This window comes from Acinonyx jubatus, chromosome B1 (assembly GCF_027475565.1).
Source record: "Acinonyx jubatus isolate Ajub_Pintada_27869175 chromosome B1, VMU_Ajub_asm_v1.0, whole genome shotgun sequence".
In the NCBI taxonomy this organism is placed as follows: Eukaryota; Metazoa; Chordata; class Mammalia; order Carnivora; family Felidae; genus Acinonyx; species Acinonyx jubatus.
Genome location: NC_069382.1, coordinates 62,136,554 through 62,280,732, shown reverse-complemented (window position 1 = coordinate 62,280,732; position 144,179 = coordinate 62,136,554). Strand labels below are relative to the sequence as shown.

The 144,179-nt window shown below is 36.7% G+C and overlaps 1 long non-coding RNA gene across 1 annotated transcript; it reads right to left on the bottom strand.

The window, feature by feature from the left end:
* Positions 1 to 33,380: 33,380 nt before the first annotated feature.
* On the bottom strand, positions 33,381 to 83,391 carry LOC128314431 (uncharacterized). The gene is made up of 4 exons (XR_008296052.1): positions 83,284 to 83,391; positions 49,124 to 49,244; positions 46,830 to 46,890; positions 33,381 to 33,905 (listed from the first exon to the last, which is right to left on the bottom strand). It is a non-coding gene; the product is annotated as an uncharacterized LOC128314431 (long non-coding RNA).
* Positions 83,392 to 144,179: the final 60,788 nt, after the last annotated feature.

Here is a 144,179-nt window from a genome sequence, read left to right as displayed (position 1 = left end):
CTGATTTCTCCTGGGTTTTGGAAAGCCTTATTTCAAATCTTAGCTCTAAGATTTGCTAAGCCTCAGTTTCCTCATATGTGAAATAAACACAATAAAAATAGAACCTATCTCATAAGCTTTCATGAGATTAAAGAAGATAGTGCTTCTAGAACTCTGTAAAATGAGTGTTCAGTAAACATGAGCTGTTAGCTATTATTCATAGTTGGCATTAAGGTAAGGATACATTTATATTCATTGAAGCTAAAGTAGAATAGAAAGTTAAGTCATGAGTAGGCAAATTTCTGTTAGATTTCTGGTCTTGTATCATTCTGCTTGGACAAAGAGACAAATCTTGCTAGATAGATGTAAGTTTTTTTTAAATTTAAATATACTTTAATTCCAGTGTAGGTGTGTATCTGGCCTTAAATATTTGCATTTGTTATTACCTCTACAGAAATGAATTACTTCTGGCATTTGGTCAAACTAAGAATGACTATAAATGTTTGGGGCATTCTGGTAAGTTTCCATTTTCTCTTTAATTTCATTTATTTGGTGTATTAAATAGCCAGCCTCTACCTGTAGAAAGATTGAATTTTTTCCTATTGAGAAGGGAAAGATAGCAATGACAGCATTTGCCAGTTTAGTGGGAGCTCGTATCTTGGCACAGCCAAAGAGTAGATGGTTTAGAATGTGGGTCTTCTTGCTGTTGCCCTGAATAATTTCACCACCAACCTAATAGTGACTATAAAATAAAACAAACAACTCTACACATCCTACTTATCTCATGTATGAGCCCATAGTCATTATAACTCATTGTAGAGTCAGATCTAAGAAAAAGCTAATTGATACTTTAAAAAAGATGTATACAACATAAAATCAAATTCCATTATGACATTTTAACATGAACCATCCATTATTAAACTCCTTAGATTTTTAACAAATTCAATAAAGTTATCTCTAGCACAAAAGCACTCTCAACTCTCATCAGGTCAACTTCCACTTTAAGACAATTTTTAATTGAGGGAGCATTTAAATCCAGATGATACAAAAGGAAAAGATTAGCATAGAGATGGAGGCTTAAAGTTTTGATGGTTGCAGTCCTAAGAGCTACATGAATTACATGAACTATAATAGAAATAAAAACTGAATAAAAGTGGGAGGAGACAAGATGGCAGAACAGCATGGAAGATTTTTGTGTGTCTTGCATCCAGGAAATACAGCCAGACCAACAGTAAACTATCCTGCACACCTAGAAAACTGACTGGAGGATTAACACAACAACCAGCACAACCTGAACCACAGATTTCAGCAGATACGTGGCATGGAGAGGTGAACTTGGGGAGTGAGAAGCTGCAGTGGGCAGGGAGCCGCCTTTGCAGGCAGAGAGAGAAGGGACACTGTGGGGGGCGGCACAATATGGGAAAAGCACCCCTCCCCAAAAGCAGCTGGAGAGAAAGTGGAAAATTGGAAAGAGCCACAGGGACTAAACTAAAAAGGGAGAAAGGAGGAAGAAGAGGGTTTAAATTCCATTAAGACTGCAAACAAGGGAAGGGCAAAGTCTGCAATTCCACAGCTCAATACCTGGCAGTGCTCTGGTGGGAAGGGCAAATCCCTGGGAAGAGTGGGGTCCCAGAGGTTCTCAGGCCACACAGAGAAAAGCGGTTCCACTGCTGGAAGGACATTTGGTAGAGACTGTTGAGACCACCTGGTCCCAGCAGATCCCAGAAAACGGCCACATTCGCTGGTGCTGGAACAAGGTCGTTAAGGGTGAAGCCTGGTGCCAGATGTGTGTTGTGATTTTCCACAAACCCTGAGACACTGCTGCTACACTATCTCTCGAACTTTTTCTGGGGCTGGCTGGAACCTGGCCACAGTCACAGGGTACCGGCACCAGCAGGGTCCAGCAGGCATTCCTGGGTGCAGCCAGCATTCGGCCATTGCTCCGTGAGACCCTCCCACAGAGGGGCTGAACGGGTCAAAGCCGCAGTCCTTTAGAAGTAAGGGGCCAGGGAAAATAGCCACATCTGAGACAAAGCTCGAGACAGAGGTACTGCCTGGGGCTTGGGCATGGACAGTGAAGAAGCAGGAAGTGGATGAAAGCTAAAGACAGAGGATGGGTGTGTGATTGCTGATCAGGGAGAACAGTTCCCATACTAGAGACTGGGTAGCTGGGTGACGCCATTTTCACCACTCCGGCGCATGCGCATACGCACCTACAAGCACTGCCACAATCCACCCCAGTAGGCTAGCAGTGCCATCTAGTGGAGAAGGGAGCCATTACACTGAGTCCTGCCCAAATGGGCCAACTTACCTCTTCAAGAACACAAGTCTCACCACCTACTTAATTTATGGACTATAAAGCGCTACATAGTCTGATTCTAGGGGAAAACGAATTAATATCAGTCCTATTTCAATCTGTTAGCAGGTCCATCTATTCAATTTTCTTTTTTTTCTCCTTTACACTATTCTTTTTCTTGAATACAGAAAGCGAAAAAATTCATTTTTATTTTCAATTTTTATTAAAATTATTTTTAATTTTTTACTATATTTTTCTTTTGTGTCAATTTTTTCAAATTCTATCTTACTTCCATCATTTTACTTTTGTCTACTTCAGTGTATTCACCTTTTCAAATTTTCAAATGATTTCCTTGCTCTCTTTTTTCTTTTACTTTTTTTCTCTTCCATTTCTTTTCTTTTTCTTGAATGCAGAAAGTGAAAAACTTCATTTTTACTTTCAATTTCTATTCAAATATATTTCTCTAATTTTTTTACTATATATATATATTTGCTTTTATGTAAATATTTGCAAATTCTATTTTACTTCCATCATTTTATTTTAGTCTACTACAGTGTATTCACTTTTTCAAATTTTCAAACGGTTTTGTTTTTTTCTTTTTTCTTTTTCATTTCTTTTCTTTTTCTTGCAAACAGAAAAAGAAAAAAAGTCATTTTTATTTTTAATTTTTATTAAAAATATTTTTCTTTAACTTTTTTCCTTATATATATAAATTTTTTCTAATTCTATTTTACTCCCATCATCTTATTTTAGTCTACTTCAGTGATTTCATTTTTTACAAATTCTCAAATGATTTCCTCCCCTTTTTTTTCTCTAATCTGTCAAACAACCTTCAACACCCAGACAAAACACACATAGGATCTAGCATCATTTATTATATTTGTGTGTGTGTGTGTGTATATTTTCAAATTTTTAATTTTAATACTTTCTAATTTTATTTTTTTTTAATTTTAATATTTCTACCTCATTAATTCCTTTTCTCCCTTCAAAATGACAAAATGAAGGAATTCACCCCAAAAGAAAGAGTATGAAGAAATGACAGCCAGGGGTTTAACCAACACAGATACAAGCAAAATTTCTGAGCCAGAATTTAGAATCACAATAATAATAATACTAGCTGGAGTCAAAAATATATTAGAATCCCTTTCTGCAGAAATAAAAGAAGTAAAAAAACCAGTCAGAATGAAATTAAAAATGGTATAACTGAGCTGCAATTACAGATAGATGCCGTGGTGGCAAGGATGGATGAGGCAGAACAGAGCCATCAGTGATATAGAGGACAAACTTATAGAGAATAATAAAGCAGAAAAAAGAGGGAGATGAAGGCAAAAGAGCACGATTTAAGAATTAGAGAAATCAGTGACTCATTAAAAAGGAACAACATGAGAATCATAGGGGGCCCAGAAGAGGAAGAGAGAGAAATAGGGGTAAGAGGGTTATGTGAGCAAATCATAGCAGAAAACTTTCCTAACCTGGGGAAAGACACAGACATCAAAATCCAGGAGGCACAGAGGACCACCATTAGATTCAACAAAACCTGACCATCAACAAGGCATATCACAAGTCAAATTCACAAAATACTCAGGAAAGGAGAGAATCATAAAAGCAGTGAGGGAAAAAAAAGTCCCTAACCTACAAGGGAAGACAGATCAGGTTTGCAGCAGCCCTATCCATAGAAACTTGGCAGGCCAGAAAGGAGTGGCAGGATATATTCAGTGTGCTGAATTGGAAACATATGCAATAAAGAATTGTTTATCCAGCAAGACTGTCATTCAAAATAGAAGGAGAGATACAAAGTTTCCCAAACAAAAATTAAAGGAGTTTGTGACCACTAAACCAGCCCTGCAAGAAATTTTAAGGGGGACTCTCTGAGGGGAGAAAACGTGAAAAGATAAATACATACATACATACATACATACCAAAAGCAGCAAAGATTAGACAGGACTAGAAAACACTACAAGAAACTCTAACTCTAAAAGCATCATAATGGCAATAAATTCATATCTTTCAGTACTCACTCTAAACATCAATGGACTCAATGCTCCAATCAAAAGACATAGGGTAACAGAATGGATAAGAAACCAAGATCCATCTATATGCTGTTTACAAGAGACCCACTTTAGACCTAAAGAAACTTTCAGATTGAAAATAAGGGGATAGAGAACCATCTATCATGCTAATGGTCAACAAAAGAAAGCCAGAGTAGCCACACTTATATCAGACAATCTAAATTTAAAATAAAGACTGTACAAGAGATGATGAAGGGCATTATATCATAATCAAGGGGTCTATCCACCAAGAAGACCTAACAATTGTAAACATTTATGCACCAAATGTGAGAGCACCCATATATATAAATCAGTTAATCACAAACATAAAGAAACTCATCCATAGTAATACCATAATAGTAGGAGACTTCAACACCCCACTCACAACAATGGACAGATCATCTAATCAAAAAATCAACAAGGAAACAATGGCTTTGAATTTCACACTGGACCAGATGGACTTAACAGATATATTCAGAACATTTCATCCTAAAGCAGCAAAATATACATTCTTCTCCAGTGCATATGGAACGTTCTCCAAAATAGACCATATACTGGGACGCAAATCAGCCCTAAGTAAGTACAAACATATCAAGATCATACCGTGCATATTTTCAGACCACAACGCTATGAAACTCGAAATCAACCACAAGAAAAAAATTGGAAAGGTAACAAATACTCGGAGACTGAAGAACATCCTGCTGAAGAATAAATGGGCTAACCAAGAAGTTAAAGAGGAAATTAAAAAGTATATTGAAGTCAATGTACACCACAACCCAAAAACTCTGGGATGCAGCAAAACAGTCATAAGAGGAAATTATATAGCAATCCAGGCCTTCCTAAAGAAGGAAGACAGATCTCAGATACACAACCTAACCTTATGCCTTAAAGAGCTGGAAAAAGAACAGCAAATAAAACCCAAAACCAGCAGAAGATAGGAAAAAATAAAGATTAGAGCAGAAATTAATGCTATTGAAACCAAAAAAACAAAAACAAAAACAAAAACAAAAACAAAACAGTAGAATGTATCAGTGAAACCAGAAGCTGGTTCTTTGAAAGAATTAACAAAATTGATAAACCACTAGCCAGTTTGATCAAAAAGAAAAAGGAAAGGACCCAAATAATTAAAATCAAGAATAAAAGAGGAGAGATCACAACCAAAACAGCAGAAATAAAAACAATAATAAGAGAATATTATGAGCAATTATGTACCAATAAAATGGGAAATCTGGAAGAAATGGACAAATTCCTAGAAACATATACAATACCAAAACTGAAACAGGAAGAAATAGTAAATGTGAACAGACCCATAATCAGTAAGGAAATCAAATTAGTAATCAAAAATCTGCCAAAAAACAACAGTCGAGGGCCAGATGGCCTTCAAGGGGAATTCTACTAACATTTAAGGAAGAGTGAACACCTATTCTCTTGAAGCTGTTCCAAAAAATAGAAATGGAAAGAAAACTTCCAAACTCATTCTATGGAGCCAACATTACCTTGATTCCAAAACCAGACAGAGACCCCACTAAAAAGGAGAACTATAGACCAATTTCCCTGATGAACATGGATGCAAAAATCCTCAACAAGATATTAGCCAATCGGCTTCAACAATACATTAAAAAACTTATGCACCACGATCAAGTGGGATTTATACCTGGGATACAGGGCTGGTTCAATATCTGCAAAACAATCGATGTGATTCATCACAACAACAAAAGAAAGGACCAGACCCACATGATCCTCTCAATAGATGCAGAGAAAGCATTTGACAAAATACAGCATTCTTTCTTGATAAAAACCCTCAAGAAAGTAGGGATAGAAGGAGCATACCTCGAGATCATAAAAGCTATATATGAACTACCCAATGCTAATATCATCCTCAATGGCGAAAAACTGACAGCTTTCTCCCTAAGGTCAAGAACAAGACAGGGATGTTCACTCTCACCACTGTTATTCAACATAGTATTGGAAGTCTTAGCCTCTGCAATCAGACAACACAAAAAATAAAAGGCATCCAAATTGGCCAGGAGGAGGTCAAACTTTCACTCTTCGCAGATGACATGATACTCTATATGGAAAACCCAAAAGATTACACCAAAAAACTGCTAGAACTGATTACTGAATTCAGCGAAGTTGTAGGGTATAAAATCAATGCACAGTGATCGGTTGCATTCCTATACACCAACAATGAAGAGAAAGAAAGAGAAATCAAGGAATCGATCCCATTTACAGTTGCACCAAAAACCATAAAATACCTAGGAATAAATCTAACCAAGGAGGTGAAAAATCTATACACTGAAAACGATAGAAAGTTTATGAAAGCAATTGAAGACGCAAAAAAATGGAAAAAGATTCCATGCTCCTGGATAGAAAGAACAAATATTGTTAAAATGTCGATACTACCCAAAGCAATCTACATATTCAATGCAATCCCTATCAAAGTAACACCAGCATTATTCACAGAGCTAGAACAATAATCCTAAAATTTGTATGGAACCAGAAAAGACCCTGAATAGCCAAAGCAATCTTTAAAAAGAAAACCAAAGCAGGAGGCATCACGATCCCAGACTTCAAGCTATACTGCAAAGCTGTAATCATCAAGACAGTATGGTACTGGCACAAGAACACTCAGATCAATGGAACTAATTAGAGAACCCAGAAATGGACCCACAAACATATGGCCAACTAATCTTTGACAAAGCAGGAAAGAACATCCAATGCAATAAAGACAGTCTCTTCAGCAAGTGATACTGGGAAAACTGGACAGGAACATGCAGAAGAATGAAACTGGACCAATTTCTTACACCACACACAAAAATAAACTCAAAATGGATGAAAAACCTAAATGTAAGACAGGAAGCCATCAAAATCCTCGAGGAGAAAGCAGGCAAAAAACTCTTTGATCTTGGCCACAGCAACCTCTTACTCAACACGTCTCCAGAGGCAAGGGAAACAAAAGCAAAAATGAACTACTGGGACTTCATCAAAATAAAAAGCTTCTGCAGAGTGAAGGAAACAATCAGCAAAACTAAAAGGCAACCAACGGAATGGGAGAAGATATATGCAAATGACCCATCAGATAAAGGGTTAGTATCCAAAATCTATAAAGAACTTCTCAAACTCAACACCCAAAAAACCAAAAATCCAGTGAAGAAATGGGCAAAAGACATGAATAGACACTTCTCCAAAGAAGATATCCAGATGGCCAACCGACACATGAAAAAATGCTCAACATCACTCATCATCAGTGAAATACAAATCAAAACCACAATGAGGTACCACCTCACACCTGTCAGAATGGCTCACATTAACAACTCAGGCAATAACAGATGTTGGTGAGGATGCAGAGAAAGAGGATCTCTTTTGCATTGTTGGTGGGAGTGCAAGCTGGTGCAGCCACTCTGGAAAACAGTATGGAGGTTTCTCAAAAAACTAAAAATAGAACTACCCTACGACCCAGCAATTGCTCTATTAGGTGTTTATCCCAGGGATACAGGTGTGCTGTTTTGAAGGGACACATACAGCCCAATGTTTATAGCAGCACCATCAACAATAGCCAAAGTATGGAAAGAGCCCAAATGTCCATCGATGGGTGAATGGATAAAGAAGAGGTGGTATATATATATATACAATGGAGTATTCCTCGGCAATCAAAAAGAATTAAATCTTGCCATTTCCAACTATGTGGATGGAACTGGAGGGTATTATGCTAAGTGAAATTAGTCAGTCAAAGAAAGACAAATATCATATGACTTCACTCATATGAGAACTTTAAGAGACAAAACAGATGAACATAAGGGAAGGGAAACAAAAATAATATAAAAACAGGGAGGGGGACAAAACATAAGAGACTCATAAATATGGAGAACAAACAGAAGGTTACTGGAGGGGTTGTGAGAGGGGGGATGGGCTAAATGGGTAAGGGGCATTAAGGAATGTACTCCTGAAATCATTGTTGCACTATATGCTAACTAATTTGGATGTAAATTAAAAAATAATAATAATAAAACAAGTTAAAATAAATAAATAATAAATAAATAAATAAATAAATAAATAAATAAATAAATAAATAAATAAATAACGTAACTGAGAAACAACAAAAAAAACTAACTTAGGAACTAAGAAATGCAGAGGTAATTCACTTAAATAAATAGAATGAAAGATTTTTGTTGGATTTACTTTCCTTCTTACCATACCTATAATTTGTATCTCTCATGTTTCCAATTCTCTCCAGGAGCAAGTTCAAAATCTTAGATATGCAGCTTTATGAAGAAATTTAGTCAGTCAGATGAGAATGTTCTGCTTGGTGTTTTTTCCCCAGCCCAATTCATTCTTAGTCCTTATTTCCCCAGGAGAATGAAAATAGGAATTTCTTCCTTTTATCCTTAGCTAGAATCTCACGGCTGGTGCTGCCAATATTTTTGCAATGAAGATTCGTAACAAAGATGAATTAACTCCAACCCTGCTCTCCTTGATTTTTTTTTCTCTCATTATCTCCTTCTTTGCTAAGCCTAGAATCTTTCTGACCATTGATCTGAAAGAGAGTGCATGATTCACAAAGTGCTGTGTATTTGCCTTTAGTGTATGTAATGAGACTTAGTTTCTGGAGCAGCTAGTGACAGGAGGAAAACTCTCTGGTTCACCTGCTCTGCTTAATACATAGTCACTGAAGCAATGACTTAAGTTTGTATACTCCCTATGCATCCGACATGGCAGGCACGTTCTGTTATTAAACAAAGCGGGGAAGGGGAGAGATGAGGTAAGGTGTACTGTAAAATGTAAATGGGGGAAAAAGCAAAATGTGGGCACCTTCAGTTCCAATATTTTGTGGGCAGACTACCACAGAAAAATTCCTCCCTGTAGTTAAAAAAATTTTTTTTAATGTTTATTTATTTTAGAGAGAAAGAGAGAGAGAGAGAAGCAAGAGAGGAACAGAGAGAGAGGGAGACACAGAATCTGCAACAGGCTCCAGGCTCTGAGCTGTCAATGCAGAGCCCGTGGGGCTTGACCTCATGAACCACAAGATCATGACCTGAACCAAAGTCAGATGCTTAACCGACTGAGCCACCCAGGCTCCCCTCCCCCTGTAGTTTTTAAATTAGATTTTCAATTCATTACTGCAACTGTTGTAATAATGAATGCAGTTAAGTATTGTAAGGTTTATTGGTATTGAACATATACAAATAGCATCTTTATATAAAATAAAAGGAAATGACATTTGCTCATGAGGTAAAAATGACATATAACCTTATATCAGTTTTAGATGTACAACAGAATGATTCAATATTTGTGTATATTGCAAAGTGATCACAATAATTCTAATTAACATATGTCACCATACATAGGTACAAAATGTTTTCTCTTGTGCTGAGAACTTTTAAGATCCATTCTCTTAGCAACTTTCAAATATACAATACAGTATTTATTATTAACTATAGTCCTCATACTGTAGGTTACAAACTTATTTATTTTATAACTGGAAGTTTGCACCTTTGACCTCAACCCATTTCATCTTCCCTCTTCCCGTCTCTGGCAACCACCAGTCTATTTTCTGCATCTGCAATCTTGGATTTTTGTTTTCATTTGGTTCCACAAACCAAAGATCTCACCATAAGTGAGATCAAATGGTATCTATTTATCTCTGTCTGACTTATACCATTTAGCATAATGCCCTCAAGTTCCAGCCATGTTTTTTTCAAATGGCATGCTTTCATTCCTTGTTATGGCTGACTAACATCCCATTGTATATTATACCACATTTTCTTTAGCCATTCACCCATGGATGGACACTTACATTGTTTCCATATCATGGCCATTGTGAATGAACATGGGGTGTATGAAATGGGGTGTGTATGCCTGTGGTGAACATGGGGTGTGTATATCTTTTTGGTGAGTGTTTTCATTTTCTTCAAATAAATGCCCAGAAATTAAATTGCTGGATCATATGGTAATACTATTTTTAATTTTGGAGGGAACTTCCATATAGTTTTCCATAAAGGTTGTACCAATATACACTCCTACCAACAATGCACAAGGGTTTCCTTTACTTTACATCTGCACCTCACAATTTATATTTGTTCCATACTTTTTCCTTTTTGGAATATTTTACATATATTACTGCCAGGAGCACACCTGACCTTAATTCTACTCTCTTTGACATATAATAAGGTCCATGACTATGAGGGTTCCAGGTAAAAAATAAACCACCAAGAAATCTTGGGCCTGACTTAACACAGATTTTGAATTTGAATTGGTATATGGGCCAGAAAGCTAGGATTTAACATTAAAATTAGCCCGAGAATAATGATATACATAAGATACCCAACAGAAGGTTAGGTACCTCTAAACCTCTTTGGAGGAATTGCTTGTTGTCATGAGGGATTATCACAGGAAAAAAAAAATCCTAACTAAAGGTGAACATATAATCAATGCTTACAAAACAAACACAATTGTGAGAGTCATCAAATAAACACTAATATAAAAAAAAAACTTTGTGAAATGGAATATAATCTGAAAGAGAATATAAGCATGTTTAGACATAAGAAAGTAAACACAATCATAGGGATAGAGTTAGACTTCAATGGAACTTCAAGACAAAAATTTAATATTGATGGAATGATTTACCAGCAAATTAAATATTCAGAAGAGGGAATTAAGAAAGTGGCAAACAAATCTGAAAAAATTACCCAGAATGTTGTGTGTATAAATACAAAAACATGGAAGGAAAGGGCCAACTCCTACAATAAACAGATGTTTTAAAAAATAGAAGGAATTTCAACCAGTAGGGTATTGGCACAAAGACAGACCAATGGAATGGAATAAAGCCTTGAACAACACCCATATATGGACACACAAATTATGAAGGAAGTGAATTATAAAGCAGTGGTGAAGGGCACCTGGGTAGCTCAGTGGGTTAAACATCCAACTCTTGATTTCAGCTCAGGTCATGATCTCACAGTTCGTGGGTTCAAGGCCCGCATCAGGCTCCATGCTGTCAGTGCGGATCCTGCTTGAAATTCTCTGTCTCCCTCTCTCTCTGCCCCTCCCCAATCTGTGTTCATGTTCTCTCTAAATAAATAAATAAATAAATAAATAAATAAATAAATAAATAAACATTTAAATGAATGAAAAATAAAGCAGTGGTGAAAGGCCAGTCTTTTCAAGAAATCACATGGAAAAAATTGGAAGTCTTTGTGAGAAAAAAAAAAATTAATGTCAGTTCTCTACCTTATATCATGCACATAAAAGCTATTTCAGGTGACTTATAGATGTGTAACAATAAATCAACTAAACAATAGCATGAGAGAATGTTTTCAAGGTCTTGAGGGTAAGCACATATTTTTAAACAGAGCACACACAAAAAAACACTAACCATAAAGAAAAACTTGCTACTTTGGAATACATTAAAATTAGGAACATCTTATTATCAAAACACACTATTAAAAAACAAAAAGCCAAAAACACACTTGTAATGTGTTTAACTGACATAACTCATCCAGAAAGCCTAAAGAACTCTTACCAATCAATAAGAAAAAAGGTAGACAAATCAGGAGAAAAATGTGTAAAAGACTTGAACAGTCACTTCAAAAAGGGAAAATGCAAAAAGGTCAATAAGTAATATGAAAAAGTGTTCAAAATAATTAGCAACCAGGAAAATGAAAAGCAAAATCACAGTAAGACCCCACTATTTATATTCCACAATAAGTAACATTAAAAACTGTGGTAACACCATGTTTTGGTCTGAGTGTTAGCAAGTTACATACTGCTGTCGGGAGTTTACACTGGCACAACCACTTTGGAAAGCTGAACGCATCAACTATACATATGCATATTTCGTAATCTTATTTCACTTTCAGGAATACACTTAAACATATGGTATAAACATGCATCCAAAGACAAGAACAAGAATGTCCATAGGAGTATTGTTTGTAATTGTCCCAAACTGGAAACAACCTACTTATTCATCAGTCTTCGAGGAGATAAACACATGGTGACATATTCATACAAAGGAAGACTATACGTCTATAAAAAGGAACAAACCTTGTGAAACAACATTGATAAATTTTTCAAACAAAATCTTGAAGGAATAGAAGCCACACTAGAAGAATGTATTTATATATAAAGTTCAAAAACAGGCAAAATCCAATATACAGTGACAGAAATCAGGATTGTGATTGTCTCTGGACAGGAGGTGATAGTGATTGAAAATAGATTCTAGGGGTACCTTTTGGGTTGCAGGCAATATTCCATTTCCTTGAGTATTGGTTCTATGAATGTTTTTACTTTGTGACTTCACCAAACTATACATGTATTATTTGATGCCTTCATACATTTATATAATACTTCATTAAAGACATTTAAAATAAAATATGAATACAACAAAATAAATTCTAACTAGGACTTTTTTTTTGAGAATGAGCTTTGTGAAGACCCTCCTTCTAAAGGAAGCATTTCCAGCAGCTCATTGAAGTAACATCAACAGAATACAAAATTGGGAGTCAGGGCACCTAAGTTCTAGTTCCTCTGTGACATAAGTACTTCTTTTACTGGAACAGTCATGTAACATGCCTGGTCTTCATTTCTCCTTTGGTAAAAGAGAGTATTTAAGCTAATTTTTAACATTCCTCTGAATTCCAAAAGTCTCATGGTTCCAATGATTCCCCTAATTAGATGTAAGCCATATGAGGCATACCCTTTCCATCTAACCTAGTTACAGTAAAATCCAGATTATAGAGGGGGAAATGTTGTTAAGAAGAGCTTATTACATGACATGTTGGCAAAGGACTCATTTATAAAAAAGCACATGATATGTCTGAGACACATGAAATACAAAGATGATCTTTTTCTTCCTTCTCATATGACCTTTTAAAATCAGAAATATTATTTATAGGATGCCCCCCATGCTATTTATGTGCAACACATTCCTGACCTTTGCAAATGCAAGGCATGGAATTCTGAATATGACTTTTAAAAATCAATTAATATAGACTACAAAGATATTTACCCATGTCGTTAAAAAGAAAAGTTTCTGGAAAAACTTTTTAAAGCAGCCAGATAAACAACCTAATAAATGAAAAAGGTCATGTTGACTGTAGAACAGACTCCCTTTCTAATTCTTCTAAATAATCATTGCAGTCTGGCTGTTGTCTGATAAGAGAGTTAATTATCCCATATTTCATTTTTAAAAGCAACCTAAGATCTCAATTAAATGCTCAAGATGGGGAAAAAGTGCCATTTTTGTTGTTTGCATCCATTTTCTTTGTGACATGAACATGACAATTTGGTGAGAGAAAAATACTTCCCCTCCTTGTTCCCCTCTGAAGTCCATGCCCCCTGCTGGGGTGCTCATCTGAGCGCTAACTCTTGCTGTAGCTTCACACAGTTGGCAGAGAGAGCTAATTAATTTCACTACTGTCATAAGTTTTCACAATGGGATTATTGTCTGCCACTGCAGTGTTCTGAAGACCTGGCCATTACTCCTCACACATACAGTGACTTGCCCTTTCAAATCTTTGAGCCAGTTTCTTGAGACCCAGTAATGGGTGTGAAATGAATTTTACACTTTCGCAACTTACCTCACACATTTCTTTTTCAGCCTAGTTCCTCCAGAAATAATAACAATAAAGAGGTATTCAAAGAAGAGTAGACTTTCAGCAACTGGCTTACCTCTCTCTCAGATTGCAGGACGCAGAACATATTCATACAGTCCTAAATCAAGAGACCGCAGCTCTTTTCTTCCTTACTCTTCACACAAATTCCCCCACTAATTATCTGTTCCTCCCTTTTCTTCCTAATCCCATTTTTCTTTGCCTCATCAGCATGTCCTGTCATAAACGTTTTCAGTCTAAGTATTGCAAAAATAAGCCTGGCCAGAAAAGACTTCTGCCACAGTTGCTCCAGCTCAGGGAGATCGTTACCTGAGCCGAAACCATGAGTCGGACGTTTAACTGAGCCACCCAGATGCCCCTGGAGAGCTATCCTAGATCAGCAAAGTGCTGCCTGGCCCGGTGGCACACTTTGACAGTCTTCACAAACTCTCAGTAATTATAATCTAAATGTCCCCTTACCATAGTTGCATGTTCCTATGTTTTTATTGATAAGCCCCCAATGGGGGCCCTTAGCAGCAGGTCTACTTAGCTCTTATCAGTGAGAACAGATAAGATGATGATATCCTGACACAACTTACTTCACTATTATATCAAAATGACTTTATTTCTGAACATGACCTCATTTTTTTGTCTTTGTCATAAACATGTGGATTAAAACAACTTCACTTAAGTCACAAACAAGTGGATTTGAAATCATATCAAGCCAATACACAACGATGTCACTCTTAATTCTCATGCTAATGAGAAATTAAAGCAGACTTACTTGAAATACATAGACATCCATAGTTCCACAACCAATTGTATGGTTAGGAAATGTTAACAAAATATAAGAAACACAAGATAACTACATATGATGTAATTGGTTGTAATACTGGATTTTAATGTTTTGAAAAACAAGCCAGTTTTTTGTCAAAGTTATATTTTTGACAAGGACTATGACATGTATAGAAAAACACACTCTCAGGAAAAAATGGAAAACTATTGGTGGCCAAAACTTACACAGAACAGATCACTCAAGAATGTAAACCAATCCTTTCTCACCGAAGCATGAAAAGTGAGTGAAGTCCAACCTTTTTATGCCCTTGAAGTCACCAGCTATATTGGTTCCCAGGATATCAGTGTATGTGACAGGTCCCTACTAAATCTGAAGTTGTTTTGAGATGCCAAGTCCTAGCAAGCAGATGTGGAATGAGAATAGGTAAGTGAGTCAGCATACAGACTAGGGTGAGGCTAAAAGCTATGTGTAGACACATGCCCACCAGTCAAAGATCATGACAATTACTCAAACATGCTTGATGGCCTGGGTGGCTGATGGATAGCACTGTAGTAATGAGTACCAATCAACTATTTCAAGAATAAAATGAATTTAAGTAGCTGGCCAGCACTTTGTGGATTACAGTCTGAAATCAAATAGTGAGTATAATTCTGTCATTAAGATCCCTACAGTCAACCCCGTGGGTTTTCTTTCATCCCTAAAGGTCTGTTTTATGTTACATAGGTACTGCCTGCGTTTGACTTTCAACTTATTTTATTTCCATTTCTCATCCTCTGAGAGAGGCACTAATGAGCTATAAAAATAGCCAAGAGGCAGACAAAAAAAATGGTGGAGAAATGAAGAACAAGGATAATCTACAAACTAAAAAAATTGCTCCCACAAAAATCAAGAGTTGGTTAATGATTCAGTGAAATTATGAGATGATCTCCAAAAATATGGTTTGGTTTTGTTTTGTTTTAACATACTGAAGAACAGAAAGAATTCTTTAAGGTCTTTGCCCCCCCCCCCAAAATCTCATGTTTATAGAACTTTTATTTTGGTTTCTCTTACAAAGGAAATCTCTTCATAAAAGAATTGCTGAGTCTAGCTTGGCTAAGGGATCTTGCATTGGTGGGCTATATTTTCCCATGGACCTAAATTGCCTAAGGATTAAGATGTGAAGGATGTTGCGTACTAGAGGGGAGAGAACAACATTGCAAAGAGCTTAACTAAATGTCAACTGGGCTATGGAAAAACCTGGGCAGGAAGAGTAAAAATTAGACTGGAAAAGGAATATTATTTTCAAGATCACATTGTATACTTAGCCAATATTGGGCGCTGTCACATATGTTATCTCATTCAATCTTCCAAGGAATCTAGTGGGTTCACTGCTGTTATTATCCTTATGCATATGATAAATTGAAACTGACTAAGCAACCAATTTGCTCAGCATCACAATTAAGAGGTATTAGAAAGAGAAATCTGACAGCAGAGCCATTCCCCTCTTTACTTCAGTTTATTCTCTCAGAATTAAGAGCAAATAAAGAAAGGGGAGGAAGGAGTTGGGGAGGAGGCAGAAGGCAAAGGCAAAGTGAGTTTTCCTTTATATTTTAGTTATTTTGTCTAACAAAATAAATTGGAATACCCTTTGCACAGTAAATTAGGTTTCATTAAAATTAATTAAAAAAACTAATAACCAGATTTAAAAATGGGCCGAGGGCTTGAATAAGTATTTCTTCAAAGAAGACATGAAGTGGCCAACACATACATGAAAAACACATAACATCACTAATTAGCAGGGAAATGCAAATCAAAACCTCAATGCAATATCACACCCGTTAGGATGGCTATTATCAAGAAAAACAAGAGATAACAATTATTGGTAAGGATATGGAGAGATTTGAGGTTTGCCCACTGTTGGCAAGAAGCAAAATGATATAGCTGCTATAGAAAACACTATGAAAGTTTCTCAAAAAATTTTGTAGAATTACCATATGACCCAGTAATCCCACTTCTGGGTATTTACCCAAAAAAATTGAAATAAAGATCTCAAAGATATATTAGCAGTCCTATCTCATTTCAGCATTATTTACAATAGGCAAGATTTGTGAACAATCTAACTGTCCATTGATAAATAAATAAGGAAAACATGACATATTCATGTAATAGAACACATACCATTGTATATATTTAGCCTTAAAAGAATAGTTATCCTCAAAAAAGAAGAAAATTCTGCAATATGGACAGCATGGATGAAACTTTAGACATTATGCTAAGTAAAATTAGCCACAGAAAGATAAATACTGCATGACTCCACTTATATGAGGTATCTAAATTAGTCAAATTCATAGATTCAATGAGTGGAATGGTGATTACCAGGAGAAGGGGGAAATGGGGAGTTACTAATCAACAAACATAAAGTTTCAGTTAAACATGTTGAATAAACTCTAGCATTCTGATAAACAACATTGTAACCACAGTCAACAATAATATATTGTTATACTTAAAAATTTAAGAGAGTAAATTTCATATTATGTTCTTACCATAATAAAATAAAATGTTTACATTCAGAAAACTTTCTGAAAGTGGAAATTATATTAAATTTTTGTTACACATAGAAAGATTTGGTCATTTGTGTATATTAATAGTAATAATTGTTATTATTAGACTGCTTGGTAAAGTATCTGCACAAAGCATTTGGTAATTAGTGAGAAGACAGAAGCTAGATAATTTCCGTAAGAAAAGATCTTTCTTAAGATCTCCCAAAGAATAAGCCAGATTACTCATTGTGTCATGGTATTCTGTCATGGGTAGAACTTCTACAGAATTCTGCTGGCTTGCATTTTGGATAGGGCACTACAGTACTACTTCTCTTGTGCTTCAAAAGCTCAGATGATTCAGATAAGAAAGGAGCTCAACATGTGAGCATATCAAGCAGGATAACATTCTGTTTAGAGTGATTTTATATAAAACTATATTTTATATCAATGAACCAGCACACATAAAGCTACCTGTCTTAATATAAATGAATTTCATGTTCTCACCTGTTGCAATCCCACTCCAAATTTAAGTTATATAAATGACGTACCTAAGTTAATTTAGGGGGCCGCTGGGTGGCTCATTCGGTTAAACAGCTGACTTCAGCTCAGGTCATGATCTCATGGTTCGTGAATTCGAGCCCCGTGTCCGGCTTTGTGCTGACAGCTCATATTCTGTGCTGAGTCTGCTTCAGACTCTGTGTCCCCCTCTTTCTGCCCCTCCCCCAATCATACTCTGTCTCTCTTTCTCTCCCCAAAATAAATAAACATTAAAAAAATTTTTTAAAGTTAATTTAGCTGCCAATTAAATGTAATATAAAAGGCCATTTAATTTGGTATCATATAAGCCAAAGTCTAATGATTCAATCATTTTCATTTGAAATTAATTTCATTTGAATTCACTTGAATTCATTTTCATTCATTCATTCATTCATTCATTTCATTTGATTCATGTTCATTTAAACAATCATATTCATTTGAATAGATATATTATTGTCAACAATGAGCTCTGAATTCTTTTTTGATCATGTACTCTTATCAATAAGAATATTTTGAATATATATAAATACATGTATATTTATAACATGCACATACAAATATTCATTTTCCAATGGCCTCCAAAATTGTTTACCTCCCTGACTTAAAAAAATCAAAGCACAAAAATCTTGAAGTTTTTCTCTAAGTAAACTAAAATTAAATGAATATTCTGCCTTCTGGGATTGTGATCTGGGCAACATGGCCCCAATATTGTCAATTAGTGTTTACCAGTCAAACATATTGAAGTGACACCTAACCATCAAAAGACAAGCTCAACACACCAGTCTTAAATCAACTTTTATTTTATTTCAGTCATACACAGGACAACTAAAAAGTACCAAATGTTTAAGAAGCACCTTGAATGTAAAAGAGGAATTTCAAACTTAAAAATAAAAAATCTCGGGGCGCCTGGGTGGCTTGGTCGGTTAATCGTCCGACTTCGGCTCAGGTCATGATCTCACGGTCCGTGAGTTCAAGCCCCGTGTCGGGCTCTGTGCTGACAGCTCAGAGACTGAAGCCTGTTTCAGATTCTGTGTCTCCCTCTCTCTCTGCTCCTCCCCTGTTCATGCTCTGTCTCTCTCTGTCTCAAAAATAAATAAACGTTAAAAAAAATTAAAAAAAAATTAAAAAAATAAAAAATCTCAAAAAGGGACAATTCCAGGAACAGAGGAGAACTTAAAAAGATTAATACTTCAGAGTCACTTAATAAGATAATGCATACATAGAATAAGAACAGAATGTTTGTTCAGTAAATAAGAAAAAGATTATGAAATTAAGATGATTGCAGAAATTAATATAAATCCAATAGTAGAACTGAAGATAAAGAAGAAATGCAGTGTGCAAAATACTTATGGCTGTATATTTCTTGACTGATTAAATTTAAAAGATAGGAGGAAAGATAAAATACACACATAAATGAAATAGTCCACCTTCTGATTTCAGAAATTCTAGAGAGAAAGAATAAGGAAAATATGGACAACGAAACCATAAAAAAGATAAGAGCATTTCCTAGAACTGAAAGACCCAAGCCTTCATATTTAAACATCTACAACTACCCAGTATATTAGCCAAACAAACATGCAAACAAATACCAAATAGAATACTGAGCACTGAGTGTTACATGTAAGTGATAAATCACTAAATTCTGCTCCTGAAATCATTATTACTGTGTATGTTAAGTAACTTGGATTTAAATAAAATTAAAAACAACTACAACACAAAGAAAGGCATATAATTATAAAATTTCAGAATACCAATAATGAAAAGTAGATTTGAAATGCTTCCAAAAAGGAAATAAAAGAGTTTATTTACAAAGGGACAAAAACTAGACTGATGTAAGACTTCTCATCAGCAATGAATGTTATAAGACAATGAAGACGATTTTTTCTTTATCTATTCCTTTGTTGATGGACATTTAGATTATTTCTATATTTTTGGCTATTATGAATAATGCCGCAATAAACATGGGAGTGCATATGTCTCTTTAAGATCCTAATTTCAATTGTTTTGGATATATCCTTCTGTGGGATTGCCAGACTTTGTGTTAATTCAATTTTTAAAGTTTTGAGGAGCCACCAAAGTCTTTTCCATAATGACTGCACCATTTTACATTTCCACCAACAGTACATGAATGTCCAATCTCTCCACATCATTGACAACACTCATTATCCTTTTTCATAATAGCCATCATAACAGGCATGATGTAATGTTGTGATTTTTTAAAAATTTTTTTTTAACATTTATTTATTTTTGAGACAGAGAGAGAGCATGAACAGGGGAGGGTCAGAGAAAGAGGGAGACACAGAATCCGAAACAGCCTCCAGACTCTGAGCTGTCAGCACAGAGCCTGACACGGGGCTCGAACGCATGGACCGTGAGATCATGATCTGAGCTGAAGTTGGCCGCTTAACCTACTGAGCCACCCAGGCGCCCCTGTGATTTTTGATTAACCCTTCCTCTGTTGACTCCCCATTGAATATTTTATCATATTCCTGTTGACCCTTAGAGAAATGTCTATTCAAGTCCTTTGCTCATTTTTAAATTTGGTTATTTACTTTCTTGTTATTGAGTTGTAGGGATTCTTATATATTTTGGATATGAATCCCTTATCAGATTGATTTTCTCCTATTCTGTAGATTACCTCTTAACTCTTTTGATTGTTTCCTTTGCTATGCAGAAGATTTTTAATTTGATGTAGTCCCACTGTTTTTTTTTTTTTTGTATTTTTGTTTTTGTTGTTTGTGCTTTTGATGTCCTATCCAAGAAATCATTTCCAAGACCAATGTCATGAAGTTTTTCCCTATGTTTTTTTCCAAGAGTGTCACAGTTCCAGGTCTCATATTCAAATCTTTAATCTATTCTGAGTTAATCTTTGTGTACGATGTAAGATAAGTTTCCAGTTTCATACTTTTGCATGTGGGTATCCATTTTCCCCAGAACTATTTGTTAAAGAGACTGTCCTTCCCCTATTGTGTATTCTTGACAGCTTTGTCCAAGATAAGTTGACTATACGTGTGTGGGCTTATCTTTGGGTTCTCTATTTTGTTCCATTGGGCTATATGTCTGCTCTTATGTCAGTACCATATGATTTTGTAGCTATGTAAGTGTAGCTATGTAATATATTTTGAAATCAGGAAGCATGATGCTTCTAGGTTTGTTCTTTCTACTGAAGATTGCTTTGACTAGTGGGGTCTTTGTGGTTCCATGTGAATTTTAGGATCGTCTTTCTGGGTCTGTAAAGAATTCCATTGAGATTTTAATAAGGATTGCATTGAATCTGTAGATCTCTTTGTGTAGTATGGAAATTTTAACAGATTTTGATTTGAATTTTTTAATTACTGCTATTAAAAGCAGCCATGTGTTAATACACTTAATCTTTACACAAGCCAATTTATTGTCTGTTTTTCCACCTTTTATGTGTTGACCTAGTTTTAAGTTGTGACTAGAATTTCATATTCTGCATTCAGAGAAAGGAAACTCATGGGGACTAATGTGTTTAGTGCCTACGATATGCTATGCCCTTTCCTGAGTCTTTTAGATGCATCCCTTTTTTACTTCTCACAACTACTCTGAAAAGCTTATAATATCATCTACATTCTATTAGTTTTATATTGCTGCATAAAAAGTGACTACAAATTAGCCACTTACAACAACATACATTTATTATTTTATAATTTCTGTGGGTCAGAATTCCGGGCATAGCTTAGCTGCTTTAGGCTCTTGCCATACTGCTTATTTAGGTTCTGGCTATGGGTGTGATCTCAATAAAGGTGTGAGTGGGGAAAGATCTTCTAATCTTCCTTGGATTGTTGGCACAATTCATCCTCTTGTGTCTGCATGATAGCAATGCTTCAGTTTATTGCTGGTAAACCCTTAACTCCTGGAGGCTGCCCATAGGTCCTCACTACATGGGTTTTTTCAAGATGGGCACTTACACATGGCAGCTTGCTTCTTCAGAGCCATTGAAGGGCAACCTCTCTAAGATGTCTGCAAGCCAGACAGTCTTGTAGCATATATTGTAATGTAACCACAGTAATGACGTCCCATCATGTTTGCCGTATTCCATTTTTAGAACATCCAAACTCAAAGGAGGGGATTATACAAATAATATAATATATACTTTACCAGAATGTAAACAGTTTGTGGGATGAACACATATTTATATTTTCTGTTTTAGAAATAGCATCTGTTATGAGCTAGCTGACTTGTGTCTGCCAAAAAATTCTGTTTAAATTCTAACCTGTTACCTGTGAATGTGACCTTTTTTGGAAATAGGATATTTGCAGATTAAGATGAGGTCATTAGAGTAGGCCCTGATCTAATATGACTGGTGTCCTTATAAGATGAGATAAAGACCATGTGAAGATCCAGATACAGACAAACAACATGTGACAAACAACATAGGCAGAAATTGGAGTAATGCAGCTACAGGCCAAGGAATATCAAGGATTGGTAGCCTCTACAAAGAGTTAGGAAGAGGCAGGGAAGGACTTTCCCCTCCAGGCTCCAGTGGGAACACGGCCCTGCCATCACTTTGAATTTGTGGCTTCTAGCCTCCAGAACTGTAGAACAATATAGTTCTATTGTTTTAAGCTATCAACTTTGTAGTACTTTTGTGACAGCCCTAGGAAACTAATTTAGCACTGAATTCATTTATTGTCTTACATGTGGGAAGCAGTGAAGTAATACATTTCAAAGAAATTAAAATCCATTGCGCTTACTGGCTAAACACAAAATATTTTATCTTTTATTTCAATGAATCTAAAATGATGCTTACTGTATTTATAGATCATTATTTTATGTAGCATTTATTAAAATAACTAACTAAATACTACAAATTACGCTATGATATGATGCTTTCTTTTCACTTAGGAATGTTTTTCACATTATACTTTCTGAAATGCCTCTTTCATTACACCAGTCTTTCTTTACTTTGAAATTAAAAAAAATCTCATCTGAAGATTTTAACAATTTATCTTGCCTTGACTTGCATTACTGTGAAAGATGTAATCATTGAGAAAATAGTTTGGTAACAAAACATAAAACAACTTTATCTTCTTGTGAGGCTCTGCTCTTGTGAGTTTCCACAAAGCATGCATATTTACCTTCAAAGAAAATAATGCAATTGTGGTTACTGCTGCAATGACAAATATTTGTTTCATCAATATAAAAAAATTAAGCCTCATTGTTCTGTTTCCTTTGCTTTTCTTTATGGCTTTTGGGGGGAAAAAGCCAAATCATAGGTTAATATATTTTAGGCATTTGAAATCACAATTCAACTCAAATGTGTAGTATCAGCAATGCACGTAACTCCAGTGACAATATGTACAGTTATGACTAGATTCATGTACATACAATGACAGCCACTCTATGACGAATGGAGCATCTCTATGACAGCAGCTAGTAAACTCTATGGATTGTAAAATGCATCCCAGTTTCAGAGACATGGAAGTGTGAAAAAAATATGTCGTAAAATAAAATAAAGTAATCGGTGTCAAAATGTGATAGCTGCTATAGTCCTCTTCAGCATGGAAATAAAATGAACTCTTATGGAAAACAGAGAATAAATCAAATCTTAATTTAAACATCATCTAGGCATGACTATGTTTACCTGCTTATTTAAGTTTGCTGTACCTTTTTTCTGAAAGCTATACATTCCCATTTTATAATCCCCCAAAAAACATTGTGGGAAAGGAAAAACCATTTTCCCTCTATCCTTCTAGGTTCTTGGCTGAGGCTGATCTGTAATAAAAAGACAGACTAACAGGAGAAAAAACAAACAAAAGTTTAATAGCATGTATACCTCCTGTGTACATGGGAGATACCCAGGAAAACTGAGTAACTCCTGGAAAGGGGCCTCTGAGTGACCACTTTAAGTACCATCTCCAGCCAAAAGCAGGAGAAACTGAGGGAGATGGGGTAGGTTGGTCGGAGGAGACCAGTTATGGGAGGCTACCAGGAAAAGTACAATAAACCAGGATAAGGTTGTTATACATTAAGTCATTGCCCTCTCTCTTGATTAAGAGTTTCTTGAAACTTAGAAGCATCCTCCTGTTTCTGGAATAGAGAGAAAGACACCCTTATAAGTGGAGATTTCCCCTGTAAATGTGATTTACAAAAGGGTAACTTCTACTTCTCCTGTGTCTCCTGTGTTTTAAAAATAATCAGCCTAAAATAAGCCTTTTCCAAAGAGGCAGATTTGTAGTGATATATTCTGCTCCCCTTCAACATTGAGCCAATTTTATATGGCTCAATTAAATATAAAATAGATTAGAAAATTGTTATAAAGGGGCACCTGGGTGGCTCAGTCAGTTAAGCGTCTGACTTTGGCTCAGGTCATGACCTCATGGTTCGTGCGTGGGTTTGAGCCCTCATCAGTGTCTGTGGTGTCAGCTCAGAGCCTGGAGCCTGCTTCGGATTCTGTGTCTCCCTCTCTCTCTGCCCCTCCCCTGCTCGAGCTCAGTCTCTCTCTCTCTCTTAAAAATAAATAAACATTAAAAAAAAGAAAATTGTTATAAAAAGGATGCAGCAATTAAGGGGACACTTTGGAAGAGAGAAAGAAAGAAGAAAGGAAGGAAGGAAGGAAAGAAGGAAGGGAGAAAGGGAGGAAGCAGGGAGGAAGGGAGGAAGAACAGAGAGTCAGACAGAGAGAAAGAGGGAGGGAGGGAACTAGGAAATTTAGAAATAGTAAATAACACTAGGGAATAGGCACACTGTCATTTCCATTTTCCAATTAGGGAAATGAAGCAATGAGAGTTACACAGCTTATCCAGAGACTAATGACTTGGGAGGCACAGAGCCAAGATTTGCACTCAAACAGCCTGGCTTCAGAGTTCATCCTCTTGGACCTCTATGTCAATTTGCCTTTCACTGGGGGAGGTCAGGGGAGGGTAGCACTTGTGTATTAATATCTAAGAAATGGTTCTTAGAAAAATTCCATCTACATTTATCCAAATGATAACAGGTTATTCCTATACTATTTTTTACCAATAAGTATTATTCTAACATGAATAGCAAACAGAAATATCAACCATTACCCAAATAATTCAAATTAGGCCTCACTGCACTGTTTCTTTGCTTTTCTCCATAACTTTTAATTTTAATATCAACTCATAATTAGGCATTTTGATTATGCAGTTATGATTAATGCCAAATCACAGTAACAATGCTTATAATTATTGAAACTGTGGTTTTAACTTTTTAAATACGAGGCAACTAGACAGATGTTAAGGCTCTTATTTCCTTATCTAAAAATGAATTAAGGGTGATTTTGCCATTTTTATTCTGTTGAATCTTAAAATTGTGTTCGTTTACTCATTCATTCGACCAACATTCATTGAAACTCTACCATGTGCCAGACATTGGGCCATGTGATAAGCAAATAACAGGAAACAACGCAGCCAGAAGGTCTGCCTTTGTATAGCCCACAATCTCATTTAGCAGTGAAGACAGACTTAAAACCCCACAAGGAAGTACTTAGGTACTCACGAAGACAGTGATTTTAAACATTCACCTTTGAAGAATTTAGACTCATAAAAATAATCCTGAAAAAACTAAAAGAATAAAGTTCTCAATGAAGCATTAAACAGATGCCCATAACAAGTGCCATATCTTAGTCTTGATCTGGCAACTGTGAAGATATTGAATAACATCTGCAAGTGAAGATATTAAATAACATCTGCAAGTGATTTCAAAGCAATAAAAACTGATCTTGTTTAAAGATCTTCCATAAATAGCTAAATTGCCTCCTCAAATTGACGATGCCAAAAACTCTCTGTAAGGATTACATTATTTTGTTATTGAATTCTATAAAAGGATATGATCTCCAAAAAAAGAGAAATGTATTAATTAGAGCCAGATCACTTTTTTAATACCTGTCACTAATACTCTTAGACTAATTGCATCTTAAGAATCTGATCATTTTAATGAGAAAAACTCCTTAGAGGAGTTTTGGAGGTTGTGCTCATGGAAGAGAGGGAGAAGACCAGCAAGGAGAGGCGACAAAGACATATATGTGAATGTAGAGAAAATGGTTTAAGAGGAGAATCTGCCACACTGAAATAGTTCTCTTTGGCAAAAGGATTATTTTAGGGTGGTTATTTTTAAGAAACAGCAGCTAGGAAAAGTTTTGGCAACTAGGTAAAGTTACCCTTTTGTAAGAGACATTTACATTTATAAGAGAGACCTCCATTTGGAAGGGTGTCTCCCTCTCTGTACCAGGAAGAGGAGGATGCCTCTAAGTCTCAAGAAACTCTTATCAAGGGAGAAGGCGATGGCTTAATGCATAGCAACCTTATCCTGATTTATCATGCTTTTTCTGGTAGCCTCCCATAACTGGTCTCCCCCCACGAACCCATCTCACCCCCAACATCTCTTGTTTTTAGCTGGAGATGGTACTTAAGGTGGTGGCTTGGGGGGACATTTCTGGGTATTTCAGTTTTCCTGGGTATCTCCCATGTACACAGGAGCTATACACATTATTAAACTTGTTTGCTTTTCTCCTGTTAATCTGTCTTTCTAAAAATTTTTTTAAATGTTTATTTTTGACAAAGATAGATAGAGCATGAGCGGTAGAGGTTCAGATAGAGGGGGAGACACAGATTCCAAAGCAGGCTCCAGGCTCTGAGCTGTCAGCACAGAGCCCAACGCAGGGTTCGAACTCACAAACCGCAAGATCATGACCTGAGCTGAAGTCAGACACATAACCTACTGAGCCACCCAGGCACCCCACTCTATCTTTTTATTACAGATCGGTCTCAGCCAAGAACCCAGAAAGATAGAGGGAAAATGATTTTTTTTCCTTTCTTGCAAGAATAAAGATGTCAGATATTCAATTTAAGCTTTTATATGATGCAAAGACTTAATTTCCCAAAACTTTTATTAATATTGCTACATCTTCAGATACTTGACATGAGTGTGTGTATCTGTGTAGGGATGAGTGTATGTAATTGTTGACAAGGAAAAATGTTATTCTATCCTTCAAAGATTCTTCTGGCTGATCTAAAAATTAAATTGACATGAGATAGGTTAACAGGAGAAAATCTAATTTTGTGTATACAGGAAGCGCACTTACATGAGAGGTTCAAATGCAGAAATGTAAAATGAGGTATATGCACCATCTTGAGCTAAGCAATGGGGTAGGAGCCTGGGGCTTCAAACGAAGGAGGGCAACTCACAGGCAATAAGAAGAGCAGATGTTTAATAACTAGATGTTTGTCCTGCCATACAAATGGGTCACCCAGATAAAATTTAACTCTGGTAATAACTCTTAAGTCTGGGAAATAACTCCAACTTATATTCTTCTAGATTTGTTAAGGGAGGAAAAAAGTTTTCCTTGAGCCCAGAGGATCACATTTGCCTTCAGTTCAAAATAGCCCACAAAATGTCCCCAAAGTGGCACATTTTGGGGAAACTTGTTCTGAACCCCTTTAAAATCAAAAAGGGTCGAATTTCATGTTTAGATTGACTCCAGGAGAAATAAAGGAAGTAACATAACCTACATAATAGAAAGCAAGACTTCAATGGAGATAAAATCTCAGAGCCTCAGATGCCCGAGAAATGTAACTGCACCACACAAATACCTCTCCCTCCCTCCCTCCCTGCCTGCCTCTCTCAACCTCCACTCCCAGAAATTTATAGAAATTAAACAATGACCTTTTTCAAAAAAATGGATTCAAATCAAACTTACCTGGATCCATTCTAGCTCTTAAGGATTTAAGTTACACAAGGAATGGTTGAAGAGAATAAAAATACAGTAAAACCTTGGTTTGCAAGCATAATTCATCCCTGAAACACGCTTATAATCCAAAGCACTTGTATATCAAAGCAAATTTCAAGAACCATTGGCTCTGTATTACTCTTGTATTAAGCTAAAATTTGTTAGATATTTTTGCTTGTCTTGTGGAACACTTGCAGAACAAGTTACTCGCAATCTAAGTTTTTACTATAGTAAAAAATAGTTAAAAGTATGGGTTGCTATTTAATCATCAGAGATGTATAAGGTTACTTGCTTCTTCTCTATTTTATAGGCAAGGAAATTAAGACTTAGTTCAGTAATGTCACACAACTAGGAAGAGGCAAAGAGGAATTTTATCTCAGCTTGGCTCCAAAGCCTGTGTGTATAACTCAGCTTAACCTAAGCAAGAAAAGACTGAGAATAACAAAAAAGTTTTCCTAAAGCTATTATGATTTTTTTAATTTTATAAAATGGCATCAGTAAATTAAAGGAACAAATCTTCTCTCCTATTCAGAGGCAGATCCAGTAACAATTAGTGAGCATTTCAGGGAGGAGTCTCATCTCCATATTAGGGACTTCAGCAACTAGAAGTGTCCAACAGTAGAACTGCTGGGACATCGGAGGAGAGGTTGAATGATCATATGACAAAAACACCATGGGAGATACGAGAGATGGTCTTTTAATGGGGGTTGTGTCGGGTTGCTGAATGATATCCAAGCTGCCTGAGATTCTATGAACTAAAAATCTCCATACAGAGTAAGACTTTCTTATCTTTTCCCCCCAGTTTTGTAAAAATAAGACTGGAGTTATTAAACTATTAAAAATTTGGTGGTAACCCAAATTTCAACTTCTGATTTTCTCCAATGGTTCTATTGAATCCTATTTTATTATTTTAACCTGAGCAGGAAACAACTTGTGATGCATAATATACTCAAATATTTTTTACATAAACTATTGCAAAGCAAGATGGCCCCATCGCTGAATGTGTTAAATTTTGCATTTGTCCTTAGAATTTCAGAAAACATTCTCTATGATTTTTGGAAAAGAATCAAACGCCTAAATATCCAATAGAAATTTTATCTGTCCTTATGGTATAAGAATTCTTCTTAAGTAACTATGAAGTGTGCAGTTGAAGGTGGCCCTAAAATTAATGAAGCATGGGATCGCTCCTGGAAGAAATCCCAGTCTCTCTTGGATTGTCATAGAGGAACATAAAATGTTGCTCAACCATAAAATGATTTTACACAGATCCAGCCTACTCAGACTTTCTTCTCAACCAAAATGAAAACATTAAGGGAAAATTTCAGGATCATTAGAAGTAAAGAGAAGGAGGATAGAGCCATGATTTACTTTAAAATATATTTTTTCATTATTTCCAGTAATTTTTTAATCAAGAAGAGTCACACACTGAAGGCTCTTATGTATATCTTTCTGGCAAAATGACAAAGTCTATCCATGTATGTACATGTGTGCATATGCACATGCATATGTATATTCCTTTATATTGTGGATTCTATTAGCATTTAATGCATTTTCTGCTTTTTGCCTTTTATAAGCAGATCATAAATCTCATTGATGGATTAGGAATTGAGGTCACTCTTGCTGCTCTGTAGCAAAATCACCATACCCTAAGGGTCAGCTAATGCTGTTCTTCATGGCTTGTTCAGGAGAACTTGAAAGAAAAGACATCTATCTCTCTGGAATGCCAGCATTTTAGGCATAAAAGCTTACTATTTCATCATTGGCAAGGAAGAAGCCCTGGGAATGTTTTTTGCTAAGTACAGTAAACTCTTCATGGTCTACTGCATTTTTATCTGGCATATTCTCATAATAATATTTTCTGTAGGTCATCAATTCACTGTCTTCTGTAAATATTCAGAAAATAGCTGTCAGCAATCAACTGAGTCAACTGAAGTTTCTGATTAATGGGGAAAGTTAAGTCATCTATGACTGGCCTATTCATCTTTTACTGTTGTGCTAACAGAAAAGAAAGATAGCTTTAATACTGGATTTTTTTTTTTGCTAAAATTATTGCTGTATCTTTTGGTCGTTTTGTGGACCTTAAATCATCTGATGTTGATTTAACTATATAACTAACATTTAAAATTTGTTGATCATTTAATAAGCATTTGTGAATAATATTTTTGATTAATAAATATATACATATAATATTTATTGAGCTCATACTGTATGCTAGTAAATAGTCTAACAGCTTTAAATGGTTTATGGGGTTTAGCCTTTATTATGTTCCAAGAAAAAGATAGCTGTATTATTTTAACTCACTTTACAAATGAGAAAAATGAGGTATAGTTAAACTTTGAACTTAGAGCCACATAGCTAGAAAGTAACACAACACTTGTAGTCATATATGAGTATTTTTATAGTACTTTTCCTAGGAAACTGTGAATTTCAAAGCCAACTTCTTACTTATGAGTAAGAAAAAAAATCAGGTATCAACAGCAATGAATAATGATATACACACTTGTAATTTTTGACAAGGCTAATTATTTTTTTTAAACGTTTATTTATTATTGAGAGACAGAGAGAGACAGAGCATGAGCAGGGGAGGGGCAGCGAGAGGGGGATTCTGTGTCTTCTGAGTCCAAAGCAGGCTCCAGGCTCTGAGCCGTCAGCACAGAGCCTGATGCAGGGCTCAAACCCACGAGCTGTGAGATCATGACCTGACCCGAAGTTGGACACTTAACCGACTGAGCCACCCAGGTGCCCCGACAAGGCTAATTATTAAGACCACATAGTCATAAGGAAAATATTCACACCAATGTCAATTTTTTAAGCATGGGATTTAAAAATGGTATGTGCAATGCAAACATAACTGTGCAAAGTAGGTATTCATGTAGTAAAGAACTGGAAGAGAATATTAATAAGCAAAACTAGATAAGCAACATTATTTTGATGACTTCAGTTTTTTGAAATTTCTCTTAATATTTTTACTGCATTATTCATACAATAAAATTATTCATGTTAAAATTAGTCAAATGCACCCCTCAAAATGAAATAGTTACAAATATAACAAAATATGTATAGGATCTCTATGAAGAAAATTACAGAGCTCTGATGAAAGAGATCACAGAAAAACTAAATAAGTGGAGAAATATTCCATGTTCATTGACAGAAAAATTCAATATTGTCAAGATGTCAGTTTTTCCCAACTTGAAATATAGATTCAATGCGATCCCAATCAAATCCCAGCAGATGATTTTGTGGATAGCAACAAAATGATTCTAAAGTTTATATGGAGAGGGAAAATACTCAGAATAGTCAAACACAATGTTAGAAGAGAAGAGCAAAATTGGGGGATTGACACTACTTGACTTCAAGATGAATGATAAAACAGTAATCCAGAGAATGTGGTATTGGTGAAATAATACAATGGGACAGAATAGAGAACTCAAAAAAAAACCCCATATAAATATAGCCAACTAATCTTTGACAAAGTCAAAGGCAATACAATAGATAAAAGGTAGTCTTTTCAACAAATAGAGCTGGAACTGGACATGAACATTCAAAGAAAAAAAAAATCTAGACACAGACTTCATACCCCTCACAAAAATTAACTGAAAGTGGGTCACAGATCTAAATGCAAAGTACAAAACTGTACAATTCTTAGAAGATAACATAAGAGAAAAATCTAAATGACCTTGGGTGTGGCAAAGATATTTTAGGTACAACACCAAAGGCATGATTCATGAAAGGAAAAATGGATAATCTGGACTTCATTTAAAAAAAATCCTTTCTGTTCTCTGAGAGACACTGTTAAGAGAATGACACAAGAAACACACTGGGAGAAAATATTTGCAAAATACATATCTGATGAAGAACAGTTACCCAAAAAATAAAAAGAACTCCTAAATTCAACAATAAGAATACAAACAACCTAATTTAAAAATGGGGGAAATTCCTGAACAAAAACTGCAACAAAGAAGATATACAGATGGCAAATAAACATATTAAAAGACGTTCCACATCAAATACCATCAGGGAAATTCAGATTCAAACAAAAGTGAAGGCACCTGGTAGGCTCAGTTGGTTAAGCCTCTGACTCTTGATTTCTGCTCAGGTCATGATCTCATGGTTCATGAGTTCAAGCCCCACACTGGGCTCTGCACTGACAGCGCAGAGTCTGCTTGGGATTCTCTCTCTCTCTCTCTCTCTCTCTGCCCCTCAAGATAAATAAATAAACACTAAAAAAAAATATTTTTAAGTGAGATAGCACTACGCACCTATTAGAATAGCCAAATTCCAGAACACTGACAACAACAAATGTTGGTAAGGATGTGGAGCTACAGGAACTCTCATTCATTGCAGGTGGGAATATAAAATAGTACAGCCACTTTGGAAGACAGTGTGGCAGTCTAAACACATTCTTACCATAAAATCCAGCAATTCATCCCTTAATATTTGCTTAAAGGAATTAAACACTTATGTTGACACAAAAACCTGCACATGGGTGTTTATAGCAGCTTTATTCATAATTGCCAAAATTTGGAAGCAGCCAAGATGTTCTTCAGTAGGTGAATGAATTAACTGTGGTACATCCAGACAATGGAATATTACTCAAAGCTAAAAAGATATGAGCTATCTAAACATGAAAAGACATGGAAGAAACCTAAATGCTTATTACTAAATGATAGAAGCCAAACTGAAAGACTACATACTGCCTGATTCCAACTACATGACATTCTGGAAAAGCAAAACTCTGGGGGACAGGTAAAAGATCAATGATTGCCAGGTATTAGGGGAGAGGGAAGGATGAATAAATAGAACACAAAGAATTTTCAGAGCAGTTGAACTACTCTGTATGATACTATAATGGTAGTTACATGTAATTCTAAGTTTGTCCAAACCCATAGAATGCATAAGACTAAGAATGAACCCCATTTCAATTATGAACTCTGGGAAATAATTATGTGTCAATACGTCTATTAATTGTAGTAAATGTACCACTCTGGTAGGGGATGTTGATAATGGGGGAGGTTATACATGTGAGGGGGCAGGGGGCATATGGGAAATCTCTATACCTCCCACTCAATTTTTCTGTTAACCTACAAGTGCTTTAAAAAATAAAATTTTTAGAGGTGCCTGGGTGGCTCAGTCTGCTAAACATGAGTTCGAGCCCTGCATGGGCTCTGGGCTGACAGTTCGGAGCCTGGAGCCTCCTTCAGATTCTCTGTCTCTCTCTGCCCCTCCCCCTGCTTGTGCACTGTCTCTCTCTCCCTCTCTCTCAAATATAAAAAATAAAATTTTTAAAAATTACTGCAGTGAAAAATCACAATGCTTTATAATTGTTAGCCCATGATTGAAATTATTATATACTTCAAATGTTTTTTCAAATTCAAATATTTTTATGTATACACATATTTATAATATATTTCATATATTTACATATATCTTCAAGTGTTTTATATATATATTTTATACCTTTACATATATATGTGTGTGTATCTACCTATCACACTGTGGACTGAATTGTGTCCTCCCCCAAATTTGTATGTTGAAGTCCTAACCCAATGGGATGACATTCAGAGATGAGAACTTTGAAAGGCAGTCAGTGTAGAATGAGATCTTGAGAGTAATCTCTCATGATGGGATTAGTGACTTTATAGGAAGAGGAAGAGAGAGATTTCTCTCTCCACCATTTTAGGACACAGTGAGAAGGCAACCATCCACAAGCCAGGAAGAGAATTTTCACCAGAAACCAAAAAGTCTGGGACGTTGATCTTATACTTCCCAGCCTCCAGACCTGGGTAAATAAATGTCTCAAATGTCTGTTATTTAATGCACTCAGTCTAAGGATTTTGTTAGAGCAGTCTGAACAAACACTAAACACACACACACACACACACACACACACACACACACACATTTTGAAAAGATACACAAAAAAACTGTTAAGGGTGGCTATTTCTGAGGAGTGTTAATAGAAATTTTGGAGGGAGGAAGGAGATCTTTACTTTCCATTTTATGTCAATCTTGTGTAATATTGAAATTTAAATAAAGTGAGTATATTAATTTTTATTTTAAAACCCAAAGAATATCAAATGTGTTAACTAAGGGACAATGCCTATCTTCTTGAGTAGCTAAAGAATACAATGTGATATTAACACCTTAAAACTTTTGACATATATTCAAAAAGTATTTCTGGACTGAATAAAAATATATGGTTTTGAACAGAAATATGTTTTGATGTAGTGACTTATACCTATATAGCATTTCTGATGATTTTTTAATACATACCTTATGCATTGTATGCTGTATTCCTATTGGCAAAACACGTCTCAGGAAACATCCTGTCACTCTCTCACTTAATGAAATCAGACTACCTTTGCAGAATGCCACAGTAAGACCAATGAGCTCCAGGATACAGAAAGATAGTTAAAAGAAAGGCAGCCCTGTTGGAAGAAAATAATGTCGGTTCAAGTTATGCCATGAAAGAATTTTCTTATTGTATAATTTCACATATATGGCCACATATTACTCAATGCAAATAGTATTCTTTAACTAAAATAAGAAGAAAAAAGAAGAGAAAAAAAGAATGATTAGAATTTGCATATACATGAATATGTGAGCAAGAGTACATTATATAAAAACCAACAAGTCCTCAACAAATACATGTAACTGTAGATATTTCAAATTCAGAGGTACGTGGTCACTTAGCAAGTGAATCTGGCAAAAAGACTTCTGTCTGATTGCACACTATATGATGGACAAAGCTCAAAGGCACAAAGATCGTCAACTTGAGTCATAGTCAAGATGCCCTTCCAAGCTGTACAGGCTCTTTGTGGTTAAGTAATGATGACTTCTTGATAGGAATATGTTTGCCTCATTTTCCTCACAAAATACCTAATAACTTTTCTCAAAATAAGCCAATTCTGTTTTCTAGTTTTGAAAATACAGGGAAAAAATTTGATACCAGTATAAACCTTGTTAAGCTTACAGAGTGTTTTCGTGCACACCTTCCCATTTGGTGACTACAACAACCTGAAGAAGTTTGTCATAGACCACAAAATCAGATCTAAAGGGAGTTAAATAATGCCATTTTTGCATGACAGGTGAGTAACAGAGCTGTGATATAAATGTCGGTATGTTGACTTCAGACCCAGCCTTTTAAAACTGTCATATTGGAAATTCCATAAGGGTTTTAGAAAACTAGATAATAAATATACTCCAGGAAGAGGAGTATTTCCTGGGATTTTCACTGTTACATTCTTTAATTTCTGAACAGCTAGCCAACTGAAGCTGTAAAGAGCTTTATCTTATTCTATAAAAGCAGATTTTCATCTTTTTTCCCCTACATGCTGTATGCACTTGGTAACTAGAAACTTCATATTTGAGCCAATTAACTCAATAAAAACCATTTCAGCATTAGTTTAAAATTTAGAAACCACAGGATAGGGTACTAACATCATTTTGCATGTTTAAAGGTTCATAGAATTGACTTTAAATGGCCCAAATGAATCTCCTACCACATAGAGATCTAGGAAAGCTCATTAGAGCAGGCACGTATAACAACAGTTACTGAAGCAACATTTTTTAATAGCTGAAGCTTGTATGATTACAAGTCACTTTCTTTTATTAAAATGACCAATTAGAAGGCATTAGTCTATTTTATCAAGCTGGGAACATAGGATGCATTTTTCCTTCTTAATGAAAAAAACAAGATGGTGCTTAAGTTTGAGCTTAATGGTCTGCAAATCCCCACCTTCATTTTGTGGCACTAAATTTTGGTCAAGAAAGGATACATGGATTTGTAAAAACTGGTTTCACTCCCTTCATGCAACCAGAAGTCCTGGGGAGCATGAGCAATAATAGAGGTTCTCCAAAAAAGATTGAATTATACTACATTTTCTCCTTAATTCGTACACTTCTGGTGAGAAATTGGAGATCAGAATGAAAACTAAAAGCTTAAGGTGAACTTTACAAGTCTACAATGGCAGTTGGGTTCTGACTTGATATGTCTCCAGAGGCAAGGGAAACAAAAGCAAAAATGAACTACTGGGACCTCATCAAAATAAAAGGCTTCTGCACAGTGAAGGAAACAATCAGCAAAACTAAAAGGCAACCGACAGGATGACATATCACATAAAGGGTTAGTATCCAAAATCTATAAATAACTTCTCAAACTAACACCCAAAAAATAAATAATCCAGTGAAGAAATGGGCAAAAGACATGAATAGACACTTCTCCAAAGAAGACATCCAGGTGGCCAACCGACACATGAACAAATGCTCAACATCACTCATCATCAGGGAAATACAAATCAAAACCACAATGACGTACCACCTCAAACCTGTCAGAACGCTAACATTAACACCTCAGGCAACAACAGATGTTGGTGAGGATGCAGAGAAAGGGGATCTCTTTTGCATTGTTGGTGGGAATGCAAGCTGGTGCAGCCACTCTGGAGAACAGTATGGAGAACTACCCTACAACCCAGCAATTGCACTACTAGGCATTTATCCAAGGGATACAGGTGTGCTGTTTCAAAGGGGCACATGCACCCCAATGTTTATAGCAGCACCATCAACAATAGCCAAAGCATGGAAAGAGCCCAAATGTCCATCGATGGGTGAATGGATAAAGAAGAGGTGGTATATATATATATATATATATATATATATATATATATAATGGAGTATTACTCGGCAATCAAAAAGAAGGAAATCTTGCCATTTCCAACTACGTGGATGGAACTGGAGGGTATTATGCTAAGTGAAATTAGTCAGTCAAAGGAAGACAAATATCATATGACTTCACTCATATGAGGACTTTAAGAGACAAAACAGATGAACATAAGGAAAGGGAAACAAAAATAATATAAAAATAGGGAGGGGGACAAAACATAAGAGACTCATAAATATGGAGAACAAACAGAAGGTTACTGGAGGGGTTGTGAGAGGGGGGATGGTCTAAATGGTTAAGGGGCATTAAGGAATCTACTCCTGAAATCATTGTTGCACTATATGCTAACTAATCTGGATGTAAAATTAAAAACAATTAAATTAATAAAAAAAATCTACTTCTTGGTTTCTCGCTCTTTTTTCCCCTTTCCTCATTTGTTTTATTTCTTAAATTCCACAGATGAGTGACTATTTATAATTTTTAAAGGACAAGCAGGTAATAAAGGTACAAAAAATTTATGCACAAGTGTTCAAAGTGGGGGTCAAAATTATAATCAAGTTAAATCTTTATAGAATTTACTTCCTCTTTAGAGTGGCAGAGCATCATAGCAAGACTAACACAGCTCTGATTATAGCTCCTCACTTTCTACCTTGGTAACTCAGGCAAGTTGGGAGATGGAAATATGAAAGCTTCTAATGCATAAAGTTATTGTGAGAAATAGGCTAATACATTTAAAGCACTTAGAACAATGGATCATTATTCAGGAAAATAAACTGAACAACCTAGATATAGGAAAAGGCCCAATTATTGATACATACTGGTTTTTCAAAAATAGGATTAATTATCCATAACTAATAGAAACTAGAAATTTTATAATGTATTTGTTTAAAGCTTTTCTGGTATCAATTTTCTAAAAGTACCTGGGCAATATGACTTGGTGGGAATAGCACCCATCTTCTTTTAGTACATATTTGTATACTTTAATACACATGGAGATTATTTTGTAATGCAGAAGGAGGTAGTAGCTTGGTTAGGTCAAGTTTCCCTAGGGAGGAAAGTGAAAAGGAAATTAAGTAAATTTATTATATCTCTTACCCTTTAGGCTCCCTTAGGCCAGTTCGAATCACATTGATTAAAGAAGTAAAGGCTAGAAGCTGATGAAACTATTTTTCATAAAATACTTGATGAGATTCTGTGTGAAGAATGAATGCCAGAAATTGACCTATTTTAAGAGAGATTTGGGGAAACACTCCAAACACTTCCCTATAGAAACTAATCCTGTGCTATTACTCTAAGAATCATGAGATGATGCTCTTGGCAAGGACTGTGATATTTTCACCATGAGTGCCATCAGCTGTATCAGCAGAGTGGCTTCAGAGAGTGACTTTATACACAGTGGATGTCAAAAATGGTGGATGCTATATGATGAACTGCAGGTGATTCATTGACATTAAGATTGGTTTATAGGCATTATGAGACATGCCTTGGGGGTTCCCAGAAATAGCTGAGATATGCTTTGAGACACTGCTTGAACATGAAGCTATTGTCAAGAATCATCAGAATTGGGGTATAAAAAAATAAATGTGATTTCACTTGTGCCCCAAAGCTAGTATTTCCTGGAGAACTTTAGAATTACATATGGTTACACACAATTGATCCAGGCATCTTGTTTAGAGAACATAACCATATGTTGTCAGCCAAATCATAAATCAATAGTTTTAGTGTTTTAGAATTTAAGGAATATAATTAGTACCTAAAGAAAATTTACCAATAAAAATAATACAATTAATTAAAAATTTTAACTAATGGAATTTTTTTAATGTTTATTTATTCTTGAGAGAGAGAGATACAGAGCATGAGTGGAGGAGGGCAGAGAGAGAGGGAGACACAGAATCCAAAGCAGGCTCCAAGGCTCCGAGCTGTCAGCACAGAGCCCAGCGGAGGGGGGGGGGGGGGGGGGGCTCGAACCCACGAACTGCAAGATCGTGACCTGAGCCAAAGTTGGACACCCAAACGACTGAGCCACCCAAGAGCCCCAACTAATGAAATTTTTTAATGTTTATTTATTTTTGAGAGAGAGAGAGAGAGAGACAGAGTGTGAGTGGGGGAGGGGCAGAGAGAGAGAGAGAGAGGGAGACACAGAATCTGAAACAGGCTCCAGGCTTTGAGCTGTCAGCACAGAGCCTGACGCGGGGCTCAAACTTGGGAACGGTGAGATCATGACCTAGGCCGAAGTTGGATGCTTAACCAACTGAGCCACCCAGATGCCCCTAACTAATAGAATTTTTAAAATATATGATTACAAATATGAAACAGGAAAAAATAACATTTTCTTCAATTCATCAGTTAATAACAAATACTATGATGCTAAAACAGAAAATTACAGTTATTTAATGAGGCAAATAATTGCCAATTATAATCTTCCTAATCATCCACTTAAGGTATGAGAGTCAAGAATCAATATACTTGAAAAACATATTAAAATGGATTTTACTTTTAAGGGACATTGCCTTATAGTACAGCCTTACCTCATGTCCTAGATATAAAATTACATCACAAGAAAATCTCCTCCCACATCCCATCAAAACCTCAGGCCCAAAATTTCTGCTTTCATTCATTAAGGAATGGCAGGGACTAGACATTCCCTCTCACCTAAAAGACTTAGACAAAATATATGAAAGAACAAGCAGCATTGAGAGAGAAGAAAGACACAAAGTGGAAGCTGAAAATGCCCCAGCTTACTGCCAGGAGTGAGTTTTCAAGTTGCGGTATAGAGAGGGGGAACCCAAACAGAACTCAGTGGTTTTCTTGAGTTGAGAAGACAAAGTTCAGGGTTCAGAAAGGCAGTAGCTAAAACTGTTAAGGCAGAGAACTGAAGAGGAGAGCGTTGCACGGAGGGGCAGGAGGAGGAAGAGGGTTTTGGGGATATGCATGGGGTCCTCTTTGTGTCTTTGCTTGATCACTGATCAGTGCATGTCATTAGAGAAACTCTGTCTCTGGGGAAAGAACCACTCAAAAGGAGTAGAAATCCATAGAGCTTAAAAAGGACCAAGAATAGTTCATGTTCTAACCAGCCAGAATGGAGAGACTTTCTAACACATGAGGCATCACGAAGAGTCTTTATAAGGATATTGTGCCATAGTGCTGATATGGAATTAGCCCAGATTAAAAGCTGTCCTGGACCATCTAACAAAACTTCTAAATAAGACTTAGAAGGATCAAATTATTTCCGAGTAACTTAATTCCACCCCAGAATAAAGGCAAAAAAAAAATATTTAAAGAAATCAAAATATCTCTGACACGTAATAGGTAAAATTTGCAATGTCTAGTTTAGAATTCGATCAGAAAATAACAGGTATGCAAAGAAGCAGGAACACACAATGTGCAATGAGTAAATAACTATAGGGGATGCAAAAATGATACAGATGATAAACTGAATTAATAAACAAGAATGCTGAAACAGCTATTATAAATATGCTCCATATATTCAAGAAGGTAGAGAAAAGTATGAGCATAATAAGAAACATGGAAGACAAGTAAAGAATCCATATCAAGCTTCTGGAAATGAAAAAGAAATACATGGAAAAAATACACTGAATGAAATTAACAGTAGATTAAACACTGCATAAGAAAATATTAATGATTATAAAGACATTGTAGTAGAAGCTATCTAAAATGAAAGAAATAAAACTAAGAAAAAAAAACTGTGACATGAGCTGTGGAATGAGAAAAAATGAGCCTGACACATGGAAGTCGGGAGGGGAGCAGAATGAAAATTCAAAATTTTACTTATTTGGATCGTTTCCTTTTTCTCTTTGATAGATCTGCCTACGAGTTTATCAATTTTGTTAATTCTTTCAAAAAACAAGCTCCTGTTTTTTTTTAATCTTTTCTACTGTTTTTCTGATTTCAATACCATTGATTTCTGCTCTTTATTTCCCTTCTGCTGGTTTTGGGCCTTATTTGCTGGGGTTTTTCCAGCTCCTTTAGTTGTAAGGTTAGATGGTGTGTTTGAGACATTTCTTCCTTCTTTAGGAAGGCCTGGATTGCTATATACTTACTTCCCTCTTATGACTGTCTTTGCCTCATTCCAAAAGTTTAAGACTGTCGTGTTTTTATTTTCATTGGCTTCCATGTACTTTTTAATTTTGTTTTTAATTTATTGGCTAACCCATTTATTCTTTAGAAGGATGTTCTTTAATTTCCAAGTATTTGTGGTCTTTCCAAAATTTTTCCTGTGTTTGACTTCACATTTTGTAGTGTTATGGTCTGAACATATGCAGGGTATGATCTAGATCTTTTTGTACTTGTACTGATCTGTGACCTAGTATGTGATCTATTCTAGAGAATGTTCCATGTGCACTTGAGAAGAATGTGTATTTTTCTGCTTTAAGATGAAATGTTCTGAATATATCTGTTAAGTCCCTCTGGTCCAGTGTGTCATTCAAAGCCATTGTTTCCTTGTTGATTTTCTGCTTAGATGAACTGTCCATTGCCTAGCCAGATTTATCAAAAAGAAAAAGGAAAGGACCCAAATAAATAAAATCATGAATTAAAGAGGAGAGATCACAACCAACATAGCAGAAACACAAAATAATACTAAGAGAATATTATGAGCAGTTAGATGTCAACAAATTGGGCAATCTGGAAGAAATGAACAAATTCCTACAAACATATAAACTACCAAAACTGAAACAGGAAGAAATAGAAGATTTGAACAGTCCCATAACCAGTAAAGAAATTGAATCAGTAATAAAAAATCTCCTAACAAACAAAAGTCCAGGGTCAGGTGGCTTCCCAAGGGAATTCTACCAAACATTTAAAGAAAAGTCAATACTAAAAGGAGGAGGAGGAGGAGGAGGAGGAGGAGGAGGAGGAGGAGAATCAATACCTATTCTTTTGAAGCTGTTCCAAAAAATAGAAATGGAAAGAAAACTTCTAAACTCATTGTATGAGGCCAGCATTACCTTGATTCTAAAACCAAAGACCCCACTAAGAAGGAGAACTATAGACCAATTTCCCTGATGAACCTGGATGCAAAAATTATCAAAAAGATACTAGCAAAATGGATCCAGCAATGCCTTAAAAAAAAAGTATTCAAATGATCAAGTTGGATTTATTCCTGGGCTGCTGGGCTGGTTCAATATTCACAAATCAATCAACATGATACATCACATTAATAAAAGAAAGGACAAGAACCACATGATCCTCTCAATAGTTAATAAAATACAGCACCCTTTCTTGATAAAAACTTTCAAGAAAGTAGGGGTAGAAAGAACATACCTCAAGATCAGAAAGGCCATATATGAAAGAGCCACAGCTAATATCATCATCCCTGGGGGAAAAACTGAGAACTTTACCCCTGAGGTCAGGAACACGACAAGGACGTCCACTCTCACCACTGCTGTTCAGCCTAGTGTTGGAAGTCCTAGCTTCAGCAATCAGACAACACAAAGAAATAAAAAGCATCCAGATAGGCAAGGAAGAAGTCAAATTTTCACTCTTCATAGATGATATGATTCTCTACATGGAAAACCTGAAAGACTCCACCAAAAAACCTGCTAGAATTGATCCATGAATTCAGCAAAGTCGTAGGATATAAAACCAATGTACAGAAGTTGGTTGCATTTCTATACACCAATAATGAAGCAGCAGAAAGAGAAAATAAGGAATCAATCCCATCTACAATTGCACCAAAAACCATAAAATACCTAGGAATTAACCTAACCAAAGAGGTGAAAAATCTATACACTGAAAACTATAGAAAGCTTATGAAAGAAGTTGAAGAAGACACAAGTTGAAAAACATTCCATGCTCATGGACTGGAAAAACAAATATTGTTAAAATGTTGACACTACTGAAAACAATCTACACCTTCAATGCAATCCCTACCGAAATAAAATCAGCATTATTCACAGGGCTATACCAAATAATTCTAAAATTTGCATGGAACTAGAAAAGACCCCAAATAGAGTAATGTTGAACGTTGTAATGTTGAAAAAGAAATAATGTTGAAATGTTGAAAAAGAAGACCAAAGCTGAAGCATCACTATTCTGGACTTCAAGACATTATGGTACTGGCACAAAAACCAACACATAAATCAATGGAACAGAATAGAAAACCCAGAAATGGACCCACAAGTGTATGGCCAACTAATCTTTGACAAAATAGGAAAGAATATCCAGTGGAAAAAAAGACTGTCTCTTCAGCAAATGGTGTTGGAAAACTGGACAACGACACGCAGAAGAATGAACCTGGACCACTTTCTTACACCATACACCAAAATAAACTCAAAATTGATGAAGAACTACTTGTGAGACAGGATACCATCAAAATTTTAGAGGAGAGAACAGGCAACAACCTCTTTGACCTTGGCTGCAGCAAGCTCTTACTAAACACGTCTCCAGAGGCAAGGGAAACAAAAGCAAAATAAACTATTGGGACCTCATCAAGATAAAAGGCTTCTGTGCAGTGAAGGAAACAATCAATAAAACTAAAAGGATACCAATGGAATGGGAAAAGATACTGTAAATGACATATCAGATAAAGAGCATCCACAATCTATAAAGAACTTACCAAACTCAAAATCCAAAAAAAAAAAAAAAAAAAAAACAAATAATCCAGTGAAGAAATGGGCAAAAGACATGAGTAGACACTTTTCCAAAGAAGACATCTAGATGGCTAACAGATATGTGAAAACATGCTCAATGTCACTCATCATCAGTGAAATACAAATCAGAACCATGATGAGATACCACCTCACACCTATCAGAATGGCTAAAATTAACAACTCAGGAAATAATAGATGCTGGCAAGGATGCAAAGAAAGGGAAACACTTTCACACTGCTAATGGGAATACAAACTGGTGCAGCCTCTCTGAAGAAAACAGTATGGAGATTCCTCAAAAAATTAAAAATATAATTACCCTACAACTCAGCAATTGTACTACTAGGTATTTATCCAAAGGATACAAAAATTCTGATTTGAAGGGGCACATGCACACCAATGTCTATAGTAGCACTATCAACAATAGCCAAACTATGGGAAGAGCTTAAATGCCCATCGACTAATGAATGGATGAAGAAGATGTGGTGTGTACACACACACACACACACACACACACACACACACACACACACACACACTAGAATATTACTCGGTGATCAAAAAGAATGAAATCCTGCTATTTGCAACAACATGGATGGAACTAGAACGTATTATGCTAAGCAAAAGAAGTCAGTCAGAGAAAGACAAATATCATATGATTTCATTCATATGTGGAATTTAAGAAACAAAACAGGTGAACATAGGGAAGGGAAGGAAAAGTAAGATAAAAAGAGAGAAGAAGGCAAACTTTAAGAGACCGTTAAATATAGAGAACAAACAGGGTTGTTGGAGGGGTGTTGGGTGGGGGGATGAGATAAATTGGTGATGGGCATTAAGCAAGGCACTTGTTTGGATGAGCATTGGGTGTTATATATATGTTAACTAACTTGGATTTAACTATTTTTTTAAAAAAAAGTTGGAAGAAATAATGGCTGATATCTTCCCAAATTTGGTGAAAATTTTAAGCCCTCAGACCCAGAATCTCAACAAACCTCAAGAACAAGGTATATGAAAAATGTTTCATCAAGACACATCATAAACAAATTTTTAAAAATCAGTGATGAAGAAAAGTAATCTTAAAAGTACCCTCTCTGCCCCCACAAAACTATAGACAAATATCATCTCACACTTAAATGGCTATGATCCTAAAGAGAAAAGATAACAAGTGCTGGCAAGAATGTCAAGAAAAGGGAACTTCTGTACATTGTTGGTGGGAATGTAAATTGGTGCAGCCACTCTGGAAAATAGTATAAAGTTCTTCAAAAGATTAAAAATAGAACTACCATTTGATTCAGCAATCCCACTTCTGGGTATATATTTAAAAGAAATGAAAACAGTATCTTAAAATATCTGCACTTTCATGTTCACTGTGGCATTATTTACAGTAGCCAAGATATGAAAAAAAAACCCAAATGTCTGTCAACAGAGGAATAAATAACGAAAATGTCCATATATATATATGTATATGTATGTATATAAATTTGTATATACACGCACACCCACCCCCACTCACACACTTGGGATGTTATTCAGCCATGAGAAAAGAAGGAAATCCTGCCATTTGTGACAACATAAACCTGAAGGAAATAAGCCAGACAAAGGAATACTTTATGATCTTTCTTATATGAGGAATCTATATAAAAAAAGAGTCAAACTCATAGAAGCAGAGAGTTAAACAGTGGTTATCAGAAGCTGTTTATGGGGGTGGGGTGGGTACAAAGTTGCAGTTATGTAGGGTTAATAAGTCTAGAGATCTAATGTATAGCATGGTGACTCTAGATAATGTTGTATGGAATACTGTAGATTTCAGATGCCCTTATCACACACACAAAACGGTACCTATGTGAGGGGATGATACATTCATTAGCTTGACTAGAGTAATCATTTCATCGTGTATATGTATATCAAATCATCATGTTACACACTTTAAACATAGACCTTAAAATAAACGAGCAATCCAAAAGAGAGCAAAGCAGATGTCAAAACACCTTTTATGATCTAGCCTAAAAAGTCACATATCAGTATTTCTTACACATTCTATAGGTCAGTATTTATTCATTGTGGTACGGTACCAAACAAAGGGACTGAATACCAGAAGGCAGGAACATTGAGCACCATCCTAGAGGTTGGCTATCACACCTTGCCTTTTCTAGAACTGGAATATGATTAAATCAAGTTTTACATACCTGCTTATCATGTTCCTTTTTTAACAAAACTTTTCTATTAATTTTCCACTCATAATTGAACCTATAATAAACTTATTTAAACTATCAGGCATATCGGTTCTATTATTTTCATCATACCCTTCAACTTCATTCTTGATCCTAACCCTCCTCAGCCCTTGTCAGTCTACTTGTCATGTAAGTTATAACAACACAAATATAGTGTATCTAGAAACAATACTCTCCTAGCTTCCATTCTCTAAATGGAGACTAAAACTCAAATGAAATATTCATAAAAATAGCATGTCAGAATAGAGGCAGAATACGTCAAATTTTCCTATATCTGATTTTTTTTAAATCTGCCAGGGTCCCTGGCTTTCCATAAGCAACGTTCTTGGCCAATTCTTATTTATTTACCTAGTGGTATTACAAATTCTTAGCAAATTCAGATGACAAAACATATGCCTCTAAAATAGGAATTATCAATTAGTGTTTTTTTCCCAAGATCTAAGAGGTCAATTTTAATAGCAAGTCATCCTTCTATTGACCAAAATAGAAATGAAAGCATCAATAACTAGAGAAGTTCTCGCAACACAAGCCAATTCTTAAATTAATGGGCTGGATAATTCATTCTGTTTAGTAGACTTCCTGACTGTAGTGATCTAAATTCATTACTTCTATCTTTTGACATTGACAAATCAGTTACATGTATTTTGTAATCTCTGCAAAAAAAAAAAAAACACAACTCTTATACTCCCTTAAAATTTGTTCAATGAAGAAAATAATGGCCAATTTTTTTTCTTTTACTTCCCACCAACTAACCTTAATATATGTTCACATATCCGATGAATTGAAATAAAGTTAAAATAGCTATTTTTGCAAAACTCATTCTACGGAATGCTTTTACCAGGGATTGAAGCAAAGAGACTTTTAAAGTTTAGGGATTTTTTAAGAAGAGTTTTCTCACTCTAGATATGTTACTATAACTACTGCTCGTCAGCCAAATCCAGCCCACCTCTTGATTTTGTGGATAAAGTTGTACTGGAACACAGTCCCGCTCATTCATTTACCTACTGCACGTGGCTACTTTTGCACTATAACAGCAGAGTCTAGTGGTTGTGACAGAGACCACATAGCCTGGAAAACCTAAAATATTTCCTATCTTGCCCTTTATAGTGAAAGTTTGTAACTCTGACACATCACAAAGTAAACAGGGAGAAGGTACCCAATTTTAAGACCTGGGTGTATTCTCATTGCATTGTACCAAGTGACAGTAGCGAGAGGAAAATGTCCCACCAAAACTTACTCATTAATTTCTTTTTCTAGATTTAAAAACCACAGCAGTGTTGCCAACAAAAATATTTGTAGGTTTGCAAACCACTGGTTCCTTGATAATACACTACTTCAGTCATCATGCATCTAACTGCAATTAGAATCGTATCTAGTAAGTATGGACTCATGGTTACTATGCATGCAAGCCACTCAAAATGGCAATTTGCAGTCAGACAGCAGCTAAGATTTTCAGCTTGGCCTGAGGATGCCACGGCCAAATTGTGGTTCCCAACAAGTAGTTCCTATAAGAACTTCTCTTTACTGGGAAAGCAAAGGGTAAGTTCAATATCATTTCTCGCTAACCAACTTTTATGTGCCTCAGTCTATCTGACAAGGCAAGTGTGAATTCAAGTTCTATCATATCATGTGTTCGTGCTTTCAGGGAAAATACAGGCTAGAACCCTTGACATTAGCGCTTACCCACTGAGCTCCAAATGACCATGGGCTGTTACAGAATTTTGGTGTGCACCTGTAAACTCTTTTAAGAATATTTAAAATCCACTGGCAACAGCATTGCTATTGAAACAATTCACTGAAAAGACACTGAAATTCAGCCAAATGCATTTTTTGTTTCATTTTAAATATGCTAACCTTAGTAAAAGATGTTTAACTTGCTGCTCACTCTTCTTGGGGTTTCTGTATAATGTAGTACCTATGGCAATATAAAAGGTGATCAAACTATGGAAATTAGTAACCAACCACATCCAACTGGAGAAAGCAGAGCCACAACTTGGGCTCTACTTAAGCTCCTCATTTCCCTAATAAAACTTTTTAAACCCCTTTCTGTTGTATTTTTTTAATGGAGATACTGACAGCTTGTGTACTGTTGTTTGGCACTTCTAGTGGAAGCAGGAAAATTTTATAAAGAATGAAAATGTTTTCCTTTATTTAAAAGTAGCAGGTGTTAACTTAAGTTTCCAAAATAATTTGGAAACTATGTCCTATGGAAGTCCATAAATAGTTCTGAAAATCACAGTGTAGTACTTTTATATTTACTTCCCACAATTAAAACAAATTCTGATGCCTCAACACTGTGCTGTGAGATCGCTGAACTAAGAACCAGGAAATCTTCGCTTTCATCTCAGCTCCAATGCTGTCTTCACAACTTGAGGCAAATAGCTTTATCTGAGTCTCAGATCTATCATTTGTTCATTGCTAAAGTACATTTCAGAGCAATGTTTTGTCTGCATTTGTATTTGTACAAAGTGAGTGCGGGATTTGAAAAATACAAATCTGGTGCCATCTCTGTTCATCTTCCAGAGAGCAAAACAAGGTAGAAACAATGGGTCTGTAATCATCTCACTCCACAGGTTAGTGATAAGCCATATGAAATGATCTGGTCAATGCAAAAGATTAGGAGATTCTCTAATCATGTATTTGAAACTTCACCATTTTAATTGTCAAATTCTATTGAAAATATTTTGGGAAACAACTTCACAGGCAGAGAGTACATGGAGAAGGTTATAAAGCATATAATTACTAACTTTTAGAATAGGCTGGTTAAGAATGTTGGTTGATGAAATCTTATTTCTAAGTTCTATAACCACTAAATATGCAGGTCATGTTTATGACTTGATATGTGATCTGAGGTAATTAAATTATTTCCAAATAAGCCCATGATTATTTCAATTTCCAACAGTTTTTAAAAAGAAGAAAAATATTTGTGTGTGGTCTAGAATTAAGTTTAGTTTGATATCAAAAGATGTTTTTCTCAAACTCAGTAAATTTTTTTCTTGAATTGTTTTCTAGAATTATATTTCATCTTTAATTCTCTTTTCCAGTTTATGAAATTATTTCTCCCTGAAAGTTATGAATTGATCTAAAATAGCAAGTAGATGGACTATCAGTAAATAAATTTGATGACTCAATTCACCACTGTAAGCCATTACACTCTGTTATATTCGGACAGAGCAGGCTAACCACAGGTAAGTGTTTCCGGTTATTCTTACTCTTTCTGCACATTTCATTTACCTTCTTGATGCTTTTTACCTTACAGAAACATAGACACCTATGAGGCAGAGATTATGGGTAGATATTTTTAAACCAGCCTGTCGGGTTTACTTTTGAAGAAGAGCTTAAAAACATCTAAGCTTTACTGATATGCAACCGTGTTAAACTGAGTGGTTTTAATTTTTTTCCTTATGCTACTGAATATGAACAAAGCATGTAGTGCTATTAGGAACATACTGTGCTGCCCATAACTTATAATTAGAAGAATATTAGCATTTTCACTCTTAGTTTCTAATAGTTATTAGTATAGTAATACTGAAAACTGGGGAATAAAATGGCATATTTATTTTTTCAAACCCTTATCCTTCTCATATTCCCTAGACTAAATTTTCCATATAACTTGCAGTAATTCACACATCTGGCCTCATGTAACGTTACTTTTGCAGATGCAGAAATTAAAATGGCTGCCTTTTTCTTTAGAAAGTTATAAATTTAAACCCTATTGAGATTAAATGACAATTAGAAACGTAGTTCACATAGTTCTTTAAGTATCATAAAAATGACTGTGACAAAATAGTGATACAAACCAGTTTTAAATATTACATTTTAACTTTTAAGTTGAATTAAAGAATACATTTTTTATTTTGTATTTATTTGAATTGTATTTATGATTCTCAGTGTAACATTGGTTACACTTTGGCTGTAATAATTTGAGAATTTTTTTTTAGAGAACTTAACAGCCTGACTTAACAAGCTTTAATGTCACCACAATAGTGAATAAAATATCACCTCATGAACACAGACATAGGCTCACAAAGCACAGATACATGAAAGACACATTCCAAACAAAAAGAAGAAATAAAACAGCCATTCCCTTTATTAGGTAACTATCTGTAATTCACATTGTAGCAAACTGCCTGCAAAGCTCTGCTTACCCAGTACATGGGCTTTCGATAACTCGGGTTCCTGAATCCACACTCCTCTCCCTAGCCTCTTGATGAGCATGGGCCTTTTGAAGAAATAGGAGAGAATCTTCAATAGCACACAGTTCTTCACCTAGGAGTAGAGAAGAGAGCCATAAAACCCACTTTGGGATATTTTTCCTACGGAGACTAACAACAGAGGAATTAGTGACATACAGACTACACACAAGGCCAATCCAGAATAAAATTCTCCTCAGTTTCCACATGCCTTTTCATTTTTAGATTTTAAGTGAAGCTAATCAGGGCCATGTCCTCAGGCATACACCATTGTTATGTAACAATATTTCCATAGGTCAGAATATTCTAGTTACTATCTCTTTGCCCCATCCTGTCCCATCTCCACATTTTCACAAATAAAGTATCCCCCAGAATATCCCTGAAGAGACGTCAACCAGAAGCTTCATTGGGCCTCAAGAGATGGTGGCAGGCAGTCTGGCCTAGCAGTTTGGAGGCTTGTCTCAGTGAGCCTGCTCACCAGGGCACTAGAAGAGGAAGCCTCTTACCGTGCCACAAAGAAGAGTTGGATCTAAAGGGTCTGAAAAGGCAGCATTTGGGGTCAAACTTCATCAAACTTAATTTTTTTATTGTATTTTATTGTATTTAAATAATTTTTAGACCTCAGCAGTAGCAATTTCTTACTTGACACATCCCCAAAGGCAAGGGAATTAAAAGCAAAAATGAACTACTGGGACCTTATGAAGATAAAAAGCTTCTGCACAGCAAAGGAAACAACCAACAAAACTAAAAGGCAACCAACGGAATGGGAAAAGATATTTGCAAATGACATATCGGACAAAGGGCTAGTATCCAAAATCTATAAAGAGCTCACCAAACTCCACACCCGAAAAACAAATAACCCAGTGAAGAAATGGGCAGAAAACATGAATAGACACTTCTCTAAAGAAGACATCCGGATGGCCAACAGGCACATGAAAAGATGTTCAACGTCGCTCCTTATCAGGGAAATACAAATCAAAACCACACTCAGATACCACCTCACACCACTCAGAGTGGCCAAAATGAACAAATCAGGAGACTATAGATGCTGACGAGGATGTGGAGAAACGGGAACCCTCTTGCACTGTTGGTGGAAATGCAAACTGGTACAGCCACTCTGGAAAACAGTGTGGAGGTTCCTCAAAGAATTAAAAATAGACTTACCCTATGACCCAGCAATAGCACTGCTAGGAATTTACGCAAGGGATACAGGAGTACTGATGCATAGGGGCACTTGTACCCCAATGTTTATAGCAGCACTCTCAACAATAGCCAAATTATGGAAAGAACCTAAATGTCCATCATCTGATGAATGGATAAAGAAATTGTGGTTTATATACACAATGGAGTACTACGTGGCAATGAGAAAGAACGAAATATGGCCCTTTGTAGCAACGTGGATGGAACTGGAGAGTGTGATGCTAAGGGAAATAAGCCATACAGAGAAAGACAGATACCATATGGTTTCACTCTTATGTGGATCCTGAGAAACTTAACAGAAACCCATGGGGGAGGGGAAGAAAAAAAAAAAAAGAGGTTAGAGTGGAAGAGAGCCAAAGCATAAGAGACTGTTAAAAACTGAGAACAAACTGAGGGTTGATGGGGGGTGGGAGGGAGGGGAGGGTGGGTGATGGGTATTGAGGAGGGCACCTTTTGGGATGAGCACTGGGTGTTGTGTGGAAACCAATTTGACAATAAACTTCATATATTGAAAAAAAAATAAAAAAATTTTAATGCTTATTTTTGAGAGACAGAAAGACAGAGTGCAAGCGAAGGAGGGGCAGAGAGCAAGGGAGACACAGAGTCCGTGGCAGGCTCCAGGCTCTGAGGTGTCTGCACAGAATCCTACGGGAGGCTCAAACCCATGAACTAGACCATGACCTGAGCGAAGTCGGATGCTTAACTGACGGAGCCACCCAGGCACCCCTGCATCAAACTATTTTAGCTAAAATTCCAGACACCTGAAAATAGAACTGCCTTTTAAAAGTGTGACTTGAACCACAGTATGTATGCAAGAATGTGATCATTTAAGCAATATGAAAAGTCTAATGACATACTAAGCAAGAGTACTAAAAAAATTCTCTGAGACTCTTTCTTGACTTAGTGCCCAGGCACAATCTGAACAGAAGGGGAAGAGTCTATAGCCTCTTAGCCATGCCCTTCTGGAATGAATTTTTCTAGCTTGCCCAATATCCCTTCAGCTTCTCATGTTTTGCTGAGACCCAAAGATTCTGCCAAATTTAAAGGAAATTTCTAGACAAAAATAGCAAGGGAAAAGAGGGGGTGAATCTTGAATTGAACCCCTGAGAATAAAACCTTTTCAGCAAGATACAAGATAACGGATTTTTTTTTCATTTGAGAGGATTGATATTTTTTCTTTGTTTATTCTCACCAACAAAGCACAATCCCTGTTCCTACGGTGAAGAGTCTTGAATATGTCTCTTTTCTAAATAAGCACAGCAAAAGGTTGTGGTTTCCCTAGCAACAGATGACTTCTTTCTATTTTTCTTTTTTGGGAGAAAAATGTACTTTGGATTTATAAAGAAGCCTTTCATCATGGGTATCAAAGCATTCTATGGCCAAATTGTCACCCTGCCCCAGCAAAGTAGATAAATAATATCCTCCCCACTTACATGGGGGAGAAAAATGGCAGCTGGAACCAGCAGCTTCAGTGGGAACTTTATCTCTTGTACTCTGGGCTGTGTTTGTTGAACCTTCAGCAGCAGCCCTGTGAGAATATTGGAAAGGGAGGGTGGCAGAAAACCTTAATGTGACCCCCAATTAGATCCTCCCTATGGGATCCCCTCCACTTGAGTGTGGGTATGACTTGTGATTTCTTTCTAATCAATGGAATATGGCAAAGGTGTGAGAGATGACTCCTTTAATTAGGTTAAGTTGATAAGACTCTGTCATAACACACTGCAGAGAGATTCTCCTGCTGCTCTTCAAAAAGTGACCACCATATTTTGCCAATGGAATTGGGAGAAGACCTTTAGGACATGACGGTGACCCCTAGTCAACAGCCAGTAAAGCCAGAACTATCAGCTATGCAGCTGCAAGGAAATGAATTTTGTTAATACCTTGGAAGAGGACACCAAGCTTCAGAAAGGTACGAAGCCCAGCTGACACCTCGATTGCACTTTTTGAGACCTTGAGCAAAGAATCCAGCTAAGTCATAGCAACCTCTGACCAATGGAAACTGAGATAATAAATGTATGTTGTTTTAGGTCACTAAGCTTGCTACCAGCAATAGATAACTAACACAGGGGATTCTGCAAATGGATAGTTGCTAGACTGAGGTGAGTAGTTGGATGACAATAAAAAGAGAGAGAATGAAATACGGCCTTGGAAAACAGACACATCCAAATCTGTCCCTTTATGTCTGATGTCTGACTTTAACCCCTCTAAACCACAACTTCATTTGAAGAATGGAGATAATACTTATGCCCGCATGCAGCAATATGGATTAAAAATAAAGAAAAAAAAGTGTCTGGCATGGTGCCTGTCATGTAGTTGTTGTGCAATAAGAGATAGTCAGCAATAGATACAGTCATTATACAAAAAGAGTTTTGACCCTGTTCCCAGAGCTCTAGTAATTGCAACATGGACAGGAGGCATTCTGTAAGCTGGCATCCCCCTAGTGAGAAAACTGATTGATGGGATCAGGTCAGTGGAGAGGTTTAAGAAGTCAGCTCACCTTCCATCCCACTGGGATCGCACAAAACTTGGAGCAAAGGTGGTGGAATTTCAGAGCTTAATCTATTTGGAGCTTGGCAGTGGTTGTTTGGTGGCTTATTTGTCTTATTCTGTTGTAAAAGATACATTGAAGACATTGTCAAAAACATTATGAGGCAGGGGTATGACTGAAGAATGAGTCAGTGCAGGTGCACTTATTCCGGAAGATGCCCAAGTGGAGTATCCATCTGCAGGAGCTTGTATGAAGAGATAGATAAGAGAGGAAAGTAAAGGAGGAGCAGAGAGTCAAACCAAGTGAAACCAAACACCATGGTACAATGAGAAGGTCCAGAGGCAGATCAGGGATGGGGTGAAAAATCCTTCAATCAGGGCAGAACCATAGAAGATGAAGAATGAGAACAAGGAAGGTGTTAATTTCATGGGTAGAAAGTGTGCTTTACATGGATGACTCTAGCTGCTTTAAATTTGAGACGCGAGCATAGATAGACATGACCCTGGGTTGTAGAAAACTGAAGAGATATGGCCCATCTAATAAGAGCATAACCTACATTTAAATGGTTCTGTGTTCAATAAGGAGCCTACTGCCACTGAAGGATAAAATCTTTGGGTTTTCTCTGTGTTTGAGATAGATTTCTACACAAGATGCCCAGCAAAAGAAGCTCACGGTTTTGACTAGAAGTGGTCTGACTTCCTCTAATACACAGAAAATACCAGAGACTCCCACACCTCCCTGCACCATAATTTGCTCCTAGATGGCCATGTGCAAAATCCTGCAGTAGACATCACCACCTAGCAACTCACCAATGCTCTCCTTTTGGAAGATTCATTTATAGTTAGGAGATTTGCACATAGTTAAATTTGTGAATTCTACTATTTATGTATGTTTTTTCTTTCATGAAGCCATAGAGGCATGTAGTTTTGGATGACTGAAAAACAAGAGTTTGTGATAGATTCCTTTTCTTACTGCCAATGTTTGATTAAGACATATAGAGTAACTGAGCACTCAGGAGATTGTGTGGCCTCCCCCATGTAATCCAAAATAAAAGCAATATGAAACTCTTCTAAAAAGTCAAAATTCTGATTTTCTCCCTGATGAGTGCTTCAATGCTATTTTTTAAAATTTGAAATACCAATTTTTTTCTGCAAAAAAATGCCCCTCCTTTCTCTCCAGTCTCATGCTTTACTGGTTCCCAAAGCTTATTCTCAGGGTCTTCAGTCAAGTCTCCTAGAAGCAAGAGTCTAAAAGTACATTCTAGTGCAACTCATTTTTCTTAATGTTTTATTTATTTTTTGCGAGTGTGGGTGGGGGAGGAGCAGAGAGAGTGGGGACAGAGGACCCGACAGGGGCTCAGTGCTGGCAGGCTGACAGCAGTGAACCAGATGCAACGCTTGATCCCACAAACCCACGAAATCATGACCTGAGCTGAAGTTGGACGTTAAACCAACTTATCAATCAAGGTGCTCCTGTGCAAATGATTTTGAGACAGTTTTCTCAGGATAACTCTAGAGGGAAGTGAAGGAAACAGAGTATGCATACGTAGTATCCTAAACAAAGATGTGAGTTAACGGAAACCAGTTTCAGGCTGAGTTTATGGGTTCAGGAGCCTGAATGGTAACCCTCAGTAGTTCTAGCTTTGGGTGGGATTTTGTACTGTGTATCAGTCAGCCATTGGCCATAGCTGTAGACTGTCCCAGAGATGGGCATAACTTCCCAGAAAATTTCAAGCTAGGTGGCTTCAATTGGTGAATGGGAATTCTTCTGGGAGGGTATAGCTGTGAACTATTAGCAGCTAACACTGTAAGTGACCAGGGATGACTATACCAGCACAGCAAGGGGGGTCAGAATGGGAAACCAGAAGTTTCCACTACATTTGCTATGTTTGTCAGGAATCCAGAACAATCTACTTTATAATGAGACTTTCTTTAAAGACTCCCAAACAAAGAGAGTATGTAATTACCTATATAATGTGGTTGAAATGAGCCTGGATATTCAACTCTTATTTCTTTGGGTTGAATTCTTCTCTCTTCACATGGTACTCAAATATAATGGAAATAAGAGGTAACATGTGTAGCCACACCCCCAGCAGACTCTAAGCCAAGAAAAGACCCAGAAACAGGGAAGGAGACATAGGTTTATTGGGAGAACTTATATACAGCGAGTCCAAGAGCGGCCAATTGGACAAACCATGTGCTACAGGATCTATGTACAGCAAGTTTTTATATCATAGTAACTTCACCTAGCAACTATCAATGGCCCTTCCCCTTCCTGCACAGCCACTGTTTCCAAGGATATCAAGGCCTGCCCTCCAGACGCTTTTCATTATAAGGGAGATGCTCCTGGATGGCCATCCCCAGATCCCCTGACCTTGAATGCCGAGCAAATATTCTTCTGCATATTCTGTTTGATGGGAATATGGAGGGGGGACAGGATCTCTACATTCTTTATATAGTGATTAACAGAGGCATTCAGGGTGTGCTTGCACAAGCTACCTAACCAGTATGTACCATGCAACATGAGATCCTTAGCTCCTAAATGAAAATTAGCTTCTTGGAGAAGCTAATTAGCTTCCTTAAAGCTGAGGAAGAGAATTGGCTGGGGGAATGGAAAGGGAGCACAGCTTCAAGAATTGGAGGGGTGGGGGTGCCTGGGTGGTTCAGCTGGTTAAGTTTCCAACTTCAGTTCAGGTCATGATCTCATGGTTCGTGAGTTTGAGCCCTGCTGTCAGCTCAGAACCTGCTTCAGGTCCTCTGTCTTACTCTCTCTGCCCCTCCCCTGCTCTCTCTGTCTCAAAAATAAGAATAAACATTAAAAACAAAAGAATTGGAGGGGTGGGCACCCAAGAGGAGAGGCAAAGGGCAGCATAGCATTGTTGCCTCATTTTCTCATTTTGCCCAGTTGAGCAGCTAGTCCAGCCCTCTGGCAGGCTGATACACCAGTACCCGCCTAGCACACCTGCAACTGCGAAGTGAGCAGAGGCCTTTATAAGATTAACTATTAATAAGGCTGAGAAACAAAGAACACAGGACAAGAAAAGAGCAGCAGAACAATGCTTTCTCATACCCAAAGCGGCAAAACGTTCTGCACACAGAACGAACTCCCAGATGACAGGAGAGGGGAAAGAAAGCAATTCAAAGTCTGTAGGGGGGAGAAAAGGAGCCAAGGGTGTTTATAATAAAAGTTAGTAATTTCAACCCATGTTGGAATAAATGGAAAGTCAGAACAGTTGCTTGAGAAAAGAGATGATTTATTAAGGAGTCTGAGTAAAGAGTTCCTGACAGATTATAATAACAAAAAAAATTCGATAGAATTCACAATTAATGAAGAAAGGGAGATCATCATCACTGTCAGAGCAAGAAACTGCTGATCTCTGAACTTTGGGCTTCAGTTGTTAGATGAGCACGTGGGCAGCCGAAGCCAGGCGGTAAAGGATCCTGCAATGAAACAGGTGCAAGGAGGGAAGGCCAGGCAGCAGCCTCGTGCGTTGGTGAATGATTTATCTGGCAGAAGGCCCACTCCTCCTGGGAACTGCATATCTTTCATAACTTTTCTGGTTGGAATGAACTTCTCCATTTGAACTAAGTGTGAATAATGTAACTATGCTGCTGCCTAAGATTTTATGAGATGGGCCTTTATTTTATACTGATTTCCCAGCAGTAGCAAAAGGGAGAGAGAAAGATGAAGAATGAATTTTAACTTTAAATAAAAGCAAGCTGCTTTTCCTGACCAGATTTGAAGAATTGAACTCTCTCTTGCCACTGGAAAGGAAAGAGTTGTATCTCTAAAAGTGCCAAGGAGAACGATGTAAAAGAATTTTTTCTCAGTGTGTTTACTTTGGGATAGATACATAAATGCATTTCTCTTCACAAAAGTTCGATTTGAATGAGAACATCTGATAATTTACTAGGAAGTGCCTATCTACATCATGTTCAGTATTTTTCATGCTCACTTAAAATGTCTCTCATCATTCCTATACAAGGTATAAAACAAGTCTTTTTTTTTTTCACTACAACTCTAGGTCACTGCTTGAATATTAATAACAACAAAATAATAGGATTTAATATTCAGTGAGTGTTAGGTGCCAATGTCCTAATACAGTGTTTTACATGTATTACATAATTTAATGCTCAGAACATTCTTTTGAAATAATATGATGGTTAATTTTATGTCAACCCGACTGGGCCATGACATTCAGATATTTGGTCAAACATTATTCTGGATGTTTCTGTGAAAGTTGTTTGTTTTTGCTTTTGTTTTTAATGAGACTAACAATTAAATCAGTGAGTAAAGCAGATTGCCCTCTGTAATGTGGAGGGGTCTCATCCAATCAATTGAAGACCTTAACAGAAAAAGAATGGCCTCCCCCAGCAAGAAGGAATTCTGACAACTGACTGCCTTTGGGCTCAGATGACAATTCTTTCTGCAACGCATCCTATTGTTTCTGTTTCTCTGCAGCACCCTGGCTAACACAGATAGGTACTGTTATTTTTTGTCCTTAGATGAGGAAACTGAGGATTGTTAGCTACATTTGTCTTGAATCAACTTGCAACCCCTGACTGGGTTTTCACAATTTCTTAAGCTCATTTTTAATTCTACTGTTTAAAGCACTGAACCACAAGGCACTTAAATAATCAGACATTCCACATAGCTGAGAGCACCCATAAAACGTGAGTTTGTTTATTCCATGGACAGGAAATTTACTAAGAGCAACTCACACTTAAAGCAGCTGTCAGTTTGACCCAGTGTCATCACGAAAGCCTAGATTCTGCAAATCTTTTCACTTCTTTGACCAAAGTTGTCCCTAAAATGGTCCTCTCCCAAACGTGCCAAGATTAAAACGTCCTGTTAAGTATTTGAATTATACAATTCAAAATTGTACAGTTTTGTGGAAAAAAGAATTTGTTTTACTTTAGAGTTCCATTGACAAAGTTTCATATAGTCAAGTAAAAGATTTCTACAAGAAATCTAAGAGTGATTTTCTTATTTATAGATTAGTGTCCAGGTAAAAGGCAGAAAAAGTTTAATCTTCATCTTATTTTTATTATAAAATAGAGACATTAAACAGTATATTAAATTTAATATACATGAAAAATTTTAAATGATTCCAAGTAGTAAGCAAGCTTTGATTTTATTGAAATTTACTAAAATTCTATCAAATTTTCCCTATCTGCATAATTTTTACAGATTATTTCCCACCATTCTATAAGTAAATATGAGAGAGAGAGAGAGAGAAGTCTAGACAAATTACTTAGGATCAGCGAGCCTATTCAGAAATAAAAACAAGTTGTATTAATAAATTTTTAAAGTACATTCCCCCCCCACCTTAGGGATTCAGACTAACTCAGAGATACTACTATTAGTAATAACATTGCCAAAAAGTAAGTAAAATGTATTCTCGCAGCAGTTTTGTCAAGAGTAAATATAACATTGCTAAAGTAAAATGTCTAACCGAGGACACATGGTGCCACATTAGAATTACTGTTGTGCTGGGGCACCTAGGTGCTCAGTCGGTTGAGCGTCCGACTTCAGCTCAGGTCATGATCTCATGGTTCCGTGAGTTTGAGCCCCACATCGGGCTCTGTGCTGACAGCTCAGAGCCTGGAGCCTGCTTCAGATTCTGTGTCTCCCTCTCTCTCTGCCCTTCCCCCTCTTGTACTCTGTCTCTCAAAAATAAGTAAACATTAAAAAAAAAAAAAAAAAGAATTGTGTTGAAGAATGCCCCCTTCGGGCCATACAGAGCCTTTGGGTGTGAAGAAAGCGGTCCTCTTCCTCCAGGGAAGCAGATGGGACCCACCCAAGGGAATGCAGCTTGGAGGCTGGCCCTGGAATTAGAGTTAACAGAGACAGATGTTTCGATCTTGATTTTTCTCCTTCCCAGCTTGTGTGGTCTTGGGCTAATTACTGAGCTTTTTTGAGCTTTGATTTGTTCACTTGTGGCATGGGGCTATCAATACCCACCTTATCTTTTCTGTTATCTCTTCTTGCATTTCCATGGTTCCCGCTGCTTGACAGCAAATCCCGCCATTTCTCAGTGGTCTCCTAACTTGCCTTTCCACTCCAGTTTTTAGCATTTTAATTCTCCCTAGGTTCGGCTCCAGGGAGATTTTTTTTTTTAATTGGAAAAAAAACAACAACAACAACACCAAAAGCAATACTTACAGGAGACCAGTCCACCAACATGAAACCCATTAATAGCTTTCCCGCTGGTTCCAATTATAAGCACTCCACGCTACAGTACTTGCTTTGACTCTTGATTCCTGCATCTTAACTCAGGTCTGCTCAGCTGGACTCACCTCTCTCCAGCTGTTCCCTCTCGCCACCCACCCCCTACTGCTCCCTCCCTTACACACAGTATACAGACAGCTAAATTGCCTGCTGTCTATTTTGCACACACATCATGGTTTTTGTTGTCGTTGTTGTTCTTCCATACTTTTGCACGTGTTGTCATGGGGGGGGGTGTTCTCTTTCAGGTCCTCCCACCTTCTTGTACACACACACACACACACACACACACACAAACACACAAACACACACACACACACACACACACACACGATGTGACTCATCAAAATTAGTGTCTCCTTTTTCAGAAATCTACCCTGTCCTCTCTGGTCCCTTTTTTAAGTATTATTGCTGACTCTTTTTATAAAAACATACTTCTGTTAGAGCGCATATCCCAATTTATTGCAGCTCTTTTCAGACACATTTATTCCTCTATTATTTTGTGGTTGCTGGCGGACAATGGTGGTACTTTATATATCTTTATCTTTAAATTCCCATTCCACATCAGGTATTCAGGAAATGTTTGTTATTTGGAAGAACCCATAGAAAATACCTGACACAGCGTTCACAAAATCAATATGCACGGGTTTGTGTCCCTATCCTTTGGGTAGGAAGGGAGAATGGAAGAATAAAAAGATTACTATCAGGAAAGATTCAGAACACCTGAGCCCTCAGTCCTGCTCTAATTATTAGTGAGCTATTTCTTTTTCCTTGGGTTTCTCCCTTCTCTGTACCTTTGTTTCTTTAGCTATAATACAAAGAGAGTAGATCACCTCTTTAAGGTTCTTTACTTAGGGGTGCCTGGGTGGCTCAGTCGGTTAAGCATCCGACTTCAGCTCAGGTCATGATTTCACAGCTCATGAGTTCAATCCCCATGTATGCTGAAGCTTGGAGCCTGCTTCAGATTCTGTGTTTCCATCTCTCTGTCTCCCCCCCACCCTACCCCCGTGCCATTCATGTTCTGTCAGTCTCTTTCTCTCTCAAAAATAAACAAACATTAAAAAAATTTTTTTAAAGCTTCTTTACTTAAATGCTTAACTAGATTCAAGCACAATTGGTTTATGGCTACTTGGATGATTCTACACAATGCCAAATATATGAAAGAAAAATAAAAGCTCAGTTGCCTGGATGCTCTGATATATGGTTCTAGACAATTACAGTGAGGAAATGATGATGTGTAAAATGTATACATATCTTCTTTTTTGCACAGTTTGTAAAATGTATAGTTTTTAACACTGTCAGATGCATTGCTTCATTTTGATTATCATATCACTCCTAAATTATTATTTTCTTCACATATATAAGGAATCTGGGGTTTGGAGATGTTAAGTGACTTGCTTAAGACTACACAGGTAGCAGAACACTAATTTAAAGGGATACATGCACCCCTATGTTTATAGCAGCATTATTTACAGTAGCCAAGATACAGAAGCAGTCCAAGTATCCATCAGTTGATGAATGGATAAAGAAGATGTGGTATATATATATGTATATATGTATGTGGTATACATATATGTATATATATATAATGGAATATTATGCATCTATAGAGAGGAATGAAATATTGCTATTTGTAATGACATGGATGGAGCTAGAGAGTATAAGAGAAAAGTCAGTCAGAGAAAGACAAATACCATATGATTTTAAGAAACAAAACAAACCAGCAAAGGGAAAAAAAAGAGCAGTAGAGAGAGAGAGAAACAAACCAAGAAGGAGACTCTTAACTATAGAGAACACACTGATGGTTCCCAGAGGGGAGGGAGGGCAGGGAATGGGTTAAATGGGTGATGGGAGTTAAGGAGTGCACTTGTGATGAGCATTGGGTGTTGTATGAAAGTGCTGAATCACTATACTGTAAACCTGTACTCCTGAAACTAATACAACACTATGTGTTAACTCACTGGAATTAAAACTTAAGTTTAAAAAAATTACACAGGTAGCAGGGAACAGCTGAAACGAACATGCCAGTTTTCTAAAAAGATGATGATTCTACTTTCAGAGCTATCAACTGTCATCAAGATATTTAAGTCAAAGGTTGACTTTTTCACTTTTCATGGGTAATATGGATTCAAAATCAGAAGTTCAATAGTGTTCATTATAGTCATCTTTATCTGGATTATATTTTTGCATTTTTGAAATGAAAGAAGAAAGAAGGGGGGACAGAGAGAAACAAGATATTTAAAATTATCAGGTAAAACATAGTTGACTCTATATTTTAGAAAACACATTTTAGGATATTAAAAATGTTATTTTTTCCAAAATCCACTTCTAAGCAGTCTGTTCTAAACTTAAATGTCAAAAATTTTGTTTCTTATTCATACACAAATTGTGCATGCCAAAGTTCTCCTACATTATTATTCAGTCCGTTGGCAAATGCTCCTCTTCCAGGTTGTCAAGTTCATTTATTTTTGGTTATTACAATCTGTTCATATTTTTCTAATTCATACTTTTATTAAATGAGAAAAGCTATCAAATAAATCTATTTAGGAAATGAGCAGCTAGTCCAAAAGGAGCATCTGTAATGCTTCATAATACTGTTCCTGTTCAAAAGTGTTTTTATGTCCTGCTGTTCATTCAAAGCACTATCAATTTACAAATTTGAACATAAGACAACATGCTACTTTTTATCAACTTTAAAACATGTACTTTCAGAACTCAAACATTTTTCTGATTAGCTCTAGAGAAGAAAATATCACCTTATGAGAAAAAAAAAATTAGAGTGAGGGCAATCCAAAATGATTATCAAATGAATAATTCTCTACAAACTTTTGAATATCTTCCCTGTAGTTCCCTCTTAACACTTGGCATACATTTAATTCTCTTTTCCTTTCCTGGTTTCTGTTTATGAATTTATTTGTGCAAGTGCTTTCTGTAGGTATTTTAGAGAATAATATTATATCATATCAAAAGAACCCTTATAAGGAAGGCAATAAAGTCTTTCTATACTTAAAAACCTAGGTTATAAATTATTATATCTTGAAGACATATGGCTGTTCCAGTAAAAGTTAACATTTACATAGGTTCTCTGATCTCATTTGATGCTTATCACAATGATGGACTGCCTCCATTTTACAGATAAGAGAACAGACACAGAGAAAGTAAGTCAGAGGTAAGAGGTTGCAGACAGTGAAAGGGAGGAAGTGCTTTAGAGAGGCCTATGGTGCAGCACCAAGTTCATAAAAGGCGGGACCTATCATCCTCTGAGACTAGAGAGGAAAGGGAAAAGATGGGAGCAGATGCAGGTATCTGAGTTCACTCCCACCTAGCATCCCCTCAGGGACAGGTCACTGGACAAGAATGAGAAAACAAGATTAAATGTAATCAGGGAAAAGGGTGGTGAAGATATGAAATGGGCACTATTGGAAGTAGTACAGAGAATTGTCAAGTAACCTGCCAATAAAAACACTTAGATGCCCACTGACTTGTAACAAGACTTAATCTCTATATTTAAAATACAATTAAAGTTTCTGCTACCAGGTTTTCTTCATTAGGGGGGCATACTAGAAAAAACTGCCCCCTGGAAAAAGTGAAGAAAGAAGCTGAACATTTTTAGAGTGACCTATGGCATGGTACATCTAATATTTTAACTTATCCCCTGAAGTTTCTTATTTTTATGCCTAGATCTTTTATCTTCATCTTGTTTACATTTTATAAAATATTTCATGAAAAAACGATATAACAATATAGTTAACACAAGCTTTGTCAACCTTAATATTACACTATATTTGCCTTAGAGTTTTTTTTTTTAGAAAATTAGACATTTCAGATACAGTTAAAGCCTACTGTATACCTTTTCTATTTTCCATTCTCCTTCTTTTCCCAGACATAACTTCCATCCTGAATTTGGCATGAATCATTTTTGTGCATAATTTTACAATTTTGCTACATGCGCATGTAGCCATAAACAATATTTTATATTACTGTACAAATTTTTTAGATTTGTTTAACATTTGTTTATTTTTGAGAGACAGAGAGAGACAGAGAATGAGCAGGGGAGGGGCAGAGAGAGAGGGAGAGACACAGAAGCTAAAAAAGGCTCCAGACTCTGAGCTGTCAGCACAGAGCCCGATACAAGACTTGAACCTACAAACCATGAGATCATGACCTGAGCTGAAGTCAGATGCTTCACTGACTGAGCCACCCAGGTGCCCCTATATTACTATACAAATTTTTAATTCTAAAATGGTATCAAACTGTATCCATTATTTCTCAACTCACATTTTTTATTCTCCATGCTCTGCATAACATTGTCAATGTTGATAAATACAGTGCTATTCATTCATTTTAACTGCTGAATAGTACTCTGCTGTATGAAAATACCACAACTAATACATTTATTATCCAACTAATGAATATTTAAGTTGTTTCCAGTTCTTCTCTTAAAAACAATGCTTCATTGAAGATTCTTACCATATATTTCCTGATGCATATGTACCTAGAATGAAATTTCCAGGTTGAAATTTCAATAGTATCCTGTAAATATAAGCAAGTAACTTTCCAATATGGTTGTACTGAATTACACTCTCCCCTTCATGCTGTGTATGAGAGTTCCTGTTCCTCCAAATCTTCAACAGCATTTAGTACTTTCAGATTAAAAAAAAAAATCCACCCTACAATCCAGCAATTACACTATGAGGTATTTAGCCAATGCATACAAAAATACAGATGTGATGTATTTATACCCCAATGTTTATAGCAGCATTATCAACAGTAGCCAAACTATGGAGAGACCCCAAACATCCATCTACTGATGAATATATAAAAAAGATAAATGAATATATATATATATATATATATATATATATATATATATATATATATATAATGGAATATTACTCAACCATCAAAAAGAATTAAATCTTCCCATTTGCAATGTGGATGGAGCTAGAGTGTATTAAGCTAAGTGAAATAAGTCAATCAGAGAAAGACAAATACCATATGATTTCACTCAAATGGGGAATTTAAGAAACAAAACAGATAAACATACGGGAAGGCAGGGAGAAAAAAGAGGGAAATATACCATAAGAGACTCTTAATGGTAGAGAACAAATCATGGGTTGATGGAAGGAGGTAGGTGAGAGATGGGCCGGATGGGTGATGGGTACCAAGAAGGACACTTGTGATGGTCACTGGGTGTGGTAGGTAAGTGATAAATCACTGAATTCTACTCCTGAAGCCAATATTGCATGGTATGTTAACTAAAATTTAAATTAAATATAAATTTAAAAATATTCCATATGGAGAACAAACAGAAGGTTAATGGAGGGGTTGTGGGAGGAGGTATGGGCTAAATGGATAAGGGGCACTAAGGAATCTACTCCTGAAATCATTGTTGCACTATATGCTAACTAATTTGGATGTAAATTTTAAAAAATAAAAAATAAAACAAGTTAAAAATATTCCAAATGATGAGCATAAAGTATTTCGTCCATATCTTTACTTGTATTTCCCTGGCTAATAATGATGCCACTTCACAGTTGTATTGCCAGTTTGGGCTTACTTATCTATGAATTGTGTGTGATGTCTTTTTTCTAATTGATTTGCAGTTCTCTAAACCTTCTGGATACTAATCCTTTGTCAGAAATATTTTTTTTCCTCAAGCTATGACTTTGAGTATAGTGTCTTTTGAAATGCAGAAATTTATAATTTTGATGTAAACCAAATTATCAATTATTTTAACTTTTTGTTTGTGTCTTTTGCATCTTACTTAAGAAAGTCTCCTCTATCTATGCTGACACAATATTTTCCCCAATATTTTTGCTAAATATTTGAAAGTGTTGCTTGTTCATATTTAGGCCTTTAATCTATCTGAAATTAATTTATGCATACTGTGAGATAAGAATATAATTTTATTGTCCCAATTGTCCCAGCACCATGTATTGAACAGACCATCTGTCCTTCCTAGATTTGTAATGACACCTCTATAATTTACAAAGTGGCTTCATACGAATGAGTCTCATTCTTAGCTCTTGGTTGCATTACGTTAGACTGATATTCAAACTCTGCATCAGTTTGTAACTTTTTGCATTTTGACAGCCTCATCATGGGTCTTCATATCTGCCGAGGTGAATCTATCCTGTCTGTACTCCTTAAATTTTTAGGGTTATTCTTCACCCTTTACTGATAAATGAGAATTTTTGAATTGGCTTTTACATTTCCATATACAATCACACAAGAAAACAACTGTATTGAACTTTAAATGCAATTGTAATAAAAATAAATTAGGAGCTAAGTGACACTTTTGTTCTTTTGAATTTTCCAAACTCCAAACTTCCTTTTACTCAGGTATTCTAATATATCTTCCCACGGAATTTTATATTTTTCTCTTTAAAAGTCTAAAACTTCATTTCTTAGATTTTACCTAAGTACTTAGGTTTCCTGTCTTTGAAAAACTACATTTTCAATTAAAATAAATGTTGCTGATGTAGAAAGATGCAATTGGCTTTTGTATATTTATTGTGCAATCGCAGTGTGCTGAGTTCTCTTAGTCTCTGTAGATTCTTTTGGATTTTCCTGGTAGACCATCTTTTTATGTAAAGAGTGAGAGCTATATTTATTTTTCTTTTATTTCATATTCCCACCTACTGAGCTGATTAAAGCTCCTAGCACAATCTGATTAATACCAGAGATAGTGGGCATCTTTTCGTTGTTCTTGACACAAATTGGAATGCTCTTAATGATAAATATGAAGTTTAGTTTTGATATTTGGTAGATAATATGCTATTTAGTCTTGATATTTGGTAGGAATATAAGTTATCCCTATTTTTCTATTTCTAGTTTTCTGTGAATGTTTCCCCTTAAAAAGATATAGTGAATTTAATCAGATGCCTCTTCCGTTTATATATTTTTACTTTGTGTCTTTTGATTAATTACATTAACATGTTTTCTAAGGTTAAGAAAATCCTTACTTTCCTGGTATAAATTCAACTTGCTCAAGATGTTTATTTTTCAATATCTTAGTATAAATAATTTAATATAAATACTCGAACAGAAAATAAATTGCTTGATATAGCTTCCTAATATCTGTGAAAAAAGTGAAATGCATTTTATTGCAAATACTTTTCTGACTTGTTTAATCAAAATTATATTCCCTCATAAAATGAGTGGGAATTGTCCTCTCACTTTTTAGTGTCAGAAAGAGTTTACTTAAGATTATCTGTTACCTATTTAAAAATTTAATATTTATTTTTGAGACAGAGAGAGCACAAGTGGGGGAGGAGCAGAGAGACAGGGAGAGAGAATTTGAAGCAGGCTCTGCACTGTCAGCGCAAAGCCCGACATGGGGCTCAAACCCACAAACCATGAGATCATGACCTGAGCTGGAGTCAACAGACTGAGCCACCCAGGTGCCTCAAGATTATCTGTTTTTAAATGCCATCTACTATAACATCTAGATCTGTGCTATAGAATGAATGTTCATGTGCCCCTGAAATTTATATATTGAAACTTAATCCCCAAGATGATGATATTTGAGGAAGAGACCTTGGAGGTTATTAGGTCGTGAGGGTGGATTCCTAAAGAGTGGGATTAGTGTCCTTATAAAAGAGACCCCAGAGAGCTTTCTTGCCTCTTCTATCATGTGAGGACTCCACAGAAAGATGACAGCTCTATGAATCAGGAAGTAGGACCTCATGGGACATCAAATCTCCTGGCATCCTGATCTTGGACTTCCGAGCCTACAGAACTGTTACACATAAATTTCTATTGTTACAACCAGTATGGCATAATAGTCTATTGTATTCTGTTAAAGCGATCTGAACAGACTTAGATAGGCTGATTTCTGCTTAAAGAATATTTGAAGATGAATATATGCCTCTGCTCCCTTCCCAGATGGAGGGATTTATAAAGCTGAAAAATAGATGAATAAGTGGTAACTGTCATAGAAGAAGTGTAAAGTTAATTCTAAATTGGGTGCAAAGAAAGCCAGGAAGACACACAATTGTCACCAGAGATGGTGAAACTTATCAGGAATTGGTGTTGAAACATACATCTAGAAGTGAGGATGAAGGTAGAACTGAAGGTAGGTGTAAACATAGAACTAAAAATAGGTGTAGTATTTTAAAAGTTGATTAAGAATATATAAGTTGCTAAATGGCCTTCTCCACCCCACAGAAGACTGGAAGTTTATTCTCCCGAAGGAGTAAAAAAGCAACACTAAAAACTGAGGCTTTCTTTGAAATTTTATATAGGAAAAATGGTAGCTCCAGTCTTTTGTTTGAAACTAACTCTAAGAGTCCTGGCAGCAAAAATTCTACAACTCAAGAAAGAGACTCTTAACTACAGAGAACAAACTGGTGGTTTCCAGAGGGCAAGTGGGTGGAGAAATGGGTGAAATAGGTGATAGGGATTAAGGAGGGCACTTGTGAAAAGCACTGGGTGTTGGAATGCTATGGAAGTGTTGAATCACTATATTGTACACCTGAAATTAATGTAACACTGTATGTTAACTACACTGGCATTAAAATAAAAACTTAATAAAAATAATAAGAAATTGGTAGAAACGTGAAAAAAAATGTCTACATCCCAAGCAGCAGATTGTAAGAGACTTGTCTACAGGGTTGTCAGATAAAATACAGGGTGCTCAATTAAATTTGAATTTCAGATAAAGAATGAATAATTTTTCAATGTAAGTATATTCCCTTGGGATAATTGGGCCACATTTCTTCTACAAAAATTACTCTTCGCTTAAATAAAATAAAATTTAATTGAGCACTTTAAATTTTTATTTGCTAAAAATGGCAACCTACTTGTTTGAAAAATCTGAACAGTCTTTGAGAAAACCTAAAGATACTGATATTCAGTGTCCCCTAAACAGTTTAAATTTTAAAAAGCCCCATTCATGTGCAAAGAGCTCCCAATCAGCTTTTTAGTGTCCCATTTTTTAAAAAAGAATTTAGTAAATGAAAAATCCCTTTATTCATTAATAGCAACTGTTAATACCCTGAGTTGATACGACCCCAGCTACACTTTCTGGAGAGTGTACACCTTATAGAGTAATTCTCCAAATATCAGTTATCTGAGCTCTTATTTCCCTACCATGCAAATCCAATATTTCTCACCGTAGAATTTTTTTTCCTAAAAATCTAAGGAAACAGAGACTGTTATGGAAGAATGTGGAGCTATATCATGCTATTCTGTTGACTTTATTATTATTGTGCTCTTAAGGGTTGTTGTTAATCCTGCTGCCAATTGCTACTTTCGTTTGAGATGCAATTCACATGAACATAAAATTAACCGAATTAAAGTGAATAAATAATTCAGTGGCAGTTAGTGTATTCACAATGTGTGCAACCTTTATCTCTATCTAATCTAATTGTAACTTCAGGTAATAACTAAATACTGCTTCATTAATTAATTAATTTTGTTCCTCTAATTGTTTAAGTTTTGGCCACTGGGAGATTTTTCAGTTGGCTTTTGTTGTTGTTGTTGTTGCCCCTTTGACATAACCCATCCATGTGTGTTTTTTTTTCCAATTCTACCTTTGTTTTTTTTCCAATTCTACCTTTGATTGACAAATATTTGAGTTGGTCTTGATTATTATTATTATAATAAATTGTGCTGCTAGGGACATCTTTGTACATCTCTGGTACAGAAGTTAATTTAGAAAATTCACTTTAAATGGGAATATCTCTATCATATGAAAATGCCAAATATTTTTCCAATTTGTTAGCACTAATTTATACTCCTACCAACAGTGTATTTAAGCTGTCTTACTGAGTCACATTCTCTGCAACACTTGATATTAATAGGCTTCAGGTTTTGCGAATCTAGTAGCTATAAACAATGTTATATTTCATTTCTCTATTAATCAGGTTAAGTATACTTTGAAATACTTATTTGTCATTCATAGTTTCTTCCTGTTAAAGTTTCTTCACAAATTTTGTCCATTTTTCCATTTTGATTTTGAGTCTATATTCTTATTGATTTAAGGCAATTCTTTGGCAGTTGTATGTATCACAAACATCTTTTATTTTTCTATCTTATCACTTTCCGTCAAGCATCTTTAATAAAGAAATAAGTCCTTAAGTTCAATGTAGTAATTTTATCTTTGTTATTCTGATTATTAGTAAAATCATGAATATTTTTCTTTCAGTATTGTTCCTCTATAAGAAGGTATTAGAAAGTACTTGCTATAGGATTTATACTTGTGTTAGGTGGTGTCCAAGAGGTTTTAAGGAAGGGGGATTTTTTTGGATGGGGCTATTTCTCTGATTATCTTAATAAATATTATCTAGGAAAAAAGACTAGAATAAGGCTATAGTTTTAATTGATAAAGAAGCAACACTCATGCATAGTATCCAGGATATGGGGATGTTTGGACATTTTGTGGTTTGGGCAATATTTATGTTTTCATCTTTGGTCAAATCCTAACCCAGCCAGTTCACAGCAATATCAGAGGAGATCAGGCGCGCTCAGGGTAGTATGGCCGTAGACAGTTCATAGCAATATCAAGGGCTATATGGTTATACCAGGCCAAATCCTGGATCAGGAGCTATTCTTCTCTTGCTCGTAAGATATTTCCATTGTTTTAAAGTATCTCTTACACAAGATACTTACTAACTTCAAACATAAAAATAGTAAACTGACAGTGAAAAAACTTAGCAAATGACACTTCAACCAAGTGGTCAAAGTTAACATCACCAGTAAAAGGCAATCAATACTATATGCCTTCTAATATAAGTCATGGATAAAGGCAGAGCAGCACTCTCATGGTATTCCAGCCCCAAATGTGTAACTTGAATCTAATCATGAAGAAACATCAGATAAATCCATGTTGAGGGACATTCTACAAAAAAAACAACTTGTTCTTTTAAAAAATATCAAGGTCATGAGAGACCAAGACTATGAAACTATTCCATTAAGGACACTAAAAAGGCATTACGTAAATGCAATGCGTGATTCTAGATACACTCTAAATTATTATTTTCTCTGCTATAATTTGTGAGATGGTTGTAAATATTAATAAGATCCATAAACTTTAGTACTGTTCTGTTTATGTACTATAATTTTCCTGATTTTAATTACTGTGGTTGTGTAAGAAAATGTCCATCTTTAGGAAATTTACACCAAAACATTTGGGGCAAAATATCATGTCTGCAACTTATTCTAAAACTTCTTAGGAAAAAGTAATAATAGTAATAGAAAATAATAAAGGAAGAGAAAGTGAGAGAGAAAAATGAAGCAAATATGGCATAATATTAACATTTGGGGAATGTGGGTAAAGTGCATACAGAAATTCTTTGGATTACTTGTGAAACTTTCCTATAAATTTGGAATTATTTCTCAAGAAAAAGTTTTCTAAAACACTAAAAGAGAAGACAGTTATGTGCAGAACAATATTCATTGGTACATTATTTATAACTGAAATATTGGAAGCCTTCCAAGTGTTCTATGACAAAGTAAGTTATGATGCATATGGTTAAGGAATATTACTCAGACATTAAAATTAGCCTAAAATCTAGGTAAGAACTAACTAATTAACCAAATAAATAAATTAAAATAAAATCCAGATAAGAACAACTCAATTTGCTCTCAGAAGAGAGAACCACAAAATAATTCTCTTGACTATTTTGGCATATAAATGTTTTAGGTGTTTTATAATAAAGAAACTTTTTAATTTCAGTTTAAAGGCTTGATTCTTTGATCTGCCTCAACCACTCTTGAAAGCTATCAGAAGCAAGACTAGAATTCAATGCTATGGGAGCTTTGTGTTCATCTTTCTATAAAATCCTTTCATTATCTCTACTCAGATGTTGAAAGGATTTTTCCAAGTCACTGTGATGGTCAACATTATGTGTCAATTTGTCTAGGCTACAGAACTCAATTATTCAACTGAATACTAATCTAGTTGTTGCTATGAAGGTATTTTGTGGATGTGATTAAAGTCAATAATCAGAGGACTACAAGGAAGATGGCAGTGTAGGAGGACGCTGGGCTCACCTCGTCCTCCTGATTGCTTAGATTCCACCACATGGGCCTAAATAACCCAGAAAACCACGAGAAGACTAGCAGAACAGACTCTCCACAGCCAAGTGTAGACAAGAGGCCCACAGAAGAGGGTAGGAAGGGTGGAAAGGCGGTGCATGCTACACAGACTGGAGCAAGGGAGCCAGGGTGGTGGAGAGGCAGCCCATCCGGCAAGGCAGAGCCTCTGAAGTCTGGCTTGCAAAAGCGGGTACCCAGACTGTGTGAGTTCTGACAGCCAGTTGGACTTAACATCTGGAATGTTAAAAGTCAACAGCTCTGCTCTTGGAGAGTGGGGAGGGCGAGAGGACACCGGGAGGGAGAATTGTTGAGCCCCAGAAGGACAGAGCTCGGTGGGGGAACAAGGCGCTGGCAAGCGCCATTTCGCTCTCCCATCCCCCAGCCAAAATTCCAAAGGGAACCAGTTCCCTTCACCAAACATGCCTGTCCATGCAAACGCCCAACGCTGTGCTTCTGTGGATTCATCCCTCCGATGGGACTGCCTCCCTCCCAGTGCTGCAGGGCCCCTCCCTCAGGGGACCACCTACAGCAAAACTAGTTAAGCCTGCCCCTCCCAACCCTGTGCACCTTGTGGATCCACCACAGCTAATACACCAGATCCCATCCAGGAAGCACCACAAGCCTGGCAGTGTGCAAGCAGCCCAGACAGCAGCCACACCACTCCACAGTGAATCCTTCCCCTGGGAGAGGGGAAGATAAAGTACACACCAGTCTGACTGTGGCCCCAATGGTGGGCTGGGGGCAGATATCGGGTCTGACTGCAGACCACCCACCAACACAAGTTACTCCCAACAGCACAGGGGAAGTGCCCTGCAGTTTGGAGCTATTGTGGGGACTACCCAGAATGACAAAACGGAAGAATTCTCATCAAGAGAAACTCCAGGTAGTAGCAACAGCTAACGAAGTGATCAAAACTGATTTAAGCAATATATTGGAACAAGAATTTAGAATAATAGTCATAAAATTAATCACTGGGCTTGAAAAAAGGATAGAGGACAGCAGAGAATCTACTGCTACAGAGATCAAGGGACTAAGAAACAGTCATGAGGAGCTAAAAAATGCTATAAATGAGGTGCAAAATAAAATGGAGGTGGCCACAGCATGGATTGAAGAGGCAAAGGAGAGAATAGGTGAATTAGAAGATAAAATTATAGAAAAAGAGGAAGCTGAGAAAAAGAGAGATAAAAAAAGCCAGGAGTATGAGGGGAGAATTAGAGAATTAAGTGATGCAATAAAATGGAACAATATCTGTATCATAGGAATTCCAGAAGAAGAGAGAGAGAAATGGGCTGAAGGTGCACTTGAACAAATCATAGCTGAGAACTTCCCTGAACTGGGGAAGGAAAAAGGCATTGAAATCCAAGAGGCACAGAGAACTCCCTTCAGACGTAACTTGAATCGATCTTCTGTAGGACATATCATAGTGAAACCGGCAAAATACAAGGATATAGAGACAATTCTGAAAGCAGCTAGGGATAAACAGGCCCTAACTTACAAAGGTAGACACATAAGGGTAGTAGCAGACCTATATACTAAACTTGGCAGGCCAAAAAGGAATGGCAGGAAATCTTCAATGTGATGAACAGAGAAAATATGCAGCTGAGAATCCTTTATCCAGCAAGTCTGTCATTCAGAATAGGAGAAATAAAGGTCTTCCCAAACAAACAAAAAATGAGGGAATTCATCACCACTAAACCAGCCCTACAAGAGATCCTAAGGGCAATCCTGTGAGACAAAGTACCAGAGACATCGCTACAAGCATGAAACCTACAGACATCACAATGACTCTAAACCCATATCTTTCTATAATAACGCTGAATGTAAAAGGACTAAATGCTCCAACCCAAAGACACAGGGTATCAGAATGGATAAAAAAAAAAACAAGACCCATCTATTAGCTGTCTACAAGAGACTCATTTTAGATCTGAGGGCATCTTCAGATTGAAAGTGAGGAGATGGAGAACTATCTATCATGCTACTGGAAGTGAAAAGAAAGCTGGAGTAGCCATACTTATATCAGACAAACTAGACTTTAAATTAAAGGCTGTAACAAGAGATGAAGAAGGGCATTATATAATAATTACAGGGTCTATCCATCAGGAAGAGCTAACAATTATAAATGTCTATGTGCCGAATACAGGAGCCCCCAAATATATAAAACAGTTAATCACAAACATAAGCAACCTTATTGATAAGAATGTGGTCATTGCAGGGGACTTTAATACCCCACTTACAACAATGGATAGATCATGTAGACACAGGATCAATAAAGAATCAAGGGCCCTGAATGATACATTGGATCAGATGGACTTGACAGATATATTTAGAACTCTGCATCTCAAAACAACAGAATATACTTTCTTCTCAAGTGCACATGGAACATTCTCCAAGATAGATCACATACTAGGTCACAAAACAGCCCTTCATAAGTATAAAAGAATTGAGATCATACCATGCACACTTTCAGACCACAATGCTATGAAACTTGAAATACATCACAGGAAAACGTCTGGAAACCCTCCAAAAGCATGGAGGTTAAAGAACACCCTATTAAAGAATGAATGGGTCAACCAGGCAATTACAGAAGAATTTAAAAAATATATGGAAACAAACGAAAATGAAAATACAACAATTCAAACACTTTGGGATGCAGCAAAGGCAGTCCTGAGAGGAAAATACACTGCAATCCAGGCCTATCTCAAGAAACAAGAAAATCCCAAATACAAAATCTAACAGCACACCTAAAGGAAATAGAAGCAGAACAGCAAAGACAGCCTAAATCCAGCAGAAGAAGGGAAATAATAAAGATCAGAGCAGAAATAAACAATATAGAATCTAAAAAAACTGTAGAGCAGATCAACGAAACCAAGAGTTGGTTTTTTGAAAAAAGAAACAAAATTGACAGACCTCTAGCCAGGCTTCTCAAAAAAGAAAAGGGAGATGACCCAAATAGATCAAATCATGAATGAAAGTAGAATTATTACAACCAATCCCTCAGAAATACAAGCAATTATCGGGCAATACTATGAAAGATTATATGCCAACAAACTGGACAACCTGGAAGAAATGGACAAATTCCTAAGCACCCACACACTTCCAAAACTCAAACAGGAAGAAATAGAAAATGTGAACAGACCCATAAGCAGCAAAGAAATTGACTCAGTTATCAAATATCTCCCAACAAATAAGAGTCCAGGACCAGATGGCTTCCCTGGGGACTTCTACCAGACATTTAAAGCAGAGGTAATACCTATCCTTCTCAAGCTGTTCCAAAAAAATAGAAAGGGAAGGAAAACTTCCAGACTCAGTCTATGAAGCCAAACTACTTTGATTCCTAAACCAGAGACCCAGCAAAAAAAAAGAGAACTACAGGCCAATATCCCTGATGAATATGGATGCAAAAATTCTCAACAAGATACTAGCAAATCAAATTCAACAGCATATAAAAAGAATTATTCACCATGATCAAGTAGGATTCATTCCTGGGCTGTAGGGCTGGTTCAACATTCGCAAATCAATCATTGTGATATATCATAGTAATAAAAGAAAAGAAAAGAACCATATGGTCCTGTCAATGGATGCAGAAAAAGCATTTGACAAAATTCAGCATCCTTTCCTAATAAAAACCCTCGAGAAAGTCGGGATAGAAGGAACATACTTAAACATCATAAAAGCCATTTATGAAAAGCCCACAGCTAATATCATCCTCAATGGGGAAAAACTGAGAGCTTTTTCCCTGAGATCAGGAACACAACAGGGATGCTCACTCTCACCGCTGTTGTTTAACATCGTGTTGGAAGTGCTAGCATCAGCAATCAGACAACGAAGGGAAATCAAAGGCATCAAAATTGGCAAAGATGAAGTCAAGCTTTCACTTTTGGTAGATGACATGATATTATATGTGGAAAACCCGATAGACTCCACCAAGAGTCTTCTAGAACTGATACATGAATTCAGCAAAGTCACAGGATACAAAATCAATGTACAGAAATCAGTTGCATTCTTATACACTAATAATGAAGCAACAGAAAGACAAATAAAGAAACTGATCCCATTCACAGTTGCACCAAGAAGCATAAAATACCTAGGAATAAACCTAACCAAAGATGTAAAAGATCTGTATGATGAAAACCACAGAAAGATTATGAAGGAAATTGAAGAAGATACAAAGAAATGGAAAAACATTCCATGCTTATGGATTGGAAGAATAAATATTGTTAAAATATCAATACTACCCAAAGCAATCTACACATTCAATGCAATCCCAATCAAAATTGCACCAGCATTCTTCTCAAAGCTAGAACAAGCAATCCTAAAATTCATATGGAACCACAAAAGACCCTGAATAGCCAAAGTAATATTGAAAATGACCAAAGCAGGAGGCATCACAAACCTAGACTTTAGCCTCTACTACAAAGCTGTAAACATCAAGACAGCATGGTAGTGGCACAAAAACAGACACACAGACCAGTGAAATAGCATAGAAACTCCAGAATTAGACCCACAAACATATGGCCAACTAATCTTTGACAAAGCAGGAAAGAATACCCAATGGAAAAAAGTCTCTTTAACAAATGGTACTGGGAGAACTGGATAGCAACATGCAGAAGAATGAAACTAGACCACTTTCTTACACCATTCACAAAAATAAACTCAAAATGGATAAAGGACCTGAATGTGAGACAGGAAACCATCAAACCCTTAGAGGAGAAAGCAGGAAAAAACCTCTCTGACTTCAGCCGCAGCAATTTCTTACTTGACACATCCTCAAAAGCAAGGGAATTAAAAGCAAAAATGAACTATTGGGACCTCATGAAGATAAAAAGCTTCTGCACTTCCAAGGAAACAATCAACAAAACTAAAAGGAAACCAATGGAATGCGAAAAGATATTTGCAAATGATATGTCGGACAAAGGGCTAGTATCCAAAATCTAAAAAGAACTCACCAAACTCCACACCCAGAAAACAAATAATCCAAGGAATAAATGGGCAGAAGACATGAATAGACACTTCTTTAAAGAAGACATCCAGATAGCCAACAGGCACATGAAAAGATGCTCAACGTCGCTCCTCATCAGGGAAATACAAATCAAAACCACACTCAGATATCACCTCACACCACTCAGAGTGGCTACAGTGTACAAATCAGGAGACTATAGATGCTGGCGAGGATGTGGAGAAATGGGAACCCTGTTGCACTGTTGGTGGGAATGCAAACTGCTGCAGCCGCTCTGGAAAATAGTGTGGAGGTTTCTCAAAAAATTAAAAATAGATCTATCCTATGACCCAGCAATAACACTGCTAGGAATTTACGCAAGGGATACAGGAGTACTGATGCATAGGGGCACTTGTACCCCAATGTTTATAGCAGAACTTTCAACAATAGCCAAATTATGGGAAGAGCCTAAATGTCCATCAACTAATGAATGGATAAAGAAGCTGTGGTTTATATGTACAATGGGATACTACTTGGCAATGAGAAAGAATGAAATATGGCCTTTTGTAGCAACATGGATGGAACTGAAGAGTGTTATGCTAAGTGAAATAAGTCATACAGAGAAAGACAGATACCATATGTTTTCACTCTTATGTGGATCCTGAGAAACTTAACAGAAGACAATGGGGGGGGGAAGGGGGAAAAAGGTTAGAGAGGGAGGGAGGCAAACCATAAGCAACTCTTAAAAACTGAGAATAAACTGAGGGTTGATGGGGGGAGGGAGGGGAAAGTGGGTGTTGGGCATTGAGGAGGGCACCTGTTGGGATGAGCACTGGGTGTTGTATGGAAACCAATTTGACAATAAATTTCATATTAAATAAATAAATAAATAAATAAACAAATTTTAAAAATGAATTCATAAAAAAAATCATAAAGACTAAAATGAAAAAAAAAAGTCAATTGGTGTTAAGTAAGGGATATTTATCCTAGATAATCTGGATGGACCAGAGTCAACCAGTTTCAAAGGAATTTCAATTCAGCAGGACTGAAATTTCCCTGAGGATTAAATTCCACCTGTGGATTGGCACTTCAGCCTGCCCAAAGATCTTCCAGCCTTTTTGCTCTGTTAAAATAAGGAGATGTAGTTAAACAAAACTTTTCAAACTTCCAAGTGATAGCTAACTATGCACAGCACTTCAGGAGCAACTTCCATTGTTTAATTTTGATTAACAAAAAGAGTAATTCACATTGTCAGAGGTCAAAAATATACTAATCTTAGCTTTCTTTGATATCTCATAAAGACTACATATTTAGGTCATAGGGAGGTATGATGATAGTCAGGATTCTTGAAATATTTTTCCTAAATTTAAAAACTAAAATTTAAAAATACTAAATAAATCAAGATGCACTTATACAAATCATAAAAGACAATCAGTGCAACCTTATAAAATGTGGGTAGACATATTTACTTTCCAACCCAATACATTTAAGGAGCACTGAAGTACTTAAAGTTCTGTCTTGCTCCTTCACATATTCCCAGATACCACACCTTAGAGCCAATTGCCATGAAGTAGTATAATAATTTAGATTATGTTAAAGAATCTTAGCAAAGGAGAGTTACAGATACTACCGGTAATAACTTAGAAGTACAAACATCTGTAATCTTTTAGGTGGAAATTTTTGCTTTATGTTCAATTGAATATACATTCTGTGCATTTTGATAACATAAGAGGACATAATGTTCTATATTCTGAATGAGCACACAAATATATGACCTAATATTCAGCATGCTGAATATATCCTGTCACTCCCTTCTGACCTGCCAAGTTTCTGTGGAGAGATCTTCTGCGAACCTGATCTATCTTCCATTGTAGGTTAAGGACTTCTCCCCCTTGCTGTCTTCAGGGTTCTTTCCTTGTCTGTAATATTTTGTGAACTTAACTATGATAGGTCTTGATGAAGGCCAGCTTTTGTTGCATTTAGTGGGAGTTCTATGTGCTTCTTGGATTTCAATGTCTGTTTCCTTCTCTAGGTTATGCAAATTTTCAGTTATAATTTACGCTAATAAACCTTCTTCCCCTTTTTCATCTTGGGCACCTATGATATAAATGTTATTACACTTTAAGAAGTCGCTGAGTTCCCTAAGTCTACATTTGTGATTTAACACCTTTCTTTTCTTCTTTTCAGCTTCATTATTTTCCATAATTTTTATCTTCTATATCACTGATTTGTTCTTCTGATTCACCCATCTTCATTGTTATCATATCCATTTGACTTTGAATCTCAGTTACAACATTTCTAATTTCAGCCTGACTAGTTTTTAGTTCTTTTCTCTCTGCAGTAAGGGATTCCCTAGTGTTTTCTATGCTTTTTTTTCAAGCCCAGCTGGTATCTTTATAATTGTTCTTTTAAATTCTAGTTAGACATCTTTCTTATATCTGCATTGATTAAATCCCTGGCCATTGTTTCTTCCTGTTTTCTTTTGGGGTCAGTTGCTCCATCTTGTCATATTGTCAAGGTCAAAAAAAAAAAAAAAAAAAAAAGGAAGCTAGATCCTAGGTGTGTTTTGGTCTGTTTCTTAAAAACAGCTGATGCAACCAAAAAAAAATTAAGTATAAATAAGTAAAAATAAAAATAACTTTAAAATTTGCTTTTTTTCCTGTAACCCAAGGAAAACAAAACAAAACAAAACAAAACAAAACAAAACAAAACAAAAAACAAAACAAAACGAAGCTAGGTCCTATTTCCCCTAGAGCTGAAGCTTTGCAGCACTCTCTGAGCAGTTAACTTTATACGAGAGAGGGGGTTCATGCTGGTCTTCTGGGGGTGGGGCATGCTGTGCTGATTCTCAGGCTGACTTGTCCTAGTGGAGACACACCTACAGGGCGCAGGGGGCGGGGTTTGTTGTAAGCGGTTCTGGCCTCCACTTGGTGGCGCTTTCTTGCTCACTGAAGTTGGTCAGTGCTGATGGGCAGGGTGAAAATGGCAACACCCCACTCTCCATCCTCAGAGTGGGGAGCTTGCATCTGCCCCTCTTCAGGAAGCTCTCATAGAAAAGCAAACAATCACCTCTTCTCCAAGCAGGGGAAATGTTTCTCCCCTGCCAACCCAGGAGATTCTCAGACCACACTGCCTGCTCCCAGGTCTCCATCCTACTTCCCCACCAGAGTACCGCTAAAGCCCACCATGTATGACACTGGTGATGGTACAGACTTCTGAAACTTCAGCCTCTGCACTCAGCTGTTTATAAAAACTTGCAGTAGTCAGCCCCTCTCCTTTTCCCATACTATGGTTTTGGGGAAGAGTTTTTCTTGTGAAAGTCCCTGCACACACTTTCACTCTTTCTCTCCCTCTCCTTCTTTCTCTCTTGCTCCCTCTCTCTGATCAGAATTCCCTTCCCAGGGAAAGAGAGCTCTTCTCTCCCCCAAATTAACCCTCCACAGCTCCCACCTTCCACAATGTGGCAGTTTTTTCATCTCTAGTTGTGTATTTTGCTCTCTCAGTCCTTAAGTCAATTTCTTGGGTGTTCAAAATGATTTGATATTTATCTAGCTGTGTTCAAGGGAGGAAGCAAGTCTAGGGTCTCCCTACTCCTCCACCATCTTAACTCTTCCCTCTTAATTTGCTATATAAATTCACCATGAACATTGAATAGTTAGGTTCCTGCAAGCCCCTAGTCACAGCATTTTCATCAACTAATCAATACATGACATTGTTTTCTATGCTTTTCTGTTTTAAACACACTTTATTTATTATATATTGTTGATTCAGTAATACTGAAATCGCAGCCAACAGCACTATTAACTCATGCCTAAAGGAAGCTTATCTAATATGCATATATTCTCCTTAAGGCACATCCCAGCCTTCTTGAGCTCAGGAACACTAGACAGCACTCCAGCACTATGCTTGGGGGGCCATTTAGAATGGAGAAACCATCCACAAAAAGTATAAGAATGTGGAAAATGTGGCACTAAACAGGGCATGAAAAGTACCTTTGTTTACAGTATGAAAGCTAAAATGAGAGGGTAGAGCCTTGTCTTGTCCCACCTCAACTGGAAACATGCACACGTGCTGCAGGTTTCTTGCCACTCTGAACATGTCTTCAAAGGACCACAAAAGTTCATTTTAGCAGGTAAATGAATTCACAAATGTGGAATCCACAAATAATGAAAATTGACTATTGCTTAATCAATGTCTATCTTCTTTCATTAAATTATAAGACTAATAAAAACAGTGAATTACTTCTTTTGTATCCTTAATGTTTAGCACAGAGTCACACATATAGTAGGTTTTCAATAAAAATTTGTTAAACAAATGAATTATAAAAATACCCTGGAATAATTCCTATGGTAGAGAGCCTGGAACACTTAAATAGTGTTATCAATTGCTTCCTTTATTTATAAAAAAGTATCAAATTTATTTGTAGCTGGTTTCAGTTTTAAATTAGAGCTGTTGGGCAGTTTTTGTAACAAAATTCTTTATCAGAGGTAGGGAAAACAGTAATAAGCTGTTAAATCCTGACAGCAAATAAAATTGGGGGGTCATCCATTTATAAAAGCTACACTTAATAGTATAAAGTTTCAGTTATACTACTTAATTGAATAAAATCTTACAGCTCCCCTAATTGTAACATATTCTCATTTTAACATAATTTACATTTTTCACCAAATTACTACTATTCCTGATGATTTTTTTTCAAATTTTAATACTTTACCACTTATTCAGTATAACTCAGCTGTTACTCTTTAAGAGTTCCTTAAAATGAATTTGAAATTTAAATTTTTGCTTTGAACCTGCTTGATCAAAGAATACAGAACATCACTACCATGAGAGATGAAACAAAGAATGGAATAAAAAACAAAAGTGATATCTATATAGTCAGCAAATTAGCTGACAAGACATTTTAACTATGTCACATTTCTGCTCAGCACAAATAAGAATAAGCTGGCTCTGAGGGACCACAATATGTAACATTTTTACTGCAAGTTTTAAGTCATAGCATTAGTCTTCTCCAACAAGTCATTTCTAAGAAAATGTCAGTGTTCATAACTACCAAAACTGTTATATCCAGTAGATGGTTTTCTACATTTTAAGGTAAAGGAATTCTTTATAAAATTTGGCTTAAAAAATAATGTCAATAATTACTAATACTTCAAAGGCTAACATCAGAAAACCACAGAAAATAGAACTACTCACTCATAATGTTATTTAGTTTTGAAAAAGCCAGAAATAACTCTATTTCAACCAATTAGCGATAATGGTAAAAGGTGTGATGAATCTACCATATCTCTTTTAAGCCAAAGCACATTTTCACCTCAAAGAGGACAGTTCTTTTTCATTCTCAATTTCCTTCATCCAGAACAGGATCCTCTTTTAAACCATTATTTGAATAGAATCCATATTCTAAAGTCATTTTTCTCCATATGATGTTTTCATTTCAGTACATAAACTACAAAACAGCAAATGACTAAGTCAATTATAAAGAATTTGTAGTATAAAAATTGCTAATTTACAATGACTGTCAACAAACCCAACCAATTTCTACTCCCAAACCTACAACTTCATTTACTAAATAATACTTTCATAAAGTATTATGGCGGGGTGGGGTGTGGGGGAGCCTGGGTGGCCCAGTTGGTTAAGCATCTGACTCTTGATTGGACTCTTGATTCAGCTCAGGTCCTGATCTCACAGTTGGTGTGTTTAAACCCAATGGAGCCTGCTTCGACTTCTCTCTCCCTCGCTCTCTGCCCCTCCCCCACTCATATTTTTTTTTCTCTCTCTCTCTCAAAATAAATAAACCTATCAAAAAAATTCAAACAGAAAGAAAGAAAGAAAAGAAAGATCTTAGTGGGTCCCTTCCAGAGCTTCATAATATGCCAAATGATTTCATTCTAGCTGGAGAGCCTGTCTATTTCTTCAACTCTGTGTTGGTTGTGTAGCTTTTGCAATATTTATTTCTTCCTTTGCTCTTTTTCTCTGGCCTTTGTCTTCTGGGCCAGTTTCCAAGACAGCTCACACTCACTAGGCACAGAGGGGAAGGGGCCCACAGAACTGCTGTAAGGAAGCCATGTGGGACTTTCACAGTCCATTCCATAACATACTGAGGAAACCTTTCCACCAAATATCTCTGTAGCAATATTAGGAAAATTTAGACTTGAATAGGCTCTAATTTGCCCTAGGATTATTAGTCAGCCAATCATAATTTCAGATGATGCTTGGCTGTTTGTCTTCTTCCTTCCTAAAGGAAATGGGGGCTAGATCTCTGGCCCAGACCTGTGTGGTGCCTGTAGCTGCCGCTGGTGGCACTTACCACCATCAGCACCTCCTCCTTTGTGTTTTCCTCCCTTGCTCACTTTTAATTTCTTACTTCAAGGGGCCATGGACCCAGAAGAACCACGTTCACCACTGACTCTGGGCCTTGACAAGCACGGGCTCCTCAGCCCGTCCTAGCCCTTCAGGACTGGCACAACAGAGGGTCCCCAGGAAGCCAGGGCTGCCCCGCCACACCTTGCACAACCTGCAGGTGGCTGCCTCCATGGGGCATTGGGCAAAACTGCTGCAGTGGCCATGACCACCCCTATGTGGCTCCTGGGACCAGGTGCTGGGACTCCCACTCCCAACTCACTGAGCCACTTTTTTTTTGTCCCAGCTACTGCAGTCAGGGAGACATTTAGTAATGGGAGACTAAAATTTCTTCTGTTGGCTTTCTTTAAATTCTAAAATAAAAAGTTCCTTCAAAAATTTGTCAAAAAAATACTGACTCTAACAAAACAAAACAAAACAAAGCAAAACAAAAAACAAAACAAAACAAAACACCAACCTAACAAACAAAGCTGCCACTTTCAGGGAAGATTCTAAAGCCCAGACTGGACAGTCCCAGAAAACACCCTGTGTCATGAACTTCAGTAGGACTGATTTCACTTTGGGCCATAAATATTAACTAAGCATTAAATTAACTGTGATTTATATGAACCAGGTATTCATTAAGTTACATTAGGAAGCAGAGCTGTTGGCATATTCTCCCTTAATGAATTTCCTTGCTGGAAGCAAGGGGCAATTCAAATTCTTTTCAGAAGCCTTGGAACTATATCAAAAAGTAGGTGTTTAAAAATATGTGTGTGTTGTTCATGATGGTGGTGATGTTTCTTACGGTGAAAAACATTTTTCAAATGTAATAGCTGATCCTTTCAAACTCCCTTAGCACCTCAGTTTACTCACCCTGAAAGTGCACTGGCTATCAGACCCAAACAGCAGCCCCAAGACGCAGCGTCACTATGAAATCACTCTTTCTTGTCCTCAGAGGCCAGTGGGTTTTCTCGATATTGTTCTGCCAAAAACATTTTGATAGTACCATCAAGCATTTGCTATAGAAAGTTCTCCTTATAGAAACCAAACTCAAACCCCAAAGTCCTGCATTTGTCTCCCTAGCCTGCCCACTTCTCCCTAGGTATGTCATTCCCATAGTGTTGTACACAATAATACGCTTGTTTTAAATAAACAATACGAAAAGATACATTGCTTCTACATAAGTGTATTGGGTAAAATGCAAAGCAGAAAGACAAAATATTTGTTGCTAGGTTTGATTCTTGGCTGTCATTTATCTAGACACTCTTATTTCATTATGAAATTTTAAAAATAATTACCAGAACATTTGTATAATTATTACTCTTTCTTCTTTTCTGCCCCCATAATTGGCAGTTTCCGGCTTCTCTACTTTGTATTACCAAAATCTCTCCTCATCTGTACCCACTCTCCATGAATACTAGCGATAGTCTACTTCAGACCTCAACCAGTGGTCTCAACTCTGAACACAAGGAGATTTTAAATGTCATGCAAATTGTCTCCCCCTCCTACAAAAAGAAACTTACACTTTTAGTGTCTAATGTTTGAGAAAACCTATAATGGCAAAAGCTACTATTGATTTATTATTAACATATTTAAATGATTTCTTTTATTTTTTATTTTTTTAATTTTTTTTTCAACGTTTATTTATTTTTTGGGGGACAGAGAGAGACAGAGCATGAACGGGGGAGGGGCAGAGAGAGAGGGAGACACAGAATCGGAAACAGGCTCCAGGCTCTGAGCCATCAGCCCAGGCTCTGAGCCATCAGCCCAGAGCCTGACGCGGGGCTCGAATTCACGGACCACAAGATCGTGACCTGGCTGAAGTCCGACGCTTAACCGACTGCGTCACCCAGGCGCCCCTGAATGATTTCTACTTTATTAATCATAATAATATCAAAATGCATTTCCCAAATATGTGTATGTGGTGTGGTTTCTGCTTGCCTAGCACCTCTCTCTTATTTAGGAAAGAGACAGCCCTTTTTAATTCTGGTTGTGTTTTCTTAACCACAATAATTGGCCTTGGGTCTTGGAGCAATCACATTACGCATGTTTGCAAACACCATTCCTTATGTTAGAGATTGGTCCAGGGTTTTAGCAAATGGCTCAAATTGGGACAGAGCTCCTTCATGTGACTGGGGAGAAGAGCCCTTTTGTGCTTAATGGTACAGCCATGAGGGTGTGAGCTTAAAAGCTGGAAGTAGCTGTCTCCTTCACAACATTGTGCAGTTGGAATGGAGACAACTCATAAAGAATGGTAGAAAGAAAAGATAAAAAATGAAAAAAAAATCTGCTTTTTGCATAAGCAAGATTAAGTGGAGTTTCTGTTATTTTAAACCTCCCACCCCTGGAATATAACACCAAGAAAGCAGGGTCTGAGCAAACCAAGTGATATTTAAAATCATTTTTTGAATTATAAAACATCAACATGAATAAAAAACCAAACATTACATAAGAATACTAAAGTAAAAGTTTTCCCACTCAAAACAGCCCAAGTTTTCACTGGCAATTCCTAGATTTCCTTCTAGGAAACTGTTGGCATACACAAAAATAAAAGACATACAGAATGGAGTCTTTTAAAACTTTGTTTATGCAATTAGTACTATGTAATACATGACTTTCATCTACTCCATTATGAATCTACTCCACTATTTTTAGTTAGCTATGGAACATTCCATTGCAATAATATGCCATAATTTATTTTGTCAGTTCTCTGGATACTGTATGTAAGTGATGAATCATGGGAATCTACCCCCAAACCAAGAGCACACTGTATACACTGTATGTTAGGTAACTTGACAATAAATTTTAAAAAGTAATTAGAAAAATAAGTAGGATTTTATAGCATTTGGCTTCAATGAAGAAGTAATTTTTTTCCATATCATTTAGATGCTAAAAGATAAAATGTTTTGCTTGTTTGATATGGACTTATAGTCAGAATGTTGAGTGATGATTCATGTTTGAAGGATGGAGTTAACCATATCTCAGCTATGCAGCTTTAAGACTTCTTTCAAAATTCAAAAATAAATATAGGAATTGTCTTCATTTTTGTACCTTTAAGAAATATCTGCTAAGTATTTAAGAATAGTGGATCTTTGCATTGTGTCTCAAAAATGGACCCATATATTTAAGGAGTTTCTTTCCTCTTTCTGTATACACATAGTGTAAGTACTGCAGACAAGAAGGACCAACAGAAATTCAAAATATTTCTGCACCCTATGGGGTGACTGGGTGACTCAGTAGGTTGAGTGTCTGACTTCGGCTCAGGTCATGATCTCGTGGCTCACAGGTTCAGGCCCTGCGTCCTGCTCTGCGCAGACAGCTCAGAGCCTAGAGCCTAGAGCCTACTTCGTGGATTCTGTCTCCCTCTCTCTGCCCCTCCCCTGCTTGTACTCTCTCTCTCTCTCTCAAAAATAAATTTAAAAAACATTAAAATTTTTTCAAAATATTCCTGCACCCTATGGCCATTGGAAGAACTATTAGGTAAGAAGTATGCATGGTGCACCTGGGTGGGTCAGTTGGTTGAGCATCTGCTCTCGACTTCAGCTCAGGTCATGATCCCAGGGTTGTAGAATCGAGCCCCATGTCAGACTCTGTGCTGAGTGTGAAGGCTGCTTAAGATTCTCTCTCTCTCTCCTTCTGCCCCTCTCCCCTGCTTATGCTCGCTCTCTCTCAAAAGAAAAGGGAAAAGATTTGTGCCCATATTTATTTTTTGAAATATAATTTATTGTCAAATTGGTTTCCATAGAACACCCAGTGCTCATATTTCTTTACTATGTATAAAATGGTGCTACGTTATAGTCAGTCAATCAATAAATAGAAACTTTTTTCCCATTTAGGTGTGATGTGATTGCCCCTGGATTATGTTTGATTTCCCCTACTACTGTTAGTCCTGTGTACATTTTTTCCTATCCCTGCTGTGCACAATTGGGTAAATAGAATTTCTTGATGCTTAGTCTGACTATAAGCCAACCACTTTGAAAATAAAATAAGGTACTTGAATGACCTTTTGCAATCTGATCAAGTTGTCTTCAAAAAGCTGTATCTTAATGTATCTCCCTGATCTGAAATACATCATTTTACCAAGTAACATGAGAAAAAATATTCAGTGATGTGCATTACAAAAGCTTGGATCTATGACCTCTGAAAAAGCAGTCACTGAAGACAAAAATTTTAATATAATTCCACTGAATATCAAATCAACAATAGATAAGCAAGTTTAATTTTCTGTGATTTTCCATAGGATATTTCTACAGTGTGGTGGACATAGAACCTAGATTTAATAAAGTAAATACTTAGGAGGCAGGAAGGTTAATGTCCATCTTGCAAAAAATAAAAAATAAAAAAGTCATTGGGTGAATTAGGGTCAACATCACCAATTATTTAAAATTCTTTAAAAACAGCCAAATATGAACTTCTTAGTAGATAATGGTAAAATTCTCTGCAGCAGAATAATAGTCAAAGAAAAAATGTTTAAATGTTCCCATTATAATGAATATTTCACATTTTCTTTGTGCCTTCCTAAAAACTCTGAAGTCTTTATGAATGATAATTTTTCTTAGTGAGTTTCAGTGCACAGTAAAGAATGGTATTTCAGAGAAGTGAGCCCTATCTAAAGACTTATTTCATATATGACCATATAAAAATATAAGTAATGAGACAAAGCTCTTTGAAAGATAAATATGTATCTAAAAATGTGGGTTAATGTAGGTAGAAACTTAGAATTTAATAAAAGGTGTCTTTTTACTGGAAAAAATAATTCCAGATTTCCTTCACGTGCAACAAAGTGCCCTCGATTGCCAATATCTTTAACAGCCTGTAAGATATATTTAAATTAATAACTAATAATTATTACTTAATCTAGTTCTTGGATTCCTCCTCTAGAAAAAAAATGAAATAGTTCAAAAGCAGGGGCAGTACGGTTTTCTCAATTCAATTTAGATGCTTCAGAGCACTGCACAGTGTTACCAGTGTCACGTTGTTGAACGGTGATAATAGTAGCACATTTAGGAACATTAACAAGTAATAGTTCTGGAGAAAAGCCAGTTGGCAAAAGCTGCTGCCATATGAGATTAGCAAGCTCTTATATTCCCTCCCACATTGGAAGTGGAAAAATCTTTATAATTTCAATTACATTACATATAATTACTTTATTTTCAATATTTATATGCACAAAGCATATGCATTTGCAAAATACTTAATTTTTACTTAAAATTCAGAAAGTGCTTTAAGACACTAACACACCGATGTGTTGTTATGTGTCATGTAGCTATCCACATGTAGGATTGGGGAAGTTTTTCAGAAACAAATGATCTTTTCAAAAATGCAATGCCAACCAAGCTGTTCCCTATAGTGAGCTACTGGGGCTCCTAATATTCACTAAATACAAACTCTATTTCTGAGCATCCATATTTATATGTGTGGGGATACAGTTGAGCCTAAATAGAGAATCAGAGTCCTGTTATGGTATATCTATATTAGAAAAACTCATCCAAAACTTGAAAATAAGGCAAGAATATTACAGCAAACTCTTTCAAAATCATGCCAGAACATTGTGTAACAAGTCCATCTGGGGATAACTGGTTCCCTGAAGGTTGTTTGTCTCCTTAGGAAATGTAACTTTATTTGAATTATTATTTACTGCTTATTAGGGCTCAGACTCTGAAAAATTAGATGTCCTCTTCTAGAAAATGGATATGTTACAAATTATTTTGTCCAGGAGAAATGAATATGGTTTCTATTAGAATAGGTAAGATAACTCAAAGGTTACCATTGTATTTCCCTGAAGGACATTAAGCAGTTTTTACTCTTACTTATAATTCTTTCCATAATTCATTTTCCACACACACGTGTGTGTATTTGTGTATGTGTGTCTCTAATCAATTTTGTCATTCTGTATCATCAATAAGATAAATAAATCTATGAATCTTTAACATGTACCCACTAAGGGACTTACCTACTTAACTTTTTGAAAATACAATCTTAATGACATTAATGAAATGTTAATAAAATGTTAACTATAACACTATGTTACCTTAATAAAATATTATCTGACAAACCGATGGGTCAGTGATCTCGAGGCATCTGTTTAATGAGTTTGTGTGCGTGGTGCAATACTGCCTTTGATATTTTGTGTTGAGATGCCTGGACCAAACTTAAGAGACACAAGAAAATAGAGAGTATCTGTGATCTGTTCTTGGCCCCACTCCAGGGAGTAGATGTGATCCACTAAGACCAAGGTATGCAAGTAACAGGACTATCTTGATGAAGCTCCAAACAATCAGTGCTGCATCTGAACACAGCCCTGACATGGGGAGGGGTAACTCCCCATACCCAGGAGGTAGCAGAGGCCATGAAGCGGAGAGCTCTGAGCACTGCAGCGTATCATCAGGGAAACACAGTGATCACAAGGGCAATGGTGGCTACCCTCTAAAAGCCAGGCTCTCCTTTCTGATGGCTTGTGAGAAGAACAATTTAGTTAGGAGGCCATAGCAGAAGAATATGCACGGTCTTATTTCTCAGGACATAGGGGACACCACCTTGAAATCCACACAAATAACTGAGAAAAATTGGTAAACTTATTTTAGACTCAAGGTAAGGGGTATAGGGTGTGAGTGATGCCTTAGCAAAACTCACATGTTTATATTGATGTTACTTCGTTTGAATTAAGTGTAAGACCTGAAGATATTTCATTCATTCTAGTTTTAAAACAAAATTTTCATGAAAGTGTGACAATGGACCTTATTTCTATTTAGGTAGCCAGTCTTAAGGAATTCTAGAGTCATCTTTACATTATATTTTACAAGACTAAAGAAAAGTTATCCTTAGTAATCGGTAATACTATCCCATGAATATCAGTATAATAAAATATATTTATTTTTAAAAATTTTTAATGTTTATTTATTTTTGAGAGAGAAAGAGAGAGCTTGTATGAGCAGAGGATGGGCAGAGAGAGGAAGACTGAGGATCTGAAGCAGGCTCTAAGTTGATAGCAGAGAACCCAATGGGGGGCTGGAACTCACGAACTGCAAGATCAAGACCGGAACCAAATTTATATGCCCAAATGACTAAGCCACCCAGGTGCCCCAAGAAAAGATATTTAATTGTGATTTTCAAACTTTGAGTTTTTCTTTCAGCTAGCCTGCTTGTAACAGATAAATGGTGGCAAACCTGGTAATTGTTTATCTTTGAAAGATTTTGTACACAAATCAGGGTGCTTATTTCTATAAAAATAAAATTTTTATAGAAACTATAATAACAAAATATGATTAGTAGAGGAACAAGAAGAAGCAGAAGAACGTTAGGAAGGCAAAACAATGTATATCCAACCAGGACACTTTTAAGAGGGGGAACTACTAATAATTATCCTGGAAATACAAGTGTAAACCAGAAGACTGTTGAGCAAATTGAGATTTAAGTTCACTCTATGAATGAATAGGAATAGGTGGAATAAATCCTAATTAGTATTTTCTAGAAACTTTCAGAAATATGAGTATACTTGTAATGGACATAGAGATGTACTACTCAGATAAGACACCCCCCTCCCTGCCTTAATAAAGTTCCCCAACTCCTAGGAATGGTGTTGACAGGCAGCCTCCACTGTCAGTTCCTTCATTCATGCCTCAGCTACAGAGGGCTGTCTTGTCCCAAGATTGTGCCTTTCCTAGGGCAGCCCAGGCCATTTCATTCCAACATGAGACAACTCTCTCAGGTCATTTAGACTCAGAGCTCCCCATGGATTGACTTCTCCAACTCCCCAATAATGTTTCCTTTCCCACAGGTGTTTATCTCAAGGGAACTCCCTAAAATCATCTTGCATACTAAACTCTATCTCAGAATCTGCTTCCTGGAAATCCCAACCTGGGACAGTGCTTGACATTGATATGGTAAGTAGTACTGTAATCACCCAATGGCAAAGTGACCACAGGCTCTGAAGTCAGACTGTCTGGTTCTAATCTAGGCTCACCACCTCCTAGCTGTATGGCTGTGGGCAAGTCACTTAGCCTTTCTTTTTCTGTAAAATGTAGATAAAGGTAGAGCCTGCCTTATAGGGTTGCTTGGAGATTTAAATGAATACATATGAAGAACCTAGAATAATGCTTAGACTGTAGAAAGTCATCAGTCTTAGCTACTATTAGTATCTGTGATATTATTTTTAGTCTGGTTTCAGTCTAATTTGGGAATAATTGAGCATATTCTTTGGAGCAAGGAAGCCCATAGCAGTTCTGGATTGATTGAGTTCCCTATGACTAGGCCCTTCCTCACAACCAGTGCAAAATGAGCTTCCTGACCAGTACCCAGGGCCTCAGTGACTTAACTCTTACATTACCCAGATTCTGAACCCACACTCCTCCCAGTGCTGGAATTCCATGCTTGGGGTCCAGGTCTACCCAGCATCCAGATTCCTGGGTGCTCTATCCCAACATCCCCACAACGAGCTCCTTAATAGTCGCTCATGGATCTTCCCAACATCCCCACCCTTCTCATCCAGACCTCCAACTTTATGTACTGGAACAGATATCTGCGATTCCTCTCAGTCTGACCCTTTCCAAAAGCATGCTCCTGTTGCCTTTCCCCCGCCTCGACATCAGATTTCCCAGATTCAAACAGCTTTGAAACACCCAAAACAACAGTCTCCTGTTTCTTTCTCCTGTGTTTGCACACCCAACCCTGTTAGGCTGCAGAGACCTCAGCCCTCTTGTTCTATAATCGGGCCTTTGTGGATGCCACCAAATTCTCTGTCCCTGTCAGTGTAGCACAAAAGGAAATCTCTTGTAGCAACAAACCACAAGTGACACAGGAATGTTATAAATATGATTCATAATATTTAGGAACTTTATATTGAACTTTAGGAACCTGCGAAGTTTTAAAGAATATCTCCCCAAGTGACCTCATAGAAAGTCACTGAAGTACTGGGTAATCAGAAGCCATTAAAGATAATCTGGTTTGTAATAGTAGTAATTGCTGCTGTAGTTAGAAAATGAGTATTTCTTTTTCATATATTATTCATTCATTCTAAATAAAGAAACTATTTATGAGAGGAAAAGGCAGAATATTTTGTCCTGCTTTTTTAAACTTTAAATAAGACAAGAAAAGTGAAGACTAAACTGTCTGTGTAATCCCTTATTTCAACATAGTGCCTAATTTATTTTTGTTAATAAAAAGCGCATTTCAGGCACGCCTGTCTGGCTAAGTTGGTAGAGCATGCAACTCTTAATCTCAGGGTTGTGAGTTCAAGGCCCACATTGGGTATGGAGCCTACTTTAAAAAAAAAAAAGCACATTTCATACTTAAAGTACTTTAAAACTTTAATCAAAATGCTGACATTCAAAAAATTAAAATATTAATATAAAATAAACATTTTTTGCTAAGAAAAAATATTCATAATAAGATACTATTAGTTTGACTGTATTAGTTTTGCTGATAGTGGCAATTTTCCCTGATATTTAAAAATACACCACAAAAGACCCCAAATAGCCAAAGAAATCCTGAGACAGAAGATCAAAGCTGGAGACATCACACTTCCTGAGCTCAAGTTATATTACACGGCTATAGTTATCAAAACAGAGTGGTATTGTCATCAAAACAGACACATAGGCCAATGGAACAGAATCAAGAGCCAAGAGATAAACCCTTGCTTGCATGGTCAAGCAATATTTGAGAACGGAGGCAAGAATATAATGAAAAAAAAAAAAGAGTCTCTTCAATAAATGGTGCTGGCAAATTTGAATCTTCATGTAAAACAATAAACTAGACCCTATTTTATACTACACAAATTAAGTTGAAATGGATCAAAGACTTAAATTTAAGATGTGAAACCATAACACTCCCAGAAAAAAAACGTAGGAGAAAAGTCCTTTGACATGGTGTTGGCACAGATATTTTGGATATGACTCCTAAAGCACAAGCAACAAAATGAAAAATAAGCAAGTACTGTACATATTGTATCTTGGGTAATACTATCACTCCTGTGACCAAGAGGATGGTCTTGGAACAAGCAAAAGTAAGTGCAGCTCCCTAAAGCAGGGAAAAACTCTAACCAGACAGGAAAGGAGAAAATATTAGTTAACCATTGTAAAAACACCACTATTTTCAATTCGACTTGAATAACTTTTCCTAAGAACCTCAGGATTCCTTCTGTGTTAAAAACCCAATCTATACCTGCACCCAAACTCTGCATAGTTCTGCTCTCTGTTGTGGTTCCAAGAATTGTGAATGGGCTGCTACAGGGCAAGAAGAAGACTATAAGAGAGGATTTTTATTTAAAAATACAACAACCAGGGGAGCATGGGTGGGCATGGGTGCACCAGTCAGTTGAGCATCCCACTCTTGATTTTGGCTCAGGTCATGGCCCCAGGGTCATGGAGTCAAGCCCATGCTCAGCGTGGAGCCTGCTTAAGATTTTCTTTATGTCTCTCCCTCCCACCCCCTTGCTCCTTTCACCCACTCATGCTCTCTCTCTTTCGAAAATTAAAAAAAAAATATATATATATATATATATACACACATATATACATATATATACACACACACAATAACCAAAGATAGCAGGTTATATGTATTACAAAACAAGGAGAAAGGCAGAAGGCTGAGAATTTGGGCCCTTTACATTTTTAAAAGCAATGAGTCATTGGCCAGTATTCTATGGTGGCCTAATGCCTAGAGGAATTTACAAGAAAAATGAAAAAGCAATCGGGCTATGCAGCAGAGACACCATTCATTGGGCATATCCTTTTAACTGTTCACTATATAAACTTCCCAGGTGAAAAAGCACTCTGGCAACAGCAGAAAAGAGTCCTGAGGTTATAGCCCATCTCATTTCTAAAATAGTCAAGTTCCTATTAAGATGATAAATCACAATATTTCTAAAAAATGTGACTCATTCACTGTCTAGCAGGCGAATAATCACTGGATTAAGAGTCCTTGATAATATTATAGATGTAGTAATGTATTATAGTGCTTTTTAATAATAGGTCAAGAATTTTGAAACTTGCCTTATAATCCATATTGCTTTAAAAAGCTATTATAATCTAAGTACATGAAAACTAAATTAACTTCTCTGGGAGATTAGTAAAGAGAATTTATTATTGAATTTAGTTTCAGAAATATGGCCATGATGGTAACTCAGAACAAACAAACAAAAAACCCATCATGATCAGTAGTCACTCCAAAAAAATAAAGGAGAGTTTGAATTACAATATCCCCAAACCAAAGGCCCTCATCAATTTAAATTTATTTTTTAATAGCCCAGAAACTCATTTACCTGTGCTTGACATGCAGGAAGTAGACTATGTGAAAGATGACGTTAAAACCTATACTATTTACCTTTGATGTCATATATAAAATAAAAAAAAATAATAAAATAAATACAATAAATAATAAATCTTCTAAATTCAAATAGAGGACAATTTTATGAAGTGGACTTAACTTTAAAAAATATAAGGAATCTGTAAAACAGTTGGTTGTTCTTTGTTTTTTGTTTGTTTGTTTTTAATCAAAGATGAATTGGTGGATTTGGCTCTGGGTTGTTAAAATTGATAGCCATAATCCAATCTAACCTTAAATTGCTAATCTGTCCAGGGACTGTTAACCAGTGGCTCCTTCTATGCTGGTGGATTATGTTTTTCATCAGCCAGTGAATTTACCTGCCAAATGAAGTCAATAGGTATGCCATTTCATTCCATTTCCTTTTAAGTAGCTTCAACTTCTTATAGAGCAAGAAAATAGAGGTTGCTATGAGATTAAATCAAACTAAGATTCAAGGCTCATGGTGAAGAGAAACTGAGATTTCATACTTACTGGGGAAAGCTGATAAAGGTGGAGTGGTTTTTTTTTTCCCATCTCAGGAGACAGCTGAGAGATTGTTTTACTGCAGGTGATATGTCGGCATGTTACTTACTCATGACACCTGCCAACCTTGAGAGAGTCTCTTTGTCATTACTTATAACTGCCAATTTACAAGATGGTCCAGTAGGGAATGAAAGAACCAACTGGAACAAATAGAGGTTTTACCACACCTGCAGTCTGTCGGCACAAGTAGTGAATCCTAAATAGGAAAGAGCAACCCAAATACTTCTCCCAGGTCACCAGATCAGGCTTGAGACACAGACCCTGGCCTCATGGGATTAACATTCTAGGAGTACTGTGGACCAGGTGTTCAGGTTGATCGCTGGGAGAAAAGGCTTGATTGGATCATGTGAAGACTTTCTTTCCATATTAACTGGTTCAGAATATACAAGGTCTTTCCTAGTAACTGTAGCTTGAGTTCAAATTCTGGGGAAGATACAACCAATTAGAGTCAGTGCAGCAATGGACAAGGACACAAGGACAGCTCTAACAACCAGACTAGACAGAAGTAAGAGCAGCTGGAATTGAGAAAAGACTTTTGTCTGCCTAGAATATTTCTCCTGTGCCATTTATCTCCCTCTGGTCATGTCTGTCTGTTTAGGCATGTCAAGCGATAGCTATTCTGGGCATAGTATAAGGCTCCTGTGTTCACCCTGGTCTTATTTTGATTTGACCTTCCAGTTAAATTGGCATTTTGTAGTTGTTTGGAAACTGCCTTGGGGAGGGAGTTCGTGGTGGTGAGCAGGAAGGGTACTGAAGCAAAAAAACCCTAATTTATAACCATTTTGGTAGCCTGTTGACAGTAGAAGGTCATGCTACAATGTTTACGATGCATTTCTGGGGACTATGTCAGCCCCCTAATGTGACTGCAAGTTAGAACTTAGCTTGGATATGGCTTTAAAGTGCAATGGAATGATCTAGGGAACTTTTTAAAAGTACCCGTATCTGGATCTCATCCCTGGACATTCTGATTTAATTGGACCAGGATGGGATCCAATCATCAGATTTTTAAAAGAACTCCTTCAGATATTTATAATGTGCACCGGTTTCCATTATGCAGCTAGGACATAGCACCTTTGCTTTATGTCTAGAAAAGCAAGAGAAAAGTCAAGCACAAAGGCAGGGTACACTCTGGTCTGTAGGGACATGTCTGCTGCTCTTTGGAAAAGACCCATCAAATCCTTAGTGGCACTGGTTTGGTCATTTGATGAGATATATCAGCCTGAGAGATGCATGCCTCTATGTTTCCTTACCAACTACCTCATCAATCGGAAATCCTTCCCTGAAGTTATACAGATTGGGATCTGAAATGTGCCCCCCACTTTGTGAATATATACATAGCCTGCCATGCATGTGGCATGTATACCTATTTATAGCCTAAAACAATAGTAGAATCTGGTGAAAATTCAAACTTCCGGAAATCTTCTTGAAAGAATGCCACAGCGATCATTATAATATTAATGGCCTTTCAAAAGTATACATATTTTCTAATTTGGCCTTAAATTCTCCTTTAAATTGGTTTTTAAGAGATCCTTCCATATCTAAAATTTGATATTCAACCACAGTAAGGGAGGTTACAATTTCTAAATTGACACAATTTCTTTGATAAAGTAAAGGCTGTCAAAATTATATGTAGAAGCCCTAAGGCAGGAGGAAAGAGACTTTCCACCTCCGTGGTAAATAAAGTTCTTGACAGAGTCTGAGTGAAAGAGGAGAGTGGTCCAGCTGGCAATCTCCTGATAGTCATTCTTTGGCCTGACAGAAGAAGGATTATGGAAGAGGAAACGTAATTAGCTTTCATCACTGTGTCATGACAGAATCCTCCCCTCTGTGGAACTAGCCTTATGGAAAAGATTATTATGCCCATCGCCATTCCATAAATGGACTGCATTATGCAACCCATGATAAAAAATGTTTGACATTCCATGAAGCCTAAATTTAAAAAGCACAGCATATGAATTATGGTTTAAGTGGGAAAGCAGCCTCCTGAGAAAAGACCAGTCTAGTCCATGACAAGCCATCCAGGCTTTGCAATTCTGTGTTCCAAGTTTCAGTGGGCTGAAAAATAGGAAGTGGTGAACTGATTCACTTTGTTGCAAAGTCTACAACTCCATGTGAGAATTAGAATTAATACTGGATAATACTCAATATTTCCCCCCAAATAGTATTTGCCTTTAAATGTAGTGGAGCAAGCATAAAACTCCATACTAGCAGTTCTGTGTTCTGATCCCAAATTTTCAAGTCAGTAACAGGGAACATTTCAAATATCTCTGGATCTTGTTTTTTTTATCACCTGTAACACTGGGATTCTATTCATTCATTTGTTCATTTAAGAAATATTTATTATTATTATTTGCATCTGGCGTCGATGAAATACAGCCAGATCAACACTAAACCATCCTGCATACCTAGAAAACTGATTTCAGAATTAACGCTACAATCTGCACAACCCCAACCACAGAACTCAGCAGGCATGCAGCATGGAGAGGTGAAGTGGGGGAGAGAGAAGCTGTGGAGGGCAGGGAGCTGTTTTTGCGTGTGGAGAGAGGATGGAAATGGTGGAGGGAGAATACGGGAAAAGCACCCCGCCCCCAAAGCAGCTGGAGAGAAAGTGGAAACAGCCTCAGGGACTGAACTAAAAAGGGAGAAAGGAGAAAGGAGAGGGTTTAAATTCCATTAAGACTCTATAAATAGGGGATACACAGAATCTGAAATTCTGCAGCTTGATACCTGGCGGTGCTCTGGTGGGAAGGGCAAATTCCCAGGAGCAGAGTGGGGCCCAGGAGGTTCTCGGGCCACATAGGGAGAAGCGGTTCCACTGCTGGAAGGACATTTGGTAGAGGCTGTGAGGCAACCTGGGCCCAGCAGACCCCAGAGAATGGCCACATTCGCTGGTGCTGGAACAAGGTCGTTAAGGGTGAGGCCTGGTGCCACACATGTGTTGTGATTTTCCATAATCCCTGAAAAGCTGCTGCTACACGATCGCATGAACTTTTTCTGGGGCGGGCTGGCACCTGGCTGCAGTCTCTGGGCAACAGCAGCAGCACGGTCCTGTGAATGTTCCTGGGTGCAGCCAGCACCTGGCCATTGCTCAGTGAGACCCTCCACCAGAGGATCTGAGTGGGTCAAAGCCACAACCCTCAGAAGCGAGGGGTCGGGAAACACAGCCGCGTTTGAGTTAAGACTCAGGAGAGAAGTGCCACCTGGTAACCTGACAGCTTAGTCAAGCGCAAAAGCAGGGAGTGGATGGAAGCTGGAGACAGAGGACAGGTGTGCACTTGATGGTCAGGGAGAGCACAGAGTTCCGATAGTAGATACTGGGAGCTGGGTGACACCATTTTCACCCCTCCTACGCATGTGCATACACACTTACAAACACCACAAAAATCCACCCCAGTAAGCTAAGCAGCGCCATCTAGTGGAGAACGGAGCCATTACACTAAGCCCACCCAACTGGGCCAACCTCGCTCTTCAGGAACACCACAAGTCTCTCCACCTGCTTAGTTTATGGACTATAAGGTGCTTCACAGTTTGACCCCTAGGAGAAACCGATGTAATTTAAATCATACTTCAGTCTTTCACAGTTCCATCTATAACATTTTCTTTTTTTAATCTTTTTCATTTCTTTTCTTTTTCTTGAATACAGAAAGAGAAAAAAATATTTTTATTTTCAATTTTTCTGAAAAATATTTTTATTTTTTTCTACCATATTTTTTAATTTTTGTAAATTTTTCAAATTCTATTTTACTTCCCTCATTTCATTCTATTCTACTGCATTGTATTCATTTTCTCAAATTTTCAAATGTTTTCCTTCCCCTTCCTGCTTTTTTTCTCTAATCTGTCAATCTCCTTTCAACAACCAGACCAAAACACATCTAGGATCTAACATAATTTATGTGATTTTTTTGTGTTTCTGTGTTGTTTTTAATTTCATAATTTTAATTTTTTTTTTACCTTATCAATCCTTTTGTCCCTTTAAAATGATGAAACGAAGGAATTCACCACAAAAGAAAGAGCTGGAAGAAACTACAGCCAGGGACTTAATCAACACAAACAAGATGTCTGAACCAGAATTTAGAATCACAATAATAATAATCACTATCTCGGGTTGAAAATAGATTAGAATCCCTATCCAGAGATGAAAGAAGTAAAAACTAGTCAGGATGAAATAAAAAATGCTATCACTGAACTGCAATCTCAAATGCACGCCATGATGGCAAAGATGGATGAGGTAGAACAGTGAATGAGTGATACAGAGGACAAACATATGGAGAATAATGAAGCAGAAAAAAAATGAGGGAGACTAAGGCAAAAGAGCACGATTTAAGATTTAGAGAAATCAGTGACTCATTAAAAAGGAACAACATCAGAATCATAGGGGGCCCAGAAGAGGAAGAGAGAGAAATAGGGGTAAAAGAGTTATGTGAGCAAATCATAGCAGAAAACTTTCCTAACCTGAGGAAAGACACAGACATCAAAATCCAGGAAGCACAGAGGACTCTCATAAGATTCAGCAAAACCCAGCCATCATATCATACTCAAATTCACAAAATACTCAGGCAAGAAAAGAAATCATGAAAGCAGCAAGGAAAAAGAGTCCCTAATCTACAAGGAAAGACAGATCAGGTTTGCAGCAGACCTATCCACAGAAACTTGGCAGGCCAGAAAGGAGAGGCAGGGTATATTCAGTGTGCTGAAACAGAAAAAATATGCAGCCAAGAATTCTTGATCCAGCAAGGCTGTCATTCAAAATAGAAGGAGAGATAAAAAGTTTCACAAACAAAAATTAAAGGAGTTCGTGACCACTAAACCAGCCCTGCCAGAAATTTTAAGAGGGACTCACTGAGGGGAGAAAGGATGGAAAAAAAAAAAAAAAAGACCAAGAGCAACAAAGACTAGAAAGGACCAGAGAACACCACCAGAAACTCCAACTCTACAAGCAACATAATGGCAATAAATTCGTATCTTTCAGTACTCACTCTAAACATCAATGGACTCAAAGCTCCAATCAAAAGACATAGGGTAACAGAATGGATAAGAAAAAAAGATCCATCTGTATGCTATTTACAAGAGACACACTTTAGACCTAAAGACACCTTCAGATTGAAAGTAAGGGGATGGAGAACCATCTATCATGTTAATGGTCGACAAAAGAAAGCCGGAGTAGCCATACTTATATCAAACAATCTATATTTTAAAATAAAGACTGTAACAAGAGATGAAGAAGGGCACTATAGCATAATTAAGGGGTCTATCCACCAAGACCTAACAACTGTAAACATTTACGCACCAAATGTGAGGGCACGCATACAAATATATCAATCAATTAATCACAAACATAAAGAAACTCATTGATAATAATACCATAATAATAGGGGACTTCAACACCCACTTACAGCAATGGAAAGATCATCAAATCAGAAAATCAACAAGGAAACAATGGCTTTGAATGACACACTGAAACAGATGGACTTAACAAGTATATTCAGAACTTTTCATCCTAAAGCAGCAGAATATACACTCTTCTCCAGTGCACATGGAACGTTCTCCTGAATAGATCACATACTGGGACACAAATCAGCCCTCAACAAATACAAAAAGATCGAGATGATACTGTGCATATTTTCAGACCACAATGCTATGAAACTCTAAATCAACCACAGGAAAAAAAAAATTGGAAAGATAGCAAACACTTATAGACTAAAAAACATCCTACTAAAGAATGAATGGGCTAACCAAGAAGTTAAAGAAATTAAAAAGTACATGGAAGCCAATGAAAATGATAATACCACAGCCCCAAAACCTCTGGAACACAGCAAAGGTGGTCATAGAGGGAAGTAGATAGCAATTCAGGCCTTCCTAAAGAAGGAAGAAAGGTCTCAGATACACAACCTAACCTTCCACCTTAAGAGCTGGAAAAAGAACACCAAATACCATCCAAAACCAACAGAAAACAGGAAATAATAAAGATTAGGGTAGATATCAATGCTATCGAAACCAAAAAACAAAAACAAACAAACAAACAAAAACAAAACAGTAGAACAGATCAATGAAACCAGAAGCTAGTTCTTAAAAAGAATGAAAAAAATTGATAAACCAGTAGCCAGTTGAATCAAAAAGAAAAAGGAAAAGACCCAAATAAATAAAATCAAGAATGATAGAGGAGAGATCACAACTAACAGAGCAGAAATAAACACAATAATAAGAAAATATTATGAGCAATTATACGCCAATAAAATGGGAAATCTGGAAGAAATGGACAAATTCCTAGAAACATATACACTACCAAAACTGAAACAGAAAGAAATAGAAAATTAAAACCGACCTATAACCAGTAAAGACATCGAATTAGTCATCAAAAATCTCCAAAAAAAAAAACAATAGTCCACAGCCAGATGACTTTCCAGGGGAATTCTACCAAACATTTAAGGAAGAGTGAACACCCATTCTCTTGAAGCTGTTCCAAAAAATAGAAATGGAAGGAAAACTTCCAAACTCTTTCTATGATGCCAACATTACCTTGATTCCAAAACCAGACAGAGACCCCACTAAAAAGGAGAACTATAGACCAGTTTCCCTGATGAGCATGGATGCAAAAATCCTCAACAAGATAATAGCCAACCAGATCCAACAATACATTAAAAAAATTATTCACCACGTCCAATTGGGATTTATACCTGGGATGCAGGGCTGGTCCAATATCCACAAAACAATCAATGTGATTCATCACAACAATAAAAGAAAGGACCAGAACCACATGATCGTCTCAATAGATGCAGAGAAAGCATTTGACAAAATACACCATCCTTTCTTGAGAAAAACTCTTTAAAAAGTAGGGATAGAAGGATCATACCTCGAGATCATAAAGGCCGTATATGAACGACCCAACGCTAATGTCATCCTCAATGGGGAAAAACTGAGAGCTTTCCCCCTAAGGTCAGGAACAAGACAGGGATGTCCACTCTCGCCACTGTTCTTCAACATACTATTGGAAGTCTTAGCCTCTGCAATCAGACAACACAAAGAAATAAAAAGCATCCAAATCGGCCAGGAGGAGGTCAAACTTTCACTCTTCGCAGATGACCTGATACTCTATATGGAAAACCCTAAATATTCCACCAAAAAACTGCCAGAACTGATCCATGAATTCAGCAAAGTCCCAGGATATAAAATCAATGCACAGAAATTGATTGCATTCCTATACACCAACAATGAAGCAACAGAAAGAGAAATCAAGGAATCAATCCCATTTACAGTTTCACAAAAGCCATAAAATACCTAGGAATAAATCTAACCAAAGAGGTGAAAAATCTATACACTCAAAACTATCGAAAACTTATGAAAGAAATTGAAGAAGACATAAAAAAATGGAAAAAGATTCCATGCTCCTGGATAGAAAGAATAAAAATTTTTAAAGTGTCAATACTACTCAAAGCAATCTACATATTTAATGCAATACCTATCAAAATAACACGAGCATTCTTCACAGAGCTAGAATAAACAATTCTAAAATTTGTAGGGAACCAAAAAAGACCCCGAAGAGCCAAAGCAATCTTGAAAAAGAAAACTGATCCTGGAGGCATCACAGTCCTGGACTTCAAGATGTATTACAAAGCTGTAATCAAGACAATATGGTACTGGCACAAAAACAGACACAGATCAATGGACCATGGTAGAGAACCCAGAAATGGACCCACAAATGTATGGCCAACTAATCTTTGACAAAGCAGGAGAGAATATCCAATGGAATAAAGACAGTCTCTTCAGCAACTGGTGCTGGGAAAACTGGACAGCGACATGCAGAAGAATGAACCTGGACCACTTTCTTACACCATACACAAAAATAAACTCAAAATGGATGAAAGACCTCAGTGTAAGACAGGAAGCCATCAAAACCCTCGAGGAGAAAGCAGACAAAAACCTCTTTGATCTTGGCCGCAGCAACTTCTTACTCAACACATCACCAGAGGCAAGGGAAACAAAAGCAAAAATGAACTATTGGGACCTCATCAAAATAAAAAGCTTCTGCACAGCGAAGGAAACAATCAACAAAACTAAAAGGTAACTGACAGAATGGGAGAAGATATTTGCAAATCACATATCAGATAAAGGGTTAGTATCCAAAATCTATAAAGAACTTATCAAACTCAACACCCAAAAAACAAATAATCCAGTGAAGAAATGGGCAAAAGACATGAATAGACACTTCTCCAAAGAAGACAACCAGGTGGTCAATCAACACTTGAAAAGATGCTCAACTTCACTCATCATCAGGGAAATACGAATCAAAACCACAATGAGATATCACCTCACACCTGTCAGAATGGCTCACATTAACAACTCAGGCAACAATAGATGTTGGCAAGGTTGTGGAGAAAGAGCAACTCTTTTGCACTGCTGGAGGGAATGCAAACTGGTGCAGCCACTCGGGAAAACAATATGAAGTTTCCTCAAAAAATTAAAAATAGAACTACCCTATGACCCAGCAATTACACTACTAGGTATTTATCCAAGGGATACAGGTGTGCTGTTTCGAAGGGGCACATGCACCCCAATGTTTACAGCAGCACTATCAACAATAGCCAAAATATGGAAAGAGCCAAAATGTCCATCAATGGATGAATGGTTAAAGAGGTGGTATATATAGATACAATGGAGTATTACTTGGCAATCAAAAAGAATGAAATCTTGCCATTCACAACTATGTGGATGGAACTAGAGGGTAGTATGCTAAGAGAAATTAGTCAGAGATATACAAATATATTACTTCACTCATATGAGTACTTTAAGATACAAAACAGGTGAACATAAGGGAAGGGAAGCAAAAACAATTTAAAAACAGGGAGGCGACAAAAACATAAGGGACTCTTAAACATGGAGAACAAACAGAGGGTTACTGGAGGGGTTGTGGAAGGTGGATGGGCTAAATGGGTAGGGGAATTAAGGAATCTATTCCTGAAATCATTGTTGCACTATATACTAACTAGCTTAGATGTAAATTAAAATAAATAAATTAAATATGAAAATAAAAAATAAAAAAAGAAATATTCATTATTACCTATTACACACTTAAGCATCTTGCTAGGCACTAAGGATATGGACATGAATAATACTTGGAACTCGTCCTCAAATGGTGTATAGCCTAGACAAGTAAGTAAATAAGTACAAGCTTTTCACTTCTGAAATTGCAACAGCAGAAATGTATAAAACAGAAAAGGAAATGACTAACTTGGTTGGAGAGGGGAGGGAGGAATCTCAACATAGGCTTAGAGCAAGGAATCATTGAGTAAGGTAATGAACTTATAGGCCTCTATTAGTTTAAGATTCTGTGATTTTAAATTGAAAATAAGGTAGTTCAATAATCAATGCGTTTATATGGGTCAACTGTTGTCTCTGTATAAATTGTCAGAGTTTTTCCATAAGTCCTATAGATCTGTGAGTCCTATAGAGCATCACAGAATAACTTCCACTTGGCACCATTAATTACCCTTTCATAGTGCTGTGCCAGGCCCCATCCTGGAAAGCATCATGGTACCACAGTCCCTCAATTCGATTGTTCCTGCCTGCCATATGCTTGGCTTTGTATGATACACTGGGAAGATGAGAAGGAATAAAACATAGTTTTGCCTTTAATGAGTGTAATAGGCAGCTTGGGGAAAATATCTGCAAACATATCTTATATAAAAATAAAGGGATTACATACAGATTAATGAATACCATAATGGGAGTTAGTTGAAGGTGCTTATGGGAACACGGAAAAAGGGGGCACTTAATTTTGATTAGGAGTAGGGCTTTTTGAAGAATAATAATACAAGTTTGTATTTATTAAGCTCTTACATCATGCAGGTATTTCCCACGATTGTCTCATTTAATTCTTTATTACAAACCTGTAGGATAAACATAATTACTCCTTTTATAGATGAAAAACTCAGTGAAATTAGAAATCTAGCCCCAAACCACAGTTATTCTTTGATAAGATAAGCTTGCTATGCAGGTCTTCTTGAAACCAAAATCCACACGTGTAACCATAATTTGATACTGCTTCCCAAAGAGAGGTTTACCAAGGAATTGGTTGCATCCATTTCCTAGGGCCTGCTATAACAAATTAGCTCAAAGCAGATAGATTCAAACAACAGAACTCTATTTTCTCACGGTGCTGGAGGCTCCAAGTCCAAAATCAATGTCTTGGCAAGGCCATGCTCTAGGGGATAATCCCTCCTTTCCTGTCCAGATTTGGTGACTCCAGCTGTTTTTTTCCTGGGCTTGTGGAAGCATGATGCCAATGTCTGCCTCCTTCTCCACATGGCCTTCTATGTGTCTCTGTGTCATCTCCCCTTTTATCTCTTATAAGAACACAGGGTTAGGGCCAATCCTAATTCAGGATGACCTCATCTTAATATCTTTACCTTAATTACATCTGCAAAGTCCCTTTTTCCAAATAAGGTCACATTCATAGATACCAGGGGTTAGGTCTTAGCTATGTCTTTTGGTGGATGGCAATTCAACCCACCAGACTGCTGCTTTGGTAGAGTTTTTAGAACAAACTGGAGTGTGTCAGAGTAGGAGAGCAGTAATTGCAACAGGTTCAAAGACAAGACAAGTAACACAATGCCACACTAGGAAACCACGTATATTTCATTATGCTGGGAACACCAAAACAAAAATAAACAACAAAAAACATATGCTGAGAAATGAGGTTCAAAAACTAGAGAGAATATCATAGAAAGCCTTGCCCACAAGCTAAGTTATTAGGGCTGTAGTCTAACCTGAGAGTCATTCAAGTCTTTTCATGTAAGGAAAGAAATATAATTAATTATGCATATAATACAAGTCACTCTAGTGCCAACATGAAGCAGCATTTTAGGATATGGATTTGTGAGCAGCATTGGACATAATCCAGATGAAAGAGAATAGATCAAAGACCATTTAAAAGAAGAAAGGGTTATGAAATTAAATGATAATAAGGGATAGATGTGAGTCGACTTGATAATCAGTTGGATGTGGGGAATTAAGGAGAAGAGGAGCTGGAGAAAACTTCCAGGTTTTAGCATGGACCGCTAGGTCACGCTGCCCTTCACCAAAAAAAAAAAGCGGAGTCAAGAATCCTTACAATTTCACAGGGAAGGAATAATGAATTTTATTGTGGACATGTTGGCTTTGAGTGCCTGAAGTATAAACAGGTGAACTAGACAGTTGGACATATGGAGAGAGATGCTGATTAGTTTTGTGTGGTGCGATTCTCTTCTGCAGAATCTGTTACTTCTGTTACTTTTCCAAGGACCATATCTTATTCATATTTACATCCCTAACAGCTGTCAATGTACCGAGCTAATAGTAGGTGATATGTCTGTTGAATTGGTTTGAATATAATTCCTATTAACTCTATCTCAAAGAAATTATAACAATAGCTATGAGCATTCACACACTGATTTTTTTTTTTATGTTAGAATGATGTATTAGGTTTCTTTCCATGTAGGTGTTTTATTATTTTCTCAATTCTGAGAGAAGAATGGACTTTTCAGACTACTAAGTTTAGGAAAGAACTGGACCCGAGGAACAAAAAAGAAACAAACAAACAAACAAACAAAAAACCCAACTGGACCTGAACAGTTTAACATCTTGTTACTTGTGTGACTGGCCTTTCTGCAGGGAGCACATTGTTTACTTGTCCACACCTCACAGGCTCAAGGCCCTGGGGGACATGGATGGTAGGGTGTGGCGCCATCTGTAACAGATACAGCTGTCTTAGGCTGAGAACAGAACTTGGCAACCTATTACTTCTGTATACCCAAGCCCTGGTTCAAAAGTTCCATCAATAATGATAACATTAGGGGCACCTGGGTTGCTGAGTCAGTTAAACGTCCAACTTCAGCTCAGGTGTGATTTCATGGTTTATGAGTTCGAGCCCTGCATCAGGCTCTGTGCTAACAGCTCAGAGCTTGGAGCCTGCTTCAGATTTTGTGTGTGTCTCTCTCTCCCTGCCTCTCCCTTTCCCCACTCGTGCTCTGTCTGTCTGTCTCTCTCTCTCAAAAATAAATAAACATTAAAAAACATAATGATAACATTGACTTTTTTTATCTCTATCTGCTTATCTCCTGAATCAGTTTTTGATGTCTGCAATTCCAACAGGCACCTTATGGACCTTGTTCTTTCTAACTGAAGCAAATTGACTTGTTCCTTACGCAAGTGCTTCACATGCTCCACTTTAAATAAAATAGTTTTTATTTGACTTAATTGAAAATTTTATTTGAATAACCAAATTACTGTATATATTAATCATAAAAAACATTGAAGTTATGGACAAACCAATATGTTTAATTTAATAGATCATCCATAATCTATCAGAAACACTGCTATTTTTTGATAAATATCCTTCTGATCTTTTTGCTCCATATTCATACATATTATGTTTCTTTATATACAAAAATAAGGTCATATCAGAAGTCTATTTTACAAAAAGTTATGAGATGGAGTTTCATGTCATAAGATAAACTTCTACATCATTTTTAAAAAATTTATTTATTTATTTTGAGAGATGGGGAGAGAGTGCATGCGAGCAGGGAGGGGCAGAAAGAGAGAATTCCAAGCAGGCTCCATGCTCAGTGTGGAGCCCAACACAAGGCTTGATCCCATGACCATGAGATCATGATCTAAGCAGAAATCAAGGGTCGGATGCTTAGCAGACTGAGCCACCCAGGCGCCCCACTTCTACATCATTTTATGCGACTTAATTTTACTTCTCTGTATCAATAAACAACAGCTTACTACTTGTGATGAGCACCAGGTGTTGGAAGGAAGTGTTGAATCACCATATTGTACACCTGAAACTAATATTACACTGTAAACTAATCAGAATTTAAGTAAAAACTTAAAAAGAAAAAGAAATGTCTTAGTCAATTTCTTGCTTTAAGACATTTAGATTACTTACAATTTTATAAATGCTATTTTGAAGAACATTCTCATAAGTTCAGTCATTGTGTGATAAGGTTTTGAGGTATTTTTCCAGCAAGATTTTCCACCAACTCATGTGAATGAACACGTTCACTGTCATTATTTAAAAGATTTGACAATATAGTAAGTGTGCTGGCATTTCCACTTGCTCTTCCAGATCTACACTCTACCTATTGACATCCTGTTCTGTGACCCAAGGGGCTGACCCCTAAGGATCATATCAACCAATTGCCCTGCCTCTGGCTTCTGGTTGGGGTTGGCTAGTGGAGGACAACAGCAGGGTATTGGAAGGCTATTGGAAAGAGATGTATTTATTCCCCCCAGATCCCTCTGTACCAACATGGTTGACAGTAGCTGCATATTTCTTTCAATTGGGTGTCCCTTGCCTGCAGCCACTGCTCTCATGGTTCCCGTTGAAAATTCCCTTCATTGCTCCATCAGGCCAAAGATGGTAATAGTTTTCTATAATTACTATTAACAGAATGCTGCAGCATTCCTTACTGGCTATTTTAAGTTATCCACAACTTTAAAACAATCCCTTCATGGGGCGCCTGGGTGGCTCAGTCGGTTAAGCGGCCAACTTTAGGTCATGATCTCCTGGTCCGTGACTGTGAGCCCCAAGTCGGGCCCTGGGCTGACAGCTCAGAGCCTGGAGCCTGCTTCGGATTCTGTCTCCATCTCTCTCTGCCCCTCCCCCATGCACACTCTGTCTCTGTCTCTGTCTCTCTCTCCAAAATACATAAACATTAAAAAAAAAAAAAGTCCCTTCATTAAACTTGCCTGAATTACTTCATAAAGAATGTCATTTGCTTCTTGTCAGCACTCTGATGAAAATACGGATAGGCACAAATTTGTAAACATAGAACTGACCCAGGGTGGTCTGTATGAAATGCCTGTGAATAAAAATTAACAAAGTTAACACTGTTCCCCTGCCTTTCACACTGTGATAGCTCATCTCCAAAACAGCTTACTCCACTAACATGTTGATTTGGGTCACACACACAAAACAATCAAGTTAACTGTTGAAATGTTTAAAGAAATATTAGTTTTCTCTTAAGAAAATAAAAATCAAAATAGTTTCCAATACATTGAAACATTGTCAATTATGTATTTTTACCATTTTATAAAATTGAGATAAATACATGATTTTAAAAAAATATTCAAAAATATTTATTTATCCAACAGATACATGAAAGCAGTTCAACATCACTAATCACCAGGGAAATGCAAATCAAACCCAAAATGAGATATCGCCTCACACCTGTTATTCTAACACCTGTTAGAATGGCTGTTATCAAAAAGACAAGAAATAACACGTGTTAGTGAGAGAGGATGTGGAGAAAAGGGAACACTTGTGCACTGCTGGTGGGAATGTAAATCAATGTGACCAGTGTGGAAAATATTATGGAGTTTCCTCAAAAAAATTAAAAGTAGAACGACCATATAATCCAGCAATTCCATTTCTGGGTATTTGTTTTCCAAAGGAAATAAAACATGAATTTGAAAAAATATACGACCACCTCTATAATAATAATAATAATAATAATAATAATACATAACAATGCATAATATGTTATTATTGTAATATACCTATGTACCCAATACATATATAATATATATTATTATATTGTACCCAATACATATATTATATATGTACCAAACAATGCTATTTATTGCAACGTAATTTATAATAGCCAAGATATGGAAACAACCAAAGTGCCCATCCATGGATGAATGGATAGAGAAAATACACAATGAAATATTACTCAGCCATAAAAAGAGAATGAAATCTTGCCATTTATAGCAGCATGGACACACACAGAATATTATTCAAGGGGCACACACACACACACACACACACACACACAGAATGTTATTCAGCCATGAGAAAAAAGGAAATCCTGCCATTTGTGACAACATGAAACTGGAAGACTTTATGCTAAGTTAAATAAGTCAGACCCAGAAAGACAAATACCATATAATCTCACTTATGTGGAATCTAAAACAACCTCAAAGACCAAAACAAAACAAAACAAACAAGTAAAAACAAGCTCACAGATACAGAGAACAGATTGGTGGTTGCCAGAGGCAAGGAGTGGGCAAAAGGGGGCAAAGGAGGTCAAAAGGAACAAAGTTCCAGTTATAAAATAATAAGTCAAGGGCATGTAAGATACAGCGTGGTGACTATAGTTAATACTGTATTACATATCTAGAAGTTGTGAAGAGAGTAGGTCTTAAGTCTTCATCACAAGAAAAAAAAATTGGGACTATGTGTAGTGACAGATGTTAGCTAGACTAGGCTTATGTGGCAATTATTTCACAGCCTACACAATATCAAATTATTATGCTGTACACTTGAAACTAACATAATTGTTGTATGTCAATTAGACCTCAATTTAAAAAGTTTATTTACAATTTATGAAAATGTGCACTGGAACAGCAGCCAGAATTCACCTATAATTATCAGTTGGACCATTCTCTCTTTCACTGCATAAAAAGTCAACATATTCAGAAATGTTCCAGACTTGACAGTCTTGTGAATCCTGTGGTCTTGTCACATAGCTGTCTGCTAAGATTTCCCTAAGATACAATACATCGCCAGGGTTAGTGATCTGTTGCCTTTTTCAAACATAGGCTTCAGAATATTCTCTGTTGCTTCTTCATCCAGGAGGAGCCACCTTCTGTTGTTAACAATCATGAAACAATGCCACTGAGCATAATCCCAAAACTTCTGCACACCATAGCATTGCATGGCTGAGGACTAACTGATGTCAACTGAAAAGTAGCTGGTATCATGCTGGGATGACTATTGTACTAGCTCAGTTTGGTCACTAGACAGTGTCTCTTCAGGGAGTCTTAAAAACATTTCTAGAGCAGTTTAAAGCATATTATTCTAAAATTAGTGCATGTTTATTTTCAAGGTCATTAATTTTGCTGCTATATTCCAATAAAGAGTAAAGTAATACTAGAAACTGAAAGTTAAATGTATCATGCTTATAAAAAGCCCATTATGACATCTCAAAGCTGCACTAGGCTGGCAAATATAAAAATTCTAACACCAGCAGGAATAGATATAAACACCTTTTTCTTAATGGGAACTACAACACATCTAAATAGACTTATTGTCATGTTGCAGTTCAAAAAGTTTGCTTGGGCCTAAAAAATGGTATCTAGTCTATGCCTAAAACTGGAAGGTTTTTTGTTTTTGTTTTTGTTTTTGTCTTGAAATTAGTTTAATTGTTCTAGATTGCCCTAAAATACCCTGAATGACAAAAGTGAAATAAGGTACCATTATAGAGACATTAAGGAAGTTAATGATTAGGCATAATTATACAGACATATTTGATATTTAAGAGCTTACATGGAAAGCTTAAATTATGGTTTTTAAACTGCCAGAAAAATATTTTGAACAATAGTGTTAATTTATGGTTAATTCCCATTTATGTTTCTGCCTGCAACTTCATTGTAGTTCTGAGTTGGTTTCTAAACTTCAGGCATGTGAACCTGAGAGAACTAGATATAACTGAATAGACCAATGAACATTTAGTGAATTCTTGTCCTGAGCATCCCTAATGAAGCATGATAGCCTATAAGATTAATTTTTGTTTCAATTCAGTTTGAAATGCTACAATTCTTAAGTGAAGTCTCAGTATAGATTCAAACCACTGTAATTCAAACCCATCAGTACTCCAGTCTCTGGAGTACTTGAAATGCCAGAGGAGAAGTTAAGAATTAAAACAAACCACCACCACCACCACAACAAATTAAATGTAAAAAGGCTACTGGGTACAATCTCCCATCTTCTAGTTCCTGCCAGAGTAAATGTATGGAAAATTACAGGAAAATTAGCTTTACAATATCATCTTTAACAAAACACAGTGTTTAACTAATTTTGTGGAATGCCAAGTAGTTTGGAGTGTTGTTAAGTAATTAAATGCCACAGAAGGCTAATTCCTGTGATGACAGGATTCAAAGTAGGGGAAAATTCAGGCAAAAATGTAACCTCTTCCCGCAACCTTTAACCCACTTCCTTTCAACACTAGAAATGGATCACATCCAACAGACATTAGAATTTCAAATACTGTTAAAAGAACTTACAAGTGCCACATTATCACCAATGATACTATTCTTTTGATGGAAAAGAAACAAGTGGAAGCTTAGAAGAAATTGAATCAGCCTTATTAGCAAGAGCTTAGTTCAAATAAAAAAATTTTAACTAAGATCCTACAGTATATAAAACAAATGTAAGACATAATCCCTAACCACATGTTACTTACAACCTGATTAGAGGATATAAATTTGCAAAAATCATGAGATAGAATAAAAATAAAGAGTAAGGATAATTACCATGGGAGATTCTAAGTACCAGGAAGGTTTAAAGGAAAGAAAATACAGTAAAACCTTGGATTGTGAGTAATTTGTTCTGCAGGTGTCTGCAAGACTAGTAAATATTTCCAATAAATTTTCAATTATTTTTTGATGTTTATTTTTGAGAGACAGAGACACACACAGAGTGTGAGCAGGAGAGGGTCAGGGAGGGAGACAGAATCCGAAGCAGGCTCCAGACTCTGAGCTGTCAGCACAGGGCCCCATGCAGGGCTCAAACCCACGAATGGTGAGATCAGGGCTGAGCTGAAGTCGGACGCTTAACCAGGCGCCCCTCTAATAAACTTTAATTTGAAAAACAAGCCATGTCTTACAATGCAAGTTGTACGTGATGCCAAATGTCACATGATCACAACTGAGCCAATGGCTCTTCTCTCTCTCTCTCTTTCTCTCTCTCTGTCTCTCTGGGATTGTGGGTGATGGTCTCCCTGCTCAGATGCTCAGTCTCAGGCTGTGGTGTTTGACAGAAACCAGTGACTTTTCAGAACTTTGGAAGGTATCCACAACTGGCACTAGCATATTTTTTGTCACTTCAAAGCACCTATGGGCAGTACTTTGCTTTTCCATCCAAGAGTAAGCTTAGGAATGCTTTGCTTCATTCTAGGTCAGGCTGCCAGCAGATACAGACCCTTTCCTTTGCTGCTTTATTGCCAATTACATTAAATACAGTATGTGACAAGAGTTTATTAATACTGTACTGTAGTCAACATCGTGCAAGCGTATACAATGGCCCCCATGCAGAAAAGCTTCCATTGAGCCAATAGACAGCAGTGATCCCATGAGTGATAGTTAAAGTCATCCTATACAATAATCCTTCTCTCTCTTGTCTCCTTCACAGCAGCCACAAAGATTTTCAAATTAAGTGCAGGTTAATTTGTTCATTTTTCTTTATATTTTGTATTTTCTTTATTATTTTGTGTTATATTACAGTATTGTAATCATTTTTATATGACTATTTTTGGATTGTGGAATGACGTCTGAACTTCCATTATTTCTTATGGGGAAATTTGCTTTAATATACAAATGCTTTGGATTACAAACATGTTTCCAGAATGAATTATGCTCGCAAACCAAGGTTTCACTTAGACCTTTTTGAGAGCAACAGAAAACTTCAAGGAAAAGATACCCTTTCGGATGGAAAGAATGTCCACAAGACAGGGCAGATGAAAATTTCAGAAGACAATAAAAGCATGGACAAAAATAAGGAAGAAAAATATATGTTGCATAGAAAGAAAAGAACTGGATTTCAATTCAGAAGAGTTAAATATGTGGGACAACTAATTGGAAGGTTGTGTTGGGTTAAGATTTTTAGACTTTATTCTATAGGCAATAGGGAGACATAAAATTGCATGTAGAGAAAAAGTGCCATGGACAAAGTTATGATTCATATCTCAGTAATGACTAGCAGTAATTGGTATGGGGAGTAACAAGAGTTGGGAAGGACAAAGTAGCCTCCATTGTTCAGGTGAGAAGCAAAAGTAGCCTCCATAGTTCAGGTGAGAAGCATATAATTAAACCCAATACTTCAACCAGGATGGTTATCACAATTGTTCAAGAACTTTGTCTCTCCACAAGAAGTCAACAGATCTAATTCTATGAAAACAAGTCTTTTGCTAGAGCATCATCGTAAGTAACCAATGTGTTGTAATATAGTCGGAAACAGAATCAGGTAAAGCATGTCATCATAGCTTTTTATAATAATATTTAAATAGTATGGTTCAAGTATTTCCAGGAGACTGACCTCAAGTAATCCAGCATCACCATGAATAGGTGGTTTTGACATGTCTTCTCATTACTGTGGGCTCTGGATAGTAACATACTGAGTGGCTCAGAATTGGGCCAGGGCACTATGAGTTGTAATGGCAGCTGAGACCAAAAATGCTGGTCTTAATTCTTAACCCTATCCTTATGCTTTCAATGTTTAAAAAAAAATTTATTTTTTGTTTATCTAGAAAGTGATGCAATGCTAACTGACCCCTACGCTGTTGGAATTCTCCTTATTTTCCAAAGCCAGCTCCTTCCACTGACACAAATGCCTTCGTCAGCAAATAGCCTGAATCTAAATAAGATAAATAGGTGTCCTCTGGGGCTTATGGCTGAGAAGCCTCTGGGCATTACTGAAAACACTCAATTAGGAGGTGTCACTCCCAGGTGGTGACAGTGACAGGGAATTAAATCCTAAGAAAGTGCAATCCAGGCGCTTGAATTTCGGGTGACTAATTTGGTTGACTCCATTTGCAAGGTTTGACCGGCCACTGCAGGTGAAAGGATTTGACTGAACATAGATCAAAAATCTCCCCAGAGCTGAGTGACCTTGTTAAGCAACTTTGCTACATCTTTTATGCAGTGAGTTATGCTCAGCAAAGCACGGATATTTTCCATTAACCTCTGAGGCAACAACAAATTTATCCATTTCCTTTCCCTGCTTACTCACCTCATTCAAATCCTTCAGCAAAATGTCCCTCACTTCTCCTATTTGCCAACTTGTCATGTGGGCTGTACAAACTAAGTCCCCAAGAAAGACTGCTGTCTATTCCAAATCTAAAGGGTTCACGAGTATTAAATTAGGTTCCTGGAGTTCTGACTTCCCCCAAAGAATTCCAAATATAATTTAAAGTACCTAGAGATGATGGGCATTAAAAAGTACACTTATCATGATGAGCACTAAGTAATGTACAGAATTGTTGAATCACTGTATTGTACACCTGAAACTAATTTCACACTATATGTCAACTGTATTGGAATTAAAAATTTTTTAATTTTAATAAAAACAAATAAAGTACCTGGAGAAACAGAGAGCAATCTCTTACTTTCCACAATTGTACAAACAGACTAACTGAAAATACTTGTCAAGCTGGATCAAATCAATCCAAACATATTTACTGTATGCCTAATATGCCAGGCACTGGCACTGTGTGGGCACTGGCTATATAATGACAAATCACAGCCCTCAAAGGAGAGAAAGTGGTTTGTAGGACAAGTTTTGAAGTCTGAGAGACCTGGGCTCACATCCCACCTCTAACTTTCTCTGTGGTTTTGATAAAAATCTTTAATTTCTTGAAGCCTCAGTTTCTGCACTGGCAAAATGGGGATAATAACTCATAGAGTTCATGAGAATCAGATGACATTAGTGAAATACTTAGTTTTGTTCATGCAAACAAATAGTGGAGATGCCCAAATGTTAGCTGCTTGTTATTAAAGAATTTATTTTGCCTTGCCTCAGTTGGATTTGATTTGGGTTTATTTTGCCTTGTTTTAGAAAAATCATTGTTGAGGGAAGAGGAGTAGAGCAAATTAAATCAATAACTATAAGATAATGTTCAGACAATCACACTAATGGACAGACAGCTGTCCTTTTTCAGTAAATATTTAATCATTTTGGGAACTAGCATCTTAAATGAAATATAAGAGGACACCTTTTATCTTAATATCATAAGATGTGTTTCACACTATAGACATAAATAATAACAAAAACCCTTAAACACAACTTCATTCTTAAGGCAAAAAGAGGGGGATCCTTTGAAGCAGGGTTCAAAGTTACCTTCCATGTGATTAGCACCTCTAACAGCATAATTGGTCAAGGGCAGGCCTTAGACTGGCTCAGCCATTACTGCCTTATAGGAAAGCACTGAACACGCCGTTTTGCTGAGTGTGCTGAGCAACAGTCATGCCTGGAACTGTTGCTATGTTACCAAAGAGACCACAAGCTCTTGACATCCCCACAGCAATATTAACATGCACAAAAATCTGTAGGAGTTTCTATCAGAACCCCTAACAGCCAAATGGCCATTTGGAAAATGTATGATTCCTTTTATAACCTAGACCTTGGAAAATACATAATCAAGAAATGGCAAGCATAATCAGAGATGTCAGGAAAATTTTTAAACGTTAAACATCTTGTGAGATTCAGCCTTTTGAGTTATTCTCATTAGCATCGGTCCACTGTGCTATGTCACATCACCAAAGGCTCAAATCAAGCAGAGTAGAATAAGAAGATAGGGGCCATTAGACACTTAAAACAGTGACCCAAAGAAACCACAATTGCTGTAGACCCAACATATGCTAAGTGCTTGATGATTCTCCTGGCTTCACCCAAAAGAACACTCATACTTGTGTGATAAAGGCCATGAAAGGGATCATACTCCAAGGCACTTTTTCACTCCCAATCCAAGCCCCTAGGTGTACCTGTGATGCCTATTCTATAACATGCCACATCATCACAAAAATCTAGTTTAACATAAATAAAAAAGGAAAAAAAGCAAAGGAATTTGGCTCTGTTGGGTATCTGGTCCTTTAGGATATTCTGAATACAGAATTTTGAGTTAGCAATGAGGGATTTCTCTTTTAACTTAGATTCAACTTTTTATTCTCCCTCCCTTGATCTGATAGACTGTCCTGAAGGCATTAAGCCTCCTGGGCTTATTCCCTATGGGCTTCTAGATCTAGCCCGTGTGATTTCTATTGCTTGCTGCTTTTATTTTCTCTGTGAATTTTCCATTGACGTTAATTAAGCTCCCTTTAGCGTGATGAGCTTCTCAGTATCTGATCTAAAGCCTTTCACACATAAAAAATAACAAGTTAGAAAGAAAGCAGTTCAGTCATAAAAGAGATGTGGAATCTGTTCAAGTTGTTAACATTTTAAAAAAGGTCAGCCCTTTAAATGGTCAAGTTAAATAGGATGAATGTGGGTTAAACCATCCTTCTGTGAGGGTTCACAAACCCATCCATGGGTCTGCTCACACCTGCAAAGGGTCTGCAAGGCTTCCTTTCTCTCTGTGGTGCAGGCTACATTTCAGGAGCTGAAGCTGCATTGAGCATGTACAGTACTGGGACTCTCACAGTTAACACAGATTCAAACAGAACCTAAACAAAACTACATTTTCAAAATTAAAGAACAGATAGTCCATTGTGATAGTCCGGAAGCACATATCAAGGGGAAGACCTTAAAAAGGCTTTTTAATACCGATAAATTTGATTTTTTTTGTTGTTGTTTATTATTGAGAGAAAGCATGTGTGGGCGAGGGGCAGAGAGAGAGGGAGACAGAGAATCTGAAGGGGGTTCTGTGCCGACAGTAGTGAGCCTGGTGTGGGGCTCGAACTCCCCAACCGTGATATCATGACCTGAGTCAAAGTCAGATGCTCAACCAACTGAGCCAGCCAGGTGCCCCAGATAACCTTGATTTTTAAATAACAGGTTTGGATCTCGTTATTTTTATTTTGTTTTATTTTTTTAATGTGACATGTCAGGTAAAAAAGGTCAAGGGCCTCCCAGGATAGTGACACACTCAAAAGCACCATCAGACTTACTGCTAACCACCCCACACACGTTTTCTCTCTGTAGCATGCTTGGTTAATCATGTCTCCTAGGACGTGAAACAGAACCCTAACCCTACCGTATCACATGATCTTCTATGATGCACCAGCAATTTCTCCAAGGAGTATTTTATTCCTTTTAAAAAAAATATGTATTTATTTTTGAGAGACAAAGAGAGAAAATGAGTGGGGGAGGGGCAGAGAGAGAGGGAGACACAGAATCCAAAGCAGGCTCCAGGCTCTGAGCTGCCAGCACATAGTCTGACACGGGGCTCAAACTCACGAACTGTGAGATCATGACCTGAACCGAAGTCAGACACTTAATCGACTGAGCCACCCAGGGGGAACCCTCCCCAAGGAGTATTTTCAATAAAGATGATGTCCTCCAAACAAAGAAATATCTTACTACTAGACAGATTTCACTCCCTGAACCTCGTGAAAGCCATCTGGACCCTATCTGGTCTTGTCCACTCTAACAAGACCTGCCCAAGATGAGAGCCCACTTCAATACTATTTCCTGCCTCTTTTCTTCTGAGTCCTAAGCTCATTTTGGCACATCCTCACAAGCTGGAGTGATGTGTTCTCATTTTAGTATCCCAAACCCACAAGAATAACCTGTAAAAGATAAAATTCCAAAGAAAGATATTTTTACACAAGGATAAAAATTTTGTCTCTTCACAACTCCTGTAAAGAATTTTTACTATCTGAATACTTGACCCAGTATAGATAACTGAAGACATCCTTTATCTTTCCGTAAGGGTCAAATGTGGTGGTTTGGATTGTGACATTATTTAGAGGGGTTCACATAGTGCTTTGTATAAGAATTGCCTGGGAAACAGGTTAATACCCAGTAAAATATAGACACACACATACACACACACACACACACACACACACACACACACACACACATACATATGTACACACAAGGAAGGGGGAGTACATATACTAAGTGCCTCTGTAATTTCTGATGTACTCTCTTGCATTCTATATCGAGAGCCATTGCTTATAATAAGAGACAATATCATCTCTATAAAGTGACTTACTTGAATAATAGCAAAGAGAAATTTTTTTTAACCAAAGAAGTAAAATAGGTAACAGAACCAAACAGGTAAATAGCAAAAATATTCACATTAATCAGAGAGAAGAGAGTTAGTTTATATAAAAGGAACAAAAGATGATATTGTGAGAGATTTGGGGGTGTACAGCATAAAGAAGAGGCTCAAGTGTCTGCCTACATTATTTTCTCAAAGGTTCACAGGGGTTCCTAATTTTTCCCTCAAAATGATGCAAGTCAAATAATTTTTCTCAGCCATCACCCCTCACCTACTATGCTGGATGGAAATCAAGAAAACTCCCATGTTAATTTTTCTGTAAGAGAAGAGTTCAAGAAGAACACTTAAATTCTAGGAACCACTGAAATTATCTTCCTTTCCCCATGTACTGGCTGCCTAACTGCAGGTTTAACAACAACAACAACAACAACAGCAACAACAACAACAACAACAACAACAGAAAAGTCTCACCATGACATGTGAATGCCCTACTCTAGCCCTAGGGGACTTTCTCCAATTCTGAAAGGCAAGAAAAATTCTATAGTAACCACTAATAACATGAATTATTATTTGCCTCTTTGAAAAGAACTGCTAAAAACAACTGAGACCCTCCTAGTCAGCACTGGAGGAGTTTGGGACCGAAATATCCAAGATGTTTTTTTAAAAATAATTTACAGCACAGCTAGCTTGTATTTTAACAGGAATAGCCCAAAAGTGTATATAAAAAATGCCATCCTCACCAAGAAGCTAGTTATGAATTTTTAGTGAGGCCTATATAGTAAATAATTTATATAAATAATTAAAAAATAACCATAAATAGTGTATGTATCCTTTAAGATATTAAATACGTATCATTATGAGCAGGGTTTCAAAATACCCCTTCTGGTAGCATAAGCACTACGCAGTCCTTGATAAAAATTTGCTTTCCAGTTAGCTGGTTTGCCAAGAAACGGTAACATGATTCTTCCTCACTTAATAGGCATATTGCTAGAAAGTTGTGACCACAAATTAATTTTATCAAATCACATCACAAGTTGCAAGTGCTTTTCATTTTACATTTTAGACATGCAGTCAATTGAAATTTCACAATATTGATGCTTTCTTTTTCTATTATTCCCTACCTCCCACAGTTTGAACTGAGTACATAGAGGACTTAAATATTGGAGTAAAGGGGAAGCCACTAATTTATTAATGTCCAAGATCTGAGGAAGATGAAGTCGATAAATATAAGAACTGAGAAACAGAATGAGCAATTGGCCCCAGAATACCCAAATGGGAATATCTGTCTTGTGCATGTGCACTGCCAGAGGGGCACTAATTAGAAGACTTCTTGAAAGAAAAAAGAAGGAGGAGGAGGAGGAGAAAGAAGAAAGAAGAAAGAAGAAGAAAGAAGAAAAGAAGAAGGAGAAGGAGGAGGAGAAGGAGAAGGAGAAGGAGAAGGAGAAGGAGAAGGAAAGGAGGAGGAGGAGGAGGAGGAGGAGGAGAGGAAGACTTTTTAGGACTCTAATCTACAAACCCAAATGAAAATGCTATCAATGGTCACCTTCAGAATCTCTATTACCTAATTTCCATACAATAACCAAATTAACGACTGTCCCTTCTGTTTCTTAATATGTTTAGAACCCCGTTCTCTCGTACAAATCTTTTTTTTCTCAGAAGTGTTTAGTCTTTGAGCTCTCTTATGCTTTAAGTGTTATTGATTTCACATCTATCAGGAAGCAAAATAGAACCTTAAGTAACAAACACACATCTAGTTAGGATGCATACCCTTAATTTCCCCTCGTGTTTAGCCTTTAAGTCAAATGGTTTTTCTCATCCACAAGCTAAAATAATGAATTATTTATAAAAATTGTTATTTATAAATAGTAGAAATGAGTCTAGTTCTAATTTGTTTACTATCATGGTCAGACAGTGAAAATGGAGACAGATATATTTACCTGATGTTTTTTTAAGAACCAAATTAAATAGGAGGAACATTACAATCATAGAAGTGGTGGCTTGCCTTTTGTTTATTCACAATCAGGGTAATGCACAAAGATTCACTGAAGTCAGTGGACTGTGTTCTTGGCCTCTAAGTAGGAAGCCGTTAACATAAGCTTGTTTCTCAATTTTGCACAGCAAAGAAATCAAAATAAAAATGTCATTTGTATGTAAAATATTTGAAACCTAAGTCTATTTCCCCAAGAATAAAAATGCAGACACTTATTCCCTGTGCTTTTTGATGGCTTGCTCTTTTGGGGAAATTTGCAAAATAACTGTACTAATCATGGGGCATCTACAAAGACATCCACACCTGAATCTTTCATGGAATAAAAGGTAGTGTTTGTTTTTAAGAGCACATCTTTTCCCACGCCTAAAGGAAGTATTCTTTGATTCCTGTGATTTAAATGGGTAAAAGCGAAGAGTCACTTGTAGAGAAGACAAGACCGCAGAGACAGGAGACTGGAGAGGTCCTACAATAGAGCAGGAGTCACAACGGTAGTATCTTGGTCTAAAGTAGTAGTGATAATGATTAAGAATATTGGAAAGAATTTATTTATTTATTTATTTATTTTTAAGGTTTTTATAATTTAACTTTATTTTTTATTTTTTAAAATTCACATCCAAATTAGTATATAGTGAAGCAATGATTTCAGGAGTATATTCCTTAACGCTTCTTACCCATTTAGCCCATCCCCCCTCCCACAACCCCTCCAGGAACCCTCAGTTTGTTCTCCATATTTATGAATCTCTTCTGTTTTGTCACCCTCCCTGTTTTTATATTATTTTTGTTTCCCTTCCCTTATCTTCAACTGTATTGTGGCTTAAAGTCCTCATATGAGTGAAGTCATATGATTTTTGTCTTTCTCTGACTAATTTCACTTAGCATAATACCCTCGAGTTCCATCCACGTAGTTGCAAATGGCAAGATTGCATTCTTTTGGATTGCCGAGGAATACTCCATTGTATATATAATTACTGCATCTTCTTTATCCATTGATCCATCGATGGACATTTGGTTCTTTCCATACTTTGGCTATTGTTGATAGTGCTGCCATAAACATGGGGGTGCATGTGTCCCTTTGAAACAGCATACCTGTATCCCTTGGATAAATGCCTAGTAGTGCAATTGCTAGGTCATAGAGTAGTTCTATTTTTAGTTTTTTGAGAAACTCCATACTGTTTTCCAGAGTGACTGCACCAGCTTGCATTGCCACCAACAATGCAAAAGAGATCCTCTTTCTCCGTATCCTCGCCAACATCTGTTGTTGCCTGGGTTGTTCATGTTAGCCATTCTGACTGGTGTGAGGTGGTATCTCATTGTGGTTTTGATTTGTATTTCCCTGATGATGAGTGATGTTGAGCATTTTTTCATGTGTTGGTGGGCCATCTGGATGTCTTCTTTGGAGAAGTGTCTATTCAGGTCTTTTGCCCATTTCTTCACTGGATTATTTGTTTTTTGGGTGTTGAGTTTGATAAGTTCTTTGTAGATTTTGGATACTAACCCTTTATCTGATATGTCATTTGCAAATATCTTCTCCCATTCCATCAGTTGCCTTTTAGTTTTGCTGATGGTTTCCTTCGCTGTGCAGAAGGTTTTTACTTTGATGAGGTCCCAGTAGTTCATTTTTGCTTTTGTTTCCTTTGCCTCCAGAGATGTGTTGAGTAAGAAATTGCTGAGGGCAAGATCAAAGAGGTTTTTGCCTGCTTTTTCCTCGAGGATTTTGATGGCTTCCTTTCTTACATTGAGGTCTTTCATCGACTTTGAGTTTATTTTTGTGTATGGTGTAAGAAAGTGGTCCGGGTTCATTCTAATGCATGCCGCTGTCCAGTTTTCCCAGTACCACTTGCTGAAGAGACTGTCTTTATTCCATTGGATATTCTCTCCTGCTTTGTCAAAGATTAGTTTCCCATATGTTTGTGGGTCCATTTCTGGGTCTTCTATTCTATTCCAATGATCTGAGTGTCTGTTCTTGTGCCAGTACCATACTGTCTTGATGATTACAGCTTTGTAGTATAGCTTGAAGTCTGGGATTATGATGCCTCCTGCTTTGGTTTTCTTTTTCAAGATTGCTTTGGCTATTCGGGGTCTTTTCGGGTTCCATACAAATTTTAGGATTATTTGTTCTAGCTCTGTGAAGAATGCTGGTGTTACCTTGATAGGGATCGCATTGAATATGTAGATTGCTTTGGGTAGTATCGACATTTTAACAATATTTGTTCTTCCTATCCAGGAGCACGGATTCTTTTTCCATTTCTTTTTGTCTTCTTCAATTTCTTTCATAAGCTTTCTATAGTTTTCACTGTATAGATTTTTCACCTCTTTGGTGAGATTTATTCCTAGGTATTTTATGGTTTTTGGTGCAACTGTTAATGGGATCAATTCCTTGATTTCTCTTTCTGTCTCTTCATTGTTGGTGTATAGGAATGCAATCAATTTCTGTGCATTGATTTTATATCCTGGGACTTTGCTGAATTCATGAATAAGTCATAGCAGTTTTGGTGGAATCTTTAGGGTTTTCCATATAGAGTACCATGTCATCTGCAAAGGGTGAAAGTTTGACCTCCTCCTGGGCAATTTGGATGCCTTTTATTTCTTTGTGTTGTCTGATTGCCGAGGCTAAGACTTCCATGTTGAAGAACAGTGGCGAGAGTGGACATCCCTGTCTTGTTCCTGATCTTAGGGGGAAAGATCTCAGTTTTTCCCCATTGAGGATGATATTAGCGTTGGGTTGCTCATATATGACTTTTATCATCTCGAGGTATGATCCTTCTATCCCTAATTTCTTGAGGGTTTTTCTCAAGAAAGGATGCTGTATTTTGTCAAATGCTTTCTCTGCATCTATTGACAGGATAATATGGTTCTGGTCCTTTCTTTTATTGATGTGATGAATCATGGTAATTGTTTTACAGATATTGAACCAGCCCTGCATCCCAGGTATAAATCCACTTGGTCGTGGTGAATAATTTTTTTAATGTATTATTGGATCCAGTTGGCTAATATCTTGTTGAGGATTTTTGCATCCATGTTTATCAGGGAAATTGGTCTATAGTTCTCCTTTTTAGTGGGGTCTCTGTCTGGTTTTGGAATCAAGGTAATGCTGGCTTCATAGAAAGAGTTTGGAAATTTTCCTTCCATTTCTATTTTTTGGAACAGTTTTAAGAGAATAGGTGTTCACTCTTCCTTAAATATTTGGCAGAATTCCCCTGGAAAGCCATCTGGCCCTGGACTCTTGTTTTTTGGCAGATTTTTGATTACTTACTGGTTGTGGGTCTGTTCAAATTTTCTATTTCTTCCTGTTTCAGTTTTGGTAGTGTATATGTTTCTAGGAATTTGTCCATTTCTTCCAGATTGCCCATTTTGTTGGCATATAATTGCTCATAATATTCTCTTATTATTGTTTTTATTTCTGTTATGTTGGTTGTGATTTCTCCTCTTTCATTCTTGATTTTACTTATTTGGGTCCTTTCCTTTTTCTTGATTAAACTGGCTAGTGGTTTATCAATTTTGTTAATTCTTTCAAAGAACCAGCTTCTGCTTTCTTTGATCAGTTCTACTGTGTTTTTGGTTTTGATAGCATTAATTTCTGCTCTAATCTTTATTATTTCCTGTCATCTCCTTGTTTTGGGTTTTATTTGCTGTTCTTTTTCCAGCTCCTTAAGGCATAAGTTTAGGTTGTGTATCTGAGATCTTTCTTCCTTCTTTAGGAAGGCCTGGATTGCTATATACTTTCCTCTTATGACCGCCTTTGCTGCATCCCAGAGGTTTTGGATTATGGTGCTATCATTTTCATTGACCTCCATATACTTTTTAATTTCTTCTTTAACTTCTTGGTTAGCCCATAAATTCTTCAGTAGGATGGTCTTCAGTCTCCAAGTATTTGTTACCTTTCCAAATTTTTTCTTGTGGTTGATTTCAAGTTTCATAGCATTGTGGTTTGAAAATATGCATGGTATGATCTCGATCTTTTTGTACTTACTTAGGGCTGATTTGCATCCCAGTATATGGTCTATTCTGGAGAACGTTCCATGTGCACTGGAGAAGAATGTATCTTCTGCTGCTTTAGGACGAAATGTTCTGAATGTATCTGTTAAGTCCATCTTGTCCAATGTGTCATTTAAAGCCATTGTTTCCTTGTTGATTTTGTGATTAGATGATCTGTCCATTGCTGTGAGTGGGGTGTTGAAGTCTCCTATTATGGTATTATTATCGATGAGTTTCTTTATGTTTGTGATTAATTGATTGATATATATGTGTGCTTCCATATTTGGTGCATAAATGTTTACAATTGGTAGGTCTTCTTGGTGGATAGACCCCTTTGATTATGATATAATGCCCTTCTTCATCTCTTATTACAGTCTTTATTTTAAAGTCTAGATTGTCTGATATAAGTATGGCTACTCCGGCTTTCTTTTGTTGACCATTAGCATGATAGATGGTTCTCCATCCCCTTATTTTCAATCTGTAGGTGTCTTTAGGTCTAAAGTGGGTCTCCTGTAAACAGCATATACATGGATCTTGTTTTCTTATTCATTCTGTTACCTATGTCTTTTGATTGGAGCACTGAGTCCATTGACGTTTAGAGTGAGTACTGAAAGATATGAATTTATTGCCATTATGATGCTTGTAGAGATGGAGTTTCTGGTGGTGTTCTCTGGTCCTTTCTAATCTTTTGTTGCTTTTGGTATTTTTTATTTACATATATATTTTCTCATGTTTTCTCCCCTCAGAGAGTCCCCCTTAAAATTTCTTGCAGGGCTGGTTTAGTGGTCACAAACTCCTTTAGTTTTTGTTTGTCTGGAAACTTTGTATCTCTCCTTCTATTTTGAATGACAGCCTTGCTGGATAAAGAATTCTTGGCTGCATCTTTTTCTGATTCAGCACATTGAATATATCCTGCCACTGCTTTCTGGCCTGCCAAGTTTCTGTGGATAGGTCTGCTGCAAACCTGATCTGTCTTCCCTTGTAGGTTAGGGACTTTCTTTCCCTTGCTGCTTTCATGATTTTGTCTTTGCCTGAATATTTTGTGAGTCTGAGTGTGATATGCCTTGTTGATGGTCGGTTTTTGTTGAATCTAATGGGAGTCCTCTGTGCTTCTTGAATTTTGGTGTCTGTGTCTTTCCCCAGGTTAGGAAAGTTTTCTGCTATGATTTGCTCACATAACCCTTCTACCCCCATTTCTCTCTTCCTCTTCTGGGACCCCTATGATTCTGATGTTGTTCCTTTTTAATGAGTCACTGATTTCTCTAATTCTTAAAACGTGCTCTTTTGCCTTCATCTCCCTCTTTTTTTCTGCTTCGTTATTCTCTATAAGTTTTCCTCTATATCGCTGAATCTGTTCTACCTTATCCATCCTTGCCGCTGCTGCATCCATCTGTGACTCCAGCTCAGTTAGAGCATTTTTAATTTCATTCTGGCTATTTTTTGCTTCTTTTATCTCTGCAGAAAGGGATTCTAATCTATTTTTGACTCCAGCTAGTGTTCTTATTATCGTGATTCTAAATTCTGGTTCAGACATCTTGCTTGTGTCTGTCTTGGTTAAATCCTTGGCTGCCGTTTCTTTGTGCTCTTTCTTTTGGGGTGAATTTCTTTGTTTTGTCATTTTGAAGGGAGAAAAGGAATTAATGAGGTAGAAAAATTGAACTTAAAAAAATACTAAATTAAAAATTAAACACACACACACACACCAAATCTAATAGATGATGCTAGATCCTAGGTGTGTTTTGGTCTGGGTGTAGAAAGTGGTTTGACAGGTTAGAGAAACAAAACAAAAAAAACCCAAAAAACAAAAACAAAAAAAATAGGAAAAAAAGGGGGGAGACAAAAAAAGGAAATAGTTTTAGAATTTGAAGAAATGAATACACTAAAGTAGACTAAAATACACAAAAGTAGAGAATATAGTAGAAAAAAATTATGGAAAAATATTTTTAATAAAAATTGAAAAGAAATATGAATTTTTTCATTTTCTGTATTTAAGAAAAAAGAAAAGAAATGAAAATGAGAAAAAAGATAAGGAAAAAAGAAAAGACAAAAAAAGAAATCGTTTAAAAATTTGAAAAAGTGAATATACTGTAGTAGAATGAAATAAAATGATGGGAGTAAGAATTTGAAAAAAATTACATAAAGGCAAAAAATATAGTAATAAAAATTAAATAAAAATATATTTAAAAGAAATTGATAGTAAAAATGAAGTTTTTCTCTTTCTGCATTCAAGAAAAAGAAAAAATAAAAAAGAGAAAAAAGGAAAGAAAGAGAAAAAGGAAATTATTTGAAAATTTGAAAAGGTGAGTACATTGAAGTAGACTAAAATAAAATGATGGAAGTAAAGTAGAATTTGAAAAAATTTACACAATTACACACAGGCTCCAGGCAGTACCTCTCTCCCAAGTTTTGTCTCAGATGCAGCTGTTTTCCCAGGCCCCTTACTTCCAAAGGACTGCGGCTTTGACCCGCTCGACCCCTCTGCGGGAGGATCTCGCTGAGCCATGGCTGAATGAGCAATGGCCGAATGTCAGCTGCACCCAGGAACACCTGCTGGACCCTGCTGTTGCCAGTGCCCTGAGACTGTGGTCAGGTGCCAGCCCGCCCCAAAAAAAGATCGCGACACAGTGAAGCCTCAGCGTTTCAGGGACCATGGAAAATCAAAACACACATCTGGCACCAGGCTTCACCCTCAATGACCTTGCCCCAGCACCAGCGAATGTGGCTGCCTTCCAGGGTCTGCTGGGACCAGGTGGCTTCAACAGTCTCCACCAAATGGAAAACAGTGCAACTGTTTTCCCGTGTGGCCCAAGAACCTCCCGGACCCCACTCTGTTCCTGGGGATTCACCTTTCCCACCAGAGCACCGCCAGGTATCGAGCTGCAGAGTTGCAACCTTTGCGCTCCCCTTGTTTACAGTCTTAATGGAATTTAAACCCTCTCCTTTCTCCTTTCTCCCTTTTTAGTTTAGTCCCTGCATCTGTTTCCAATTTTCACCTTTCTCTTCAGCTGCTTTTTGGGAGGGGTGTTTTTCCCCGTATGCTCCCCTCTCCCCAGTCTCCATCCTCTCTCCACCCGCAAAAGGGGTTCCGTACCTTTCGGGGCTTCTTGCTGCCCAAGTTCAGCTTTTCATGTCGCATACCTGCTGAATTCTGTGGTTCAGGTTGTGCAGATTGTTGTGTTAATCTTCCAATCAGTTTTCTAGGTATGTAGGATGGTTTAGTGTTGGTCTGGCTGTATTTCATGGACACAAGACACGCAAAAAGCTTCCATACTCTTCCGCCATCTTGGCTCCTCCCCTGGAAAGAATATATTTTAGAGAAATATATGAACCAAGAACTATGGATGGATATATTAGGTATGGAGAAAAGAAAAGAATCTGACCTGATCATAGAGAAAAAGCATTCAGCATTTCAACATTGATTATGGTACTAGCTGTAGATTAGTTATATACAACCTTTAATATGTTGAGGTATGTTCCTTCTATGCCTAGTTTGTTGAAAGTTTTTGTCACAAAAGCATGTTGAATTTTGTCAAATTCTTTTTCTATATCTATTGATATCATATGATTTTTTTACCTTTATTTTGTTAATTGTAGTGTATCAAAATTTGCAGATGTTGTAATATCCTTGCATCTCCAAAACAAATCCCACTTAATTGTGTTGAATGATCCCTTTAATAAATTGTTGGATTCAGTTTGCTAATAATTTGATGAGGATTTTTGCATCTATGTTCATCAAGGATATTGACCTATAGTTTTCTGTTCTTGTGATGTCCTTCCTAGGCATCCTAAAATGAATTAGAGTATTTCTCCTCTTCTAGTTTTTGCAAGAGTTTAAGAAGCATCAGTATTAGTTCTTCTTTAAATGCTTGATAGAATTCACCAGTGAAGCCATCAGGTCCTCGGGTTTTCTTTGTTGGGAGGTTTATGATTACTGATCGGATCTCCTTACTGCTAATAATTAATCTGTTCAGATTTTCTATTTCTTCATGATTCAGTTTTGGTAGAGTGTGTGTTTCTAGTAATTTATCCAATCTGTTAGCATATAATTTCTCACAGTAGTCTCTCATGATATTTTGTATTTCTGTGGTATCAGTTGTAATGTCTCCTCTTTCATTTATAATTTTGTTTATGTGAGTCCTCTTCCTTTTTTTCTTAGGAAGTATAGCTAACAGTTTGTCTGTTTTGTTTACAGTTCAAAAAACCAGTTCTTAGTTTCTTTGGTCTTTCCTATTGCCCTGTTAGTCTCTGTTTCATTTACTTCCTCTCTGATCTTTGTTATTTCCTTGTTTCTAGTAACTTTGGGCTTAGTTTGTTCTTTTTCTAGTTCTTTGAGATATACAGTTAGCTTATTTATTTGAGATCTTTCTTTTCCTTAATGCAGGCATTTATCACTATAAACTTTCCTGTTTGATCGGTTTTTACTGCCCCTCATAAGCTTTGGTATGTTGTATTTCCATTTTCATTGGAAAAAAATATCAAGATACTTTTTTATTTCTCTTTTGATTTCTTCTCTGATCCATTGTGTGTTCACATTTGTTTAATCTCCACATATTTGTAAATTTTTCAGTGTTCTTGTAATTTATTTCCAGTCTCATGCCATTATGGCCAGAAAAGATGCTTGATGTGACTTCAATCTTCTTAAATTTAAAAAATTTAAATTTTGTTTCCTAACACATGATCTATCCTAGGGGATGTTCCATGTGTGCTTAAGAAGGACTTGTACTCTGTTGCTGTTGGATGGAATGTTCTGTGAATGTCTGTTAAGTCCATCTGATTTAACATGTAGTTTAAAGCCAATGTTTCCTTATTGATTTTCTGTCTAGATGATCTATCCATTGTTGAAGGTGGGGTGTTGAAGTTCTTTACCATTATTACATTGCTGTCTATTTCTTCCCTCAGATCTATTAATATTTGCTGGATATATTTAGGTGCTTCTATGTTTGGTGCATAAATATTTATAAGTATTATATTCTTTTGATGAATTGACCCCTTTAGAATTATATAGAGGCCATCTTTGTCTCTTGTTACAACCTTTGATTTAAGGTCTATTTTTTTTTATGTGTAGATATCCCTGCTTTCTTTTGATTTCCATATGTATGGAATACTTTTTCCATCTCTTCAAGTCTATGTTAAAGCTAGGATGAATCTCTTGTAAGCAACATATAGCTAGGTCTTTTTTTTTTAATCCATCAGCCACTCGATAGTTTTGAAGACACAAACAAATGCAAAGATATTCCACACTTATGGACTAGAAATAAATACTGTTAAAATCTTCACACAACTTAAAATGATCTAAACACTCAATACAATCCCTATAAATATTTCAATGACATTTTTCAAAGAAATAGAAAAGCAATCCTAAAATTTGTATGGAACCACAAATGAGCCTGAATAGCCAAAGCAATCCTGAGAAAGAACAAAACTAGAATCATCACACCTCCTGATTTTGAACTATATTGTAAAACTATACTAACCAAAACAACATGTAAATGACACAAAAAGATCAATAGAACAGAATAGAGAGCCCAGAAATAAACCCATGGGTTTATGGTCAGTTAATTTCAGACAAAGGAGCCAAGAGCCAAGAACATGCCGTTTTTTCAACAAATGGTGTTGAGAAAACTGGATAGCCACAAAAGAATGAAATAACCACTATCTTACAACATACATAAACATAAACTGAAAATGAACATAAGACCTGAAACAGTAAACCTCCTAGAAGAAAACATTAGCATTAAGCTCCTTTACATCAGTCTGGGCAATAATTTTTTCGGATCTGACACCAAACCAAGTGCTGCAAAAGCAAGAATAAACTAGTGGGTCTACATCAAACTAGAAAGCTTCTTTGCAGAGGAAAGCATTAAAAAATAACGAAGCAACCTAAGCAATGGGAGAAAACATTTGTAAACCATCTATCTGGTAAGGGTCAATATTAAAAAAGCTCATACAACTCAATAACAAAAAAAGAAAAAAAATAAAAAAACAGGCAAAGGACCTAAATAGATGTTTTTCCAAAGAAAACACCAAAGGGGATGTCACCCACATCTGTCTATTATCAAAAACACAAGTGATAACAGATGCTGGTGAGGATATGGAGAAAAGGGAACTCGTACACACTGTTGGCAGGATGGTCAACTGATACATCTACTATGGAAAATGGTATGGAGATTACTTAAGAAATTAAAAATAGACTATCGTATATATGATCCAGCAATCCCACTTCTAGGTATATATCCAAAGGAAAGGAAATGATTATCTTAAAGAGATTTCTGTGCTCCCATGTTCATAGCAGCATTATTCACAATAGGCACGGTATGGGAACAACCTACATGTCTGTTGATGGAAAAATGAATAAAGTAAATGGCGTGTATATGGGGCACCTGGGTGGCTCAGTCAGTTAAGAGTCCAACTTTGGCTCAGGTCATGATCTCACAGTTCGTGAGTTCGAGCCCCACATCAGGCTCTGTGCCGATAGCTCAGAGCCTGGAGCCTGCTTCAGATTCTGTGTCTCCCTCTCTCTGCCCCTCCACTGCTTGTGCTCTCTCTGTCTCTCTCTCTCTCTAAAATACATAAACATTAAAAAAGAAAGAAATAAAGAAAATGAAGTGGAACAAAATACAATGGAACATTATTCAGCCTTAAAAAAGGATATCCTGTCATTTGCAATATTCATGGATGAAACTTGAAGGGATTATGCTAAGTGAAATAAGCCAGAAAGAAAGACAGAAATATTGCATGGTATCATCTAACTGTGGAATCTTTAAAAAAAAAAAAAGGAAAAAAAGTCAAAATCATAGCAACAGAGAGTAGAAAAAATGTAAATTTGAGATATTTATTAGATTATACATGACATGTTGAGTAGGTGAGTGGATTCTGGAGAAAGGTTGGGCTAGAGATATTTGAGAGTATATAAGTCATGAAATTGCCTACCATGGACATGCAAATGGAAAAGCCTACAATCAGTTCACAGTCAAGGCCCAATGGAAAAGACAAGAGAGACAGAGAATGAGTGACTACCAGGTAGGAGAAAATCAAGAAAAAAGTGATGTTATGGAAGCTAACAGAAGAAAGTGCTTCAAAAGGAAGGGAATAGTCAACTATGTCAGATGCTGTGGCAAGTCAACATCAGAGAGAGTGATCACTGGATTTGAGAAAAGGACTTCATTGGCCATCCTGTCAAATGCAGTTTCAAAGGATTGCTGGTAACATAAGTCTGATGGGAGTGAATTGAGGAGAGAATGAGTGGTGACAAAATAAAGGCAGTTAATACAGAAAACCCAAGAAGTTTTTTAGTGAAGAGCAGAGATTTGCGAGTGATAGCTGAAGGCAAATAAGGGCTAAATAGAGCATTCTTTTTTAGGTCGAAAGATACAAGCATGTCTGTATACTAGTAAGAACAATTCAGTAAAAGGAAGAAACCTAGGAGACAGGAGAGACAGGATAAACACAGGAGGAAAATCTTTGAAAACACAGTGTCATTGGGGTCCAGGTCACAAGTGGAAGAGGAGGTTCTTGACAATGGCAGATTGTTTCCTCCTTTGTAAAAGGAGAGAGTACAGATTCAAGGACAGGAAGGGCAGTAGGGTTCATGGCAGGAGGGTGGGAGAGTTCCAAGTGTACTGGTTTCCAAAAAGAAAGTGAGTCTTTATCATTTATCAACTTTATCAGCTGAGTCAGGGGACGTGATATGACAGGGGGTGGAAAAGAAGAAAAGAGAGGAGCATGAATAAGATAGTCATTTTGGAGACAGAAACAACCTATGGAAATATGATAGATTTGCCAGAGTTGATTGGCTTCTGTAGATTCATGGTCATGGTTGTGTTATGAATAGATATTATTCATGTAAGCCTAACCCATACTCTTAATTCTTTCTCATTATGGGATTAAAAAAAACTTAGATAGAATGAGTGAATAAAATCAAGTTATAAATTCAAACATAGCTTTAATGATTAATGTAATCCTGTACCCCAAATAGTTGGTATCCTGTTAGAGAGCAGCAGAGTAGTGCTCATTAAATTCATAAATGAGTGTTCGCTTACAAGCTTGGATTTTGGAGCCATATAGCTCTTGCTGCTAAGTAGCTATATGATCTCAGCCTCTATAAATCTCAGTTTTCACATCTGTAAAACAGAGATTTTGTCTAACTCACAGAGTTGCTGTGAAGATTAAATGTGTGCTGATGTGGGTCAAGTCCTCACCCCAAAGACAGACACACAGGAATTTGCCAATAATTGGTAGCAATCTTTGTTACTTGTAAAATGAGTGAGTGAAATTACAAAAATACTGAAATTGTGAATAGTGCTTTAATCTACTTGTCTCTATTCTGTAAACTGGCCAGAAACAGGGAATGAAAGAGAGCAAAGTGCATTTGCCTGGATAATCAGCTAATGCTAATGAAGAATTGACAATTCTTATTATTTCTCACTTGACTTACCTTTTTTTATCCTCATTTCTGTGACCTTAACTCTTCAGCTCAAAACATAATGGAAATATTTCATTTTTATTCAGACCAAATTATATCCCTATTTAAAAAATAACTGGGGGTGCCTAGATGGCTCAGTCAGTTAAGCATCCAACTTCAATCAGGTCATGATCTCACCGTGCATGAGTTTGAGCCCCACATCAAACTTGGACTGTAACTAGAAAGCCAGCATCTAAAGCATGGAAACAATGGAAAAAATAGAAAGGATACATTGTGCCCAAGGAAAATAAAGGTAGCCCGAAAGCCCAAAGGCAGTGTGTACAAATCAAAGGGCAGACAGTTCACATGTAGGAACTGGTAAATTACTATATTTCCAACTACTGGAATTAGTGCTTTTTCTCCATAATACCAATACTTTATTTTATATATCAGTTAAAAATGCTAAGAGAACCAATGGTTTAAAAAAAAGTTCCCTCAGCTTATTCTATCATTCCATCACTGATTTGAGTAATATGGATGAATGAGTGCTGTATGCCAATAAGACTAGACCCTAAAGATACAGAATACATTGGGTTTCCTGCTCACAAATGCTTGCCTATTAGAACAGTTGGCCACTGTGGTGTAGGGTAGCAAGAGAAGCCCACAGAACAAAGCACAAGTAATTTTTTAAATGTTCACAGAATGCCATAAATATATTTTTTCACATTTATTTGATATGCTTAGGTCATACACCATTGAATGATCTTACTGGTCCAAGCATTCCTACATGAATGGCTAAAGTGACCGTACAACTTTTGCAACATCGCAGATTTTTTTTTCTTGGTAGAATTAAAAAAACAGAACAACTGACTAGCAATCTCTATTATCCTCATTATTCAGCCATTTAAATGTCTGTTGTTGCTTATTTCAGTACAGTCTTTGAGAATTACCTCTACCATTAAGATGATTTTTCTAATAGTTTGTTATGCAAGAGCCAAAGGACCAGGGTTACATTCTCTTATGGACAATTTAGATCAGAAAGGATGCCACAGTACATGGACTTGTTGCAATTCGTTTCCTTGTTATCAAGCATTCTGCTATGACAGAGATATGTGTATCTGCAAAATTTGTGCAATAACGCATTTTAGATAGTGGGAAATACCAAACCCACAAGACAATCTTTTAGAGAGAAAAATTACATTTTATAGTTTATTATTTTTGAGGCTTTCAAAAATGTCATAAAGTCAGAAGTAAAAATAAATGTTCTGTACATTTCTTCTAAATCACCATTAACTCCGAATATAGTAGATGTGCCTAGCTCTTCTTTGAAAGAGATGCATTACAGTTTCCTTTAATAAATCTTAGTGCAATGCAACTAGATTTAACTAGATGGAGTTATTCTGTCAAACCTTAATAAATGGGATTATAACCGAAAATCTATGCATTTTCTAATTTATGACCTCATGCTTAGTATTTAAAAGAAAGGAAGGAGACTGGGCTGGAATTTTACAAAAAGCTAACACTTCAGTAATGTCATAACTAAAGTGAGATTTCCCTTGTTTAGAGGTTATTGGGCTAGAGACAAAGAAAATGAAAAGCAGCTGTGAAAAGCTTAGCTTGGGTTTATGACAAATGGAGGTGTGTTCACTATTTAAAATAAGCTCTTTCCCCCTCTTCCTGCTAGTGACTTTGTCAAAAGAGATGTATTAATTGTAAGCCAGCAAGATGTTCTTTCAGAGGATTTGGGGAAGCCTTTGTTGTACAGCAATTAATCATTATGGAAAGCAACTGAAAGTGTTTCTTTCACATGTGACTCCACTTGTATGAATTTGGGGAGAAAAAACTATATGTAGGGTGTGTGTGTGTGTGTGTGTGTGTGCAAGCTGGTTTCTCACCTCCTTTCTAAGTCACATGGAAGAATTAAAAGCATAACTACAGCTGCCTGGTTTGGACACTAAATAGCTTTAGAAGGAACTAGTCAAGGCCTTTTGACTGAAGTCCATATTGTCCATTTGGATATGATCATTATACCACATGTCAAAATAAAGCAAACTTCCTCTACCAAAAATACAAGAAATCACCAAGAAGATGTAGCTGAGTTTAAAATAATCACCTTTGAAGTGAGATGGTTAGAAAAGATACTTTTAAAAATAGCAAACTGGCAATTCAGCCTGGACTAGCACGACAAAGTCATGCTAAAGAGGTATTAGTGTCTCACGGAAGGTAGAGATGGAATAGGATTCTATTCTTACCTGTTATTCATTTTTTAAACATAAAGTTCTGAAAAATGCAAATGCTATATTATCACCACTATCTGTGTGAGCAATCATTCCCTGCCAATGAATTAGGCCCAGATGATAATAATATACTTTATGAAAAAATTGGATTCTCCCTCATAAAAAAGAAGATTTAGATTCTTGTTGAAATATCTTAAAAGGAAGTTAATAACTATTTTAGCTATTGTATTTAACATCACTTTTCTGTACAGCCATTCACAGTGATTTTTTTCTTATTTTAAAGGAACAATGTGTCTTTGTTCAAAGTGTATAGCCCTTCTAGCTTCAAATAAGCCCCCTAAAGCCGTGTTCCTCAGAAGGTATAACAGGTGGCCTGGTCATAATTAGTCACTGCTATCCGCACTGAAAAGTTGAGTAAATGGGCCTCTTCTAGCTATTTCTCAATAGCATTGCCTTGCAGTTTATGCAGAAAAACAGTGGAAAGATTAATTGAGAATGAATAAAAAGTTTATTCTATGAAATAATGGCAATTTACATTTCAGAACACCTTAAGCTCATGTTTAATAAACATGTGAATATACACACATAGAAACACACACAGAAAACATGTAGGATTCTAGTTCCTTAGACTCTTTGATAACATAGTCTGTGTTTTAATTCGGAGTCTCTTGCATCTACTAGGTATCTTCTATGTGCTTAATAATATTATGGAGTATGTATACTAAACATCTGACCCCTAGCAAATGGTGAAAACCTTTGGTTAGATATGGCCAAATGAGTGATTTTCTTCTAGTCTACTCTAGGATGTTCCTTTTTGATTCTGATCATTATATTTTGGATGTTTTCCATTTTTCCCATGGAAATCTACAATTATCAGATTATCTATTGTCATCTACTGGTAATACCATAAACAACAAAATCCTCATGAACTGATTTCTAAACAACTTTAGCCTTTATTCAATAGAGTTTTTGAACTGTCAAGTGAACATAACTGAGGAAGGATCTCCCTGTTGAGTTCTGTGGTCCACAGTTTTCTCTCTCTTTGCTTTCTTTACTCGTGGTTTCTTCCTTTATTAGTAATAGAGGGTTTTGTCTTATTTGTTTTGTTTCTGAAAGGACTTTTAGGTTGGAGTTTAAGCTAAAAATTACTCCTAGAATTGGGCAGAAACAGTCATTAAAAAACTTCTTGAGTAGTAATGTTAAGTCTATTTCTTGGATGGCATTATTAAAAAGCAAACAAAAAACCCAGATTCCATGAAAATTCCAATGTCATGTTTCACAGATATATAAAAAACAATTATAAAATTTCTATGGAACAAAATGACCCTGAGTGGCTAAAGCACTTCTGAAAAAGAACAAAGCTGGAGGCATTACACTTCCTGATTTCTTCATATATGCTATAATACAAAGCTATAGTAATAAAAAATAATGTGGTACTGGCATACAAATAAACACATAGACCAAAGGAATAGAATTGAGAGCCCAGAAATAAATTCTTGCATATATAGTCAATTAGTATTTTACAGGGAAGTCAAGAATACTCAATGGGGAAAGCATAGTTTCTTCAATAAATGGCATTGAGGAAACTGGAAAATCTAACGCAGAAGAATGACACTGGATCTCCATCTTATATCACTGCAAAAATTATTGACTTGAAATGTATTAAAGCCTTAAATGTAAGACCCAAACTGTAAACGTCCTAGAAGAAAATATCAGGAAAGGTCCTTGACATTGGTCTTGGCAATGATTTTTTTTAATCTGACACCAAAAGCAAAGGTAACAAAGGCAAAAATAAATAAGACTACACCAAACTAAAAAGCTTCTGCATAGCAAAGAAACAATCAACAAAATGACAAGGCAAACTGTGGAATGGGAGAAAATATTTCCAAAAAATATAACTTATAAGGTGTTAGTATCCAAAATCTATAAAGAAGTCATACAACTCAAGAACAGAAAAACAACTCAATTAAAAATGGACAGAAGAATTGAGCAGATATTTTTTGAAGAATCCATACAAATGGCCAAAAGGTACATGTAAAATTGCTTAACATCACTAATAACTAGGAAAAATGCAAATCAAAACCATAGTGAAATACCACTTCACACCTGCTAGAATGACTGTCATCAAAAAAAAAAAAAAAAAAAAAAGAGAGATATCAAGTGTTGGTGAAAGTATTGAGAAAAGGGAATCCTCAGACACTATTAGTGGGAATGTAAATAGGGAGAGCCACTATGGAAAATAGTATAGTTTCCTCAAAAAAAAAAAAATTAAAAATAGAACTATCATATGGTTCAGCAATCTGACTTTTGGATATACATCCAAAGGAAACGAAATAAATATTTTGAAAAGATATCTGCAAACCCAGGTTCATTGCAGTATTATTCACAACAGTCAAGATAGGAAACAACCCAAGTGTCTGTCAATGGATGAGTGAATAAAGAAGATGTGGCACGTATATACATAGAATGTATATATATGTGTGTGTGTGTGTGTGTGTGTGTGTGTGTGTGTGTGTGTGTATAATGGAATATATTCAGCCATGAATAAGAAGGAAATCCCGCCATTTGAGACAACATGGATGAACCATGAAGGCATTATGCTAAGTGAAATGAATCAGATGTAAAAAGTCAAATATTGATCTCACTTATATGTAAAATCTAAAAAAGCCAGATTCATAGAAATAGAGACCATAGTAGTGGTTACCAAAGGCTGGAGCATAGTGAAGGAGAATGGGGAGACAGTGGTCAAAGGGTACAGACTTCCATTTCTAAGATGGATAAGCTCTGGGGATCTAATGTACAGCATGGTGAATATAGTTAATAATATTGTATTATATACCTGAAAGTTGCTGAGAGAGCAGATATTGTTTTCACCACCAAAAAAAAAAAAAAAAAGAAATAGTAATTATGTGATGTTATGGTGGTAATCATTTTTTAATAAATGCATACATCAAATAAAAATATTGTACAGCTTAAACTTCTACAATGTTATATGTCAATTATATCTCAGTAAAGTTGGGGGAGAAACTAAGTCAACTGATTCATAAAGAAGCCCTGTTTTCTTTGCTAATTGCCTGATACCAATAATCTAACTACTACCAAAATATTTCTCTTTCCAGTGGTTCAACACTGGAGCCTCAACCACATAATAAGCTGCAAATAATGATGTTAGGATTCTCTAAGGAGATATTGTGCCCCTCCCCTGCCCCCATTTTTAAAAAGCTGTAAAAATTAAAATCTACCTCTGACAACTATCCAACTGTCCAAATATTCACTTCGAGAATTTAAGAAGAAAAAAGATTAAGTACATTCCCTCCTTCAAAAAGTTTTTGCAGGGCGCCTGGGTGGCTCAGTTGGTTGGGCATCCGACTTCAGCTCAGGTCATGGTCTCACGGTTTGTGAGTTCGAGCCCCATGTTGGGCTCTGTGCTGACAGCTCAGAGCCTGGAGCCTGCTTCGGATTCTGTGTCTCCTTCTGTCTCTCTGCCCCTCCCCCACTTGCGCTCCGTCTCTCAAAAATAAATAAATGTAAAAAAAAATTTTTTTTCTTAAAGTCTTTGCGATTACATGATAGTGCAACTCTGACTTACTATATCAGGCTCTGAGGCCTGAAATAGTTATTTCCTCAAAGAAACAAACACAGAACTGCACCAATTTGCTACAGGGACACTGAACATTTACAAATTTTACCTACCAGTTCTTTCCTTCTCACTTCAGGTCTTCTTGTCATGCTCCTCTGAGATTTAATCACATACACAACAAAAACTTGATGTTTGTCTCCTACCCCCTTGGAGCTATAATTTTAGTTTCTTTGTTATCTGCAGCATTTATCTTTTCTAGCCCATCAAATTTAGCCAAAATAATTTCTTTCCCTCTTTAGGAAGTTACACTTTTCCTTTATAATCATGTACCGGTGCAAAGCAGTGGAAAGTTTGCATTATTCTACCATGTCCCTGCAACAGATTTTATTTCCTTTTCTCTCAGGCCATGAATTTCTTATGGAATCATATTTGCCCTCCATGTATATGTTATTGGTGATGATTGGATTGCATTAGGGGACCTGTTTACAAAACGTTTTCCTCAAATGTGAGATCTCTGTGCTTCCTGGTAGTTTTCTGAAACCTAGGGTTGCAAAATTTAAGCACGATGAAATGTCTTTCCATAGGGTTAACAATCATAGCCATGACTTATTAGGTGCCCTACATATGTCATACTCTTTACACAAACTATCTCTATTCATGACCACAATCCTACAGGAGTACTCTTACTTGAATTTTACAGGAAGGAAGACAGAAGATCAGAAAAATTAATGATTTGCTCAAGGTATCATCTAGTAAAATCCTGGTCTGTTTTTTTTTTCATGTTTATGTATTTATTTTGAGAGAGAAAGAGAGAGAGAGAACATATGCAAGTAGGGGAGGGGCAGAGAGAGAAGGAGAGAGAGAGAATCCCAAGCAGACTCCATGCTCAGCACAAAGCCTGATGCGGGGGCTCTATCTCACAACTGCAAGATTATGACATGAGCTGATATCAAGAATCCAATGCTTAGCCGACTGAGCCACCTAGGCACCCCAAATCCTGGTCTGCTTTACTATAAAGCAGAGTTCACTGCCACATCCCCCTGTCTAGTTACCAGCAAATATTCCCTCGTCATTTCTCCCTACTCTCTAATATCAGTCCTATCCATCAACTCTGAAACCACAATGAAATCTGCATTCTAGGATGGTGGTTTCAAACTTGAGTAGATTACAATTAAAGTGCAGATTAAAAGTGCAGATTCTGGGGCCTTCTCTTCCAGAAACTCTACGTGTTTTATAGTGGGACTCATACCTGTGTATTTTAACAAGTGCATCATGTGTTTACAATACAGACGGTCTGCAAATCATACTTTGAGAAACACAGACTTCATTTCTATTTATATCCCACTGGATCACACCTAAGCTTGCCTCACGTTAAAATGCTCCCCTTTTTCTATTAAGTCATAGAGTTTTGGATTTTGTTTAATTTTGGTTTTTGTCTGATGGATGACATATATTGCTTATTGAAACTTTAATGACATATCACAATGTGGATCAAAATTAGGGTATTTACCCTAATATTTACATAATTCCATTATATAGATCTAGAGTACTCCATATCTTTTTCTTGCCACTAATTCTTTTATTCCATTTTTCCACCTCTCTTGTCAATGCCTTTGTCGCTTCAATATTTGGATTTACTCATGCAAACAGAGGACCCACTATTGCTGTCATTCAGGTAGTAGGGCAAACAATGACATTGATTACCTACCCTTGAACTACACTAGACTCTGTGAGAAGTTGCAAGAATGGAAGACCTAATAGATTCCCACCCACAAATACCAATTCAATCTGATGCAAGTAATTTAAACAAATCCCACATATGTTTATGTTACATAAAGAAAATTATCTATCTATATAGTAGCTACAGATGTATGCAGACTTGCAGTTAAAAACCATTTGCAAAAACATGAACAATATATCTATTTAGTCTTTTACTTTTGCATTGATTTTTATTTATATGTAACCTAATAATCATTTTGGGACTCTCTTTTCCTTACAAAAATTAAGTAAGTTTGGATTGAACAGTCAATACGTGGCCTCTTAAGTTCAGAACTTCCTTCTATGGTTTCTGCAAATTCTTAACCTTATTTCCTTGGGTTCTATCTCAGAAACGTAGCTCGGTCCTACCTTTATCCTTTTTGTGGTCCTATCCACAAAAAAACTGATCACGTGATTTTAAGAGTGAAATTTCCTGAGGATTAAAGGCATTATGGGAGGCATTTAGACCATGTACCACCCAACTTTCTGCCATACTAGTGGCTTCTGGCTCCTTCTGTCTTTTCCTGCCAGGTTATATTCCAAAGACTATACATATGCCCCTCCACTTCATCCTCCTCATTGCCTGCAAATGCCTGGGAAGTATAATATTACTTATTCTCAAGGAGCTATTCATTATCAAAGCAAGCCCAAACTCCCTGAAATTCTATGAATAAAATTTTTCCATCTTGGTTACATCAGTAAAGCCATCAGCTGTACCCAATAAATGGAAGGACACTAAAAAAAACCTAGTTTTGAGTATAAAGTCAGAAATTATTATTTAATAAACATTGTTTATACACCCACAATTGAAATGAAAACAAGAAGCAATAGCAGCTACATAATCAATTATGGTTTGCGCTCCCTTGACCAATCTAATTCTATAGTAATATATGCATGTGTGGCCTCTCAGAACCTAAAATTGATGACATGTTTGTGCTCTAAAATTATGCAATTACTCTAAGGAGAGCCCCTTCATGCACTCATAGCAGATTTACATTTGATTTATGTACTTGCTTTATATATTCATTTTTATTATGTATACAGAAAAGCTATCCAAAAAAAAACAGAGGTGGTGAAGGAGGTTGCTTAGAGGTGAGTCTACTTTCAAAAACAGTTGAAACTGGGAGTCTGACAGCAAGGTAGGCTAAAATAGAAAGTCTGAAACCAAAGAAAACACTGGCCATTAAGTGCCAGCAAGCCCCCACACCTCCTTGTGTTGCACTATACTACAGCCCCAGAACCTAACTTGGTTTTTGCTGGCTGATAAGGGCTCCATAAAAGGAAGAAGTAATTCAATGAGATAAGCATATCAGTTGATCTTATAATGTTAACTCTGAACCCAAGAAATGCCAAGTTTATTTCAGTAGTTTCCTTTTAAGAAAGCAATTTAATGTATATTTCAACAAGATAAAGCAGTATTTATACTCAGGTAAGCCCTCAACTATTTGGAAAACAGTTACCTGCATTAGCTCCACCCTTAAAAATTCTGAGCAGACAGTGGTGGTAATATGTACATATAACAGGAATAGACATAGTTCAGGACTATCATTGATGAATCAACTAACACATATAAATAGAAAATGGTGATCATATCCCCATTGTTGTGATCCCGTCATTATTATTATTTATTTGAATGTGGTTTTTTTCCTCACAGGAAACCAAGACATATCAAAAAAAAATGTTCATCTTATAAAAGAACCCCTTCTCTCTATCAGCTCTTGGTTTTCAAGGTCAATCTTTCCTTTCTTATAGTTTTGAATGAACCCAGGGGATGCTGATATACGATGGCAGTTGCCTGACAAATTAGGAAACCACTCATATAAAGGCATGTGTATATTTTCTGACATGCTGACAAACAGTGGCTGTATCATTGACCTGTGGATTGGCACATGCCAGTAAGAGAGGGTCTGCTGGAGCAACCAATGTGACAGGAACTTGAGGCAGGCTAGTCTGAGAAGGCTCCAGGAGGGAAAGAAAGTTAACATGGATGAGAGAAGAGACTATTTCAGTCAATTGGCTGTGGTGGGTGCAAAATGAGATAGAGATCAAAGGGAGAGCATTAACTAGTAGCAGAAGCAAAAGTTTACCAGGAAGAGAGAGTACATAAGACAGGAATTATGAAATAAGTCTAGAGGCCTGTCATCTAGAGTTATAATTTAAATTCAAATTACAACTGTTACCCATTATAAACAAAAGGTAATAATTGAATGAAGTCTCATATTAGAGACTCTCAAACATTTAAATGACACAGGACTTTCCTCTGCAGTGTTTTGATAAGTGGCTACTCAGACTTCTTTAACATGTCTTAGGGTAATGAATTTCCTTCCTTGCTAAGAAGGACGTTCTTATGTTAGAAATCTCTTATTATAATATTTTCTCTTTGGGTAATATCCACTCCCATTGATTGTAGTGATATGTAGAACCACACAGAAGAACAACCAACGTCCCACCTGTTGGCCATGGAGTATTTAAAAGAAAAAAAGTCTAATGAGCCCTTGCTGGAGGACATTAAATATTTTTACCCTTTCATCATCCTAGCTGTGCTAAAATTTAAAAGTATTTAAAGAACAATTTCACTTCTTATTTTCCTCACTTAACATTTAGCCCTCAATCCAGTAATAGCTGATTACTGATCATTTTTGACACGAATATAATATCTTCATGCCTACCTGTGGAACTGTACTTACAAAGGACATTAAAATATGCTATTCTTGAAGTGCCTGGGTGGCTTAGTCTGCTTAGCTGTCCAACTCTTGATTTCGGCTCAGGTCATGATCTCATGGTTCATGAGATGGAGCCAGCCCCTCATTGGGCTCTGTGCTGACAGCATGGAGCCTGCTTGGGATTCTCTCTCTCTCTCTCTCTCTCTCTCACTCCCTCTCTGTCCCTCCCCTCCTCACACACACACTTCTATAAACAAACAAACAAACAGATGCTAATTCCTAAACCAACGAACAAGAGTAAATCCTTAGCACTGTCCATTTTTTATATTTATCACCCTTTACCTTGAAGCGGTGTCCTTTACTGACATCTCCTAGTTCTCTTCTACCTGTCTAGCCATTTTATGCTGTTATGATGCCTTTTCTTTTCTTTTTCTTCTACCACACCGTAAACTACTTATATTTCTCAGGCTTCTATGTTTCAGTCTCCCTCTTTTCACTCTTACCTCGTCCTTGGCAATCTCATCTGTTCTCACAATTTTAATTACTGTTCTCAAGCTTTAAAGCCACAACTCTTTATTCCTTACATAGATCACTTTCCTAACCTCTGTAAATCTGCCTATTGTATATCTCCACCTAGATGTTCCAACGCTATTCCAAATAAACAGCTTCAAAATGGATCTTTTACTCTCTCCCCACACCTGGTTCTCATCTAGTACTGAGAGTCATCATAGGTGATGCCACCAGCCACACAGACCAGAAATCTGGGGGTCACCTTTCATCTTCGCTTCCCACTCCTCTCCCTCTGGGTGTGTCGATCATAAGTCTAGTTGATTCTTTTTGCCCCATGAACTTGAATCCGTGCTTTTCTTTGATTCACACTCCCACAACCTAGTTCAGAACATCTTTATCTCTTGTCTAAACTCTTAGCTGATCTCCTTATTCTAAGTTTTAATCTTTCCAAATAATTTTTCCATATTGTCTCATGAATGATTGTGCTAAAAGGCAACTTAGGTCATGTCATTCCAACTACTTAAAGCTCTTCACCTCTTTTAATCACCTGTAAAATAAAGCCCAAACACTTAGCATGGATGAAAGACCTCTCCCTATCTGACCCGTGCCTATGTTTACTTTCTTCTCTCCTGTCAATCTTCCCCATACTCTGTAGGTCTTAGCAGTGCTTATTGTTCCATCTGCTTAAAAGGCGCTCCCGTCACTCATGTGCTCTGTCTTCTTCCTCCCTGGTAAACAACTGACCACTTGCAATCCTTTCAAATTCTTGCCAAATAATTTCCCTGACCGACCCACCCTCTTTTGTATTAATTCTTTTCTCCTGTATACTTATATTATGCCCTTAGCCACATCATATTATAATGTATGTCTTCAACTATGTATCTATCCTATGGGACTCTGAGCTCCTTGAAAAAAAAAAAAAGATTGCTTCTTTTCAATGCTCTATTTCTGTCTCCCTCCCTCTTGTGCATAGTAATTCATAGGCACATAGTAGTTCAATAAATATTTATTAAACAAGCAAATGTGGTTACTAAAATCCAGAAATTATCATAAAACTTGGCAGTCTAGTAAGGAGAACATATAAATAAACCATTCAAATATGACAC